This window comes from Erinaceus europaeus, chromosome 16 (assembly GCF_950295315.1).
Source record: "Erinaceus europaeus chromosome 16, mEriEur2.1, whole genome shotgun sequence".
NCBI lineage: Eukaryota > Metazoa > Chordata > Mammalia > Eulipotyphla > Erinaceidae > Erinaceus > Erinaceus europaeus.
This window is the reverse complement of record NC_080177.1, coordinates 42,069,913-42,200,952: the sequence shown is the minus strand read 5'-3', so window position 1 is coordinate 42,200,952 and position 131,040 is coordinate 42,069,913. Positions and strand designations below refer to the sequence as shown.

At 37.7% G+C, this 131,040-nt stretch overlaps 1 protein-coding gene across 8 annotated transcripts; it reads right to left on the bottom strand.

Moving 5' to 3' along the window:
• Positions 1 to 15,430: 15,430 nt before the first annotated feature.
• On the bottom strand, positions 15,431 to 103,765 carry DDHD1 (DDHD domain containing 1). 8 transcript variants are annotated; one of them, XM_060174946.1, is made up of 15 exons: positions 102,795 to 103,765; positions 76,146 to 76,319; positions 75,590 to 75,610; positions 67,930 to 68,031; positions 66,251 to 66,379; positions 64,776 to 64,923; positions 52,820 to 52,926; positions 51,901 to 52,007; positions 40,696 to 40,958; positions 36,758 to 36,833; positions 32,074 to 32,223; positions 28,418 to 28,670; positions 26,334 to 26,525; positions 22,329 to 22,412; positions 15,431 to 18,269 (listed from the first exon to the last, which is right to left on the bottom strand). In XM_060174946.1, the coding sequence occupies exons 1-15, from the start codon at positions 103,612 to 103,614 to the stop codon at positions 18,088 to 18,090; spliced, it is 2,808 nt and encodes a 935-aa protein (XP_060030929.1). In that variant the 5' UTR covers positions 103,615 to 103,765; the 3' UTR covers positions 15,431 to 18,087. The 8 variants fall into 8 exon arrangements, with proteins under 8 accessions (XP_060030929.1, XP_060030931.1, XP_060030933.1 ...); XM_060174948.1 differs by lacking the exon at positions 22,329 to 22,412; XM_060174950.1 differs by lacking the exon at positions 32,074 to 32,223.
• Between the last annotated feature and the right edge of the window lie 27,275 nt (positions 103,766 to 131,040).

Sequence of the window (131,040 nt, the reverse complement as noted above, 5' to 3'; positions counted from 1 at the left end):
CCCCCAGCCAGTCTTACCATGAGGCAGAGCTAAACAGTGCTCTCATCTTCCTCTTTCTCTCTCTAAACACACACACACACCTGTACCATTAAAATAAACAACTTTGAAAAAGCAAAAACCAAACTCCAATGTAAATAAAGTTGGGCAGGGAGATAGGATAATGGTTATGCAAAGAGATTGAAGTCCTAGGTTCAGCTCCTACACCACCATAAGCCAAAGCTTAGCAGTGCTCTGGTAAAATAAATAAATAAATAAATAAATAAATAAATAAATAAATAAAGTCTAGGAAGATTTCTGTTCAGTTTATGTTGAAAGCCTATCTCTGGGCTAATTACTGGTTCACAGTGTAGAAAATATGGTCTGACCCATCATGTACCCATCACATACACATAATAGTAATTATTATGACTGATCTGTATTAATAGGGATTTACACAAAGCAGGTAAGTTTTTTTAAAATTTATTAACTTTATTTATTGGGTAGAGACAGCCAGAAATCAAGAGGGAAGGGAGAGAATGAGAGGGAAAGAGGAAAAGAGGCACCTGTGGTGCTGATTCACCACTTGCAAAACTTTCCCCCGCAGGTGGGAACCGGGGGCTTGAACCTAGGTCCTTGTGCATTGTAATATGTGTGCTCAACCAGGTGTGCCACCACCTAGCCCCTAGCAGGTAAGTTTTAGCCAGGGGTGGAAGAGGCTGCAAGGAGACTTACAGGATTGGCAGCTATGTAAGAACCACATGGACTGTGCAGAGTTAGGGCAGTAGTACTTTGCCAGGCTAGCTTCATGGGCGGGAGACAGGTGCATGGATGAGCTGGGAACGCAGTTCAATCTTTATTGATGAGTGGGGATGCAGTGCAATCAATCTAATCTCTATTTATTAGAAAATCCTGTCCTTTATATCTCCTAAGGCGGAAGTGTCAGGTTGGAAGAGGATGTACGTAGGATAGGGGGTGGGGAGAAGGAAAAAGCACGTGTGGAAGTACCAAGCTTCCATTTAACCAATGGGGATTAAACCAGTGCCCTGCCCTGTAGGCAGGGTGGGTCTCAGGTAAAGCAGTGATTATGTAAATAAACCACAGCGTTAAGCAATGCAAGTGAACCTAACATGATGATCAAAACAGAAGGTCTTAGGAGAATTAGAAGCAGACCAACAGTATTTCAAAAGGAAGTTGGGAGGAGAGGAACTAAGAAGAGAAACAGTATGTATGAAAGACAAAAATAATCAGTAGTCAATACAAGACTTTAAAATGCATGCACTCTTGGGTGAATAGTGTGTAGTTTGCTGTGACAGAAACATTTGACTGCTGCAGTGGGAGAACATACAGGAAGGTAAGTTAGTATTAAGTTGTTGGGTGGCTTCCAATGATAAATGTAGTAATTAAAGGGGTTTAAATTGAAAGGATGCAATCAGACCTATGTTACCCTATTTGCTTTTTCTCAGAAACAGTCTCAGTGCTAAATTTCCTGAAATTTCTAAACACTTAGATTACCATGACCACATACCAAGTCTCCTTCCTCCCCCATACCTGTTTTTTCTTTTTTTCAGTTTAACCACTGAAAAAACCACTTCTTCCCTACATCCTAACCATTTATTTTCCTAAGGATAACTCCACTTCAGGGAATTATTTTTGTCAAGCACTTAAATTACTGCATTATTACAACATACATCTAAAAGTACACCCTACATTTTAGCCACTCTGGCACCAAAAAAAGGTAGAGAAATAGAAATTAATAGTAGTTGGTCCTGATGAACAATCTTTTTAATATACTGCTGTATCTGCTTGGCTAGGATTTTGTTCAGTATTTTAGCATCTATGCTGATCAGAGATACTGGTCTGTAGTTTTCCTTTTTTGTTGTGTCCCTGTTTGCTTTTGGTATAAGGGTGATGTTGGCTTCATAGATGCTGGAAAGCAATATTCTGTTGTGTTCAATCTTTTGGAAGAGCTATTAACTCTTCCTTGAAGGTTCTGTAGAATTCATTTGTTGCCGGGCTAGCGTGGGGGTGCCTCTTCCCTGGCACATACTCTCTGGGTTGGAGAGAATGCAACCGGAGCCAGCCTGAGCTGCTACTCACTCAGTGACTCGAGAGAGATGACACAGAAACAGACTTGATGTGGTGAGGCAACTCAATTGTTTATTGATCAGAGACCCAAGGCTTTTAAAGGTTGGACCCGGAAGTGGCAAGTCGGAAATGAAAATGGCTTGACATGGTTTGGAAAGGGGCAAAGAAAGGCAAAAGGGGATGGGAAGGAAGGAACTCCCTTAGCAACTGTTGCAAGGGTTTTACTGGTAGGATTAATAATACTATCCGGCAGGCAGGGAGGGTCTTTAGGGTAGAAAGAAGATAGATCAAATGAATGGAATGGGTGGGGATCTTTCAGGCAAAACAATGATTATGTAGATAATGTCTGATGAGATGAGAGGATGGATGTCCCCTCAAGTCAAGCCCTGCCAAGCTCAATCACATCCTCACAATTTCCCAACAATTTGTAAAGCCATCTGGTCCTGGACTTTGTTGGGAAGGTTCTTGATAACTATTTTGATTTCTTTGGCTGTGATTGGTCTGTTTATGCTTTATAGTTCCTCCTGGTTCACTTTTGGAAGGTTATATGTTTCTAGGAATTCCTCCATTTCTTCCATGTTCTCTAGCTTGATGACATGTAGTTGTTCAAAGAAGATTTGCTTAACTGCATGTGGTGCAAAGCACAAGGACCGACCTAAGGATCCTGGTTCGAGCCCCTGGCTCCCCACCTGCAGGGGAGTTGCTTCACAGGTGGTGAAGCAGGTCTGCAGGTGTCTGTCTTTCTCTCCCCCTCCTCTCTGTCTTCCTCTCCTCTCTCCATTTCTCTCTCTCTCTCTCTCTCTTTTTAAGATTTTACTTATTTATGAGAAACATGGGAGGAGAGAGAAAGAACCAGACATAACTCTGGCACATGTGCTGTTGGGGATCGAACTCAGGACCTCATGCTTGAGAGTCCAAAGCTTTACCACTGTGCCACCTCCTGGACCACAAATTTTTTTTTTTATATTTATTTATTTTCCCTTTTTGTTGCAGTTGTTGTTGATGTCATCATTGTTGGATAGGACAGAGAGAAATGGAGAGAGGAGGGAAAGAAAGATAGACACCTACAGACCTGCTTCACTGCCTGTGAAGCAACTCCCCTGCAGGTGGGGAGCCAGGGGCCTAAACCGGGATCCTTATGCCGGTCCTTGCGCTTTGCGCCACATGCGCTTAACCTGCTGCACTACCACCTGACTCTCCCCATTTCTCTCTGTCTTATCCAACAACGACGACATCAGTAACAACAATAATAACTACAACAATAAAAAACAACAAAGGCAACAAAAGGGAATAAATAAATAAATATTAAAAAAGAATACAAAGAAGATTTGCATGATATTTTGGATTTCTGTGGTGTCTGTTGTGATATCTCCCCTTTCATTTATAATTCTATTAGAGTCTCCTTCCCCCCCTTATCCCCCTTCTTTAGTAAGTCTGGCTAAGGTTTTGTCAGTTTTGTTTACTCTTTTGAAGAACCAACATTCAGCTTCTTTGATCTTTTGTATTGTTATTTTTGATGTTATTTATGCTCTAATTTTAGTTATTTCCATCCTTCTGGTTGCTTTAGGATTCCTTTGTTCCTCTTCTAGGTCTCTAAAGTATGCATTCAGGTTGTTTACATGATCTTTTTCTTATTTCCTAATGTGTACTTGCATAGCTTTGAATTTCCCTTTTAGCACTGCTTTAGCTGTGTCCCAAATATTTTGATAGCTTGTCTTCATTTTCATTGGATTCTAAGAATATTGTAATTTTTCTTGAATTCCTCTTTATTATTATTAATTTATACAATGGAAATATTGACTAGACCATAGGATAAGAGGGGTACACAATTCCCACGCAATTCCCATCACCAGAACTCCATATCCAATCACCTCCCTTGATAGCTTCCCTATTCTTTATCCCTCTGCGAGTATGGACCCAGGATCATTATGGGGTGCATAAGGTGGGAGATACGGCTTTTGTAACTGCTCCCCCCTTGAACATAGGCATTGGCAGGTCGATCCATACTCCCAACCTGTCTCTCTTTTTCCCTAGTGGGGCAGGGATCTGGGGAGTCAGGGCTCTGGGACACATTGGTGGGGTTGTCTGCTCAGGGAAGTCAGGTTGACACCATGATATTTATTATCTGCAACCTGGTGGCTGAAAAAGAGTTAATATGGAAAGCAGAACAAATTGTTGACTAATCATGAACCTAAAAGCAAGAATATTGCCTATGGAGATTTGGGGTCTCCATTTTGGAAAAAGCTGGTAGGGCTATATTAGGTATATTCCAAGGGGCCCATGACTTTACTATTTTTGCCTGAATCTGAAAGCTAATATGAAGCTGGACCCAAGTTATTGTCTGGGAAGAGGGTGTCATAGTTGGAAAAAAGAGTAGAAAGTTGGATCAGGGAAGAGAGTAGCTCCAAAATATGGAAGTATATGATTATTGATAACTGTATACCTCATAGATTTGATTTGGGGCCCATATTCAGCACAAGAGTCTCTGTAACCTCTGCTTTCCTATAGGTCTGAGCTTGCATTCTGTGGTCATGGCTAGGAACATTCCAGACTGCACTAATTTCATGACCCATCTTCCTTGGGTGATAGGTAGAGTCTGTTATCCAATCTCCCTTTGGAGAATGGAAAATTCCCTACAATTGTTGATCCACATTGAAGGCAAGGTCCTATAGGGGCCCACAAAAGGGCCCATTATGTTGTTCCTGATGGAGATGACCAGTGACAGTGGTGAGAGGGATCTGCTAGAGGTCTAGGCCCATCATGTCTATGTGGGAATCCCAGGACTCCCTGACTAGGGTCCCAGGTTGGTGGGATGGCCTGGTAGTGACTAAAGAATCATCATTAAAGTATGCCAGTCTCTTGCCCTTACTCAGCTTTTGCAGTCCTTACTTTGTCTGACAAGGTTTGCTTTGGAGTGATTGAGGGACGTGTAATAGGAAGTAGGTAAGGAGGCTATCTAGGTCTAAGGAGAAAGTCTTTTGTTAGTTACTTTATGGTGTTGTTTTGAGTCATTCCACTTGCTTGCTGCATATACTGACTCACTGCAAACCATTGTATACCTTAGCTTTAAGGTATATGACTCGTGGATACATACACATATGCCCTATCTCACGGGGCCTGGTTTATATCTAGGTTTTGAGGTTTGTTAAGGGTTGTACCACCCGAACTGGAATTAAAGAGTCCTATGAACTAGGAAAGGTCTCACCAGAGTAATGAAGCTGAAGAGATGACATTCTGCATCTGATGACTCTGGATGTATTTTGAAGTGTAACATGCTGAGGTAGTACTGGTTCCATTGATTGGGTTAGGAACAGGAGATGCTGTAGCAGTTGGTATGAAGCATCCAGGAAAGCAAGCCCCATACTAGAGGCTCCAGGACTGGGAAAAATATGGGCTTTGTAGAGAAAGGGGAAGGTTCCTGTTGTCCTAGGCTTTAAAAAGGCAATAGATAGTTATTGCTATAAACAAATTATTTGGCAACTGCATTAATTTTGAAAATACCATTGTTAGGATTTGCTGTATTATACAAGATTTATGTCCTTTATACTATTTACATACAGCTATATCTTATAAAATAACACCACCAGATGCTTCTGTTCTCTCTGGTCTAAGTTTTTAGGAGATTTAATATTTCAAAGTAACAAGTCATTATTAGAAATGTATTAACAATTGAGCCCATTGTTAGATTCAATCTGATTGTCAATTTGAAGTTTTAAGTGCTTAGATTAAAGGAACATATACTCAGAGCTATGGTATATGTGCATCAAAAAAGTTTGAGATATTTGATCCATTATCCCCCTCATACTAATTAGTGATTTATGAGACTATACGTTATTAGGAGTGTATATTAACACCATTTCCACCACCAAAGGTCTGTGTCCCTCCCCCAAGTGAAGCCGAATGTCTACCCTCACCCTCTATCCAGGGATTTTTACTTTGGTGCCCTACTCCAAACTCAGGCAGATTCTGCCTTGAGTTTCCCTTTCTGTTCTTTCTCAACTTCTGCTTGAGTGGGATCATCCCATACTCATCTTTATCTTTCTGACTTAGCTCCATCCAAGATGGGTCAGAGAAAGTGGGTTCATTGCTCTTAATAGTAGCATAGTATTCCATTGTGTAAATATACCACAGCTTTCTCAGCCACTCATTTGTTGTTGGGCACCAGGTTTGCTTCTAGGTTTTAGCCATTACGAATCGTGCTGGTATGAACATAGGTGTACACGTATCTTTTTGGTTGAGTGTTATGGAGTCCTTGGGATATATCCCTAGGAGAGAAATTACTGGGTCATATGGGAGGTCTATTTCTAGCCAGACTGTTCTCCACAGAATTTGGACCAATTTACATTCCCACCAACAGTGTAGGAGGGTTCATTTGTCCTCACAACCTCTCCAGCATTTGTTGCTGTTTGACATTCTCACAGGGGTGAGGTAGTATTTTTGCCTCTAGGTTTATAGATAGGGCTTGGTGCCTGCACTACCAATCCACTGTTCCGGGAGGCCATTTTTCCCCCTTTTGTTGACCTTATTGTTTATTACTGTTGTTGTTATTATTATTGTTATTGTTGTCATTGTTGCTGGATAGGACAGAGAGAAATTTAGAGAGGAAGGGAAGACAGAGAGGGGGAGAGAAAGATAAGACACCTGCAGACCTGCTTTACCACTTGTGAAGCAACCCCCCTGCAGGTGGGGAACCGGGGGCTCTAATCGGGAACCTTATGCCAGTCCTTGCGCTTCATGCCATATGTACTAACCCACTGTGCTACTGCCCGGCTCCAGTGAGTTGGTATCTCAATGTTGCATTTATTTGCATTTCTCTGACAGTGACCTGGAGCAATTTTTCATATGTTTATTAGTCTTTTGGATCTCTTCTGTAGTGAATATTCTGTTCATATCCTCTGTCCATTTTTGGATGGGATCATTTGCTTTTTTTGTTGTTGTTGTTGCTAAGTTTGGTGAGTTCTTTATATATTTTGGCTATTAGCCTCTTGTCTGATGTGTGGCATGAGAAGTCCCATTCTGTGAAGGGTCTCTTTTTTGTATGATGGTTTCTTTGACTGTGCAGCAACTTTATAATTTGGTGTAGTCCCATTGATTTGTTTTTTAGTCTTCCTTGCAACTAGGTTTGTATCATCAAAGATGTCCTTGAGGTTTAGGTGGGAAAGTGTTCCAACAACGTTTTCCTCTAAGTATTTAATAGTTTCTGGTCTAACATCCAGATCCTTGATCCATTTGGAATTGACTTGTACTTCTGGTAGGTAAAGTGGTTCAATTTCATTTTTCTGCATATTTCAATCCAGTTTTTCCAGCACTGTTTATTGAAGAAAACCTCCATCCTCCATTTAATAATTTGGGCCCCTTTATAAAAAATTAGATGTCCATAGGTGTGGGGGTTGAATTCTTCTTTAACCCTAGTAGTTCTTAAGTAGTATATTACTGAGTTTCCATGTTTTGGGACTTTCACTTAAAAAAAATTTTTTTTTATTTATAAAAAGGAAACATTGACTAAACCATAGGATAAGAGGGGTACAACTCCACACAGTTCCCACCACCAGAACTCTGTATCTCATCTCCTCCCCTGATAGCTTTCCTATTCTTTAACCCTCTGGGAGTATGGACCCAAGGTCATTGTGGGATTGAAGGTTGAAGGTCTGGCTTCTGTAATTGCTTCCCCTCTGAACATGGGCATTGACAGGTCGATCCATACTCCCAGTCTGTCTTTCTCTTTCACTAGTGGGGAAGGGCTCTGGGGAAGTGGAACTCCAGGACACATTGGTGGGGTTGTCTGTCCAGGGAAGTCTGGTCTGCATCATGCTAGCATCTGGAACCCTATCCAGAGAATCCCGGGTCACAAGCTGCTGCTTGTTGGAGCTCAAGCCAGCTGCTGCTTCCAAGTTGCCATCTTGGCTTCGCCCCTGCCCCCACCCCCCACCCCCGGACTTTCACTTTTTTTGTTGTTCTTAAGTGTTAGCTTAATTTTACTGTAGTCTGAGAACATGCTTGGGATGATTCTGATGCACTTGAATTTGCTGACACTGTCTTTGTGGTCTAACATATAGTGTATCCTTGAGAATGTCCCCTGTGGACTTGAAAAGACTGTATTCAGTTTCTTGGGGTGAAGTACTCTGACAATGTCTAAAAGATCTAGTTTCTCCATCTCTTCATTTAATTCTTTATTAGCTCTCTGCCTAGATGATGTCTAAATGTGAGAGTGGGGTGTCGAAGTCTCCTACTGTGTTTCTATTGATGTATTTTAGTAGCTCTTTCAGTAGATGTTTGACTTATTTAGAATGGCCCCTCACTGGTTGTGTAAATGTTAATTTTATGTCCTCTTGGTTGACTGATCCTTTGAGCATTATGTACATGCCTATCTTTTATTACTTTATCCTTGGATTCTCACATACATATGAAGGGCCTGGACCTCTAATGGATCCCTCTCTGGACCATCACTGTTTACTTTCATCAGTAAATTTGCCATAAGCCCTCTTGTTGGCCACTCCTGGACCTTGCCCTCAATTGCAGAGCACCAATAGTAGGGACTGCCCTCTCTGAGAAACTGATGTTTTATCCACTACACCACCTTCTGGACCCCTGCCCCACTCTCTGAAGCGGTTGGCTGGGTCAATCTGCTATGCTACTCGAGGAAGACTTGGTCCTGAAGTAAATGCAGCCTAGAATGTTCCTAGCTGAGAGCACAGACTGACCGGATCTCAGAAATTACACAGGCTTCGTGCTAAATATGAATATAGATGGGCCCTTGATTGATGGGGTTAACAGTTAGCGATATTTATATACTTTCCCCATATTTGGTAGCTACTTTCTGCCCTAATCCAGCTTTATACTTTCTAGTGCTCTTCTCATTTCTGATACCATCTTCCCAGGCAATACTTTTAGTCCATCTGGATGTTAGCTATTGCACTAAAAATTATCAAAGTCATGCACGACCCCCCCCCAATACACCTAAAATAGACTTACTAGCTTCCCACATGAAGATCCCCAATTTAATTTGCTCTGTTCCTACCTTTGGGTTCCTGTCCTGCTTTATATCTTACTAGTAGCCTTTCAGCCACCAAGTTGCAGATGCTACTAAGACACCATCCTGACTTTCCTGGGCTGATGAACTCAACAGTATGTCCTGAAGTCTTACCTCTCAAGAGCCCTACTCCACTAGGTAAAGATAGAAAACAGTTTGGGGGTATGGATCAACCTGCCAACATCCTTGTCCAATGGAGAAGCAATTACAGAAGCCAGACCTTCCACCTTCTGCACCCCATAATTTTTTTAAAGCCTAAATAATTTTTTAAAAAATTTATATTTATTATCTTTATTTATAGGATAAAGATAGAAGTTGAGAGGAAGGAGACAGAAAGGGAGAGACAGAGACACCTGCAGCACCGCTTCACTTGTGAGGCTTTCCCTCTGCAGGTGGGGGCGGGGGGCTTGAACTCAAGTCCTTTCATATAGTTACATGTGTGCTCAACCAGGTGTGCCACCACCTGGCCCCTGTACACATAAAGAATTTTGGTGCATACTCCCAGAGGGATAAAGAATAGGGAAAGTTCCAATGGAAGGGATATGGAACTTTGGTGGTGGGAATTGTATGGAATTATACCCCTGTTATCTTACATTCTTGTTGATCTTTATTAAGTAACTAGTAAGAATTAAAATAGTGGTCCTAATGTACTTGGGCTTGGGGGGGATTTTCTATTACCACATATTAGCCTGAAAAAAATGAGAATTATCATTTTGAAACATGTTTTTGAGGGGATCAACTTCCTTTTCTTTGTGTAACCAAGTTCACCAATTTTTCAAAGCTCACAGATTTCAGTGTTTCATTCTTTAAAAACGTTGTGGAAGGTATACCATAAGATGTATATGATCAAGAAGACTATGTTCCCAAGATTGTTTAGATTGTGAGGCTCTTGATGTAAGGCACAATTACTTGTTTCTGATCAAGATAATGCATCAATCCAGCTAGAAAAACTGTGTAGTCTGGGGTAAATATTTATATATATATATTTATCTTCTTGTAATAATTTTTGATTTTTAGTTATAAGACAGAAATATTGACAGGACTATAGGGTAGAAGGGGTACAATTCCACACACTTCCCACCAGAACTCCATATCCTATCCCCACCTTTGATAGCTTCCCTATTCTTCTAAATTTTTATTTATAAAAAGGAAACAAACATAGGATAAGAGGGGTACAACTCCACACAATTCCCATCACCAGAACTCCATATACCATCCCCTCCCCTGATAGCTTTCCTATTCTGTATCCCTCTGGGAGTATGGACCCAGGGTCATTATGGGATGCAGAAGGTGGAAGGTCTGGCTTCTGTAATTGCTTCCCTGCCGAACATGGGTGTTGGCAAGTCGATCCATACTCCCCGCTTGTCTCTTGTTCCCTAGTGGGGTGGGGTTCTGGGGAAGCGGGGCTCCAGGACACATTGGTGGGGTCATCTGTCCAGGGAAGCCCAGTTGGCATCATGTTAGCATCTGGAACCCTCTGGGAGTATGGACGCAGGATCATTATGGGGTGCATAAGGTGGGAGGCCTGTCTTTTGTAATTGCTTCCCCACTGAACATAGGCATTGGCAGGTCTATCCATACTCCCAGCCTCTCTCTCTCTTTCCCTAATGGGACAGGGATCTGGGGAGGCAGGGCTCCAGGACACATTGGTGGGGTAGTCTGCCCAGGGAAGTCAGGTTGGCTTCATGGTGGCTGAAAGAGTTAAGATATAAAGCAGAACAAATTGTTTATTAATCATGAACCTAAAGGCAATATTGTTGATGAAGATTTGGGGTCTCTGTTTTAGAAAAAGCTGGTAGGGCTATATTAGGTATATTCCAAGGGGCCCATGACTTTACTATTTTTGCCTGAATCTGAAAGCTAATATGAAGCTGGACCAAAGTTATTGCCTGGGAAGATGGTGTCATAGTTTGAATTTATTTTATTATTTTTTAATGGAGCACAATTTAGCACCAGCTTATGGTGGTTTAGGGGATTGACCCTGGGACCTCTGTGAAGTTTTTTTTTTTTTGCATAAATATATGCTATCTGCCTGAAACTTCTTTGAAATCATTGTGCATGCACTAGCTCTGAGAAAAATTAAAACTAGACAATTCTAAAACAGAAACTACTATGTTTTTGTTTATAATACCCACACTGATCATTGCAAAAAACCTGGGAATGATGCTTCAGTAAAAAAAAGATTCTTAAAAAATTTACCCATCTTTACTATTTAAAATGAAGTAAAGATAAAAAAAAGTCAACTACTAATGCACTCATCGAGAACATTTAGTAATGTTAAAGAATGTGAATTTAAGTTAAAGAAGCTGAAAAAAAACAACATTAAGGGTCTCAGAATAGTCACAGATAATAGCTGCTTCTGAGAAACCCAAAAGGAACAAATTTTCCTGACCCTTACTGGTAGTTTGGATTAGTTATAACAGATGATTATGCTTTTCTTTTACAAATATCACAAAGAATCAATGAGTTTTTGGAGGAAAAGAGACAGTAGTAGGTAGTAAAGGGAAATATGAATAATACTTATGCTCTATGTCTTCCAGGAGAATTAGAGATGAAATTAATATATGGTTTTTCACCTTACTCTAACAGAAGACCAGCAGTAGTCTTCTGAAAGAATTAACTTCCCAACATATCCTGACAACTGTAGGGTGGGGAGGAAGCAAGTTGCACCCTGTCTCATATAAATGTAAAAACCATCAGGTAGCAGACAATACTAAGCACATTCCCACTCCTATCCAAACACAAAAGGTGAGGAAAGGTTCATCCTAATCATCTGCCAAGAGACTATTTTTGGGGAACACACAGACACTAGCAACAAAACTCTTGTCCTGGATTCCAAACAGTATAGTATTTTAATGTAAAAATTTCCATTATGTTTTAGGAGCTGCTTATCTTGATAAAAGGCAAACCACAGAAAGGAATTAAATGTATTGAGACATTAACACTGCAAGTCTTTACCAAGTCTGTATCTGTCACCAGAATGGAAAATTAATAAAATATTTTGAATCTGAGATGTGATAGGAAGTTGGTTTACACTTGGTAGGGTACTTTCATGAGGGTTTAGGAATAAGGGAGACCAACTAGGAAATCAAGTCCAGAAACATTTATCAAGAGCTAGCAAGAGGGTGAGGGATGGGATGGGGAGAAGGCCCATGTGGTCTTGCAGACACACAAAAACTGAGGCAGTTTTTGCCCTCCAGGCATTTTCTACTAGGTTAAAGGAAACAGGCAGAGCTGGAAATCAGGGTTCCCAGATTCTAAATCTGACTTTGTCACTGGGCCAAGTGATCTTATAAAATGGGAGCAGACACTTGTGAAATGAAGGAGTCACATGAAGGGCCAGATCTTTGTAAAAATAATAGAGTATGATCAAGATTTCTCTATATTCCATTTAAGAAAAAGTGTGTTTATTTGGAAGGCCCCCCCCCACACACACACCATAGATTCAGACTGCATTTACTCTATCAATGGTCCCCAGAATCTTTTAAGCTTGGAATTCCCCAAATCAGTTTTCTGTAGAATTTGTTCTAGAAAAAGATCATCTCAGTATTTTTTCCTGCTTTGGAATTCTACTATGATTAATGATATCTTCTCTTAAAGACTACTTCTTCTTTTAAAGGTACACCTAGCTGAGCACACATTACCATGTGCAAAGATCTGGGTTCCTTCCTTCCGGCCCCTGCCTGGTCCCCACCCGCAGAGGGGAAACGTCACCAGCAGTGAAGCAGTGCTGCAGGCATTTCTCTTCCCCTTCCCTCTTGATCTCTATGCAGTAAATAATAAAAAATTTACAAAAGACCTTATCACTTCACCCATTTGTCACTTTGTAGTCTTTCATCAAGGCTTTAGGCCAAACCTAACATACAATTATTTCTCATGTGTGACTGTTACTTGCATTCTTATCTGAAACAAGAGAGCATTGCACTAGATTACCTCTGTAATCTGTACAAACCTTGAAATTTAAAGATTCCTTGAAGACTTAATTCACTGCAGACTGAAAAGAATCCCACCCCCCACACTTGAAACATACAGAGGCACAGAGAATGTGTGTAAATGACTGCAGCACTGGTTTTCTTCCATGTGGTGGTGGTGGGGGGTTAGGCTCAAACTTGCCTCAGTGCACTATCCAAGTGAGCTATTTTGCTGGCTGTGTATGTGTGTGTGCACAACACTGCATACTTCTTGCTTATAGTGATGTTGAATTTGGGACTTTGGAGTACTCAGGCAAGAAAGCTTTTCTTTCTTTACATAGCCATTCATTATGCTATCTTCCCCACCTCAGACTTAAATATTCATATAACTCAGACTATTACCATGATGGTACTAATGTTTACTACACGAGATATAATTCTATAAAATACTATTATCTACAGTGCTCTAACCTCAATACTATAAATAGTCTCTTGGCAATTTCCCTCTCCTTGACTAATGTAAAAGGAGACTGTTAAAAAGACAGCTTGGGTTGAACTGGTTCCCACCCTGTTTATTAACAGGTTTCATAAAGAGTTCATTGGGGTACCCTTTGAAGGTATGGCAAAAGCTACTTCCATATAAGTAACTAAATACAACATTTTATGAAATCATGTGTAATAACTATACCTAAACAAGTATATTTAGTACATGTGTTTCAAATTTAGAGTGCCATCTATTTTCTGGCAAAGGATAAGGACCAGTGATGACAGTAGACTTTGGAAAAGAGCCAATTTGAGAGTAACTACAGAAGTCAAACTGTTCAACACATATACAGGTTAGTCAAATTTTAGTTTTTTTTTCCCCAATGCATGATAGCTACATCCTCTTTTTAGTTTCAATCCTTTTTTTTAAAAAAGCTTTACTTTTTTAAAAAAATAGTTAATTCCCTTTTGTTGCCCTTGTTTTATTGTTGTAGTTACTGTTATTTTTGATGTCATTGTTGGATAGGACAGAGAGAAATTGAGAGAGGAGGGGAAACAGAGGGGACAGAAAGACAAGACACCTGCAGACCTGCTTCACCACTTGTGAAGTGACTCCCCTGCAGGTGGGGAGCTGGGATCTTGAACCAGGATCCTTATGATGGCCCTTATGCTTTGCACCACCTGTGCTTAACCTGTTCTGTTACCGCCCGACTCCCTTGATCCTTCTTTATACTATATGCTTCTTCATCACATTTTTATGCCAACAAAAGATTTAAAAAGCTTTAAGACATAACACTTAAATTATTTTTTTCAGTTGGGCAAAGCCTTATTTCATCAACAGTGGAGAAGACAGAAACAATGATAAGTCTAATTAACCAGACAGTAATCATAGTGCAACCTCTAGTTTTAGTCTGACTACACTTCATGAGGCTTAGGTGCCATCACTGGAATGAAATGGTGGACTATGACACTGCACTGACAATTTAGTTCCTGTCTATTCTTTGAGGAATGCAAAATTTGGGCGTAGTGTATTAAAATGCCATGCAAACGACAACACTTCAACCCTTAATGAGAAAACAACAGGGAAAAAGAGGTCAAAGACAAATATTTACATCTGAGGGTTTCTATAGAATGTTCAGTGTCAGAATTATAAAAAGCTGACACTATTGTTTCAACAGATAGTAAAACATAAGATTCCTAAGACTAGCTTCACTCATAAGGGAAACAGTTGATGGAAAGGTCAGTATATCTTATAATTATGTTCTAAAAATATAGTAACACTATATTATAACATAAGCATAATCATTGCTGAAAATAGAGTTATAAGCTAGCAAAAGGCTAATTTGAAAGTAAAAACAAAGCGTGGTCCAGGAGGTGGTGTAATGGATGAAGCATTGGGCTCTCAAGCATGAGATCCTGGGTTCAGTCCTTGGCAGCACATGTACCAGAGAGATGTCTGGTTCTTTCTCTCTCTCCTCCTACCTTTCTAATTAATAAATAATTTTTTAAAATTATTTTTCTTTTCTTTTTTTATTTTTTACCCTAACCATAACCTCTAATTAATAAATAAAATCTTAAAAAAAAAATAAGGTGGGGCCAGGTGGAAGTATACCTGGTTAAGCACACATATTACATCACCAAAGGACCCAGGTTCAAGCCCCTGGTCCCCACCTGCAGGGGGAAAGCTTCAAGAGTGGTGAAGCAGGGCTGCAGGTGTCTCTCTATTTCCCACTCTATTTTCCACTCCCTTCTCAATTTCTCCCTGTCTCTAATATAAATAAATAAATAAAATAAAAAATAAGGAAAAAACAAAGCAAGATTTAAACATTTTAAATAAATGTTCTTATTCTAAGTTACAACTGCTTGTATTAAAATGCATTAGAATGAATTAAAATGAACTCTGACTAGTACTCAGAAGAATCATCATAGCATGTACACAAAATAGAGAATAAAATTTTAATGGTATCAAAAACAGAACTTTTTGGCTAATAAGTATTTGCTGGAATAAAGTTTCAAAATGTTACTCAGTAACTTAGCTTCTAAATCAAGCCAGAATTACACATACTCTGTATATTACTCAAGTATATACAAGTACATTCCATGATAACATGCAGAGACAGGGAAACAAGAAGAGTATTATAAAATCAAAATCACCATCTCTATTAATGAAATTATGAGTTGAAAACTGAACACCTGTTCAGTAATCCATATCTTATTTTGAAAAGAGGATCTGAATGTCGCTTTCAAGAATTCAAAGAAATTCCACATGGCCAAACATTTTTATTTTCTCAATATGAAAAAAGGAAGCGGATATATTCCAATAGCTATAGGAATATACTTTTCATTTAAAATATTTTGACTTATTTTGGATAGAATCAGAGAGAAATTGAGAGGGAAGGGGAAGACACTGAGACACCTGCAGCACAGTTTCACTGCTTGTGAAGCTTCCACCCTGCAGGTTGGGGACCTGGGACTTGACCTCAGGTCCTTGCACACTGTAATATGTGAACTCAACCAGGTGCATCACCACCTGACCCTCTATACTTTTTTATTATCAAATTAAAAGGTGGGTTTGATTTTTCACTCTTCTCAGGTCAAATGGGTTATTGGTATTATTTGAGTGGTTAAGAATGAACTCTTTGTAGTTCATAGGGGATTTGAGTGTTACACTACTAACAGCAATATATGCTGTAGTGCCTTTAATGATACAGTCATATGAGAAATGAGTATGCCTTTCCTGAGAACTAAATTAGATCAATCAAATAAATAGTTATGAAAATGACCTGAGTTCACAAGAATCTCTAAATTTGAGATTGCTTAAGTGTTACTAAGATCTTACTGAAAGGAAGCCTTTTATAGCAAGGGTTTCTTAGTGAGTCACATATTTGGTCATGGAGCTTTGGGATCTTTTTCAAACTTAAAATTCAAGTGTTCCATGTTGTGCAAATTCAGGCCAAACGACAAGTATATATCAAACCTTGTAAGTCATAGATTTGAATATATTGTAGGAAGGAATAGGTGAGATGTTCAACTGACCAACTCTGCTCCAGTTTGACAGTGGTTACTAGGAAGCTAAGAATCCTTGCAAGAGAAGCAAAGACAGCACCTTAAGTAGAACCTAGTGGAAGCCACTCAGAAGTGAGGACTGGCTGTGGCAGAGGTCGCTATTGATCCCCTCTAAGTGACTCGTTTGTATGTGAGAACCCAAGAATGTGTAAGAAGGATGAAACATTGTTTTTTGTGGTAATTTCTTCAAATTATGAATTACAAGTTCTGTCGTTATTATTGTCTGCAAACTACTAAGAGGTTACAAGTGAATGACCAGTTGTGGAAGAGCATATAAAAGAATACAGTGTGACTTCAATGTAAGTTTCTTTTGTTTTTCTCTGTACTCTAATTCAAGGCACTTAAAGTGTTCTGGTGCCTTATTAGTGTGTTAACATATAACATAAAAGTAACACTCATTTTACTTACCTCAAAGAGTGACTTCATAGATTATTGAATTTTTAAAGCACTTTGAGCTCCTCAGATGAAAAGCACTGTGGAAACAATTACAGCTGAGGAAAACTCTACCACTTCTCCCAAATCCTGGATCTATTGTGCCTTATGCATGTTTTCTTAAAATACTTTAAAAGTAAAATTTGTTAGAGGCACACCATCACTTTATATATTGAAATTGTTTGGCACAGAGATGTTTATGTATTTAAAATATATGTTATAGTCCCTACTCTAAAGAGTATTACTAATTTACCAATAAAATTTATTAAATGTACCCATTACCAAGGAGTACCTTATGTCAAGTTTAGAGAATTTTAGTATTCTGAGGTACATATGACTTGATAAAAAGTTCATTCCTCTCCCCACCAAATAACTGAGCTAGTATTATTTGTGTGAATCCATAAGTTTTTAATGAAAAAAGAAATACTGAAAGTATGCCACAGTGTCTATATATTCATCTGGAGAGTACAAAGGTGGAGTTCTGAGGAAAATGAGTATTAACACTATAGAAAGTAAATATAATCCTTAAATTGTTCAAAAATGTTTTTTTAAATGTAATGTTTCATACATTGAAATAAAGCAATTTAGTCAGCAGTAATAAATTATAAATACAGAAGTTCAAATATTATGTCCTTTTAGTATTAGTTTTTCTGAACAAGTTAGATTCAAAACACTTTAAATCTGTTATGTTCTCACTGCAAAGAATTGTGGAGTTGGAAAACATTATATAGAATACACTAGATCTTGACCACTTCAGATTTGCTAAGATATTTCAATAATATATGTTAGATCCAACCCATTAATATGCCTTTCTGTTTGTAATTTATAATCTTGCAGTTTACCCAAACCTTCTCTTTACATATTGTATGATTCTCTGCAAGGGGTTGTAGCAGATTCATAAAGAAAATGATGAAGAGTATAAATAACTTTTGGACTGAAAAAAGTTTTTTGTTTTTTTTTTAAATAAAGTGCTTTTAAACTCCAACTTTTTTTTGCCTTAAATAAAACCAAAACATACTTAGATCTGAAATCTCCATGTCTTGACACACATTTTAACAGAAAAAAAAAATCAGTTTTGGGCCACTAATGTTCTTCAAGAGTTCAGATTGGATCTAAACTGGGCTTTGAATTATTATCGTGCTCATGTTTGTACATGAAGGTTAAAAGAAAGAGTGCAACATCCAAGGATGACCAATAGGCAGTATGTGATGTGACGGCTGACCAATAGCGGCTCTCCACAAGGCCTTCTCTGAGTTCAAAATCAATTCTGTGATCCAGTTCCACTAAAAAGAAGTCAAACAAAAGATTAATGGTTAAAATATGGCATATTTTATATAGGCTTGTTAGAACTGATAATAATTTTTTTTTTCCTAACAGTAATGATTCTTCTAACTAGTGACTAGTGACTTTCCTTTCTAATCTTATGGAAAGAAACACTCAAGAGTCTTGGTAGTATAGGAAGCTATTTGGTGAAGTACTTTCCTTTGTATGCTCAGGACAATATTGATTAATCAGGGAAGAAACAAAATTAATTCTTTTGGTATTAGAGTATACAGTAGTCCGTCCTTACCCATCCATGGGGAAAATATTCCAAGACTCCAAGTGAATGCTTGAAACCATGGCTAGAATTGTATCCTTTAAGTGCTATGCTTTTCATATATATATATGGAGTAAGAGATTAAAAATAGTATACAATTATGTGAATGTGGTCTTTCTCAAAATACCTCACTATGCTTAACAGTTTCAGAGACCAGTTGAAAGTGGGTAATTTAAATGATGGAAAGCAAAACCATGCAATAGAAGGGAATTTGGAATAAAGGCAGTGGGCTCTAATGCTGGTTTTCCCATTTAATCTTTGGGCCTAATCTGTAAAACAATAAATATAGCCATCATGCAGAATTATGGGTCAGACTTACATGCAACAATGCTTATAACTCTGCAACAGACCACTCAAAAGTTTCTTTCTAGGGCCTGGTAGTGGAACACTTGATTAAGTGCATGTTAACATACTCAAGGACCTTGGTTCAAGCTCCGTTCCCCACTTGTAGGAGGAAAGCTTCACAAGTGATGAAGCAGTGCTGCACTTGTCTTTGTTTCTCTCTTTTCTCTATTCCCTTCGCTTTCAATTTCTCTCTGTCCTAACAAATAAAAAAAAAATCTTAGAAAAACTTCCTTAATTGGGGAGGGGCTATATATTAACTGGCTCTGTGCTAACATATTAGCAGATAACCATCAGTTTATAATCCTAGAATGCTTTCTTCCACACTTGAATACATTTCTCAGAGATATAGCTATAACACACTCTGCTATCCATTCAGCATAACCTAATGTGTGTGTAGGACACACAAGTGCTAATATATATATGTTTTTAAATAAAAGAACTCACTAGATGACTGGAAAAGTTAAACAAATTGAAAAGTGGTGATGCTTAGGAGGAAATACTTCACTGCTATCTTCAAATAATTCCGAGAATTTAATAAAGACTTCTCAAATTCAGAGCCTTTGCAGTATGTATCTCTTAGGAAAAAAAAATTCACCTTATGGTGGACACAGTGTGGAACTGTACCCCAGTATTCTTATAATCTTGTAAACTACTATAAAATCACTAATAAAATCACCTTAGCAAAATTAAGACTATAAAAGAACTGTAATGAATTCATTTAATAAATCTTCAGAGATATAATACTTAGAAAAAAATTATCTTTTGATCTTCAGGAACTCTTTTAAAGCAGCCAGTGAGACAAACACTATTTGGGTGGGTCTATTTTAAAAAACAAAGCAAAACATCTAAATTACTACTACTCTTACACACAAAATCAGTTCTTTGTTCAGAGTACCAAAAGATGTTAGAATAAAAATTTGCAAATATTGAGGAGGTTGCAGAGAGAGCTGAGTTTTAGCTGAAAAACTAGAAATTTGTAGTCAAACAATTTGTAGTCAGGAAATCATATTCTAAAGAATATGATATGAATATTTAATATTCACTTTGTGATAATGCTATTTGGCGACTTAACATACTTACACAGTAACTTCTATTCAACCGTACTTTCCTGACAAGTAATATATATAAATAATATCTATAAAATTTATGCTATACTTTGTATAGCATAAATTATCAACTACATTATAATCACTTATCATTAAATTATGATAGATTAATGTCTAATAAGTCAGAAATAGTTGCAACCCATATGTGAAACTGAGGGTAGAGATGTTCTTGTTTTTTATTCCACGGGTCATTTGTGAAAAGGTCTTTAGATGCATTCTGGCATGATAGGAAGATAAAAAAAAAAAGAAGAATCTGGAATTTTCAAGCATGATGAAAGAGAAAGTTAAGATAAAGTCAACTATAAGGGAAAAAAAGAGAAATAAGAGGGAAAACATAAGAGATAAGATTATACATTAACAGTAAAGACTATCAAGTTGTGACTTCTAAGAATTCACTTTTGTATACCACTGTTTATTTTCCTAATGTGAGAGTCTTCAGAAAGGGATATTTTTTTCTAATACTATCTGGGGAGTCGGGTGGTAGTGCAGCGGGTTAAGCGCACATTGCTTGAAGCGCAACGACCAGCATAAGGAGTCCTCGACTTCCCCCCTGCAGGGGGGTCGCTTCACAGGCGGTGAAGCAGGTCTGCAGGTGTCTTTCTCTCCCCCTCTCTGCCGTCCCCTCCTCTCTCCATTTCTCTCTGTCCTATCTAACAATGACGACATCAATAACAACAACGATAACTGCAACAATAAAAAACAAGGGCAACAAAAGGGAACTTAAATACAAAAAAAAAAAACCTAATACTGACTTTGTGCTTTTATTTTATTCTCTGAAATTTATTCTTGATATGCAGTGTTGCTTTTCATTTTAGAAACTAAAAAGTACTTACTGCTCTATTAAATGCCCTTATCAGTCTTGTCACCTAAAGGGGCTTTAATCAGTATCACTAACTGAATTGACTCTTCCTATCCCTTCCTAATTATCTGTATGAAGTCCCTATCAAAATGGGAATGAGGGAGTCCAGTTTATGCCAGATGAAAGTCCCTAGAGAGAAGCTGGGGGAAAAAAGGAATGAGAAATTAGGAGAAAAATAATTTAAAATAATTAAGATAAAATCCATAGTGATAAATTTCGAGTTATTGAACATTTAGAGGCTGAATATCTTCTCTCAGGGCTGGGAAATAGCCCACTCTGTACAGCAGGGGTGGGGATTCTTTTTCAAGGGTCATTTGGATACTTATAAAGTAATTTGCATGCCACACAAAATTATTTACTTAAAAACTAGCACTTAGGGATAGCAAAATAGCTCACCTTGGTAATGTGTGGATTTGCCATGCATGTGACCAAAGTTTGGGCTGGGCCCCTACCACACTGAAGGAAGCTTTGGGGGTGGCATCTCTCTCTCTCTGTCTGTCTCTATTAAAAAAAAATAAAGGCACCAAATGATATTGCTATGCAAAAAGCTCCCAGATTTATTACATTTCAAGTCCCACTTGTGCTTGCCTTGGCAGAGCGAGCCAGACTAAATTTTTTAGGCCACATATGGTGCATAGGGTGTTCTCCACCTCTGCTGTAGAGCATGTACCCTGCCATGTGTGAGGTGAGGCCCTGAATTTGAGCCTCAGCACCATATAGGAACACTGTGGATGGCACAGGGGGAACTTCATGGATAGTGCAGTGATGCTGTGGTGACTCTCCCCATCCCTCTTATTCACTCTCCTCTCTAAGAAGTTAAGGATAAAATAACTGGATTGGGGAGGCTACTTAATAGTAGTATGTTCTACACATGTGTGGGATCCTGGGTTTACTCCCCAGCACTGTATTATAAAAATAAAAGGTTTGCAACCAGTACAATTAATTTTTTAAAAAATATGAACCTACTCCTCTAAGAAAATTAAATACTTGAGTCAAAACCAGGTACCACCCATGACATACCTATAGTTCTAAGTGGTAACGCTTCTGAAAGTTTAAAAATAAGGACTATATTTTTCATACTACAAAAAATCTTTTTATATGTAAGTGCTTTGCATAAAAATAATAATCTCTTTGAAAATTTTGGGACAAGAGAAGAAAATGGTTTAATGGTTTTCTTTTCTTTATAATGTTCTATTTCTGTAGGGACATGAAAGAATATCATATTTTAACATATCAAACAGCTAGTACTTGGACTCCAGGATCACTACTATTTAAAATTAGGAAATATAGGAAGAAAATACAAATAAAGTAGTATGTAATGGTAACATTGAAGTTGATCAAATAGAAGAACTGATCCAATTTTTCAGTGAGGAAGAGAAATTTGAGTAGATAATTTTTATAGTATTCTGAACGCTACTCCTCACATATACCATACCGAGGGTATTAGCTTTATTCTGCATTACATTTTCCGGGAAAAGAAGTTGTGGGAGATTAAATAACGATTCCTGAAGTCTGAAATCTGTGAAAAGAAAACATAAGATGCTGTAAAGTGTTGGCTGATGGATACAAATGGCCTTCAATGATGCAGTGGCCATACTCCCAAATAAGTTGATTAAATCTAGCATACATAAGGAAGTATATACTCTGGTTTTTGTGAAACACCCTTTCATGGAAAATGTAAGCACAATTAACTTTGACATGTAATGTCAAATTTGTTAACACCCAAATATCCCCAAAATTTGTATCTCATTTAGGCTCTGACTTCAAGATAAAATGATACTAAAAGACACAATTTGTATTCATAATAAGCCACAAACACAAGTGAGCACATGAAATAATAGAATAAAATCATGGAAATAAGTCCAGACTTTTCAAAAGAAAGGAAGAACAACTAGAGATGCTTCAATCTGATCACAATAAATTGATTTAAAAGGCAACACTAACTTGCCAGAGCAACCCTGCATTTATTTTGAATTCAAAATCTGTGTCCAACAACCTAACCTCCAACTGCAAGAGAATCAAAGTCAGTTGCTTCAGGATAAAAAGACATTGAAAAGATCTGAGGCAGTCAATGTGAGCAGAAAGAAGAAAGGAAGGAAGCCAGAATCACACCTAACCACAATGACCAAATTCCAGAAGGAGGGTTTAAGGAAGGTTTCCTGATTTATACAATATAGCCAGATAGAAATTATAAGAAACTGTTTAAATTAGGATTACACAGAAGAGAATATCACTGAAGAAAGTCCAAGACCTCGGGACCTTATTTGAAAGGTATAATCCTACTGTAGCAGTCCTCTAGTTTTGATAGTTATAGCTATATCTAGAGATAAATATATGAAACTAAATCTAATGATTATCTCATATTTAGTTAAGTCTATTGTTGACAAATAATTTTCCATTAGGACTAACAATATGTAAGAATTACAGAAAATGCATTTTGTTAAACTATCAATATATGATGAAATACAAGTATCTCCACTACTGTTCCTGAAAGAAGAAATAGAAAATTTGATTTGAAATCATTATGCTGGGAAAAAAAAACCACCTAACATACTTTTCTTGATTCAGGTTCTATGGATATTTTATATGTCTTCACTATCCTTTTTTCCTGTCCCATTTTCCCTTGCTCCTTTATTCACTCTAATGCTTATTACTAACATCACTATTGTCAGTTTTATCTGTCACCTTACAAAATACTTGCACATTTTCCTCAGAAAAATGCATATTTTCAAAATCATATTTCTGATAGTAGTAGCAGTGAAAGTTTAATTCAGCAACACTATAGAAACTCACAAAAAAGCAAGTTTTGCATTAGTCAAAGCCTAAAAAGACCTATAGTTACAACTAATTTATATACAAGTCTGAAACAGATGAGACTAAGTTAAAAAAAAAATGTTCTTGGCCCAATTAGAAATGTCCAGGATATCTGGAACAGGATGGAAGAGGACCTAGTGGAGGTTGTATTTTTATGTGGGATACTGGGAAATGTTATGTATGTACAAACTATTGTATTTACTGCTAACTATAAAATATTAATCCCCCTAATAAAGAAAAGAGAAAAAAAATCAAACTCAAAAAAAAAAAAAAAAAAAGAAAGAAAGAAATGTCCAGAATAGTTTATTCTGAAGTACAACTAGCTATGAAGAAAAATCCAGCTTCCTTCTTTCCCGTATTAGGGAGCTACTCTCTTCCCTGATCTAGCTTTCTGGTCCTTTTTCCAGCCATGACATCATCTCCCCAGACAATAACTTGGATCCACCTGCATATCAAATTTCAGGCTCAGAGGAAAAAAGAAAAAGAAAAAATATATATATAGTACAGCCACAGGCCCTTTGGAACATAACTAAAATATGCCTACTAGCTATCTACAAAATGGAGGACCCCCCCACAACTTTTCATCTGCACTATTCCAGCCTTTAGGTCTATGATTGGTCAACAATTTGTTTGGCTTTGTATGTTAACTATCTTTTCAATCACCAGGTTCCAGATGCTAGCATGATGCTGACCAGACTTCCCTGGACAGACAACCCCACCAATGTGTCCTGGAGTTCTGCTTCCCCAGAGCCCTTCCTCACTAGGGAAAGAGAGAGACAGGCTGCGAGTATGGATCAACCTGTCAATGCCCATATTTAGCAGGGAAGCAATTACAGAAGCCAGGCCTTCCACCTTCTGCATCCCACAATGACCTTGGGTCCATACTTCCAGAAGGTTAAAGAATAGGAAAGCTATCAGGGGAGGGGATGGGATATGGAGTTCTGGTGGTAGGAATGGAGTTGTACCCCTCTTATCCTATGGTTTAGTCAATGTTTCCTTTTTATATAATAAAAAAAAAAAAGAAAAATCCAGTTTCTAGGATTGTTTATACTAAACTTTCCTTTCTTTATAGTAAGTTTTATGGATGATGGTAGATGTTGGTTATTTTAAAACTTAAGTGCAGACATATGACTAAAGCAAAACAAAACAAATCCCCAATACTATGTCTTTGAAATGAAATCTACTTAAGTTTTAGTTAAAAAAAAAATTTCCTCTTTCTATGGTAATAGAAAAGAAATACCTCATTTTAGAATCTCCATTTCATTTTCTAATAAAGTAAATTGGAAGACAGGGCTTAACTGTCTTTTTTTTTTTTTTTTTTTTTGCCTCCAGGGTTATTGCTGGGGCTCAGTTCATTGAGGAAACTGACGATCCTTCCTAGCCGACTGAATCCACATGGATCCCAGTCACTTTCAAAGCCAGCAACAAGCAGCTCCTGACAGCTTTCAACCTGACCTGTTGACTGGCTACAGAAGAAGGGCAAACGCTAGAAGTGCCTTCACCACGAATCTACTGATCCTGGAGGCCATTTTTTCCCCCTTTGTTGTTGCCCTTGTTGTTTTATCATTGTTGTGGTTATTATTGTTGTTGTTGTTGCTGTCGTCGTTGTTGGATAGGACAGACAGAAATCGAGAGAGGAGGGGAGACAAAGGAGGAAAGACCTGCTTCACTGCTTGTGAAGCGATTCCCCTACAGGTGGGGAGCTGAGGGCTTGAACCGGGATCCTTATGCCAGTCCTAGCGCTTTGCGCCATATGCGCTTAACCCACTGCACTACTGCCCAACTCCCTTGACTGTCTTATTTTACTATACACACAAAAATATGGTTCAAGTTTAGACATTTGGAATGTAGTAATGTTTGATAACTAGTCACAATTCAAAATCTTATAAGTCCACTGGAAAAATTAACTGAAGCTCCATTCCAAGCTAAGTCTGCATAATAGCATTACTCATTCATTTCTGAGTAACTGCTTTACACTGAGGTTTAGTAGTACAGCATTGGCTATAGTGGATGTACACAGTTTTAAGTCTATTATTAAGTTGGATGAAGGAAATTTAGAGATTAAGTGTAGAGTGACTTAGCAAAGCAGTTTTTAAAAGCTATCAATACTGGGTTGGGGAAACAGCATAATGGTTATGCAAAAAGACTCATTCCTGAGGCTCCCAGGTTCAATTTCCTATACCACCATAAACCAGATCTGAGCAGTGCTCTGTTAAAAAAAAAAAAAAATCAGTACAATATACAGCATAGGTTTAAAGCTATTACACATATTTTGTTGAGACTGAGATGACTTTATTTTTAAAAAGTCTACTTTATAAAAATAGTCTACTTTATAAAACCCAGGGGATGTTTACTTTAAGGAGATTTAATTTTGCTTTACTAGCAATTTAAGAACTCTGTAGTCTAAGGTCCTGATTATTAATACTGTTAGCCAGTAATTTATCAACACAGAGTAAAGCCAAATCTCCTGGTACTACTTTTAAAGATATAAGCAGACGGAAAAGTATCTTAAAAAGTTAAACCCTGACTTTAAATTGAGAACTGACTTCTTTTAGTATCTTAGCCCTTTTGCCCTCCCCAGAATTAAAAAATGATACAAGATAAGGAACAAACTGTATGAACTAACATGCAGAATCAAGAAAGCCAGAACTGCTATGTGGAAGGGTCTGTGTTGCCACAGTGGTTGTAGAAGGCGAGGAGGCTGGTTTCTTCTCATCTTCTATAGAGTCTTTTGATGTCTCAGACGGCTGAGATGTAGATGAACGCCCAAATCTTGAAAACAGCATTCCTCCAAGTCCCTTTCCAATGCTAGCAGCCCCTGTATTTCACAAAACGGGGTAGTCATTCGGTTGAAGTACATCACATAACCAAGCTAAAGAGTACCACCCATCATTACAAGCAATAGGCATAGGGGGTGAAGCTCTACTCATGTTTTTCCAGTGTGGGAAATTTGTAAGAAAATTACAGTGTTTAAAATCAGAAGGAGAATGATGAATACCAGGTGATCTCTCTCATAGATGGGACTTATATAAAGGGAAAATACAAGGTAGAACTTTAATTAGACATGTTCTATTGTAGCAGACCAGAGAAGTATAAAGGTTGAAGGTGGAAGAAGGTTGAAGGGGGTTTAGAGGTCAGGGAGATAGCATAATGGTTATGTAAACAGACTGTCAGGCCTGGGGCTCTGAGGTTCTAGGTAAAATTCCCCACACCATCATAAACCAGAGCTGAGTAGCTCAGTAAATAAAAACATAAATAAAAACTGAAGGGGGTTTAGGACCCAGTGTCCTGTAGTGGAGGAAGATGATGGGTTGATGGAGGGTGTGGCATGTTGATTCCTATTAGGAGATAGGAAACTGTATACATGTGACAACAACGATCTTGCAAATAATTTCTCCCAATAAAATAAAAAAGTGAAAAAATAAAATAGCACTTTTTATTGTAGGCTTCTAATGATGTTAAAAAGTTGTGTAAACTCTAAGGATAACGTTCACAAAATCTATTTTATTCAAATAGTTATTGTTTATTAAAGAGTTTGTAAGACAAAAAGTTTTAATGAGTGGTCTGGGAAGTTAAAGCATGAAGTCTTGAGTTCAATCTCCGGCAGTACATGTACCAGAGTGGTGTCTGATTCTTTCTCTCTCTTCTATCATTTCTCATGAATAAATAAATAAAACTCTTAAAAAAAAGTTTTAATGAGGTGTTGCACCTGGTTGGGTGGTGGTGCACATGGCTGAGTGCATATGTTATAATGCACAAGGATCCAGGCTCAAGCCCCTGGTCCCCACCTGCAGGGGAAAAGATTCACAAGTGGTGAAGCAGCGCTTCATGTGTCTTTCTGCCTCCCTTTCTCTCCTTTTTCTCCCCTTCCTCTCAATTTCTGATAGTCTCTATTTAATAAATATATAAAAGATAACAAAAAAGTTAAAAAAATGTTTTAATGAGGGGCCTGGTTAAGCACACACATTACAGTATGCAAAGACCTGGTTCATGTCCCCAGTCCCCACCTGCTGGGGGAAAGCTTCATGAGTGGTGAAGCAGTGTTGTGGGTGTTTTCTTTCTCTCTATGTTCTCTTCCCTCTTATAATAAGAGAAATCTTTAAAAATATTTAAGAACCAAACATGACACTAACATGAGTGATATTTATTATTGATACTTAAATCTGAAATGAATACAGTAAACATGCTACTATGATTAAGTTGCATATATAGGAGTTCAGCAGATAAAGTCCATTTATAGTGCCATCTGGTGGTATTTTTGTATTAAAGCAACTTGTAAACAAAAACGACAAATTGATAATGGAGATCAAAAAGAAACTAAATATCCCTGTTGACCTAAGGAAGCATGCAATTTGAGAGTCTCTAGTGACAAAAATCAGAGGAACTGATTGATGGAGACACCTTCAAAACTTAAGTACTCTCTTAATTTTACAGACTTGCCCAAACTCTTACTGCACACGGTAGGGCCAAGATTAAAATGAGGGAATGGATTCGTAGACCTTTTCTTGATTGTAAAGGTCTTATATTCTGAAATTATAGAATCTGACCTTACTATAGGACTTTAAGACTTCTAGTTATCAAAACAAAGTTAGACATAGGTTTTAACTATTGAGGTATTATAATACATAGAATATTTCTAAATACTCCAAGGTTAGTGCCTGTATAAAAAGTATCTTTATTTATTGATAAGGAATATTTAAGAGAAATTACCCAAAATGCTTGCTTTGCCTATATTTGTTATAGATTCCCCATAATGTCGACGGGATAAGACTGGTGAGGTCACAGGACTTGGTATTGTTGAAATGCCTTCAGTCTCTGAAAGTGAGGTAGGTTCTTTAGCTGGATGGAGAAAGTTTGGCTTCATATGCTCATAAGGTAGAGGATTTGAAGTATTATACCAGTGGATCTGAACAGGTGAAATGTTGCTGTAGTGTTTCAGTATTAATGGTTCTAACCGATAAGCCTTGGTAGAAAAAAATATCAAATAAAGATAACATTAAAGCATGATGCTTGAAATTTACTGTCCATTTATTCTTACTCTATTGTATGCTCAGTACACCTTAAAGAGAGGAATTTAACCCCACCCCCCCCGCTATTTCTGGTACGTATCCCTATTAGTTTCATTCCTAAGAATGTATAGTTGGCATAATTATATATTTTTAGAGATAAAATTATGAATAAAAACAATTAGTTTAGATATATAGTTCCTATTAATTAGTTTCCCAGAGAAACATAATCCTTTCTGTTATGTTTTAATGTGATCTAGCAATACGATTTAGGCTAATCTCAAGCAAACAAAGGCACTGAAGTAGGAAAAAAGCAAGTAAATCTTTGTTGGAATATAGCAAATAAAGTAGATTCTTAATATCTTAAGAGCTTTTGCCAAACTACCAGTAGTTCATATAAATTTATCATAACAATACACATTTTAGAAGCTAATAAAATATTACTTTTCTATGAAATAGAAATAATATAGCAAAAAGGCAGTTAAATTGATTTTAGATTTTTTTTTCCCTCCAGGGTTATTGCTGGGGCTTGGTGCCAGCACTACAAATCTACTGCTGCTGGAGGCCATTTTTTTTCCATTTTATTGGATAGGACAGAGAGAAACTGAGAGGAGGGGAAGATAGAGAGGGAGAGCGACACCTGCAGACATGCTTTACCATTTGTGAAGTGACCCCCATGCAGGTGGGGAGCTGGGTGCTCAAACCAAAGGCAATTACGTTAATTTAGAATTTTGAGTTCATATTCTGGCCTCTCAACATATGAACTGTATGACATTTATCAATTTACAAAGGCTGAGAGCCTAAGTTTCCTGAAGTATAAAAAAGGAGTTAACATTTCACAAGGATGTTGGGAAGAAGAGATAACTTTTGTGGAAACTAGGCACAGTTCTGATATAATTATGAAAGAGCACTGCTTTAAAAAAAATTCACAGAAAATTATAAAAAATTTATAATAATAGAATTGGAGCCTTCTTAAGCCTCCCTTATGACAATGTTTAAGATTATACACAGGATAGAATATACCATGAAAACCCAATGTTAACCTGGAAACCCAAATTAACTTCCAAGTTGTAAAAAATGAGTAAAATAAATATATATTGGTTTGTCAGAAAAGTCATGGTATATTTTTTCTATACAACCCTACAACTAAATATATTAATGAAATATTCTTCAAGGATTTAAGTTTAAAAATATTTTTATTTATTTATTGTTGGATAGAGACAGAGAGAAATTGAGAGGGAAGGAGGAGAAAGAGAGGGAGAGAGACAGAGAGACACCTGCAGCCCTGCTTCACCGCTTGTGAAGCTTTTCCACCTGCAGGTGGGGATCAGGGGCTTGAACCTGGGTCCTCGCATGCTGTAATGTGTGCGTTTAGCGTTTAATCAGGTGAGTCACCACCTGGCCCCATATATACTTATTTCCTTGCTTTAATAAAGTTTGCCCACAATTTTTAATAAACCACCTCTCTCTCTTTTTTAATTGAATGGTAATGAAGTTTTTTCTTGGAGGTAAGAGAAGCAGAGAGAAAGACAGAGAGAACACAGCACTGAAGCTTCCTTCCATGTTGTGGGGGCCAGGCTGAAACTGGGATAGTGCACATAGCAAAGCAGCACTTTATCCAAGTGTGCTACATTGCTGGCCACTTTCTCTTAATATCCTGATGGTGTCTGTGCTTGGTAATCCTTTTTGTAGCATTGGGAAGAATTGAAAGACCCAAAAGGGGGTCTTGAGACCCCCAGCAACATTACCATGCTTGAACTAATGAAGGACAATTCTGGAGTATTGGTTTCTTGTGGAGGACCCATTTGGATAGGACCCTATCCTTCCTCTCTCCTTGTGAAAACTCTTCTATTGTGACTGTGACTTGTCTGACTGTGCCTCCTAGTACACCAAGCATTCATCTTCTTCCCTCTTTTTCTTTTTACATTATATATATATATATATATGTATATATATATTTACAGAATTACATATCAACAGGGGTTTGAATCCACACTATTCTCACCACCAGAGTTCTGAATCTTTAGTCTCCCCATTGCAATCCAACACAGTGCCCCTAAGGTTGTAGACATGGGCCAACCATCATCTCTACAACTATCTGTCCACATTTATATATCACTGTCACCCCTTTTTTTCTGATTCAAAGGGATTTATTAATGAGGAGAGTAAGAGAGAGAACCAGGGCACCACTCAGGTTATGCAAAAGATTTCCAGACCTGAAGCACTCAGGTCTCAGGTTCAATTCCTGGCACCATGGTAACCCAGAGCTAGTAGTGCTCTGACCTTTCTCTCCATCTGTATCTTTATCTCTGTATCTCTCTCATTAATAAGAAAATAAATGCCACCAAGTTGCAGATGCTACCATGACACCATCCTGAGTTCCCTAGGCAGAAAACCTCATCAATGTCTTTTGGAACCCCACATTCCCAGAGCCCTATCCTACTACGGAAAGACAGAAACAGGCTGGGGGTATGGATCAACCTGCCAATGACCATGCTCAGCAGAGAAGCAAATACAGAAGCCTGACATCATGAAGAAGTTTGGTCCATAACCCTAGAAGGATAAAGAACAGGGAACCTTCCAATGGAGGGTATGGGATATGGAACTTTGGTGGTAGGAATTATATGGAATTGTACCCCTCTTACAGTATAATCTTGTTAATTATGAAATCATTGATAAAAATTAAAAATAAAATATTTATATTTTAGAGAAAAAGTATTTAAATGTGAAATTTTAATGTAAAAATTTATGGTTATTAGGCTACTGATATTACAATTGGTTAAGGTTTGAAATAAATGTTCTGGTTATTAACTGAGCAGTTAAAATATTCTTGCATTCCTCTATTATGCTCTTATAAGTACAGCATAACAGGACAGGGCAGTGGTTCATCAAGTTGAGTACACTTGCCACCACCATGTGCAAGGATCTGCATTTAACCCTCATTCCCCACCTGAAGGGGGAATCTTCATGAGCTGTTAAGCAGTCCTGCAGGTGTCTCTCTTCCCCTCTCTACCTCCTCCTATCAAAAGAAAAAAAAAAGGTACAATATAAACAGATAATCTCTAAAGTATTTTTTCAGAGAGGCAGGAGAGGAAGAGGAGAGATAGAGATGGAGCAGACAAAGGAGAGTTGAGAAGAGATGAAGAGATGCAGAGAGAGAAGAGTGACCTCTAAGGTACTTTATTTCCTGACCTCTAAATTAGCCTGCAAATAAATATTTAAAAAATAAAAGCCTATGCAGATTGAATCATATAAATCAGAAATAAATCAATTCAATTTTTTGGGATAATCTTGGCAAGATTACATATTCTTTTAGAAATCATCTGATATTATGGACAGGTGTCTGTACTTGTAACTCACCACTGGATCTGTTGGATGAAAAATATTTAGTAACCGGTTACAAATTTCTCTGGGCAAAATATGGTCTTGGCTTCCAGAGTTTCCTGGTCGAATACCACGCAATGCCAAAAAAACTGCTAATGGGGATCCCATGCAAAAGAAATTTTCCACCTAAAGTGATAAAAACCATCCTAAATTAAAAATGGTGAGTTTATTTTTCATTATAGTTTGGTTATAGCTCAACACATTGTAAAATACAAATAATAAAATTATTTCCTCATATATGTCTTTCCTTCTTCCTACCTCCTCTCTCCCTCCCTCCCTTCCTTTCTTTCTTTCATCACTAGGATTCAGACCTGGAACTAAGAATCCACCCCTAAAGAGAGAAATTGAGTAGTGGGGGAAATATAGAGAGAAAGAAAAAGACACTTGGGGAGCTGGGCAGTAGTGCAGCAGGTTAAGCGCACGTGGCGTGAAGTGCAAGGACCGGTGTAAATATCCCAGTTCGAGCCCCCAGCTCCCCACCTGCAGGGGAATCGCTTCACAGGCGGTGAAGCAGGTCTGCAGGTGTCTTTCTCTCCCTCTCTCTGTCTTCCCCTCCTCTCTCCATTTCTCTCTGTCCTATCTAACAATGATGACAACACTAATAACTACAACAACAATAAAAAAAACAAGGGCAACAAAAGGGAAAATGAATAAATAAAATTAAAAAAAAGAAAAAGAAAAAGACACTTGCAGACCTGCTTCATCATTCATGAAGATCCCCTGCAGATAAGGAGTGGGGGGGGGGTTTGAACCTGGGTCCTTGCTTATGGTGATGTGTGTGCTCAACCTGGTGTGCCACTACTCTATCCCCCCTCATATATCTTTTTAAAATGAATTTTGTACAGGTGGTCTCTTATTCATTAAATATATGCTAAACATCAAGCACTCAATCTGCTTTTTTTTCAATCTATTTTCAAGAGCAACTTCATTATCTTTAAATTTAATAGAAAGTAGAGAACAACAAGAGCCTAAGGAAGAACAAAGGAGACCATTCCATTGTATGTTTCTGTACAGTAGTCAAAGATTTATTAAGTTACCGTTTTATAAGGAGGATTTAAAGACCAACAGTACAGCTGGGGAAGTGGCTCAGCGGGTGAAGTACAGGACTGGCATATGTGAAGCCCTAGGCTAGTCTCTGGCACCACATGTGCTAGAATGGTACTCATCTATCTCTCATACAAATGGATTTTTTTTTTTAAAAAAGAAAGATCAATGAAAGCTACAGGGAATGCAGAGAATAATGCTGTAACAGAGAAAGAAATAATTTTAAACCTGAGGGTTTATAAAAAAAACAAGAAAGAAAGATCTTCATGGTTGACTTGAGATGTAGAGTTAGAAAGAAGGATGCTCCAGACTGATAGAACCACAAGAACTAAAGTGGAGGTACAAAAATAATCTAATATAGAGATTAGAAATAGCCTGAGTGGTCCAGGAGGTGGCACAGTAGATAAAGCACTGGACTCTTAAGCATGCGGTCCCAAGTTCAATCCCCGGCAGCACATGTACCAGAGTGGTATCTGGTTCTTTCTCTCCTCCTCTTTCTCATTAATAAATCAATAAATAAAACAATAAGAAATAGTCTGATATAGTAAAAAACTAGGATGTGGGAAAAATGTAAATGTGCTGAACCTGGACTGTTAAAATTAAAAAGGTGAACTTATTTTATAGATGTGACCCATGTTTTATGTCAGTAAACATTAATAGCATGTAGATGAACTGGAAAATTAAGAGAAGCCAATGAAAGAGCTCACTTGGATAGTGCACTGCTTTGCCATGTGCATGATCCAGGCTCAAGTTTGGCCCCAACTACACTGAAGGATGCTTGGGTGCTGAGGTCTCTTTTAATTTTTGTTGTTGTTGTTGTTGTTTTCTTCAGGGTTATCGCTGGGGCCTTGGTGCTGGCACTCTGAATCCACTGCTCCTGGGGCCCCATTTTTATTGGCTAAGACAGAGAAGTTGAGAGGAGGCGGTAAAGAGGGAGAGAAAAAGACTCCTGCAGACCTGCTTCCCCACTTGTGAAGCTTCTTCCCTGCAGGTGGGGAGTGGAATTCGAACTTGGATCCTTGTGTGGGTCCTTGCTTAGTTCTATGTGTGCTTAGCCAGATGTGCCACTCCCTGGCTCTTTCTTTTTCTGTCTCTATCTCAAAAAACAATAAAAAAGGAAAATTGAGGAGCTGGTGTTTCAGTCAAGTTAGACAACTACCAAAAAAAGGTTAAGGGGGCTGGGTGATGACACACCTGGTTGAGTGCAAATGTTACAGTATGCAAGGACCCAGGTTCAAGCCCCCAGTTCCCATCTGCAGGGGAAAAGCTTTGCAAGTGGTGAAGCAGTGTTGCAGGTGTCTTTCTCTTTCTTACCCTCTCAATTTCTGACTGTCTCTATACAATAAAGATTAAAACAAAAAAGTTTAAGGAAGAGATAATTGAAATCTGGGCAGGGTACATTATTCTAGACAGGAATAGAAATGTGAGAGGACAGGGTAAAATACACATGACAGAAAAGAGATGAGAAATGAGTCAGAGACAATTAACAAAGGTCTGTGAATTCATTTAGGTTTGACTAGTTGGGACTACTTGTAACAGAGAGCTCTAGGTAAACCCTGTCTCTGTTCATAATAAATTTGAGGTATCTGTTACATATCTCGTTAAAAATTTAGAAGAGGAACAGAATGTACTGCCATCACTCAAGTCTGTGAGCTGCCATCAGAAAAGCAATGTGAAAATCCAAGAGAATGCGTAAGACTGCAGAGTTAGCAAGAGATGGGTTTTGGATAGAATTATGAGGAATGCCTACATTTGAATAGCAAATGAAGGAAGTTAAACTACAAAAGGGCGAGGGACAAGAGAAAGAGAACCAAGTATCAAGGAAGCCAAGGGACAAAAACTGTTGCCTCTGGATTATTTTTTTAATTTTCTGAATTACAAAAATATGAATATCTTCAATCCTCCTTCTTCCTCTTCTTCTATGCCATGGTTATCAGTATGGTTTCACTGTTCCTGACAGCCAGCCTCCCTACCTTTCTTCCCTCCCTCCCCTTTTTAATAAAGGGTGAGAGGCAGACAGAATGAGAGACATCTGCTACAAGTTCCAATTCTTCTGAAGCTTCCCCCTTGTTGGTGGGACCTGGCAGCTTGAACCTGGGTTTTTGCACATGGTAATGAAGCACTCTGAAATGGTTTCTTCATATTGAAGGTTTGAGAAAATTTTTGTGTTACTTATTTTTTGCTATCAGGGCTATAAGTCATAGAGATATATTCCATACAAAATTTCTTAATATTTAAAAGAAATATGGGGACTGGGCATTGGTGCACCTGGTTGAGTGCATATGTTAGGCTCAAGCACCCCTGTCCACACCTGCAGGGGGGAGCTTCACAAATGGTGAAGCAGAGCAATAGGTGTCTTTCTTCTTCTCTTTCTCCCCTCCCCCTCAATTTCTTTGTCTTTATCAAACAAAGTGTCATTACCAAATCTGTATGTTAAGCTCCTGTGATAACAGATTTCAAGGAAAGATATAATACACCAGACATGGCATATATCCAATAGGAAGTGAATATTAAGAAACTTATGCTCTATTTAACACTGCAAGTATTTATTTGCTACTCAGCTATAAGCCACACTCTTCCAACAGTCAGCTCAAGGCCAACATCTCCTTGTCAAAACAAACAAACTTAAATAAACACAAAAACTTTCCAATGTCCATATCAAATACAAAAATCTTTACTTTTGGCTTTTCTTTTTTTTTTTTAAATTTCTTTATTGGGGGATTAATGTTTTACAGTCGACAGTAAATACAATAGTTTGTACATGTATAACATTTCTCAGTTTACTTTTGGCTTTTCCTGCTCTTCTACAGACTGCTCTGTAAAACTGATTACTTCACATTGCTTCAAACTTCTCTTGAGCTATTACTACATTTCTCATTGGTTAAAATGCTAGGTTTCCATCCTTGAAAGTAGAATACACTTTTTTTTTTTTTGTTTTGCCTCCAGGGCTATCTCTGGGGCTTGGTGCTGGCACTATGAATCTACTGTTCCTGGGAGTACTATTTTTTTTTTTTTTCATTTTATTGGACAGGATACAGAGAAACTAAGAGAGGAGGGGAAAATAGAGAGAGGGAGAAGAAGATAAGACACTTGTAGACTTGCTTCACCGCTTGTGAATCTACCCCCCTGCAGTTGGGGAGACGGGGTCTCAAACCAGGATCCTTGTGCTTCATACTATGTGTGCTTAACCTGGTGCAGTACCGCCAAGTCCCCAATACTGAATATTTCTTAGACCTGTCTCTTTTTCCCACTACTTGAAATTACTTGCTGTTTCTTGGAGATACTATGAAGTTATATCTTTCCATATATCTGTTGACGCTGTTTCTATTACACAGAACAGCACCCCTGTTTTCCTTCAATTGACAAAAGACAATTGGCTGAGATCAAGTACAAATATCATTCTTTTGTCCAACTTTCTAGGCAAAATTATAACCTACCTCTATGTCTGAGTTGTTCTGTATGCTAGAAATAGCACTATCAGCAGGAGTGTATACACTCACAGCATCTTGTCTATTCTTTGTAGAATCACAAACTTTCAGTGTTCAATTGCTAACTTGTATTCAATAAATATTCATTTGTAAGAATAATAATTAAAATATCACTTCTCTTCCCTTACCTTAAATTTTAAGGCAGGTGTTTGTATCACAGATGATGCTTTTAATCCATGTAGCCGTTCTTCTATTTCTCTTAGCCTAGGAAGCAGTACAAAATTATACAGATATTCATGTTCCATAAATTTTAAGATGATCACTAATTCACTAAAATATAAAGAAAATGATGACTCATGGAGCTGGCCAGGGGCATACCTGGTTGAGTGTGCACATTACCATGTACAAGGAACCAGGTTTAAACCCTCAGTCCTCATCTTCAAGGTGTAACTTTCACAAAAGGTGAAGAAGTGCTGCAGGCATCTCTATATCTCCCTCTATCCCTATCTCCTTTAAATTTCTCTGTTCTATTAAGTTTAATAAAGTATTATTTTAAAAAAGCTTAAAAAGAAAATGAGTCATTATCCAAATCCTCTACTAATTCCTATAATATTTAGTCTACACACCTGTAAAAGTTTATAAAATGCTCAGTAAAATTATAATATCAGTTTTAATGGCTTTTTTATGAGGAGCCTTTATTAAAATGTGAGGCTTATAAAGGCATATACACACTTCTAAATAATCACAACAAATGTTCAAAATGGAAAATTACAGCTGTTGGGCAAAGCACACTCTACTACACTGTTGGTGGGAATACAATCTGGGGGAGCCCCATTGGAAAACTGGATGGAGAGCACTTAAATAAATACAGAGTTACATTATGATCCAGTAATGCCATTGGGGCACAGATCTTGGTGGTGGGTGCTGCGTGGAACTATACTCTGAAATCTTACAATCTTGTAAACCACTATTTATCATAAATTCATACCATATATACTGGTCTATGTTTTTCTTTTTACTTTTATCTGATTTGTTTATTTATTTGTTTGTTTGTCTGCTATTGGATAGACAGAGAGAAATTGAGGCGTGGGAGATAGAAAGACTGAGAGAGACACCTTGCAGTCCTGTTTCACCACTCATGAAGCTTTCCCCCTGAAAGTAGGACCAAGGGCTTGAAACTGGGTCTTTGTGCTCTGTAATGTAAGCATTTAACCAGGTGCACCACTGCCTGGCCTTTGTTTTTCTTTTTCTTATACTTAAGTGAATTTTAAACACAATTTAAATATTTTAAACATAATTTCATTTTTTTAAAAAGACTTTATTTATTAATAAGAAAGGTAGGAGACAGAAAGAACCAGACATCACTCTGGAACATGTGCCGCTGGGGATTGAACTTAAGATCTTATGCTTGAGAGTCCAGTGCTTTATCCACTGTGATACCTCCTGGACTACCAGTTACAATTTTTTTATTGGATTTTATGTCTAAATGCTGCTTTGAGGCTTTTCAAGCATTATGCTTTCCTTTAAAATTATCAGTTATTTAACATTATAAAAGTTATGCATCTAGCCTATGATATGTACATAAGATTCTACATAAAATCCTTAGATAACTTTTATAAGGCTCTTTTATATACAACACTATCAAAATGAGATGCTTCACTGTTCTTTAAGAATCAGTCAGAAGAGGACAAAGAAAATAAAACTGATCAAATTGTAAGTAGGGCACCAAAGTAAAAACCCAGTGGTGAGGGGTAGACATGTAGCTTCCTGGGCCAGTGGGGGGTGGGAATGGGCGGGAGGGATGGGTCACGGTCCTTTGGTGATGGGAATGGTGTTTATGTACACTCCTAGCAAAATGTAGACATATAAATCAGTAGTTAATTAATATGAGAGGGGGAAATCAATTGTATGTCTCAAAGGTTCTCAAAAGACAAACTGAATCTTTTTAATAGATAGGCTACGTATTTGATATGCGGACTCTCTCAAAAGCCTAGACCAAGTAGATTAGAAGCTTCCAACAGCACAGCTATATACAAGATACTGGGTACTGTACAGCAAACCATAACAAAGGGACTTTTCAAAGTTAACCCAATTAACAAATAATGTGATGATAATATTAACTATTGATTGTCTTTTTGAACCCTAAGACAGCAGGAACCTCACATCTTCACTATAGAGCCCCTACTTCCCCCAGTCCTGGCACCCTTGGATAGGGCCCACTTTTCCCGTATGCATCTCCCAATCCATACCAAATAATATTGCATCCGCCGATCACAACCTAACCAAAGCAACGATTGCCATCTCAACATGCTTCACCTCAGAGTGTATCCAGAGACTTCACGTGTGGAATGACAACCCTTCAGCTTCATTACTCGGGTGAGACCTTTCCTTTTATAGTACACTCTAATTTCATCTCAGGTAGTTCACTTTCTAACAAAGTCCCATAACCTAGACATACACCAGTTTCTGTGAGAGAGAGCGTATATGCACACGTATCCATAAACTACTGCAAAATATATACCTGAAAGCAGGATTACACTAGAGTTTGCAGTGAGTACCTCCCTAACACTTCCTCTCCACTATTCCAAACTTGGGATCCATGATTGCTCAACAAATTGTTTGGCTTTGTATGTTAACTCTCTTTTCAATCACCAGGTTCCAGATGCCACCAGGATGCTGGCTAGGCTTCCCTGGATTGAAGACCCCACCAATGTGTCCTGGAGCTCAGCTTCCCCAGAGACACACCTTACTAGGGAAAGAGAGAGGCAGACTGGGAGTATGGACCGACCAGTCAACGCCCATGTTCAGCGGGGAAGCAATTACAGAAGCCAGACCCTCTACCTTCTGCAACCCTCAACGACCCTGGGTCCATGCTCCCAGAGGGCTAGAGAATGGGAAGGCTATCATGGGAGAGGGTGGGTTATGGGGATTGGGTGGTGGGAATTGTGTGGAGTTGTACCCCTCCTACCTTATGCTTTTGTTCACTAATCCTTTCTTAAATAAAAAATTAAAAAAAAAAAAAAAAAAAAAGAAAAGAAAACATGTACTGGAATTTTGGTGGTAGGCCTGGTGAGTCTTAAATATACTTATGTGGGTGTGAAACTATACTACTAAAATTTTCATAATATTGTAAACCAATATTTAATCAACACATGTGTAACTATAAATGTAGAAAAAAATTAAAATGATCTGATTCAAAAGCATCAGAAATGCCAAAAGTTATCACATAATTATAAAATTTACCAAAACATTTTTTGTTAAGAAAAGAAGACTTTAAAATTATTTTCAGAATATAAGGTCCACTTCTAAAGATTAGTAAAGCTATAAAAAATTATAAACTGGGGAGTCGGGCTGTAGCGCAGCGGGTTAAGCGCAGGTGGCGCAAAGCACAAGCACCGGCATAAGAATCCCGGTTCGAACCCCGGCTCCCCACCTGCAGGGGAGTCACTTAACAGGCGGTGAAGCAGGTCTGCAGGTGTCTTTCTCTCCTCCTCTCTGTCTTCCCCTCCTCTCTCCATTTCTCTCTGTCCTATCCAACAACGACAACAACAATAATAACTACAACAATAAAACAACAAGGGCAACAAAAGGGAATAAATAAATAAAATAAATAAAAAAATAAAATAAAATAAATTATAAACTGGTAAATATCTTCAGTAAGGATTTACATAGTGACTCAGTTTGGAATAAATTTTAGATACCATTTAACTTAAATTGTAAAGATAGAAGAAAAAAGAAGATGACAAAACTATTTTATAGTTTAGAAAAATGTAAAATTAGTAAAAAATTAACAGATTTTAGCAGACATACCACCTAATGACATTTATAGCTTTAATAGTGTATTTTGTCTTTATCATTAAAATATTCAAAGAGTTCCTGAGAAGCCTCATAAGTCCACTTAAAACTCTTATATTGACTCCAGAGTGTAATAGAACTGAATTAAAAGCCCAGAAATAAGCCCCTACACCTTTGGATAACTAATTTTTGGCAAGGGGGATCAAACCATTAAATGGAGGAAGGACAGACTCTTCAACAGCACTGTAAGGCATTAACACCCTCAATAAAAGAGCAGAGAGACAGAGAAAGAGAGAGAGAAATAGATATGTAATATGCCACGGTATATTACCGGCGTTTTGTTATGTAGAGTTCATCAAGAAGATGTCGCTCTTCAAAACTCATCCATCTTTCATCAGGCAACTCTTCTTCCTTCTGTAGCAAATGTTCATAAAGTCGAACTGGATTCCAGCCAGTCATTATGTCATAAGTGATTACACATCCCAAAGAATGTGACACTATTGAAACTTTCCCCCCTTTTTCTTCAAAGTCTGGATTCCGAGAACAGAAAAGGGAATATAATCGATTCAGCTCTTGTTGCAGGCCTTTAACTAGCTGTTCAAAATAAGAAAGCATTATAACATTAATTACTGACTGCAGTAAACTTCTAGACTCAAATACATTAAGAAAAACATTGGTCAGGCATACTAAGGTTATTACATTGAACTCAAGATCCTTCAAAATTTTGTAGGAGATAAAGATATACATAATATTATAATGTATATTATGATTAAAGAATAAGGTAGATAGATAGTATTACCCACATAGACCTACCATGCTGCTTGAATCAAGGCTTTCTTTCTTTTTACAATTTGCTGATAGGCAATTCTAAATTTCTATTGCTTATGGTTTTTAAGCCATAATGAATATCAGAAAAATAATAATGAGTCTATGATACATTTAGATAAATTTAACACAGTGAATAATGCAGTTTAAAAAATTAATGTTGGTTTAAATTCACATTAAGTTGGCAATATAGATATGATTAAACAGTATTTATTTATTCCCTTTTGTTGCCTTATTTTATTGTACTTATTATTGTTGTTTTTGGATAGGACAGAGAGAAATGGAAAAAGGAGGGGAAGACAGAGAGGGAGAGAGAAAGATAAGACACCTGAAGACCTGCTTCACCCTGCAGGTGGGGAGCTGGGGACTTGAACCAGGATCTATTCCTGTCCTTGCATTTTGTGCCACGTGTGGTTAACCCGCTGCGCTACCGTCCGACTCCCAACATGCTTCCTTTCTAATCCACCTCCAAAGTCTTGAAGAAATTGTTAGTTAATACTTCCCCTGACTCCCTATTTATTTAGCTCTGGTTTATGGTGGTGTGGGGGACTGAACCTGGGACCTTGGAGCCTCAGGCATAAGTCTCTTTGCATAACCATTATACTATCTATCTCCATCCTTTATTATTATTTTAAATTTTTATTAAATGGAAACACTGACAAGACCATAGGAAAAGAGGAGTACAATTCCCACCACCAGAACTCCAGATCCCATCCCCTCTCCTGATAGCTTTTCTATTATTTTTATAAGAGCTCAGCTCTAGTGTTTAGGATTGAATTTGGGACTTGAAGGCTATAGGCACTGAAGTGTTTTTGTATACTATCTTCCCAGCCCCAACAGTTTTATATGTCTAGAAAGGAGGAGGGTTAGAGGGTAATAATATGGAAAATATTTTAGTCATTTTTCTTTGTAGAACTGCTCCCTTTGGAAATAGGTACTACTGAAATAGTCTTCAAAGTCAGAAGAACATGATTCTTTAGGTTAGAGGAAGTAGCTCTGTGGTACAATGCATTTGAATCTAAGTTTAATCTACAACAAACAAAAAAGTCAACTAAACAAAAGAAACACTGACCCCCCAACAAACAAACAAGGCACTGGTCTCTCTTTTCCTCCATCATTCATTTCCCTTATTTGAAAAGAAAGATATTTTGTTACTCAAATCCATCCTGAGCCATAGCCTGAGTTTTAAAACCCAGTTTCTTTTTATTGTTGTTAGTAATAAACTTCTTTCTCCCTCCTTCCCTTACCACCCTACCTCCTTTCCTCCCTCCTTCCCTTCCTTCCTTCCCAGAGCACTGCTCAGTTCTGGCTTTTGGTAGTATGAGGAACTGAACCCGGGGCTAGGGTGTTTTTTTTTTTTTGGTATAATCATTATGTTACCTCCACTCACCCCCATCCTATAATTGTCTACTCTGGCAACTACAAATTTTCTATTTGGTATTCACTTTCTCATTTCTGTACTTAATATGGCAGCTACTATTCCAATATTCAAATACTAGCTATGCACAGCTTCCATTTTAATCTTGCTATCCTTAAGTGGCAATTAGCCATCTCAGATTTGTCTAAGTGTTCTCTACATGCTGATATAAAAACCATTTGAGCATTCATGTTTGGCAGGGTTAGTAACGTACTAATGAGGACACTGTATTTGCTCTGTTGATATCTCAGAGATCTTTACCACAATGTAAGAGAGATGGTTAAAATAACTGAAGCCTATATATTAAAAAGACTCAGTCTGTGTTTTAAAAACTTCGAGACATACAATTAATTTTCCCCCTCATATTAACTAGTAATTTATATGACTACACTTTACTAGGAGTGTACATAAACACCATTCCCACCACCAAAGGACTGTGACCCATCCCACCCACCCACCCCACCCCCCACTGGCCCAGGAAGCTGCATGTCTACCCTCACCACAGGGTTTTTACTTTGGTGCCCTACTTACAATTTAGTCAGATCCTGCTTTAAGTCTCCCTTTCAGATCTTCTTTCTCAAATTCTGTTGATGAGTGGGATCATCCCATACTCATCTTTATCTTTCTGACTTAGCTCACTTAACATAATTCCTTCTAGCTCTGTCCAAGATGGGTCAGAGAAGGTGGGTTCATTGTTCTTGATAGCTGATAGTATTCCATTGTGTATATATACCACAGCTTTCTCAGCCACTCATCTGTTGTTTGGCACCTGGGTTGCTTCCAGGTTTTAGCTATTATGAATTGTGCTGCTATGAACATAGGAGTACACACCTCTTTTTGGTTGGGTGTTATGGAGTCCTTGGGGTATAACCCCAGGAGAGAAATTACTGGATCATATGGAAGGTCCATGTCTAGCCTTGTGAAAGTTTTCCAGACTGTTCTCCACAGAGGCTGGACCAATTTACATTACCACCTGTGTATTTGATATGTGGACTCTCTCAAAAGCCTAGACCAAGTAGATCAGAAGCAACCAATGGCACAGCTACATACAAGATACTGGGTACTATACAGCAAACTCTAATAAAAGGACTTTTCAAAGTTAACCCAATTGCCAAATAATGTGATGATAACATTAACTATCCATTGTCTTTTTGAACCCTAAGACAGCAGGAACCTCACATCACCACTATAGAGCCTATATTTCCCCCAGTCCTGGAACCTTAGGATAGGGCCCACTTTCCCGCACGCCTCTCCCAATCCATATCAAATAATATTGCATCTGCCGATCGCAACCTAATCAACGCAACGAGTGCCACCCCAGCATGCTTCACTTCAGACTGTGTCCAGAGACTTCACGTGTGGAATGACAACCCTTCAGCTTCATTACTTGGGTGAAACCTTTCCTTTCATAGTATTCTCTAATTCCATCCCAGGTGGTTCACTTTCTAACAAAGTCCCAAAACCTAGATATAGACCAGGTTCTGTGAGAGAGAGCCTATGTTCACACTTATCCATAAACTAGTGCAAAATATGTACCTGAAAGTAGAAGTACACTAGTTTGCAGTGAGTACCCCCCTAGCACTTCCCCTCCACTATTCCAACCTTTGGGTACATGATTGCTCAACAATTTGTTTGGCTTTGTATGTTGGTTCTCTTTTCAGCCACCAGGTTCCAGATGCCATCAGGATGCCGGCCAGGCTTCCCTGGACTGAAGACCCCACCAATGTGTCCTGGAGCTCCGCTTCCCCAGAGACACACCCTACTAGGGAAAGAGAGAGGCAGACTGGGAGTATGGACCGACCTGTCAACGTCCATGTTCAGCGGGGAAACAATTACAGAAGCCAGACCCTCCACCTTCTACAACCCACAACAACCCTGGGTCTATGCTCCTAGAGGGATAGAGAATGGGAAAGCTATCAGGGGAGGGGATGGGATATGGAGATTGGGTGGTGGGAATTGTGTGGAGTTGTACCCCTCCTACCCTATGGTTTTGTTAATTTATCCTTAAATAAAAAATAAATTAGAAAAAATAACTGAAGCCATGTACTGGGCCTGATAAAATATGTTCAGGCAGCAAAGGGGGAGAACAAGATGAGCTAGTAGCATGTGGATAAGCTGTCTTTGCACTGAGGAAGAAAGCAAACCTTTAACATTTAAAAATTTCCCCCAGGAAAAGTAGAATTTCAAGGCTTTAGTACAGTGTTTCTTCAGTTTTCAATGTGTACCAGAATCACTTGGAGGGCTCATTAAATACATATATTCATATATTAAGAGCTAGTCTCCATCCTGGTTATTATTACTTACCTTTCAAGATGTAATTTTTTTTATTTATAAAAAGGAAACATTGACAAAACCATAGGATAAGAGGGGTACAACTCCACACAGTTCCCATCACCAGAACTCCGTATCTCATCACCTCCCCTGATAGCTTTCCTATTCTTTAACCATCTGGGAGTATGTACCCAAGGTCATTGTGGGATGCAGAAGGTCAGACTTTTGTAATTCCTTCCCCACTGAACATGGACATTGAGACAGGTCGATCCATACTCCCAGCCTGCCTCTCTCTTTCCCTAGTAGGGTGGGGCTCTGGGGCTCTGGGGAAGCGGAGCTTCAGGACACATTGGTGGGGTTGTCTGTCCAGGGAAGTCTGGTCAGCATCATGCTAGCATCTGGAACCTGGTGGCTGAAAAGAGAGTTAACATACAAAGCCAAACAAATTGTTGATCAAACATGAACCTAAAGGCTGGAATAGTGCAGATGAAGAGTTGGGGGGGGGTCTTCCATTTTGTAGATAGCTAGTAGGCATATTTTAGTTATATTCCAAAGGGCCTGTGGCTATACTAGTTTTTTTTTTCTCCCTGAGCCTGAAAGGATTTACTTATTTTAATTTTAAGCAGAGCACTTTTCTTCTCTAGCTTGTGGTGGTGTACAGACTGAACCTGGGACTGCAAAATCTCAGGGATGAAAGTCTTTTGCATAACATTATTCTACTACCTGGGCCCTTAAGATTTATTTTTATGAGAGATAGAGAATGAGGAAAAGAGATAAAGACTAGTACAATGCTTAGCTCTGGCATTAATAACATGCTGGGGATTAAACCCGGGGCCTCTGGACATGAGGCATGCAAGTCCGTGCTCTAACACTGAGCTATTTTCCCAGTACCATCCCAGTGTTTCTGATCCAGAAGTTCTAGTATGGAGTCTGGGATTTACATTCCAACAAGTTCCCAAAGTATATTGATATTGCTGGTCTAGACCATACCTTAGGAATACATTTTATGGCAAGTCTATGTAAAAACCTTTTAAGGCATGGGCTATAGGAAATTATAATACACATTAAGGAATATGCAGTGTGAAATGAAATTACCTGACTTTGCTCAAAGAGAGCTGTGAGTTTGGCTTTAATAAGAGTATCAACTGATCCTAAGAATTTTATATTTTTTCTGATTCATAATCAACATTTCCTGGATAAAGGAAAAGATAACTTTTAAATAAACTAAATTCCTTTCAAAGTAACACATACTGGGGTCCAGGTGGTAGTGCAGTGGGTTAAGCGCATATGGCGCAAAATGCAAGGACCAGCATAAGGATCCCGGTTCGAGCCCCAGCTCCCCACCTGCAGGGGGGTCGCTTCACAGGTGATGAAGCAGGTCTGCAGGTGTCTACTTTTCTCTTCCCGTTTTCCCCTCCTCTCTCGATTTCTCTCTGTCCTATCCAACAATGAGGACATAAAAAACGATAATAATATCCACAACAATGATAAAACAACAAGGGCAACAAAAAGGAAAAAAAATGGTCTCCAGGAGCAGTGGACTCGTGGTGCAGGCACTAAGCCCCAGCAATAACCCTGGAGGCAAAAAAAAAAAGTAACACATACTAATAGTTTTTATTACTGAGAGGCTTAATGTAAGACTCATACCATGTAAATTTAGAAACATTGAAAGATATAAGTATTATGATAAAAGTATCTGTTTTTGTTTTCTTTTCTGTATCAAATATTCCCTACCCAAATTAAAATTTTAAAATCAAATAAATGGGAAAAATGTTTCTGGGGAAACAGTTCAACTGGCATATATTAGATGTACTTGCCTGAGGTTCCTGGTTTGATCTTTGGCATTGCATATGCCAGAGTGGTGCCCTGCTGGTTTCTCTCTCATGTGAATCTCTCTCATATGTAATAAATACATCTTTACAAAAAATGGAGAAAAGAACTACCATAACTCTACCAATGATAAGCCTACTGCATGTTAAAAAAATTTAAAGCACTGCTCACTATACTCAATACCTCATTAATGCAACAGTCACATGTGGATAAAATAAAAAAAGTCCATTTGGTATTAAAATATTTCACTATAGAATAAAATATGGGATAGAAAGTTTATGAAGAACTGATATTTTGGCTTATTTCAATAGTCATATGCTTGAGTTGAAATGGCTGCTATATATCTCTAGTAGAATGTAAATATGGTATTTAAAAATATTTGTCTATAGTTTACATGTACAGGAATATTGTGGCTATTACTTTATAATTCTGAAAGTTAACTTTTAATATTTTTTATATTGAGGTAATGTTGGTTTAGGGGTACATCTCTAAGGTGCTAATATAATATATCCTTCCACTTAATCCATCCACTGGAAATGAAAGCTAAATTTTTACCACTGCTGGGGCTCCATTGCTCTGGGCTTTTTCAGACAGAGAGAGAGAGACAGAAAGTTCACTTTTTAAATGGCTTTATACTATCTCTAAATGCTCTTATAAACCATTCACCAACAGCAAAAGAGAAATCTTACCACTTGTTATATCCAAAAGGTCTGTTCTTATTAGGGCTTTTACTCTCTTCTGCTCCAGTGAGGAGCCATTAGGATGTCATTGTAATTAAGTATCCTCACTTATAATAACTGAAACCAAAATTAATGCCATACCCTGTGATCTTAGTTTCATCAGTTCTATAATATTAACTAATCAAGTTAGCTAACCACCTGCACAACTGGTACAGTGTGACTTTTGAAATCCTTTTTCAAATTCTAATTGTAAATCCCTAATTCTCATAACTACTTCCCCAACGTTAAAATCTATGACGACAATGAACCCAAAGTGAAAAAAACTCAGCAGTCACATGGAAGAACACAAACATTCAAAGTATGGTTGAAGAATGTAATAAATACTTTGTACTTCTCTATGCTTCAGGACAGTTTAATGAGAAAAAGTAATTTGGGGGGTTTAATTGATATATATATATATACATATATATATATATATATGACTTAAACTCTCACAAAACTAAGTGAATAAACAAAATAAAATATAAAAAAAACCTTCATTAGTAAACACATTCCTTGCCATATTTTCTACTTATTGTGACCTTACTTTCTAGATTTAGTAGAATAAATTAATTTAAAAAAGGTAGACCTTGAAATACATGAAGACAAACACTTTATCACAATTTGAAATTTTTAAAAAAAAATTATTTCTTTATTGGGGAATTAATGTTTTACATTCAACAGTAACAATTTGAAAATTTAAGGACCAGTAATCACCTTGGGAACATACACATATTATATATCTTTGATCCTTTAAGGTCTCCTTCATGTGTCTATCAAACAAAGCAATGAAGGGAAATTTACTAGGTCCTAATCCTAAAGGACCACTGCTGGCTGTTATTAATCACTACTTCTCCAAAAGGTATTCTTATAGTCTGTGGTAAATAGACTTTGATTTACAGAATCAGTTTTCTTTCTTCGTTTTTTAAAAATCAGTATTTGCCTACTTCTTATTTACTAAGTGCCATTTTTGTTCTTTACAATACCTTAATCTGGGGGAAGGAAGATAGTATAGTGATAGAACACAAGACTTGCATATGTGAGATCCCAGATGTGAATATATACCAGAACTGAACAGTACTCTAGTCTGTTTCTTATGTTAAAAACAAAGAAACAAACAAAAGAAAAACAATGTTGTAAGCAATGTTTCCCAAACTTCCCAGACGCAATCACCTAGTGAATTGCTATGATCAGGAATTCAGAGATGCTATCTCTGTCCCAGTAAAGCAGAAACTTCAGGAAATGAGTCTGGTAAACTATTTCTTGGTTTTCTTATCTGGAAATAATTTAAATTCATAAAATGTTATAAAATTTAAAAAGTCCATATTTATATAACTTTTACTCAAGATTACTCAAATACTCTTTAATCTACTGTTCCCATTTTATTTTATTGTTTCTTTTTTTTTAACCACAGCAGTGCTCAGGTTTTTCTTTTTAATTTCTTTACTGGGAGATTAATGGTTTACAGTTGACAGCAAGATACAATAGTTTGTACCTGCATAACATTTCCACATAACAATATAACCCCTACTAGGTCCTCCTCTGTCATCATGTTCCAGGACCTGAACCCTCTCCCTGAGCCCAGAGTCTTTTACTTTGGTGCAATACACCAACTCCAGTGAAAAGTTCTGCTTAGTGTTTTCCCTTCTGATTTTGTTTTTCAACTTCTATGAGTGAGATCATCCCATATTCATTCTTTTTTTTATGACTTATCTCATTAACATCATTTCTTCAGGCTCCACCCAAGATGGGGTGAAGAAGGTGAATTTACCATTTTTAATAGTTGAGTAGTATTCCACTGTGTATGTATACCACAACTTGCTCAAACACTCATCTGTTGTTGGACACTTGGGTTGCTTCTAGGTTTTGGCTATTACAAATTGTGCTGCTATGAACATAGGTATACACAAATCATTTTGGATGGGTGTTTGGTTCCTTAGGATATATACCCAGCAGAGGAATTGCAGGGTCACAGGGTAGGTCCATTTCTTGCCTTGTGAGAGTTCTGCAGACTGCTCTCCACAGGGGTTGTACCAATTTACATTCCCACCAGTTTTGACTCATGGTGATGTGGGAGATTGAACCTGAACCTTAAAGGCTCAGGCATGAGAGTCTGTTTACATAATCATTAAGCTATTGTAGTAGAGATATAACTAAAAATAAATAAGAAAGCAGATTATAAGTAGATTAAAAGATAATAGAAAACAAAGAGAATTGGAATGTATAAAAACAAATTAGGTCAGAACTAGGTTAGACTACTCTGTCATATGTAGAGTGAAATATTCTATCCCCTGAACAATGTACCTAATTGAAAATATCATTATTATTTATGTTGGTGGGTTACAAAATCCCCTGTAACTGTAACTGCAAAGGTTAACTTCTTTGAATTTTGCTCCTGTATTTCCTGGCTTGCTTGCTTGTGCTTATAGACTTGGAATAGACTATAAAAGACAGTTTAACCCAAGGCTGGGGGCTGAGCATTTCTCTGGAGCACTCTAGGCTCCGGCCCACCAGTGAAATAAACTTCTCTTTCTGCCCATCTTGGTTTCCATCTTGTTATTGGCTGTAACTCTCTCCCACCCTCATTTTGTTTCTATGATACACACATATACACACTTTCTGGGAACCATATGAAGCTTTATCACATAAGCAATGGTTCCTTACCTCTAACAATTGCAGTGTGTCTATACCCAAAATGGCATATTTTCTTCCATAATGTAGTTATGGAAATCAGAATGTAGTTAACTTTCATAAATTTATTTTGAAATATTTTATGTCATCTAAATATTTTTTTCTTTTCTTCTCCTTTCTTTCTTTCTTTTTTTTTTTTTAACCAGAACACTGCTTAGCTTTGGCTTATGGTAGTGTAGGGGGATTGAACCTGGGACTTTGAAGGTTAGGCATGAGAGTCTCTTAGCATAACCATTAGGCTATATACTCCCACTCTCTATACTGGTTTCTATAAGGGCTGTATCAGTTTGAATTCCCACCAACAGTGTAATGTGTTCTCTTTTCTCCACATCCTTGACAACTTTTATCATTTTGTTTTGTTGACATAGATCATTCTCACAGGAGTGAGGTGGAACTCAATGTAGTTTTAATTTTCATTACTTTAATAAATGAAGTGGAACTTTTTTTTCAGGTGTCTGTGGCCCATATATATATCTTTAGAAAACTATTTTATTGAGATATTTGCCCTCTTGCTAGCTGGGTTGTTATTTTGTTGTTGAGCTGTATGATTTTTTTTTTATAGATGTTTGATATAAATTTCTTGTTAGAGGTGTGACACTCTTTTATTTAATTTGGAAAAAGACAGAAACTGAGAGGGAAGTTGGGAGAAATACCTGCAGCACTGCTTAAGATATTTCCCTCCTATAGGTGAGGAGTTTGGGCTTGAACACAGGTCCTTGTGCACTATAATGTATGCACACTACCAGGTGCACTAGCCACCACCTAGCTATTCTTTTCTCCTTTCTTCACCCTTTCCTTCCTTTCCTCCCTTCTCTTTCTTCTCCCCCCACCCCTTCTCCTTCTTTAATCAGAGCACATATGTCATTTCTGGTTTATGGTGGTTCTGGGACTGATCCTGTGGAGCTCATAGCCTCAGGCATGGAAATCATTTGCACAGCCATTATGCTATCACCATAGTGCCAAAGGTGATATTTTTCAATGCATTATCTATCTTTCTTTCTTTCTTTCTCTCTCTCTGTCTGTCTCCCTTAATTCCTTTCTTTCTGTCTTCTTCTTTTTTTTTTTTTAATTTTGCCTCCATGGTTACTGCTGGGGTTATTGCCTACACTACAAATCCATTGCTCCTGTGGCCATTTTTTTTTCCCCAAAAGTTTTTGGATAGGACAGAGAGAAACTGAGAAGGAAAGGGAAGACAGAGAAGAAAGAGACAGAGAGACACCTGCAGACCTGCCTCACCGCTTGTGAAATGATGCCCCTGCAGGTGGGGAGCTGGGGACTTGAACCAGGATCCTTGAGCAGGTCCTTGAACTTTGTACTATGTGCACTTAACCTGGTGCACCACCATCCAGCCCCCCCTTTTAATCTTTTTATTTGATAGAGAAAGCCAGATACTGAGAAGGAAGAGGGAGGTAGAGAGGAAGAGAGACAGAGAAACATCTGCAGCCCTGCTTCACCACTCATGAAGTTTTCTCCCTGCAGGTGGGAACTGGGGGCTTGAACCCAGGTCCTTGTGCATTTTAACATGTATGCTAAATCAGGTACGCTACCACCCAGCCCCCAAAACCATTTCCTAAATAATCCCCTATTTCTAAGACTACTCATTTTATTCAAGGTCTCAACATCTAGATGATAAAATTAACTATTAAATACAGGCTATTTATAGATTAGAAGATTATGGAAATTTTCACTTGATTATAAACAGAAAGAGAATATAACATGTTCAGGACACACATGCTATCACTCTAAAAATACCCAATAACAACAAAGTTCTCATGATACTTACTTCATCCCTATAAAGTGGGCTAGTATAATACATTATGTCCATTGCACTGCTGTTCAGCATGTCCCTTAAACCTCGTACTTTGTCAGGAGTAATGGAATCAACAGTATCTACAAATTAAAAAAAAAAAAACTTAGAGAAGAGTCTGTTTTAGGGAAAAAAATAAATTGTGCAGAAAAAAATTACATCCTCTGAAGTAACAGCTCTTTAACATTTAAATATTTAAGACTAGCTTGAGATCTAATGAACTTGCAATTTATCATCAGAAAAAAAAAAGTTACATGAAAACTTTTCAAACTTTTTAAAGTCTCACCATTTGAAAAAAAGTTATCTTTATTTGATATGACAGCCAGAAATTGAGAGGAAGGGGGAGATAGGGAGAAAGACAGAGAGATACCTGTAGCACTGCTTTACCATTTGTGAAGCTTTCTCCCTGAAGGTGGGGACAATTCTCACCATTTTAATGCACTCCATTTTGTATAGCACTTATGGGTACCCAGTACACAACAAGGCCATCTCTTCTTGCAATGAGTGTCAAAGGATACAAACTCGGTCTCTGTACCTCCTTTTCAGGTTCTTTCTGTTCCTCTCTCTCTCTCTCTCTCTCAAAAAAATTATTTGATACAGAGAGAGAGAGAGAACCAGAACATCACATTGCCATACATGATGCCAGGGATTGAACTTGGGAACCCTTGTTGTTTATCGTTGCCCTTATTGTTTATCATTGTTGTTATTGCTTTGTTGTTGTTGGATAGGACAGAGAGAAATCAAGAGAGGGGAAGACAAAATGGAGTGCATTAAAAAAATGGTGAGACTTACTTTCTTGACTAATCTATAACAAAGAACTAAATAGAAGACACTTTGTCCCAGTGTGCAACACTATGTTTTTGGCTAAGACAATCAGTTTTTAAGTAAAATGTACCTCCATCAAGGGTAAGTTTTGACCGCCATTCAACAGGCAGGAATTCAACATGTGTTGCATGGTTGGAAAAATGCCTTTCTTCTATTTTTCTTGCAGCCTCTCTCATCCTAAAAAACAAAACCAACACAAAATGAAGCTTTAATCAAAGTAACTATATATATATATATATATATATATATATATATATCTTTGTGTACAAAATGTCTTTAATTATAACACTTTCACTTGCTTGCAATAGTCTGTAGTATTAGATCACTTTAAAGTTATTTTCCTAAATTTGTCATCTATGACTTCAAAAATCTAAGCATACACATTATATTCTAAATAATTATATCTATACATTTTCTGTGGGGAATACAGTATAATGAATGCTCCCATGACATTTTTATGTGGCTTCTACATTTTTAAAAAAAATATTTATTTTCTCTTTTGTTGCCTTGTTGTTTTATTGTTGTAGTTATTATTGTTGTTATTGATGGCATCGCTGTTGAATAGGACAGAGAGAAATGGAGAGAGGAGGGGAAGACAGGGAGGGGGGGAGAAAGATAGATACCTGTAGCCCTGTTTCACCACCTGTGAAGCGACTCCCCTGCAGGTGGGGAGCTGGGGACTTGAACAGGGATCCTCTTGCCAGTCCTTGTGCTTTGTGCCACCTGCGCTTAACCCGCTGCATTACTGCCTGACTCCTGTAGCTTCTACTTTTTATTTTAATTTTTTAATTAAAATTTTTTTTTATATTTTATTCCATTTTGTTGTCCTTGTTTTATTGTTGTAGTTATTGCTGTTGTTGGATAGGACAGAGAGAAATGGAGAGAGAAGGGGAAAACAGAGAGGGGGAGAGAAAGATAGACACCTGTAGACCTGCTTCACCACTTGTGAAGCTATTCCCCTGCAGATGGGGAACCAGGGGCTCGAACTGGGATCCTTCTGCTGGTCCCTGCACTTTGCACCATGTGTGCTTAACCCATTGTGCTACCGCCTGACTCCCAGCTTCTACTTTTTAAAGATAACTTTTATTATTACTTACTCGAGAGAAAGAAAAAGAGAGACTAGAGTACAGCTCAGTTCTAGCATATATGGTGGTTCAGAGACTTGAATCTGGTTTTCCTAAGAAAAAGTTCTGTACTCAATACTGAGCTTATCTCCCAGGTTCTATGGCTCCTATTTTTGATGTTATATTTCAGAAACCAGTGCTTAATTCAAAGTCATAAAGATTAAGTCCTACATTTTCTTTTCTTTTTGACAATTTTATAACTTTATTTGACAATCAGTGATTATTTCTCTTCCACACTGACTAAAGATTTTAAAAATTGATGACAGTTCTCTAACAACACATGAGTGACTAAGGAAGTTGTGATATATATATATCACATACATACAATGAAATACTACTCAGCTAGTAATGATGGATTCACCCTCACCTCATCCTGGTCAGTGCTGGTAATCATGTTAAGTGAATTAAGCCAGAAAGAAAAGGATGAATATGGGATGATCTCACTTATAGACAGAAGTTGAGAAATAGGAATGGAAAGGGAAACACAAAGCAGAACTTGGACTTGGTTTGGTGTATTGTACCAAAGTAAAGAACTCTGGGGGTAAGGGGGGTTTCAGGTCCCGGTGTAGGACCACCACCTAGGCTGGGTATAAGAGTGTTTTGCAGAAAACTGAGATATTTTACACATGTACCAACAATTGTATTTACTGTAAACAACCCCCCACAATAATTAAAATTGGTGATAGGTAACCAACATATAAAACTTGTTTGGTGAATTTTCATCCTCATTATATTTTCTGGACAACTACACATTGAATATGGCATAGGACATCTGAGGGATTAAGGGGACACCTGCCTAGCCAGTTAGATTACCCAAATGACCCTGGCAATCAACGAGGTAACAGATGTCACAGCCAGAACACTCTCACATCAGTGCATGAGTGTAAGAATGTTGGTGATGTACCTTGAAGATGGCAGAACAGTTCTTTTTGGGAGCCATTCTGCAGGACGCAGATAGGAAAGGAAGCTTACACTTTAAGCTTTAGTTTTAGCTCTTATATTTAGGCCTCAGATTTATTTTGAATTAATTTTTTTATGCAGTGAGAAGAGGGTTTTAGTTATTTTCTGTGGGTATAACCAGATGTCTCAGCAACACTTGCTGAAAACATAAAGCATTGAACTGACATAATTGGATTGCATTGGCACTCTTCTAAAAAAAATCACTTAAACTCTCAAATGTACTCCACTGATGTAGGTTTATCTGTGTGGCAGTCAGCAAAGCAGTTATGATTACTGTAGTTTTGTAGTAAGTTATGAAACTGGGACACTTAAGTACTCCACTTTTGTTGTTCTTCAAGGTTGTTTTGGCTACTCTGTGTCCCTTGCACTTCCACTCAAATATTAGGATCAGTTTGTCAATTTCTGCAAAAAGGTAGGTAAGATTTAAAAAGGCATTGTAGTTTTTGTATCTCAATTTGGGAAGTAATGGCATCTTAACATTAAGTCTTCTAATCTGTAGACATGGGTTGCTTTTTTCCATTTATTTAGGTCTTCAAGTTTTGGTGGCATAGTGTGGTCTTCTGTTACATTTATTCCTAAATATTTCATTCTTTCTTGTTTTAATATTTAGGTTTCTCATTGCAAATATATAAATACAATTTATTTATATTCTGTAATTGTACTGAGTTAAATTATTACTTCTACTAATTTGTTTTTGTATGTATACATTCATCAGGATTTTCTACATTTAAGATGTCATCTACAAACAGTTTTATTTCTTATATTCTGCATGTATTTTCTCTTTCTTCCACTTTTTTTAAAGTATAATTTCCCTGGCTGAAATCTATTGTTGAATATAAGTGGTAAAGAGGACACTTTTGTTTTGTTTTTCAATTTCTTAGGTATTTTTATTTATTATTGGGTAAAGACCGCCAGAAATCAGTAGAGAGGAGACAGAGACATGGAGAGACCAGAGAGATACCTGCAACCCTGCTTCACCACTTGTGAAACCTTCCCCCTGCAGGTGAGGGATCAGGTCTTGAACATGGGTCCTTGCACACTGTAATGTGAGTGTTTAGGGCACCAATGCCTAGCACCAACATCTTTGTTTTGTTCTTCAAAACAAAACTTTTGGGGGAAAGTTTTCAGTCTTTCATCACTGAAACTATAATTTTAGCTGTGGGCTTAAAGATATTCTTTACCAGGCTGAGAAAATTTCCTTCTGTTTCTAGTTTCCTGTAATTTTCGTTATGAAGACTTGTTAAGATTTTGTAATATGCCTTTTTCCAGCACAAAACCCCCACACCGTGTAGTATTTTCATTTAAATTATCTTTTGTTTAAATGATGTGATATATATATATATATATGTATATTTTCCTCCAGGGCTTGGTGCCTGCACCATGAATCCACTCCTCCCAGAGGCTATTTTTTCCCCTTTTGTTGCCCTTGGTATTTTATCATTGTTGTGACTATTATTGTTGTTGCTATTGATGTCATTGTTGTTGGATAGTACAGAGAGAAATGGAGAGTGGTGGGGAAGACAGAGAGGGGGAGAGATAGACAACACCTGTAGACCTGCTTCACCGCTTGTGAAGTGACCCCCCTGCAGGTGGGGAGCCAGGGGCTTGAACCGGGATTCTTATGCCGGTCCTTGAGCTTCGAGCTATGTGTGCTTAACCCACTGTGCTACCACCCGACCCCCAATGTGATATTCTTTTTTCTACTAATGCAGTGTATTACTTTGATATTTTTTTTAAAAAATGTGACTAACCTGATATTTTTGGGATAAAGCTCACTTAGTTGCAGCACACACTTTTTTTTTTTTTTTTTTGCCAGTTGGTAGATTCAGTTTGTTGGTATTCTGCTAAGGACCTGTGTCTTCAAGCAAAAAAGATTTATATTCATAAGGGGGTACTCAGTGGTTTATAGTCTTTTCTCTCACAACACCTTTATCTGGTTTTGGTATCAAGGTGATACCAATCTCAGAATGTATTGAGAAGTTTTCTATTTTGTGGTGAGCTTGTGAAGAACCGATGCTTTTTTTTTTTTTTTTTTTTTTAATGTTCTGTAGAACTCCCCAATAAAATCATTTGGCTTGGGCTTTCTGAGTATTAATTCAAACGCTGTACTTATTAAAGGTCAATTCAGACTTCCTGTTTCTCTTAGCAGTTACTGAGTCAGTTTGGGAGTTTGTGATTTTTCTAGGAATCTGTTCATTTCATTTAGATTATCTAATCTGTTGGCATAGAACTATGAATAGTATTCCTTTAGAATCTTTTTTATTACTGTAAGATCAGTATTAATATCTCCTATCTCCTCTTTCATTCTTGATTTAAACTGGAATCTTCTGTCTTTGTCAGTCTTGCTAACAGTTTCTTATTTTTGCAGATTTTTTTCAAAGTACCACTGTAATACAGAGACATTGTTTATAACTGCACAGCTTAACATTGTATAAGGAGCCACAGTTTACCAACAAGTCTCTTATTGATGAACATTTGGGTAGTTCCCTATTACAAGTAAAGCTGAATAGTCTTGTGCATATATCATCTTATAATTTTATTGATAATATCACTGATTCATAAGAAAGTATCTGGGACAAAGAAAAAATGTATATATAATTGTGATACAAATCACCATTTTCTTTGTCCTTCATTGCATCATCACTAGTAGCATGAGAATGACTATTATCTACAACCTGGTCAAAAGAATTTATTACTAAATATCAAAACTTTGCTAATCTGGTAGTAAAAAAATGGCATTTTAGTGAAACTGTAACTGCCTTTTTAAACTGGAGCACAACTCAGTGCTGGATTATGGTAGTGACGGGGAGACTTTGGAGGCTCAGGCATGAAAGTTTTTTTTTTTGCATAATCTACATTTTTTATAAACAAGGTTATGCATTTCTTTTTTAGGAGATGGCTGTTTAGAACTTTATAGTTCATTTTTACATATGATGGTCAGATATGTTTCCCCCTACTTTTAGAAGCTCTATGTGTTAGATAATCATTAACATTTTATATCAACTATACATATTTTTTTGGGGTTGTCTTATTCATGGTTTTTATTAATGGTAAAATTTTTATTAATATTATTCCTTACTGCTTCTGGATCAATCATAGGAGATTTTTCTCTATTCTTAAAGTTAATAATTAAAATTCTCCTCAATCTTAACTTTTATATCTCTAATATTTATATGGTTTCATAGATTTAAATGTAATTCCACTGAAATTTATCTTTTTTTTTTTTTGCCTCTAGGGTTATCGCTGGGGCTTAGTGCCTGCACTATGAATCCACTATGAATCCACTGTTCCGGTGGCCATTTTTTTCCCCCTATTTTTGGGGAATGAGACAGAGAGAAATTGAGAAGAAGGAAGATAAAAGAGGGAGAATGACAGACACCTGCAGACCTGCTTCACCGCTTGCAAAGTGATCTCTCTGCAGGTGGGGAGCCAGGGGCTTGAATTGGGATCCTTGTGAGGGTCCTTGCACTTCGCACTACGTGTGCTTAACCTGGTGTGCCACCACCTGCCCCCCCCCCCGAGATTTATCTTAGTATGAAAAATGAACTCAAATCTTATTCCACCCCCTATTTAGTTACCCCAATATAGATTGTTTTTTAAAAATCTTTCTTTAAACTAGAGCATTGCTCAGTTCTGTCTCATGGTGCTGCTTGGGATTAAACCAGAGACCTTAGAGCTTCAGGCATTAAAGCCCTTTGTCCCTGAACCCCAAAACCTATTTTTCTTCGTATACTATATATATATATATATATATATATATATATATATATATATAATTTTATTTATTTATTAATGAGAAAGACAGAAGGAGAGAAAGAACCAGACATCACATGTCCTGCTGCGGATTGAACTTGAGACCTCATGCTTGAGCGTCCAATGCTTTATTCATTGTGGACCATCTTTTAGTATATTTTTAAAAGCACTATTTATATTTTCCTGATCTTATGTTTCCAACCTCAGGAATGAAAGTCCTTTGTAATATCATTAAGAAAATTTATAATTGTCTTTTATTTTTTAAAAATTATCTTTATTTATTGGATAGAGACAGCCAGAAATCAAGGGGTTGGGGGCAATTGAGAGGGAGAGACAGCGAGACACCTGCAGCACTGCTTTACCACTTGCAAAGCCTTCCCCTTGCAGGTGGAGACTGGGGGCTTAAACTCAGGTCCTTGAGCATTGTAACATGTGCTCAACCAGGTGTGCCACCACCCGCCCCCTCTATAATTTTCTTATGATATAACAACTGGTTGTATATATTTGTGTTGCTGTCTGAACGTACAAAAAATGTATATTTAGATTTATGGTTGTTAATCATGGGTAAATTTTTTCTTCCAGGAAATATTATCAATGCCTGGAGACATTTTTGGTTGTCACAACTAGAGATTGTATTTGTATCTACTGTTCAGAGTTCAAGGATGTTGCTAAATTCCTTGAAAGCATTTAAATACAATTTTTCCACTTTAGTGAACTACTTCTGATATCCTTAGAAGTTGACTATAAACTTTCTTCTAAACCACAGGAATAATGAACTTTGTTCTGAAACAAAATTGATTAAGTAGGTTTAAGGGCCAGATAAGATAGCTCACTGGGTAGTGTCCCTATCTTGCTATGTACATGATCCGGGTTAGAATCTCAGCAGGCATCAGTCACATGGGGAGGTTCTCTGGTCAGTATGAATAAAACAAACAAACAAGCAAAAAACCCCCCAAAAACAGACAAACAAAAAACCAGCCCAGAGTACTGAAGTCACACTGCACAAGATCTTGGCTCTGTAAAAGAAAAATAAACCAAACCAAATCCCCAAACCAAAACCAGTGTGAACTGATGAAAATGTTCACTAAAACTAGGTGTGTGTACGTATATGGGGGTTGGGGGGATAGGAGTCTCCACTTTGTGCATCCAAGACAAGAAATTCTCAGAGAACAGGTTTCTAGTTACATCTTGTTCAATGTTAGTTTCATAAATCAAATTAAGAAGCACAAATAAAATCCAGAATGGCAGTGACAAGTATGAAATCAAATTTATTTACTTTATAGTCTTGGATAACTAACTTAATAGTAGTATTCCATGTACTGCTTTCTTGAGTTACTTTTAATTTATTCATCCTTACTTATGTATTTTGGATAGAGATAGAGAAAGATTAAGAAAGGGGGGAGATAGGGAAGGAGAGGTACGTTGCAGTACTGATTCATTACTCATGAAGCTTCACCTTTTCAGGTGGGGACTAGGGGCTTGAACCTGGGCCTTTTTTTTTTTTGTATTTATTTATTTTCCCTCTTGTTGCCCTTGTTATTTTTTATTTTTGTTGTAGTTATTTTTGTCAGGATAGAGAGAAATGGAGAGAGGAGGGGAGGACAGAGAGGGGGAGAGAAAGATAGACACCCGCAGATCTGCTTCACCGCCTGTGAAGAGATTCCTACAGGTGGGGGGCTGAGAGCTTAAACCCGGATCCTTGAGCCAGTCCTTGCGCTTTGCGCCACCTGTGCTTAACCCGCTGTACTACCACCTGACTCTCTGAACCTGGGTCTTTGTGAAGTGTAATATGTACACTCAACCAGTTATACTACTGTCCAGCATCCCCCCCTCATCCAACAACAGTTCTTGATTTTTATATGGTCCTATCTCCCTTTATGATTATGATAAACACATTGTTTGATTCTAGGGTGGTATAGCCAATTAATCACAACTTGTTACAGCTTTGTATTCTTTTGCCCAATAAAAATCATCACTAAAAAAGTCAAACTTTTGCCTGCAGTTGTATTTTTAAGGGCATGAAAAACCTTTTCCTGTTAAACTGTTAAATTCCTTTGGCTTCCACTGGACCAAGTCTCTGGTAAGGGTTCAACTGCTCTACTGAGCAGACTGGTCAACAGAGATTGAGAATGAAATCCTATACCTATAACAACACATGTTCCTGATGATGCTTTTCTGTACATGTACTATATTATCAATGTATATACCTCTACTGAGTATACCCATCTTCCTCCTCTTATAAATAAGCATTACTTGCCCTGACAACTCCTAAATATGTGTATGTCATTAACATTATCCTATATTGTTATATAAACAATACCCCATACGAATATAGATCGATATATTTTGACTAGACCTCAACAATTTCTCTTTGAAGTTTGTTTTGTCTTAGACAGTAAACCTCTTTTCTTTTTTTTTAAAATTTCTTATTTAAGAAAGGATTAATGAACAAAACCATAAGGTAGGAGGGGTACAACTCCACACAATTCCCACCACCCAATCTCCATAACCCACCCCCTCCCATGATAGCTTTCCCATTCTCTAGCCCTCTGGGAGCATGGACCCAGGGTCATTGAGGGTTGCAGAAGGTAGAAGGTCTGGCTTCTGTAATTGCTTCCCCGCTGAACATGGGCGTTGACTGGTCGGTCCATTCTCCCAGTCTGCCTCTCTCTTTCCCTAGTAAGGTGTGTCTCTGGGGAAGCTGAGCTCCAGGACACATTGGTGGGGTCTTCAATACAAGATACTGGATACTGTACAGCAAACCATAACAAAAGGACTTTTCAAAGTTAATCCAATTAACCTCTTCTTTTCTATTCAGTTGTTGTGTTTTGATGAGAGTGGGAAGGTGACAATTGTGGGAGAACAGAGCCTATATGACTTTCTGTACAGATTTAGAATTCTGAATGTGACACCATCAATCAATCACTTTAAGCACATAAGCTAGCTCGGACATTGGGGGATGGGTAGGAAGACTTATTCTTTCTTCTGAAACTGGAACATATGATAAAAACTATAACTCAAACTACAAGTGCTATCTGCAAATAGCTTCAATATGGTGATTAGAGCAGCTAGAAAATGGATTCTGATGACTTTTTTTGACATCTACAGTAATTTAAGACTTCTCAGTTTTATGTACTACCAGGTCATCCTTTAGGCTTAAATCTTTCAAGTTAGGTTTTCCTGCATTTGAACTCAAGGAAATCAAGTTTGATACCTTCCTATTTATCAATAGCTCCAGAAAGAATATGTAATTTAACCTACTCCTTAGATACTCATATATGTAAGAAAAAATCTGCAACTTGATTAAGAATATAGATATTATAGTAAGTAATGCTCAACTCATTTGAAAATAAAACCAGAATTAGAGGGAAGAAATTTTTGTAGTACAAAACATGGGGACAATGACTTCTGGGAGGCATGGCACTGGAGGTGTGTTAACAGCAAACACTGTCCCCCTAAATACAACAAATATTGACAACTATCAAGACCACATACCTTATTGGATTGCAGCTGGGACATCAACAGACACTGAGACCTTAAGTGGGTGCTGGTATGTGTGGACAAGGTGAGAGGAGGCACAGTTCTAAAGCTAAGCACCTGGAGGCTGGGAGTTCTGGCAACAAATAGCACCATTTTGTTTCTTAACAACAGCAGTCAAGGCTGAGCAGGATGCTGACCTTGAGAGAGGGTAACCTCTGAGCTTTGACCCATGGCTTCGGGAGTGGTAGTGGTGGTGATGGTGAGAGTCTGCTGAACTGGTGGTGGGGTCACACCACAGTAGCAGGGGGTTTGCCAACCAGTTTGGTCTGCCTCCCCAAACTAACACAGACATTCAGAAGGTAATTTGTGGCAACTGGCAGCTAAAAGGCAATAGGCAGCAGCTGATAGCCAAATGGTAAACTGAACCCTTCTTCAAACAAAACACGGAGACTGTAGATGATCAGGGTGGCCTAGGAATTTATAATAAGGTTGCTTTTTATGTTTAAATAAATGTTATAATAAAAAGTGTGAAAAGCACCAACCTGAAACTACATTATTATAGAGATGCTGCTGAAGACGTAACTTCTTGAGCTCTTAGAACTATATTTTCACCAAAGACAAGATATTTTCCCCCTCTACAGTATAAATATGACCAGTTTTTCTTTACACTGGTTCTTAGTTCACGGTGGACATGAGGAGGACCCTAAGTCCTAATTATTTCCTTAAAACAGTCCTTAACTTCCATGATCTGAAAGGGAGGCTGGACAACATAACTCTATGCTACACCTGAGGAAGATGGGTCCTGATATTGGGGCAGCTTGGAATGTTCCTACTTACGACCACAGGGATGCAGAGGTCACATAGGCTCCTAAACTGAATATGGGCCCCAGATCACATCAAATCGATGGGGTTTACAATCAACAATATTTATACACTTTTCCCATATTTGGGAGCTACTTTCTTCCGAGATCCAGCTTTCTGGTCCTTTTTGCATCCAAGACATCATCTCCCCAGACAGTAACTTGGGTCCACCTACATATCAGATTTCAGGCTCAAGGGAAAGAAAACAAAAACAAAAACAAAACAAAAATAGTATAGCCACAGGCCCTTTGGAATATAATTAAAATATGCCTACTAGCTATCTACAAAACAGAGACCCTCCCCCGCCCCCAACTCTTCATCTGCACTATTCCAGCCTTTAGGTTCATGATTGTTCAACTTTATATGTTAACTCTCTTTTCAGCCACCAGGTTCCAGATGCTACCATGATACCAACCAGACTTCCTTGGACAGACAACCCACCAATGTGTCCTGGAGCTCCGATTCCCCAGAACCGTGCCCCACTAGGGAAAGAGAGAGACAGGCTGGGAGTGTGGACCGACCAGTCAATGCCCATGTTCAGTGGGGAAGCAGTTAAAGAAGCCAGACCTTCCACCTTCTGCATCCCATAATGACTCTGGGTCCATATTCCCAGAGGGTTAAAGAACAGGAAAGCTATCAAGGGAGGGGATGGGATATGGAGTTCTGGTGGTGGGAAATGTGTGGAGTTGTACCCCTCTTATCCTATGGTTTGTCAGTGTTTCCTTTTTATAAATAAAATAAAATAAAAAATAAAATTTATAAAAAAAATAAACAACAAAAAAACAGCCTTTAACATACACACTTACTTCCACATAGTATTTTAAATAGTCTTTAGAGTAAAACACATATAACCAAAGCAAATAATTTGCCAGTATGTTGATAAACTCAGTGTAAAATTAAAACTACCCACACTCAGTGTAAAAATTTGGACCTTAACTAGACTGGGTAAACTATTAACTAGTGATTCAAATGATTCCTATCCTTTTCAGAATTATTTAACTTTGTAGGATTCTCATTTTCTGGAGTTCTGATAAAGTAACATACAGACATTTAAAAAAAAAAAAGACCCCTTTCTTGTTTTCAACTTAACATCAATTAACTTAATGCGCAAGTCGGTAGCACAGTGGGTTAAGCACACGTTGCGTGAAGCGTAAGGACCAGCATAAAGATCCCGGTTCGAGCCCCCGGCTCCCCACCTGCAGGGGCGTCACTTCACAGGCGGTGAATTCAGCAGGTATGCAAGTGTCTATCTTTCTCTTCCCCTCTCTGTCTTCCTCTCCTCTCTCCATTTCTCTCTGTCCTATCTAACAATGATGACATCAAAAACAACAATAACTACAACAATAAAAAACAAGGGCAACAAAAAGGAAATAAATATAAAAAAAATAACTTTGCATTAAAAGCTTTTAAAAATTATACACACACACACACACACACACACACACACACATACAGAGAGATGGAGGGAAAGAGATAAACAGAGGGAAAGGGAAGCGAGAGTGAGGAGAGACACCTGAAGCACTGCTTCATTGCTCAAGCAGCTTTCCCCTGATGGGGACTGGGGACTTGAACCTGGGTCCTTGTGAGTGGTAGTATATGCATGCAACATGTGGGTACACTACAGTCCAACCCCTAAAAGAGTTTGCTTATTCCTATTTTCTGATAAGGGAGAAAACAAATCAAATATCATCATCATTTATGCCTGTCTTTTATCTTTCATTGATAAAAATTAGAGACATTAGAGCAACTGTCTAGAATTATCATAAAATAATTAAACTTTGGACCAAAAGCTCTGGACAAAGTTTGGATTCCAAACTAGATGGAGAATCTATTTGTTAAATAACTTACATGGCTGTATTTTTGATAATTCTTCCTTGGTCCATTTTCTGCCCAATTCCATGAACGACAAATACAATATGGGTAGTCTGTGATGGCTTGTCTTCTAATGTGGCTTCTTCTACATAGCCTCTATGAAGTCTGGTCCCACTACTTGATGCTATAGGAAAATTATGATTCTAAGTTTACTACTTATTGCAGAAATTAGATTCATAATATATTGAAAAAATGTACAGGGATTTTAAGAAAATGTTGAAGGAAGGATACAATTTGTAATAATTACATATATTGGGTTTTCAGCAAGGACATGACACATTTTTGCATAAAAATGCATCATGTCTTTTCTGACATCCCAATATATTGAACTGAAATGGACGTAACACTAAACCCAAAAACTAAAAGGAAAAAGAAAAAAAATGAATTCAACAAATAAAATTTAAAACTTCTCTATAAAAATATTGAGGCAGTAGTGAAAGATGTATACAATCCAGAATTTTTTTTTCAAACTACAATACAATGTATTATTTACCTAAGTAGACAAAGATAATTTTCTATGAAAAAGTAAAAACACAACCAGTCAAGTAGCAAAATTGGCTAGAGATATGAAAGTAAAATGGACAAAATACATGACTAACATACAAAAAGATATTCAAGATCTGATCTTTTATAAAAAGAAACTAAAACAAAAAAATTAGGTAGTAAAAATACATCAGATTTAAAACTTAAGTGTGTGTGTGTTCTCTTTTAACCTACTCAAAAGGGACAACTGGATTCATCACTGATGGCATGTTCATTTTCTATTTCTGCTGTTAGGGTTTTCACTGGAAGTTCATACCTGCACTACTCCAGTGAACTTTTATTTTTTTCTTTCTCTTTAGAGGGTGAAGGACAGCAAGGGCACCACACCACCATTTATAAACCTTTCCATGATGCTCCCATGTGGCGGCCAGATGCTTGAATCTGGATCCTTGCACTTGGAAAATGTGTGTTCTATTGGTGGAGCTACCTCCCAGCCCCTTAAGTTACTTTTATATGTTTTCCCAAGAACCATTTTTTTTTTTTTTGCTATTAAATTTCTTTAAAGAGGTATTTACTCTCACTGCCTCCACTTCCTTACCTACTTTAGCTTTAAACCATGCTAATCTGGCTTTTGCCCCATTAACCTATGTAAGACACCAATGACTTCAATGTCACTATATCTAGTGGAAAAATTTGTCATTTTTCTCAACACTATGCTTTAATTATCATGTTTTATTTTCACACCATTGCCTCAGGTTTGACTGCTTTTATAAGTACAGAAGATCATTCTAAATATATTATTATGTACTGATGAATACAACTCAAATTAATAAAAATTTCACTTAAGGGTAATAATTATTGCTAAATTTAACACATAAACACTAAACACAGAATTTGAATAATTTATTTTGACAAGAGGAAAAAAAGTCATTCCCCAAATTTTGATGACCTTTATTATTTAACATTACCTTTAGAAAATCCCAGTTTTTGGGTAACAGTTCTTGCAATTTTAGATGTTGTTGCATCACTATAAAGATATACTTCATCCATACTGTGCCAGTCCACATGATTTCGACTTAGCTTGAAACTATGAATAGCTGTTGCAAAAAGGTAAAACTAATTTGAAGGTCGCCAAGACAAACTTAATTTGTGTAAAAAATTAAAGTACATATATTTTTGAATCAATATTACTGAGCAAGTCAGATATTTAAGCCAGTTCAATCAAATTATTTCACTGAGATATTACTGATACAAATTAAGTAATAGATAGACTATATGATTAACCAGGCTATAGGAAATGGCAAGCTGTTAGAACATGTAGTAACTAACTCTATTACCATTTTAACCTCTAGCACATAATTAATAGTAGAGAGCTGCCTTCCCACGTGATGTGATTATTCCTGAAGTCTAAGGAGTATATAGCTTAATGAAAGTCCTCAGTAGCTTTGACACAGAAACTTAAGCTTCATTTGGTCTGTTGATTTTATTTTTGGATCTTGGTCATTTATTACGACTAGTACCAGACACAGTGTCTAGTATAGCACCTAATATGTATCATAAAATCCATTAATTTTTGTAGAAACAATGAATTAAGAAAAATGTCAAAGGTAAAAAATAATTCATAATGTGGTTGTTATTATTCTGAAGCTCTTAAAATTTTCCTCTATTTTTGGTATAGAGGTAAGAAAAATCTGTTCACTCATCTTCAGAAAATCAGGTACTTTCAAAATCACTGTGCCTGAGTTGTTACTATTTTTTAATCCTTTTTAAGTAGAATATTATCTCCCATTACATATACATGTACAGGTAGAGAGATACAGGTAACAAAGATAGACTTGCCAGAAAGCTAGTTATTGACGGAATCTAACTCTTCAGATTTGAAGATGAGTCAAAAATACTCTCAAACTAAAGATGAAATATAGACCTGATTAAGCTTTAAGATCATAATATATTGTTATAAAATCTATCCCCTACTGGAATACATAGAAAAACAAGTTCTTTCTGAATAATTATGCTTTGCAGTTATCTCATAAATATAATTACATAAATACATGGAAAATCAATTTACAGTTTACTTACCTGCTAGGATATGTTACTAAGACTGAACATAAGATTATGATACAATTAACATATCAAACATTAATATTTCTAAATTCAAAGAAAGTAATACTAAAGCTCAGATTTGAAGTTTTATAAACTCAATTTTAAAGAACTTTTCATAAAGTCTTGTAACATTTATTATTTTTTTATAAGTCTTTTTTATTAAAATAACTATTTTAAAACTTTTATCTAATGTCTCTAAACCATATTTTTGTTAAAATAATTTTGAACAGCATATATTTAAACTGAAACTAAAAGTAGGCCAAGATACTATAGGACAGTGTTAAACCAACAAAGTTGTGTTCCTCCTTTATCATATATATATACTACCTGAAAGGAAAATATCTTAATGGTAAACATTCCATTATTGTTTACAAATACTGATACCACTTAAAACTACATAACACTAGGCAAAACAGCATAATGGATGCATTTCTATATATAAAAAAAGATTTCTATGCTTAAATACAACTGAATTCTATAAACACTATTCGTGCTATAAGCCAGGGCTATAACTACATGGTGAATAAAGCTACAATTACTGTACCTTGGGAACGCTTTCGTTTAAGACCTGCCGCATCTGTACTCTCCTTATATCCTCTCCATTTGAACAGATAAGGGAGGGAGAAGGGAGGGAGGTGGTGGACAACTAAGAAAGCAAAAACACTGAGCTTCAAAGTAAATTTTAACTGAGGCTTGCCTTTTTGTTGTACCAACTTAAAAAATGAGTTGTATTTGACAAACATTATTCTAGATGTTTTGTTTATATAGTATCTAATTAAAATTAGTAAAGCACATTAGTTTAATAATGTTTATCAAACATATGTTCTACTTTTATTGAAAGAGAAAAAGGCAAATAATATAAATTTTATCAACTAAAAACAACGGTGATCATTACTTTTAATGCTTTTGCATAAATAGAATAAAAAATAGAACATGGAATTTTATATGTGTAAGAGATTTATATATCCCATTTATATAACTATGGTTATTCTCACTAAATTTGTGACTATGACATAGACAACAACTGATGTGTAAAATGAGTTTGCAATATATCAACCTTTTAAATACCTAGGTGCAGTTTTCCTAGGAAAACATCTGATCTAGATGCTTCCTATTACTCAGTATAATGAAGTCTTCTCACAGAAACAAAATCTTTCACAAATTTAGTTAAATAGTAAGAAAAACTTTCAAAAGTGAAATTTTTACTAAAGTAATCGAATTGGAAACTATACTTATTAACTGATTTGTCTGTGCTGAAGAAAAAGTTATTAGAAAGTATAAAGTATAAATCTTGTAAGCATAACATATACAAAACAGAGTGAAGTCAGATTTACACTTGATATATGGCAAATCAGAAGATGACCTTATAAACAATATTTTTCCCCATCAAATTAAGCTAGCTATATAAGTTATGCTATATTTTATTCTAAAAACTAATTTTATAATAGTTCAGTTAACAAGTCACACAATCTTGATAAATTTAGTTCAAATTTATACTTGGGTACATTTGATTTTCTCTTTTAATACATTTATTTTTATTTTATTTTTGATAGTGACAAAGAGAAATTGGGAGGGAATGGACTAGAGATGGAGAGAGAAAGATAGACATCTGCAGCACTTGGGATGCATTGGATCGACCTTCTTGTGGTGCATCCCGTGAGTACCCATTCATTGGGGAAACTGACGATCCTTCCTAGCCGACTGAATCCACATGGATCCCAGTCACTTTCAAAGCCAGCAACAAGCAGCTCCTGACAGCTTTCAACCTGACCTGTTGACTGGCTACGGAAGAAGGGCAAATGCTAGAAGAAGAAGATCTGCAGCACTGCTTTACCACTAAAAAAGTGAAGTTTCCATCCTGCAGGTAGGGCCTGGGGGCTTGAACCGGAGTCCTGTGCATGGTAACATGTGTACTCTACTGGCTGTACCATTATCTAGCCCCAACTACATTTGATTATAGGGGTGGGGTAGATAGCATAATGGTTATGCAAAGAGAAACTCTCATGCCTGAGGCTCCGAAGTCCCAGATTCAGTCCCACGCACCACAATAAGCCAGAGCTGAGCAGTGCTTTGATGACAAACAAAATGTAGTAAATTTGATTTTTCATCTTCATCTTCTTATATATTAGTATGATATTCAAAGGTTAACTACTGCTGAAATATGAATAACGTTGAATTCCTGTTGTTTAGTATCAGAAATATAAAAAAAATGTTGTTAAATGAAATATATTAAAAGATCTGTACAATAAAGATCACTGAGAAATGCTCAAAAGAAACAATAATGATAACTATATTTAATCAGCAAAATAACTACAGACTAGGATTAAAAGATGAATAATAACATTAGGATTATTAAAATATTGTTAAAATATTTCAGCATCACAGAGAGAGGTGGAAAATGACAATTAAAACAATTTTCTTCACTAAAATGTTCTTTCATGTGCCTCATGGTCAATTATTTAAAAGTAGATGTACTACTTGCAAGAAATATTTTTACTTAAAAAAATCACTGCAAAGAAGTTTATTTATTTATTTGCCTCCAGAGTTATCTCTGGGGCAGTATGAATCCACTGCTCCTGGTGGCCATTTTTTGCATTTTTTTTGGATAGGACAGAGAAAAATTGAGAGGGGAGGGGAAGACAGAGAGGGAGGGAGAGAGAAAGACACCTGCAGACCTACTCCATCACTTCTGAAGTGACCTCCTGCAGGTGGGGAGCTGGGGGTAGGGGCTCGAACTGGGATTCTTGCGTGGGTCCTTGTGCTTCCTATTATGAATGTTTAACCCAGTGTGTCACTGCCTGGCCCCCTACGAAGAAGTTTATATACAAAACTGGTATGAATTTGAGATTTTACTGCTTAAAGAAACAAATTCTATTTTGCAAAATGAGTTGTCAAACTAACAAAAACCAATTTCATATTTACTAAGAGAACTAATGAAAACATATGGAAAACATATGAATATATGGAAACATATAATGAAAACATATGAATATATGGAAACATATAATGAAAAACATATGAAAAACATATGTGACTTCATTTTAAAAGCATGCAAACATGTCAGAAATGAAAGGCTTTTCTTTCTAACATAATAGTGCAGTTTAGGATTAATAAACAAGGATCTAAATCCAAACAGGTATCACTATAAAAAGAAATTCAAGTACCAAAAAGTATTACTTGAGTTTTCATTTTTCTAGAATAAAGTTACTTAGTGATTCTAGCAGTGTTAGCAAAAGTATGCATCAACTAAAAATGCTAACTTATATATCAACAGCACTTAAACATGTTCTTATATTTTAAGCTCTTTCATAGCAATTAAGAGGCAAAAAGTACATTAGCCATATTTCCAATAAATTTCCTTGCCTACATTTTTTTCAGTCCTGAAAATAACAAGAATACAAAAAAAAAAATTTTTAAATACAAAGATTCAGTAACATTTCCCACTATAAAAAGATGATGCTCTTAGTAACCTTAACCTCAGGGAAAACCTGCCAACTAATAAGAAAACTTCTGGAAAACTTATTGAACCTCAGAGAAATTAATGTATAAATTTCCCAAAGTTAAGTAACTAAAAGCCAGGAGGCAGGACTTTTCTTAGTCACTAAATACTTAGATTACAGCATACTCCTCAATTTAAGTTTGTCTGATAGTTTCATACTGGACTGAGGCTATATATTTTTTGGCAAGAGTAAGGTACAGCACTAATCAATTTGCTTTTTTTTTTTTTTAACTGATTACTGCTATGATATAATAAAAGTGAGTGAAACTAATCTAGTACTGGGTATAAGTATTTACAAAATTATTTTTCTGAAGGTCTGGCTTCATTTGTATTCATCCCCAGTGAAACCCCAAGATTTCATTTGTTCAGGCTGTTAACAGAACTTTCTGAGCCTAGGAAGAATTCATCAATTCATAATTCAGGTATTAAATATATTCTACTTATTGGTAGCAGCAGCTATCTTAATTAAAATACAGACAGGGTCAGAAAGAAAAATTATTTTATCTTAATGCCCTTCAATGTAAAACTTCTGTTTAGTTTCTTAGATATCCCTCAAAGCATTTAAAAAGAGTTCCTGAAGAGTATATTTTAAATTACTAAATGGAATTTTGCCAGAGAGCTTCATCTGAATAACACTAGTACATTGTGATCAACATCATTATTCCAAGTATCTTTTCAGAATGAATAGCATTCTTTGTCTACTATATTACCTTGCAGTTATACTTTGTAATGGTTCTCAGCTTTTGCTTTCCCTAGTAAGTTAAGTATGCATTAAGGGAAGAAACACTATTTATTCTTTCACGAAAGTACTTAGTACACAATTCATAATAGCTAAAACCTGGAAGCAACCCAGGTGCCCAACAACAGATGAGTGGCTGAGAAAGCTGTGGTATATATACACAATGGAATACTATGCCGCTATCAAGAAAAATGAACCCACCTTCGCTGACCCATCTTGGACAGAGCTAGAAGGAATTATTTTAAGTGAGCTAAGTCAGAAGATAAAGATGAGTATGGGATGATCCCACTCATCAACAGAAGTTGAGGAAGACAATCTGAAAGAGAAACTAAAAGCAGGACCTCACCAAATTGTAAGTAGAGCACCAAAGTAAAAACTCTGTGGTGAGGGGTAAACATGCCGCTTCCTGGGACAGTGGGGGGTGGGAGTGGGTGGGAGGGATGGGTCACAGTCTTTTGGTGGTGGGAATGGTGTTTATGTATACTCCTAGTAAAATGTAGTCATATAAATCACTAGTTAATTAATATGAGAGGGGGAAAATTAATTGTATGTCTCGAAGTTTTTTAAAACCCAAACTGAATCTTTTTAATATATAGGCTGTGTAATTGATATGCAGACTCTCTCAAAAGCCTAGACCAAGTAGATCAGAAGCAACCAATAGCACAGCTATATACAAGATACTGGGTACTGTACAGTAAACCCTAACAAAAGGACTTTTTAAAGTTAACCCAATTACCAAATAATGTGATGATAACATTAACTATCCATTGTCTTTTTGAACCCTAAGACAGCAGGAGCCTCACATCTCCACTATAGAGCCTCTACTTCCCCCAGTCCTGGAGCCCTTGGATAGGGCCCACTTTCCCGTATGCCTCTCCCAATCCATATCAAATAATATTGCATCTGCCGATCACAACCTAATCAACACAACGATTGCCACCTCAACATGCTTCACTTCAGACTTGTGTCCAGAGACTTCACGTGTGGAATGACAACCCTTCAGCTTAATTACTCTGGTAAGACCTTTCTTTTCATAGTATACTCTAATTCCATCCCAGGTGGTTCACTAACAAAGTCCCAAAACCTAGATATAGACCAGGTTCTGTGAGAGAGAGCATATGTTCACACATATGTATCCATAAACTACTGCAAAATATGTACCTGAAAGCAGAAGTACACTAGAGTATGCAGTGAGTATCTCCCTAACACTTCCTCTCCACTATTCCAAGTTTTGGGTCCATGATTGCTCAACAATTTGTTTGGCTTTGTATGTTAACTCTCTTTTCAGCCACCAGGTTCCAGATGCCATCAGGATGCCGGCCAGGCTTCTCTGGACTGAAGACCCCATCAATGTGTCCTGGAGCTCAGCTTCCCCAGAGACCCACCACTAGGGAAAGAGAGAGGCAGACTGGGAGTATGGACCGACCAGTCAACGACCTTCTACAACCCACAATGACCCTGGGTCCATGCTCCCAGAGGGATAGAGTGGGAAAGCTATCAGGGGAGGGGGTGGGATATGGAGATTGGGTGGTGGGAATTGTGTGGAGTTGTACCCCTCCTACCCTATGGTTTTGTTAATTAATCCTTTCTTAAATAAAAGAAAAAAAAAAAAGGAAAAAAAATTTACAAAATTTCCCATAATCTTCAAAGTCAAGCATCACATCCTAATGTTTTACCTGTCACAATATATTTTAAAAAATGATTTTACTAATAAGCTTCAAATAATAATTTTGAAATAATGTGAAAGTAATTAACAATGTTATTACTAATTGGCTGCTTAATGTATATTCTTACAGCAGAAAAAAATTAGTATACTATCCTAGATTGACACTCTAAAGTTGACAAACATACACATTGAAAGGCATAGTAAAATATACTCATAGATAAAATCATGTTATTACATCAGACTTAACTAAGTAAAATATACTCATAGATACATACTCATAGATATACTCATAGATTACATCAGACTTAACTAAGTGATGGACTCATAATACAGAACACTGTTCTCCCTGCCTACAGGGAGGGGTAACACTAGGTAGGGGTTAGAAGTAAATGAACACACTGGGGAAAAACAGACAAACTAACAAAAACCAACCAAATTTGGAGGAGAAAAATGATGCGTATGAAAAGCACAAGTAGATTATTCTCTCTTTTCATATTTCAGGAAAAGTTAGAATACTAAAATTCAAAATTTTATTGTAATAGAAAAATATCTCCAACAGATGGAATGTAGAAGTGTAATAGCACTGATGATTAACTTTCACAGGATGAATTAACAAGTGGAAAAAATATGTTGAACACAGTATAAAAAGGAATAATCTTCTTGTGCTTTTTATACTCATCGTTTTTCTCTTCCAAACTTGTGTTTTTGTTCTTTTTAAATGCATTAAAAGGAATTTGGGAGGCTAATCTTTGTTTGCTAAGGAGAACTGCTATATTTTTGAGGCCAAGATTTAGTGACAACTGACAGAAAATAAGGGAAACCTCCCACCACCCCACACCCTGAAAAAAAAATTCAGTCTTCTCTAATGGAAATGAAATTATTGTATGATGTGGTATGCGAGGTGCTGTGGTAGCTAAAGAATTAGACTTTCAAGCATGAGGATCCCAGTTCCATCCCACCAGCTCATGTACAAGAGTGATGCTCTGGTTCTCTTGCCTCACTTACAAATAAATAAATAAATAAGCAAGTAAATAAAAAATAAAGAATAAAAAAAGAAATTATGACACAAAGTTCACAACCTCACATGGCTGTGAAGTTACACCCCTGAGATATAGTAGTTTTAAAAAGCTAGTTAAATTACTAAGAAAAAGGAGAGAAAAATAAAAAATAATGCTTTACTTAAAAAAATTTAGTAGTTCAAATACTATGAAGTAATCTTTTTTGAGTATTTATTTTGGTAGTGGTTGATAACAGACTAAATTACTAATAAAAGATCACAGATAAAATTTTTGCTATTTGGGGGGCTGGAAGGTGGTGTACCGGGTTAAGTGCACATAGTACTAAATGCAAGGGTCTGTGCAAAGACACAGGTTCGAGCCCCTGGCTTTCCACTTGCAGGAGGGATGTTTCACAAGTGGTGAATTAAGTTTGCAGGTGTCAGTCTTTCTCTCTCCCTCTCTATCTGATGCTCCCCTTTCAATTTCTCTCTGTCCTAACCAATAAAATGGAAAAAATGGCCACCAGAAGCAGTGAACTCATAATGCCAGCACTGAGCCCCAGTAATAAATCTGGAGGCCAGAAAAAAAAAAGCTATTTGTGCTATATATGGTAGAGTATTGCTTCTACAGCATTCTGCAGGGATGGAAATAGCCCTTTTCTCTAGAATATGGAACTGTTCTTTGCACATTATATATAAGAACATGGAATGAAATAAGGATATGGCTGATTATATAGATTAGAGGAATGAGCTATTCTGGTAATATGTTATCTACGACATAGTAGAGGATTATAATTTTTTAAGATTAATTTGCCAATTTGTTCAGAAATATCAACTTTTTTCAGTCAACATACGTTTTAAGTTAACTAGATGTAAAAGATAATCAATTTGGTATAAGCTAAACTACTTTCCTTGCTTGTGACAAACATGTGAGTGTATGTGTGTGTATATGTGTGTATATATATATATACACACACACATATATATACACATATATATGTGCTTATTTAAAGAGGTAATAATAAGCCAATTGAAAGTGTTTTGCTTTGCTATTAATTACGTTATATAAACAATTACAATTTTTTTCAAGTTGCATTCTGAATTATTTGAGTTTTTCTGCTTGAGATATGTTTTATGAGGGGACAGGAAAATTGCACTTAATTCATATTTCTAAAATCACTAAAGACAGTAGGCCTTGCCAAGAAACCTCCCAAATAAAGGCATGTATGGACAAAGAAATGCTTTTAGGAAAAAATAAAAAAGAAGTCTACAAATTTGAATCTAACTGAACTGTTATACTCACCAGAATAGTTGATTCCACTGCCTGCAGTAAATGGAACAATAGAAGTATTTTTAACTTTACCACAAATTTTGTATTTCACTCAAGATCAGACACATAATGAAACATAGCTACCTTGATATGTAAATATTTTAACTGTAGCAAATACATACAAATGATGATAAATAAGGAACAGACTGCTTCAAATTAAAGGTTGATATAGTTATTAATACCTAATGCCAAAGAATTATTTACATGAAGGTAATTCAAGATTTTTTTTTTTTTAACTTTGAGAGCCAACATTAAAATACGAGCAAAACTGCTCTGCTGATAAATGCAAGGGAAAGTAAGTTCAATTTCCTTTGATAACTCAACAACGAGCATGCCATTATATTAAAAATTGAGCAAGCTTAGAAATTCGTAGTAGATTTTAATTCTAAAATAATTATTAGATGTTTGAAACAATCAGAAGTCTCCTAACATTCTTAGATTACTATATTAAACTTAGGGACTCCTTTAAACTTGATATTCACAACTTAGTTGGTCTATAGAACATATAAGTGGTATTAATGGGTCTTACCATCTTTTCCATCTATAGGTTTTGACACTTCAATATCAAAGTTTTCTTGCATCTGCTGACCTCTAAAACAGTTGAGATGTTCTTGCTCAATTAAATTACTTTCTTCTTCTTCAAGAGGCTGCCAAGTGCCATCAATAAACCACTGCCCACGCATTACTGGTATTTTATCAGCCTCTGAAAAGAAATTACAAATTTATACATTTAAGATCCAACTTTGCCAGAAGATATATATAGTAACTACAATTTTATGTGGTAAAAACAAACTTTCCTGACTTAAAAGTACCAAAAGCTGAAGTTTCAAATTTCAAGCCAGTGTATAATCGAAATTATCATTAATTTCCTTTGTATTAAATATTACACATAATTATTTGGGTTTTGGAGAACTAGATGTATAGTTATTTAACTGAAGATACCAGTAATCAAAATTAGTAGGCTAGGGGTTTAAGACAAATTTCATGCAAAATGTTGGTGGGTATCTTAGAAAATACTGACTTACCCTTCCAGAAGTAATTTAGAAATAGTGTGTGAAGTGAGTGTATGGCACTTTTAGGGCTGCCTTGAAAGTTATGGGTTCCTATTTACTATACAAGAGTAGCTGAAACCTTTTGACTATAGAAAATTCCTCACCCAGTTTAGGAAAACATAAACTAACTAACCAAACAAAACACACACACACACACTCTCTCTCTCTCTCTCTCTCTTTCCCTCTCTTTTGAATAGTTAAACATTTCTTTGGCAAATACTGTTCCTATATGCCCAAAACATTTAGTTCCTATGCAGTCAAGATAAACCACAATGATTAGTTCCTTTAGAGAAATTATTTCAACTGGATTTAAAACACAGTATTTTGTGCATACATATTAGGACATGTCCTATGCACAAAAAGTACAAACTTTTTTAAAAAAAATCTTATGCAATTAAGTATAAAGTTAGAACTTCTGAAGACTGCAGTAATCCTAGTAATGTTAACTTGAGCCCAGGCACAGTACATTTACGATTTCACTATTCCTGGACTGATTGTTTTTCATTCAGATATATAAACAGAGATTAAGAGAGAAGAGACATCAAAGTACTAGAGCTTTTCCCTATGTCCTGATACTCCTATGTGGTGCCAGGACTCAAGCCTGGGCAGCATGCATGGCAAGGCATGCACTCTACCTGGTGGGCTATTTCTCTGGCCCCAAGATATCAACTTGAAACAACAGGTTTCAAGTGAGACTTAAGAGGTATATTTAGTAGGTATAAATAGCATGTTCAAATAAATAATATACTGATTTTATTAAATAGGAAACAAAAATTTTATCATGTAACAAGTACAAATATAAAAGAAACAAAAAAAAGTGTAATTTTGTAATTTCATTTAGGAATGTCAGATAAACTAGTGTACTTTTCCCTTAATGGATCTCCTAAGCTTTGTCCACTGAAAAGTCTAAGAAAGACTAGTGCATTTTAAATGAACATTCTCAGAGGTCCTGGGCTCAGTCCCCAGCATAAACCAGGGCTGAGCAGTCCTCTGGTCACTCTCTCCAATAAATAACTCTTACAGTGTTTCTATTTCTTCTTATGTTATATTCTGCTACAACTATTCTGCCATTATTAAATGCTTGCTGCATTTTTTGTTTCTTAGATTCTAGAACGAGAACTTTATTGTGAATGATAGTTTCTAACACTATAATGTTTATAATTATTTTTACTCTTGTCTATCAACCTCTGCTTTCTTTCCTAACAAAGTATCTATTTATTTATTCATACCTGAACATTGCTCAACTGTGGTATAAAGTAATGCCAGGATGTGAATCTGCTTTCTTATTGTTTTCATTTATTTGTGATTTCCTTTGTTCACTGTTTCATTTTAGTCTATTAAATCATTTATTTATCATTTTATATGAAAAATAAACAGTACTGGTTCATCATATTCAGTGCCAGGGATTGAACCCAGAGTCTTCTGCAAAGCAAGCACCTGTCTCTGCTCATTGCACTACCTCCCTAGCTGCAGAATTACTTCTCTTTATATGTGTCCTATACATAGCATATGGTTGCTTTTTGTTTAATGAAGTAATTTGAAAATATACTCCTTTTTTGCTTTGTCTTGATACTAGATTTATCACTGGGGCTCAGTGCCTGAACAACAAATCACACCCTTGTAGCAGCCTTTTAATTTAATTCAGTTTATTTTTATTTGATAGGAGAAAGAGACACTGCCTCACTGCTCATGAAACTTCTTCCCTGCAGGTGGGGGCAGGGGGCTTAAAACCAGATCCTTGCACATGGTAATGTGTGTGTTCAACTGGGTATGCCACTGCCCTACCCTTAAAATCTATTTCTTAAAATAGATCTATTAACCCTATTTATGCCATTGATATATCTAAGCTTGAGCTGAACTATATGAACTGATATATCTGTACATTTATATAACTGATGTATTTGAGCACTATACTCTTTAATAATTATCTTTTATTATTATTACTTTTGCTGGTGATTTAATAAAGATTAACAAGATTATAGGGCAAAAGGGGTACAATATTTCATAACTCCCACCATCGAGTTCCATATCCCATCCCCATCCATTGCAAGCTTCCTTATTGTTTACCCCTCTGGGAGGCTGGACCAAAATTCCTCATGGGATATAGAAGATGGAAGGTCTGGCTTCTGTAACTGCTTCTCTGCTGAGCATGGACATTAGCAGGTCAATCCATACCCCCAGCCTGTTTCTGTCTTCCCTAGTGGGATAGGGCTCTAGGGAAATGAAGTTCTAGGACACATTGGTTGTCTTCCCGGGGAAGTCAGGCTAGCGTCATGGTAGTGCCTGAAATTTGGTGGCTGTAAAGCAGTAAGATATAAAGCAGGGAAAACTGTTTAATAATCAGGAACCTAAAGGTAAGAGTAGAGCAGATGGAACTAAGGGTCTTTGTGTGGGAAGAAGATAGGAAGTCTATTTTAGGTATGATCCAAGGGACCCATGACTTTAGTAGTTTTTGGGTGAGCCAGACAGACAACATGCAGGTGGGCTAAAAGTTTTGGGAAGATAGTGTCAGAGTTGGGAATAGGACTACAGAGCTAGATCAGGGCAGACAGAAGCTCCCAAATATGAGGAAAGTATATAAATACCGTTAACTGTAAACCCTATTGATCTGACCTAGAGCCCATGTCTATTCATATTTAGCATAGAAACCTGTGTAACCTCTGCATCCCTGTCAGTCTGAGCTCACAGTCTATGGTCACAGCTAGGAACATTCTAGGCTGCACTCATTTCAGGACCAGTTTTCTTCTGAGAGTAAGGCAGTCCCTAACATTGCTGTTTTACAATGAGGACAAGGTCCTGTAGAGGCCCACAAGATAGCTTATGATGATGTTCCTGATCCAAGTGGCCAATGATGGTACAGAGAGGGGTCTATTAGAGGTCTAGATCCATCATATCCAAAGATTCCCTGACTAGAGCACCAAATGATCAGGTCGCCTGGTAGTGACCAAAAGAGCCATCAATAAAGTGTGCCAGTCTCTTGCCCCTATCCAGATTTTGTAGTCCTTACTTTATCTGACAAGGTCAGCCTTAGAGTGATTGAGGGAAGTGAAATAGGAAGTAGGTGAGGAGGGTATACAGGTTGAGGTAGAAAATATCTGACTAAGTGCTTTATGGTGTCTTTTTTTTTAGGTCTTTCCACTTGCTTGCTTAATTTACTGAGCTTGAGTCTACTCACTGCATTATGTATCTGCTATTCAACCTTGGCTACTGAAAATAATGTTGCAATGAACACAAGGGGTGTATACATCTTTCTGAAGTGTTTCTGTAGCCAATGGATACATAACCAGAACTAGAACAGATGTACTACATGGTATTTCAATTCAAGATCTTTTAGAAATCACCATACTATTACCAATAGTGGCTGCACCAATTTACATTCTCAAAGAAAGTGTATGAGGGCTCATTTCTTCCCCCACATTCTTGCAAATAGTTGCTGTTTCTTGCCTTTTGATTATTTATTTATTTATTTATTTGACACAGGAGTTCATCACTGGGGCTTCACATCTACTTGACTCTTCCACTCTGGAAGACATTTTGTTGTTGTTATTGTGTTGCTAGTTAGAGGGTAAGAGATACGGGGGGTGGGGCAGCAGGTAGGAGGGGGAGGAGGAGAGAGATAAAGGAGAGACACCATACCAATATTTTACTCCTTATGAAACGTCACACACCCAGGAACTCCCATGTGGTGGCTGGGGTCTCAAACTTGAGTTTTCCAGCATGGTAGAGTATGTACTCTATCATTTCCTGGCACCTTGTTTCTTGTCTTTTAACTGTAGCTATTTACAAAGGTATGAAGTGATATCTTATTGTAATTTTGCTTGGCATTTCTTAACACTAATGAAAAAATATATACATATAGCCACCCAGGTTGAGAATCTTCCTGCATAACTTCATTGCTTTTGGCCGATAATTTTTTTCCTTTCCTCTAGATGGGGGTGGGAGGAGAGGAGAAGAAACACAGCACCATTCTACTGCTTGTGGAGATTTCCCCCTGCAGGTGCTCCTATGCGATGACCTAGGCTTCCTGTGTAGTAATGCGTGAACTCCACTAGCTGAGCCACCTGTCAGCCCCTACATAATGAACACATTTTCATGTAACCATATATGGGTGTATTTGTTTCTGGGTTCTCAATTTGGTACACTGATTTTTTTTTTTTTTATTGCTACAAGGGTTATTGCTGGGTCTCAGTGCTTGCATGATGAATCCACTGCTCCTGCCTGGCAGCCATTTTTCCTCCCCCTCTCCCCACCCTCCTTCTTTCTTCCTTCTATTTGATAGGACAGAGAGAAATTGAGAGGGGAGGAGGAGATAGAGAGACACTTACAGCACTGCTTCACTGCTCCTGAAGCTTGCCCTTGCAGGTGGGAAGGTGCTTCAACCCTGATCCTCGCAAATGGTAACGACACTCAACTGGTTGTGCCACTGCCTAGGCCCCATTTTTTTTTTTAATTTTCAGTATCATTTTTTGTGATATAGTTTGAAGTTGGAAAGAATGATAACTCCATCTTCATTCTTTTTTTCTTAGGCTAGCTTTAGCTATTTGAGATTTTTTTGTTCCATATAATGAGGATTTTTTTCTTTATTTCTATGAATGGTAGTGTTTGCACTGGATCTATTCTTTTAGGTTTCATAACCATTGTAAAGATGTTAATTCTTTTTTTGTTCCCCTCAATCTTTTATTTAGTGTAGGTTTAGAATACTATAATATTTTTAGGTGTATTTAAACCTATGAGTTTAAATATGTGTTTAAATGTGTGTGCATTTCTGTGTGTATACATACAATCCATTGTTCCCATCACCAAAGTTCCTGTGCCATTACACCAAAGAAAGCTCTCACCTCTCCTCTCTATTCCTCGCTCCCCTCTGATAACCACCAGTTTTTTCAAAGACTAAGTTAGTTTGCCATCATTATTTTTCAAAGTTTGTTTTAGTTATCCATATTCCACACATGAATGAACCATTCCATAGTTTTATTTCACTTCTTTTTTCACATATCATAATTACTGGCAATTCCTGGATGCCCTTTTAATGGCAGAGTAGTATTCCACTAACCATATGATCCATAACCTTTTCTATAATTACTCACTAAATGGTTTTTAAGTTGTTCCCTATTTTGACTATTAAAACAGTGCTGCAGCTCCTAACATATGGGTATATGTTCTTTCATGTCATTTGAATTGATGCCTGCACATTGAATACGGCATTTTTGGGTCAAGTATTGGTTGCTTTAATTCTTTAATTCGAATTTAAGTCCATACTCCCAGAGGGTTAAAGAATAGGAAAGCTAACAAGGGAGGGGATGGGATACGGAGTTCTGGTAGTGGGAAGTGTGTGGAGTTGTACCCCTTTTATCCTATGGTTTTGTCAATGTTTCCTTTTATAAATAAAAGAAAAAAAATAGTAACACCCTGCCCCCCCCCAAAAAAAAAGAAACAGGCTGGGATATCGGCTGACGTGCCCATACCCCCAGTGAAGATGCCCATGTCCTGTGAAGAAACAATTACAGAAGCCAGAACTCCCACCTTCTGCACCCCCAAAATAATTTTGATCCATACTCCCAGTGAGGGAGAAGATGAACAATGGGCTCTGAAGTCCAACTCCATCAGGACCTGGAGAATGAAGAGGAAAAAGGGAAGGAGAGTTGGATGTAGTAATAGGTGTATATGTGACTTGGAAAGGAAGAGAAGATGGGACCATAGGGGAAAAAAGGGCAAATATATACAAATATAGACAGACAGTTGTAGAAATAATAGTTAACCCATATCTACAACCTTACAAGAACTGCTGTAGCTTACAATGGATGGAATGGGGATTAAGAATTCTGCTGGTGACTTCCCTGGACAGACAACCCCACCAATGTGTCCTGGTGCTCTGCTTCCCCAGAGCCCTTCCCCACTAGGGAAAGAGAGAGACAGGCTGGGAGTATGGATTGACCTGTCAACACCCATGTTCAGCGGGGAAGCAATTACAGAAGCCAGACCTTCCACCTTCTGTATCCCACAATGACCTTGGGTCCATACTCCCAGAGGGTTAAAGAATAGGAAAGCTATCAGGGGAGGGGATAGGATATATAGTTCTGGTGGTGGGAACTGTGTGGAGTTGTACCCCTCTTATCCTATGGTTTAGTCAATGTTCCCTTTTTATAAATAAAAAATTTAAAAAAAATTCTGCTGGTGGGGATGGTATGGTACCCCTGTTATCTTGTAATTCTGTAAACCAATATTAAATCACTAATAAAAATTAAAAATAAAAATAAATTTAGTTAGGTAAAGTGCTCACATTAACAATCAAAGTTTGTCTTCTTTTTCTTCCACATAATGCAACCTATATCCATTCTCAAATAGAAAAAGTCCCTATATATCTCCCCTAAGATGTACAGATTATTTAGTTATGTTGGTAATTTTAAAATAAAAAGTTTGGTAAATATTGCCTGTATGAGTAAAAAGAGGAATTATAAATATTATGAAGTACTACTATGTTGAAGTATGGTTAGCTTCAATACTTCAGCACTCTATCAGCAACATTCTATCACTACCATGTTTACTGATAAACATATGCATATGTAACTACTGCACACAGAAACACAGATCTCTTAATTTACTCTTTTTAGAAAGAATTTTTCTTTTAAGAACCTTTCCAAGATACTATAAATCATGTTAGTTGAATACTATAACCCTTTTATTTTTATATAATTTTAAAAAAATTATCTTTATTTATTGGATAGAAACAGCCAGAAACGGAGAGGGAAGGGGGTGACAGAGAGACAGAAAGATAGCGAGACACCTGCAGCCCTGCTTCACCATTTGAAAAGCTTTCCCTCTGCAAGTGAGGACTGGGGGCTTGGACATGGGTCCTTGTGCACTGAACTAGATGTGGTACCACTCAGCCCCTAAATTCCTTTTTAATTCCTACTTTACAGTTTAAGATGATTTATAAGTTATTTTTTAAAAAATATTTATTTATTCCGCTTTGTTGCCCTTGTAGTTATTATTGTCATTATTGATATTGTCATTGTTGGATAGGACAGAGAGAAATGGAGAGAGGAGGGGAAGACAGAAAGGGGGAGAGAAAGACAAGATACCTGCAGACCTGCTTCACCACTTGTGAAGTGACTCCCCTACAGGTGGGGAGCCGGGGGCTTGAACTGGGATACTTACGCCAATCCCTGCACTTTGCGTCACCTGCGCTTAACCTGCTGCGCTACCGTCCGACTCCCCTATAAGTTCTTATAATCATTCAGTACTCTATACTTTCATATACATGAAGCTACTTTAGGTATTTGTAAATCTAACTCAGGGGTGGGGAAATTTTTTTTCTACCAAAGGCTATTTGTATATGTTGTCTTTTGTGGGTCACACACAATTATCAATTTCTGTGGTCTAGGAGGTGGCGCAATGGATGAAGTGCTGGACTCTCAAGCATGAGGTCCTAAATTCAATCTCTGGCAGCTCATGTACCAGAGTGATGTCTGGTTCTTTCTCTTTCCTACCCCTCTCATTAATAAAATATTTTAAAGAATCAAAATAATCAATTTAAAAAAATTAATGCAAGGTGTCAGGCTACAACATCAATGTACAAAAGTCAGTGACATTTCTTTATGCAAACACTAAGTCCAAAGAAGAGGAAATCCAGAAATCACTCCCATTCACTTTTGTAGCAAAATCAATAAAATATCTAGGAATAAACCTGACCAAAACAGTGAAAGACTTGTACAATGAAAACTATGAGTCGCTATTCAAATAGACAGAAAATGATACAAAGAAATAGAAAGATATACTATGTTCATGGATTGGAAGAATTAATATCGTCTAAATGAATATTCTCCCCAGAGCCATATACAAATTCAATGCAATACCTATCAAAGTCCTACCAAGTTTCTTTTAAGAGATTAGAACAGAAATTACAATAATTTATTTAGAACCAGAGAACACCTAGAATCGCCAAAACTATCTTGAGGAAAAGAAACATAAATGGAGGCATCACACTCTCAGATCTCAAACTATATTATAAGGCCATCATAATCAAAACAGCCTAGTACTGGAACAAAAATAGGTTCACAGACCAGTGGAATAGAATTGAAAGCTCAGTACTAACTCTCCACGCCTATGGACATCTAATCTTTGATAAAGGGGTCCAAATTATTAAATGGAAGAAGGAGGTTCTCTTCAATAAATGGTGCTGGGAAAGCTGGGTTGAGACATGCAGAAGAATGAGACTGAACCACTTTATCTCACCAGAAACTAAAATCAACTCCAAATGGATCAAGGACCTGGATACTAGACAAGAAACTATCATATACTTACAGGAAAACATTGGTGGAACACTATTTTACCTAAACCTCAAGGACATCTTTGATGAAACAAACCCAATTTCAAGGAAGTCTAAAACAAAAACAAATCAGTGGGACTACATAAAATTGAAAAGCTTCTGCAAAGCCAACGAAACCATCACCCTAAAAAAGAGACAGAGGACAGAATGGGAGAAGATCTTCACATGCCATACATCAGACAAGAGACTAATAACCAAAATATACAAAGAAATCACCAAACTTAGCAACAAAAAAGCAAATGACCCCATTCAAAAATGGGCAGAGGATATGAACAGAACATTCACTACAGAAAGGATCCAAAAGGCTAACAAAAATATGACCTACAGGGATGCAGAGGTTACATAGGTATTTGTGCTGAATATGGGCCCCAGATCAAATTGATGAGATATACAGTTAACAATATCCATATACTTTCCCCATATTTGGGAGCTACTCTTTTTCCCTGAGCCAGCTTTCTAGTCCTTTTTCCAACTATGACACCATTTCCCCAGACAATAACTTGGGTCCACCTCCATACTAGAAGTCAGGCTCAGGCAAAAACTAGCAAAGTCATGGGCCTCTTAGAATATACCTAACAGTAGACCTATCAGCTTTTTCCAAAACAGAGACACCAAATGTTCATCTGCAATATTCTTGCCTTTAGGTTCATGATTAGTCAACAATTTGTTCTGCTTTATATCAACTCTTTTTTCAACCACCAGGTTCAAGATGTTAGCATTACGCCAACCTGACCTCCCTTGGCAAAGGACTCCATTGTGTGTCCTGGAGGCCTGCCTCCCCAGATCCCTGTCCCACTAGGGAAAGAGAGAGACAGGCTGAGAGTATGGATCAACCTGCCAACACTCTTCTTCAGCAGGGAAACAATTACAGAAGCCAGCACCACCATCTGCACCCCATAATTATCCTGGTTCCATACTCCCAGAGGGATAAAGAATAGGGAAGTTATCAAGGGAGGGGACTGGATACAGAGTTCTGGGGGTGGGAATTCTGTACAATTGTACCCCTCTTATCCCATAGTCTTGTCAATATTTCCATTTTATAAATAAAAATTAAAGAAATTAGCATAGGATGGGCAAATAGCAAAATGGCTATAACAAAAGACTTTCACTCCTCAGGCTCTGAGGTCCTGGTTCAATTCCCAGTACCACCATAACCTCATATGCTAGAGCTGAGCAGTGCTTTGGAAAACAAACAAACAAAAAACATCATATTGCTAAGAAAAGAGCTTCTACATTTATTGAATTTAGAGTCCTACCTATGGTTGCCTCAGCATGGCCAATGAAATGAACATCCTTTGGGCTGGTTGTTCCCTACCACCAGTTTAGCTAGTATTTGAATATGTACCATAAACTAGGCAGTAAGGCACATAAGATGATACTGTCAGGCTCTGTGCTGTCCATGTCAACAAAGAGAATTCCTTTATGTGCTGACTCTTCTATATTCTGTATGCATTCATTTCCATTTTCTACATTATCTAACTTTTATATCTGTATTAATTTATGATGACATTTTTGTCACCTTTCATTCTGATTCTATTAAATTAATTCTGCAAATACCTGCTAGTCAATGTTTACTGCACTATATTGAGTTTAGTCTTCCTTAAATATAGAATGGAATCCTTGAATATAGAGACTACATCCTAATTTATCTATAGAATCTATAAGACAAGAATGCTGATGAATAAAACATGTCTCATTCAGCATTGCCCCACTGGCTGACAAGTTGGCAGAATGAATACTGCTCTAAGTGCCGCTGTCTTCTCCAGTTTGAGCAATGCCTGCCAATCTGTTTAACTGGTTTATGCTATACTAGTCTGTTAGCCAGTAGCTTTCTCCATTTATTTATGTATTTTTATTTATTAATTATTGGATAGAGACAGAGAAATTGAGAGAGGAGGGGGAGATAGAGGCAAAGACACCTGTGGACCTGCTTCATCAATTGTGAAGCTGCCAATAACATCCTCTCTCTCTTTCTTGTAATTATCTTATTCAGAGGAAAAAGACTGACTACTTTCCAGGCATAAAAACAAACAAACAAGAAAACCCAGGGGATTGACTTTTTTGGGGTGATAAACATTTTGTTCAAGGATGACACACATAAAAAAGTGAATACATCACAAGCATACAGCTCAAAGGCTTTTTACCAGTTAATTACACGGAAATGCTAAAAAGAGAATACTACCAGCATTCCAGAAGCTTCTCTCTGAATCTTCCTTTTAGGTACTATCCTTCACCCTTCATCTCTACTACCACAGATTAGCTTTTCAGTGACTTATATAATGGAACTGTGCAGCATATACTTTTAATTTTACTTGACTTCTTTGGCAAAGTATTACATTTGTGTAAGTCAACTATAAAAATTATTATGATTAAAATACAACTCATATTTTAGCAGCTCAACATCAGACAGCTATGAGATATGTTCCTGGCTTAGCTATTTCTACTATTAGAACAATTCTAAATAATGTAGTGACATAGTAATCTCTTATTATATGTCACAATATTAAATCAAGTCAGTAAAAAATCTTCCCATTGGAACCAAACTGTAATGCTAGGAACACACACACACACACACACACACACACACACACACACACACACACACACGCAGGGGTGGAAGAGTGGGGTCCTCTTATCACAGACATATACTGTATGATGTTCTGGCCAATGATGGGTGGGAAATATAATGGTGATCTTTACATATAGCCTAGGTGTGTAATGGGCTATACATACATCTATGTACTCTCTATGATATTTAACAAAAGTTTCCTAAAGAAGCATTTCTCAAAATGTATCTAAGGCATTAAGTAATGCATGGATATATAAATGGAGAACCTTTTGTGGATTAGAGAGGATTGCCCATTTTTCCAGTTGGGATAGCATTATCACCCTGGTTCAGACCCAGCATACACTACCACCAGGCTGCTCTCATATCTGGATACCTTTCCTAACTAATCTCTGACATCCCATAATAAGCCATTATTCTTGTTACTTCCGTCTTCACCACCTGAGCGTCTATTATTGCACACTAAGATGTTTTCCACTCAACTCAGGCTCTGATACCCCCTAAAATCTATTCCTATTGTTCAGGAGAGAGAAGGCTGGTGTGGTCCTAAATCCAAAAACATTTTGCCTTTCAGGTGACATAGGCAATGCTTGAAGACACAGATTGTCATCACTAGGGAGTGGCGAAGGTCTGTTGCTTGGCACTTAGTATGTTAAAACATTAACTAAATGAAAAAAATATTAACTAAATAAATGAATATGTAATGCATTCAGAAATTTAGGAGTTACAGTTAACTGACACTTAACTAAGTCTAAGTTACATTTAGACCTTAGAATGCCTAGAGTCTAAAAATCAAATGCATTTTAAATCTGTATGTGCATGTATAAGCAGTATTTAATTTTGTTTTTATAAAGTATATACATTGGTATATGCATCTGAAAATAAGAGAAAAACACTAAGTTATGAACAGAGACCTATGGGAGGTGGAAACTTTCCATTCTACATTATAAGTGCTTGTAATGTTTTTATAATATACATTTTAATATTGTATGTGTGGTGACTAATCTTATTTATTATTTTTTGGGGCTGGGGTCACATATATGCATTTCACTGCTCCAGGCCACTTTTCCATTCAGATAGAGACACTGACCACAACATCAGTTTCCTCTGGCGTCATAGGTGCTGGGGCTTGCAGTGGGGCCACATGTTTGGAAAGGTATATGCCCTACCAGTTTCTAGGTTTTAATTTTCATTAATTTGACTAGGTTACAGGCTACCCAGTTATTTGGTCAAACATACTGGGAATGTCTGAGAGATGTTTTTTTGTTTGTTTAGTTGAACTAATGTAGGTTTACAAATTTTTGTTTTAGGACAACTTCACACCTCTTGAAAATATGTTATCACATCATGCTCACTTTCTAAGTGTCAATATGCAGAGCGTGTCTCAGGACAAGATTAATATTAAAATAAGTAGGCTGAATAAAGCATACTGCACTACCCTTCCCATAATGTGAGTGGGTCTCATTAATTAACTGAAGGCTTGAATGAAGCTAACAGGTGATGCTGGAATAAGGGATTCTCCTGTCTAGCAGCGTTAATGCTGAAACAATCTTATATTGCGTGGAGTTCACTGAACAGGGACACGGGCTCAGAATGGTTCTAACAGCAGCTTACTGGCTTTCTGACTCAAAACTGGATATTGCTGCTGCAGATTTTGGACTTACAGGCCTTCAGAAGTGTGTGAGTCAATTCTGTGTAACCTCTTTTATTCTCTGGAGAACCCTGATACACTCAAGAACAGTAAAAAACATTTTGCATAAAGGTAAATGTCCATCCCATACCCTCATCTTATTTTTTCAGACAGAATACCAATTTATTCAGGGCAGTAATATGGTTAGTTCAAAGTCTATTTCCAGTCTCCTTCTGCAGCTAGATTTAATTATATGATGGAATTAGGTGGGTAATAGTACAGAGCAGAAACTACTAGTACAGCTCTTTAACTTTTTCCTCTTTCTTTTCTGCCACTTAATGTTTTGAGTTTGGGGCCAGGTGGTAGCATACTGAGTTAAGCACACATAGAAACAAACTATAGGGGAGTTGGGCGGTGGTGCAGCGGGTTAAGTGCACGTGGCGCAAATCGCCAGGACTTGCTAAATAAATAAAACTTAATTTAAAAAAAAAAGAAACAAACTATATCCCTGAAAGAAGCACACATAGTACAAAGCGCAAGGACCCCCACAAAGAGCTCCCTACTTGCAGGAGGATGGGGAGTCGTTTCACAAGCAGATCTGCAGGTGCCTGTCTATTTCCCCCACCTCTGTCTTGCCCTCCTCTCTCAATTTCTCTCTGTCCTATCCGATAAAATGGAAAAAATGGCCTCCAGGAGTACTGGATTCATAGTGCTGGCACTAGGCCCCCTGGAGGGGGAAAATGTTTTGAGATCCTGAAGTACTCTCAGATCAAGTCAGTTAATTACAAAGGGTGGAAAAAGCTGAGCAACATAAGGAATCTCTGTCCCTAATTACACATAATAGACATGCCACAAAGGTATGAATTCCAAATATCCACACTTCTTTTAGGTATAGCAATATATACCCTTTTGTGTTTTAGCCACTATTATTTTTGTTTTTAATTATATGCTGTAGAAACTCACATGCATTTGTTTAGATATGTATTTAAACACATAAAACCAGGTGGTGGCACACACAGTTCGGTGTACACACATGACAATGTGCAAGGACGAGGGTTCAAGCCCCCTTGTCTCCACCTGCTGGGGGGGGAATTCATGAGTGGTGAAATAAGTGTTGCAGCTGTCTCTCCTATCTTGCTCCCTATCTCACCTACCTTGCTCAATTTCTCTATTCAAAAATAAATAAATAAATAAATAAATAAATAAGGCCACCAGGAAAAGTGGATTTACCATGCAGGCGTGAAGCTCTACAATAACCCTGGTGGCAATATAAAAAAATTAAAAATTAAATGTCATCTCACCACGTAGCTATAAAATGGTGAGATATGGTGACTGCTATGCATACAAGGATCAGAAGAAAAAACCTTCATAGGGCTAAAGGATGTAAAAAAATGTCTACATAACAAAGGATGACTTTTCATTTCAAACAATCAAGTTACTTCGTATTTGTCGTTACACTCTGCATAGCAGAAAACTAAATGTTAAGTATAACTCACAGGCAAATAAAGATAAAAGAAAGGCTTTCCAGGAATCCAAAGGAAAAGAACTGTTCTTTGTGACTAGAAAATAATTGCAAGATCCATTTTTACTACGAACCTTTCATTCAGTTAAGCAAAACTTTGAGTAAATCTTTTTTTAGGGCACAACACAAATTTCTATCGGTCAATAAGGACTTGACATATAAAAAGGTACATTCATACCAGGAGGCAGAGGGAACAACTATAGTATTTCTACAGGATTATATTCAAGAACTATTTTAATCAGCATTATACTCTGCAATATATGTGTGTATAGAGAGGTCTCTCTATAATTAGGAACTAAATAAATAAAATGTTATTTTTTCATTTGAATACCTTAATATATACACAAGATAGAAAAAATAATGTTTAGGTAAGAGTCAATTCCAGGGGAGTCAGGTGGTAGCGCAGTAGGTTAAGCACACGTGGTGCACTTTGGTTAAGCACACATGGTACAAAGTGCAAGGACTGGAGTAAGGATTCCAGTTCAAGGCCCCGGCTCCCCACCTGCAGGGGAATAGCTTCAGTGAAGCAGGTCTGCAGGTGTCTTTCTGTCCCCCTCTGTCTTCCCCTCCTCTCTCCATTTCTCTCTGTCCTATCCAACAACAATGACATCAATAATACTACAACAATAAAACAACAAGGGCAAAAAAAAAAAAAAAGAAAGAGTCAATTCCAATAATATCTACCACTTACCAATACAAGTTTAAACCAGCTTCATAGAGATAAAGAACTCTGGACCATATAATCACAATTCAAATACTGTTTACATTATTATTATTATTTTGTTAATGAGAGAGATTTGGAAAGAATTATATAGAGAGACAGAGACAGATGCCAAAGCAGCCCTCAGCTCTGGTTTATGGTGGTGTAGGGGATTAAATATGGGATCCCAGACTCAGGCATGAAAGTTTTTTTGCATAACAATTATGCTGTCTCCTAAGCCCTTTACCTTTTGTAACTCAAGAAACAAGGCTTTACACATACTATGATTTCACTCATATGAAATACAGATAAAAAAATGGATAAATGAACAGTAACAAACTTTTATTTTTAATTTTATTACTACCACGATTATTGTTGGGGCTTGGTGATGGCACTATGAATCCACTGCTCCTGGTGGCCTCTTTTCCTTCCTTCCTTCCTTCCTTCCTTCCTTCCTTCCTTCCTTCCTTCCTTCCTTCCTTCCTTCCTTCCTTCCTTTCTTTTAAGACAGAAACTGAGAGAGGAGACAAAGAGAGGGAAAGACAGAAGACACCTGCAGATGTGCTTCACCACTTGTGAAGCAGACCCACTGCAGGTGGGGAACAGGGTGGAGGGTGGGGGAACTCAAACTGGGTCACTGAGGTTGGTAATATGTGTTCTTAACCGGGTGTGCCACCGCCCGGCCCCACAGTAACAAACTTTTGAGTGTAGGGGGGGAAATAATTTTTGGTATATTTATATATATATTATTTTTTAAATATATTTTCATCAGAGTAATTATAAAAATGACTAGCTGAATGTACTTGTATTAGTTTTCTAGGGCTGCCATGACAAAGTACTGTGTTCTAGGTGGCTTAATTAAAAAAAAAACCTCATTTTTCATATTTCTAGAGATTAGAAGTCCAGTATCAAGGTGCTGTTGACTTTTTTCTGAGGCCTCTCTCCTTGGCTTGGCGATGTGACCTCATGAATTCTTTTCTCTGTGCTCTTGCACCCCTAATGTGTATATATACACATTTCCTCTGACAAGAGCAACAGCCGGGCTGGAATAGGGTCCTCCCTAATGGCTTTATTTGAACGTACCTGCATCCTTAAACACCTTACGGTCTGAGGTAATTAATAGTAACAGAACTTTCTTTAGTTAGTGAGGGGACACAAATCAGCCTATAACAATTTTCAAGATTTTGCTCCATGATTTTGGCAAAGCATTCACATTATATCTTCATGCTTTTATCAGAATTGAATTCATAGAAAACAGATTTTATATGCTAGCAATCTATTTCAAAACTAATAGTACATTTAAAACCATGGGCCTTTAACTTTCCAAGTTTAAAATTTTGCTGAGTCTAAGCAATATCAAACTTTACATGCTTAGGGAAAAAGTTCTTTCTAGGTGTGATACAATAGACATTAGATATGTGATAGACGGCTATCATCTCCACTATTCATTTCCACTATTCCAACCTTTGGGTCCATGACTCTTCAACAATTTGTTTGGCTTTGTATGTTAACTCTCTTTTCAGCCACCAGGTTCCAGATGCCAGCATGATACCGGCCAGGCTTCCCTGGACTGAAGACCCCACCAATGCGTCCTGGAGCTCTACTTTCCCAGAGACTCACCCTACTAGGGAAAGAGAGAGGCAGACTGGTAGTATGGGTCGACCAGTCAATGCCCATGTTCAGTAGGGAAGCAATTACAGAAGCCAGACCTCCCACCTTCTACAACCCACAATGACCCTGGGTCCATGCTCCCAGAGGGATAGAGAATGGGAAAGCTATTGGGGAGGGGATGGGATATGGAGACTGGGTGGCAGGAATTGTGTGGAGTTGTACCCCGCCCCATACTATGATTTTGTTAATGTCTCCTTTCTTAAAAAAAAAATGGAGTACGCAATAATAAACATCTTGTTAATGTTAATTTTATGTTGATAGAAAAGTCAACTCAATACTGACTATGACCAGTTATCAGATTGTTAAAGTAAGTGAATATTAATATTGATGGAATTTTCAGAATCTGCAGAGTATCATGCAAGCCAATCTTTTCCTTTATCATCTCTTTCCATATTCTACATGGCTTCAAGCTGAGATTCTCCAACCTGGCTAATTATGAGTCACCTGAGAAATGATTTCACATTTTTTCACAAAAGTTTTCACATTTCATGCTGTAAATTTAATAAATCAGAATGTCTGGAGGGCTGGGGAGGTAGCATCATGGTTATGCAAAAGATTTTCATACTTGAGGCTTAGAAGTCAATCCCAGCACTACCATAAACCAGAGCTGAGCAGTGCTCTTGGTTCCTCCTCTCTCTAGTTCTTAAACAGTTGAAATTAGTAATTTCCAAAGTTCTCAGGGTTGCAAATACAGCTCAGTGGTAAAACACTTACTTTGCATGTTTGTAAGACTGGGTTCAATTCCGCTAACCAAAAACAAAAGAGCCCACCCAAACCAAATAAAAAATTTGAGCACATTCTGATATATACATGCACTTATTTATAAATTGTGCAAGTACACTGCTGTTCTAAGATGCTTTGTACATAATTTCTCATTTTCATTTTTTAAAATAGATTGAGTCAGGCAGGGGGAGATAGGAGGGTTGAAACCATAGCACTGAAGTTTCCTTCAATTTGTTAGAGGCCAGACATGAACCTGGGATGCATATATGACAAAGCAGTACACTATTCAAGTGAGCCCATTTTGTACATTATTAAAAAACAATTGAGGGCAGGAGAGAGCTCATTGGGTAGCATGCGCCTTTTCATATGTGTAGCCTAAGTATAAACTTTGGCATCACATAAGAATGCCACAACACAGAGGGAGGCTCTTGTACTATAGTGTCTCTCCTCTCCCCAACTAAAAAAAAAGTCACACTGGCAATGGTGAAACTGTGTGTGTGCATGGCTCTGAGTCTGAAAAAATAAAATACAAAAACATAAAATTAGTCAGAATAAAGAGAAAATATAAGCTCAAATATTTACATTTATTAAGACCACCCCCCATCTTCACATACCATTTTTAGAGACCATTACCTTGAATAGTAAAAAATAAGAATAAGGAAGGTGGAGATTAGAAAGCATAACAAATTAAACATAGCAATTGGTTTGGTAGGCTTCAGGATACTAAAAAAGAGGTAGCAGCAAAAAGTTCTGCTGTATAAATAATCTAACAACCATTGCTACCCTACAGCCCATAACAACAGTGTAGAAGACATCTCAGTCCTACTCTGTGAGCCACTCATTTGATTCATTTAGCTCACTAAAGGCATTATCATTCTTGATGTTCATTCCAACATTCTTGGACTCGAAGAAACATTAAAAAAAATCATAGGATGGGGGGGTACAATTCCACACATATGAAAAAAATACCATCACTATCAGAGAAATGCAAATCAAAATTCCATTGGGATACTACTACCTCATACTTGTGAGAACAGACTACAGACCATAAATAACAAATAATGGTGAGGATATGGAGAAAAAGGAACCTTCCTACTTTGTTGGTGAAAATGTAAGTGGTCTGGTCTCTTTTGAAACCAGTATAGGGTATTCTCAAGATGTTAAACGTAGGGCTGGGGATGTAGCTTGGTGGTAAAAGAAATGTTTCACATATATGAAGCCTTGGGTTTGATCACCAACACCTCCCAAATTTAAAAACTAAACAAATCAACAAGCAACAAAAATAATTAACTTAAATGATGCTAAGAATAGATTTGACATTCGATTTGTTAAGTTCACTCCTACATACAAGGATAAAAAAAAAATCCAAAGAAATATATGCACTCCTATGTTCACTACAGCATCATTTATAATACCCGATAGGTACCAATACAAGTGATGTAAATTAATGTCACCTCCATAAAAATACTAATACAATTTAAAAGATCAGTAAACTTCAAATTAAAAATAAAGTAAGTGTTTGAGTGAGTTGGAAGAGGAAAACAGATGATTTGCCTACATGTATGTGTTATGCATAAATATGGCCATCTAATGTGAATTACTTTTATTAGAAGTATAGTTCACCATTCATCTTTTTCACATATAAAACAGGGTCACCCATATATTTACTAACTTCTTAAAAGAGAGGCTTGCAGTTCAAGAGCCAATATATGATTTTGGCTTAAGTACAAGAATTAATACTTACTGAACCTAAGAGCTCTACATATACTTATTCCAATGGAATACTCATAACAACCCTCTGAAGCAGGAATTACTCTTATTTACAAAGGAAAAAATAGGTCATAGTTATAATGTGCCCCAAAATCAGATAGCTATGGTAAATCAAAGAATCAAATTAAGAGAATTTATAAACTAAGATCTTTTCTGAGTTATAATTGTATTGCCAGTGCTGAGTAAGCGATGGATGCCTCAAATCCCTGCTCTATGGCAGATTTGTATTTGTCCACTGTGTCATTTCCCAGATCACAAAATAGATCCATATTTGAATATAGATCTTACCTTCTCCTTCTGGTTCAACTTTAGGTCAAAAGAGGAAAATAACTCAAAGCTTTCATGCTGAGGTCTTCACTGTAAGAGGAACTATGGGTTATTTCCTTCTTGCCAATATGGCAGAAAACCAACTACTGGCTCTGCCTCAGTAGAATACTGAGCAGTCTTTTAGAAAGCTGTAAAGTTCTCTATTGTATCAAAAATACTGGTAGCTGGTAGAGATGTTCTAAATGGGTTTTTGGGGTAGAGTCAGTACCTCCCACATCTAGTGATGGGACCTATATACCAAAAATAAAAAAATTTAAAAAAGAATTTCTCCTTTCTCATAGGCAGTAGATTTGTGAAAGACTGATGTACTCCTCCTGGGCCCAAGCCAAGAAAGGTCAAGACAGCATAGCTCTTTCTAGGGCCTGAAAGATTAGGCAAAAACAAATAACAGTTTCTCATAATACGACACAATGGTTTAAGGCACTCTATTCATTCTAGGGCTCTACCTGGTTGAATCTATTACCAAGACAGCAGATAAAGAAAACACTAAGTCAGGAAAGAGACTAAAAATTAAAATAAGATCAGTAGCTGGGGGGGGGGGGAGGGGGAATCAAGTGGGCTGTGAATTTTTTTATAATTTATTTTCCCTTTTGTTGTCTTAGCATTGTTGTGGCTATTATTGTTGTTGTTACTAATGTCATTGTTGTTGGATAGGACAGAAAGAAATGGAGAGAGGAGGGGAAGACAGAGAGGGGGAGAAAGACACCTACAGACCTGCTTCACCGCCTGTAAGGCGACCTCCTGCAGGTAGGGAGCCAGGGGCTTGAACCAGGATTCTTAAGCTGGTCCTTACACTTCACACATGTGCACTTAACCTGTACTACCTACCGCCCGACCCCCTGGGCTGTGAATTTTAAAGGATACATGAAAATGGAGAAATAACAGCTAATATTATAGAGAATTTACTAGTCATGACTTATATAAAGAGCTTTAAATATTTTAATTAGTCATAACAATCCTAAGGGGTGGGTACCATAATTCACATTTGACAAATTAAAGAGAAAAACTAAGGTAGAGACTTTAAGTATCCCAAACTTACACAGTATATGGAAGAGCTGTGATGTGGATTCAGGCAGCCTGACTCTAGTAGTCATTTAAATTCATAATCACTATACAATACTGCCTCTAAAAAACCACTATGGCAGCAGAGCTGAGATCAGTTAAACTTTCATTTGAAAACAAATGTTGAAAATCAGGTCCACCTCTGTATGTGTGATATGACCTAATATACTTTAATGGATTCTAGGTCTGTTCATTAAAGACAAAATCTTGACAGGTAATCAGAATTCCAAACAATCACTGATATGGGCTGATTCTATACCTATACATATATATTTTTTCGTCATTTTTTTTTTTCAATGGTCCTGCCTTCACTTCCTTTCTAGTTCAACCCTACACCTTTTATAACTTCCAAGTGTCTTTCCTTTTTTCCCTCTTCTCTCTCAGATAAAGAAAACCTTGCTTGGCCTTCTCTGGTGTTTTCCAGATTCCCTTCTCTTTTATTCATGGTATAAAAACAAGATTCCTGGTGACAGATGCTCTGGGTCCTAGTAGAATGGGGATACAATTTCCAGTGGAGGGGATGGGACACAGAACTCTGGCTGTGGGAACTGTATGAAGTAACACCTTTATCACTAATAAAACATTTTTGAAAAGAATCATGTTCAGAAAGTAACCAAAGCATTTAGTAGTAGTAGTAGAAAAAGCATACGAAACATTGTAGAGCTATTTGATGACTTTAGAATATCCTCATAGCAATACTAATGATTTGTGTGGTATACACTAAGGAGTAAATTTCCACTTCTTGACCAATAAAAGTTATTTAAGTAAATGTGTAAGTGCACAATTTCCAAAAATAATCATTGTCACAACTACACCCATTTTTCTTAAATATTTATTATAATTATTATAAGAATTCTAAATTCTTTTCAATTTCACTCTCTTTGGAAGTTAACATTGTAATGCCTAACAAAAAAAAATTGGTGCTTGACAATTCTGCAGTCAGTCTTACAAACTTTTTTACATGAGCTTTTAGTAAGGAATGCATTACTTTCTGTAATTTATAGAGATATTGTTAAAACTTGGGACTTTGTGCCAAACACTGTTCTTTTTAAAATAATTTTTATTTGATTATTTACTACTAGAACACTGCTTAGCCCTGGCTTATGGAAATGAACCTGGGATCTTTGGTGCCTCAGGCATGAAAGTCTTTTTGAGTAACTTATTATGCTATCTCCCGAGCCCGTACAGTTCTAACTTAGAGATAAAGTACTCTAAGCCTAGGAAGCAGCTATAAGCAGTTTAAGAAGACTACTTGGGAAGAAGGGAGTTCACTTAGTCATTACTCAGCAATGATCAGCTTTTATCTAAAATGTCCACCTGCAGTTGGAAAAATATCTCAACAGACTTAAATAAAACAGAAGTGAATTTCCTATATTTTGACATGTAATATTGACTTCTCACCTATAGAAGACAAATTTTGCCCTTACAATGAATTTTTAACTAATATAATTAGATATGACATCACTTAGCATATTGCCTAATATAGGTAAGTTACTAAATAATAACTAAAAGACAATGTGCTATTTCTATCAATACAATAGAATATATGCTACACTGAATGAAAAGCAGTTTATGAATAGGAATTTCCAAATGGTACTGATGACTACTTTCATGTATTAAATTACTAGCCTGTAAAAAAAAAAAAAAAAAGAAGACAAATTTTGTTCCCTGATTCATATACCTTCTATTGGCTCAAATTTTATCTGCTAGAATTCAAATTTAAAGTAGATCTAGCAAACTTGCTGGACTGGCATACAGATGAGTGGGTTCAATTAAGTCATAGAAATCTAAATGAATATTGGAATCCTATCACCATTCTAGCTAATTTTTTTTTTGCCTCCAGGGTTATTGCTGGGGCTCAGTGCCTGCACCATGAATCCATTGCTCTTGGAGGCTAATTTTTCCCCCTTTGGTTGCCCTTGTTGTTTTATCATTGTTGTGGTTATTATTATTGTTGTCACGGTTGTTGGATAGAAAAGAGAGAAATCGAGAGAGGAGGGGAAGACAGAGAGGGAGGGAGAAATATAGATACCTGCAGACCTGCTTCACCACTTGTAAAGCAACCCCCCTGCAAGTGGGGAGCTGGGGGCTCTAATGGGATCCTTACGCTGGTCCTATTCACTTTGCACCAAGTGCACCTAATCCACTATGCTATTGCCTGACCCCAATTTTTATTTTTATTTTTGTCAGAGCACTGCACTGCTCATTTCTGGCAGTGGTGGTGCTGGGTGGTGCCCCAGGCATGAAAGATTTTTTTGCATAGCCATTATGCTATCTTCCCAGCCCTTTGGTCACCATTCTACACGGGACTATAGCAGACTTTTTACTCTTTAACTTTTTATTACCACTATTCTGAAAGATTCCAGGAGTATTAAAAGAAAAATGGGAGAAAGGTCAAAAACTGCAAAATAATTATAAAAGTTCTTCCGTTTGAAGAAATGCTGAAGAGATCTAGGACTTTCTTAGAAAGTATGAAAACTTACATAATACACACAGAACTGAAAAAGCAGTAAGAGCAAAGTTAGATGGAATTTTACAAGTCGTAAATTATGAACATTAAGTACTATTGTGATTTGTTCCTTAATGAAGGTCTAGGACACCCACAGGACAGTATCTTGCAGAAGCTACTTAGAAAATGCTAATATGGGAGTTGGGCGGTGGCGCAGTGGGTTAAGCACATGGGCGAAACGCAAGGACCAGGGTAAGGATCCCGGTTCGAGCCCCTGGCTCCCCACCTGCAGGGGAGTCGCTTCACAAGTGGTGAAGCAGGTCTGAGGTACTATCTTTCTCTCCCCCTCTGTCTTCCCCTCCTCTCTCCATTTATCTCTGTCCTATTCAACAACAAGGACATCAATAACCACAACAATGTTAAAAACAACGGCAAAAAAAGGGAAAATAAATAAATAAAATGCTAAGAGTCAAAATAATGCTGTTATGCTAGTCACAAATTAGCTTACTAGTCTACTGAAGAAGATATGAGATAATGCTTTATTTTTTCCTCCACATTAACTTCTACAGGTCTTCATTGTTTCTTCCTTGATTTATGACACTATATTTGAATGACATTCTCTATTTTTCCATTTCAACTTTTGCATCGTCACTAATCACTTAAATAATAGAGAGCCTTAAATTGTTCAGTTCATTGTTTCTCTAACAGGGTAAAATTCAAATTCCTTAGCAATGCACATTTACTCTAATTCCTTTTCTAGCTACTCTACCAAATGTACCATGTGATGGCAGGTGTTCCTTTCTTAATTTCTTCTGTCCCTCAGCAAGCAACTCTTGCCTCTACAGTGGTAAAATCCCCAACTTACACTGTGTCTGGCCCCAGGAGGTGCAGCCATTATTTCCTCAGAATGTCATGTACTGATACTTTCATGAGTCTGTGTCTTTGCATATGTTAGTGCAAGCTAGATTGCTTTTTCTTCAATCTCCCTGTTTCTTCTGCCTGACTAAATTCATCCTTACCTGGGAAACATTCCTGACACTTTACTCTTGGATTGGTCAGATGTTCTTTGGGCAATGCACTGTTAAGACTATAAACTACTTCACCACTTTCAAGCTGAGTGACCTTGGACAACTTCACTAATTTCACTGAGTCTGTTTAGTTTTACTTTTTATTTATTTATTTTGTTGGGTAGAGACAACCAAGAACTGAGAGGGATGGGGGCGAAAGAGTGGAAGAGAGAAATAACCTGCACTGGGGGATTGGGGGCTGGGATGCGGTCCTTGAGCATTGTAATATGTGCCCTCAGCCTGGTGTGCCACCATCTGGCCCCTGAGCCTGTTTCTTTATTTCTTTATTTTTAAATCTTTTATAGCCCATTTACTTTATAGAATTTGAGCACTAATTTACTAGCACTAAGAAATGTGGAAAAGCATGTAAATAGTAAGGCAAATAACAATTTTATCAAAAACCAAGAGTAAAACAATATATTTCAGCTGTTGGGAAAGTCATGATAGTTTTCTATGCAAAAATGTGTTATGACTTTTCTGTCAACCCAATAAATACTTAAGTTGATCTAAGAACAAGATTCATCTTTTTGTTCTCATCTCTTCTCTAAGAATGCTGTGTATCTCACTCAACTTTTTGAAGCCTCTAAGTCCACTTTCAATGGAAAACACACACACATATATATATATGTCAATGTCTTGGTCAACTGAAGCACAGATGAAATAGGACAATCCTGAAGGGTAAAGTTGCATCCTTCCTTCCACCTTTCCTAATGCCTTTATGAAAGTACTATGTGAGGCCCATACAAATACTTAGGGGGAAAAAAAAAAAAAAGACTGAGTAAATGAGTAAATAAAGCATACCTTGACCTGTCCTTAGAAAGCTTATAATCTAAAAGAGGCAAACCCAAATTAATATGGCCTGAGAAATAGGTAGAAAATACTTTCAGTATTTTAAAATGTGTTAAGAAATTAGACATCCTACTATGCTTACAACATTTAGTGATTTGACATAAGCTATACTGCTATCTTAATGACTCATGCTTAGTAACACATGGTTTAACAGCAGAATCAATGGTGCAATTCAATACCTATTTATTGAATTTATTCTGATTTGATTAATTTTATCTACTGCACCAGGCACTATGACAGTACAAAGATAAAGGTGATGGACTCTGCCCATAAATGCTAACACAGAGAAAGACAGCTAAGTCATCAATACATAAAACTAATAAAAAAAAATATTGTCCTATGTATGATGGGCCTAATAAGGCTAGTGACAATCAGCAAAAATATCTGACATATGACAAACCCGGCCCCTCAAAAACTAACTTAGTATACTATTACCAATTATTGGTGACAACAGCTTCTGTTACTATTTTATTTTATTTTATGGGATAGAAACAGCCAGAAACTGAGAGGGATGGGGGAGATAGAGAAGAAGAGAGAGATAACCTGACTATCTGCTCTACATTATATATGCAACCTTTGCTACAAGCAATGGCAAGTGTTCCTGACCACCTTCCTCCTTAATTCAGTTACAAACCAAACTGTGGTGTTCTCTAACGAATACCGACTTACATCACGGATGTCCCAAACACAGTCCTGAATCCTTTTAGGTATATAACCTCATTAAATCTCTGCAACAGCCCTACAAACTAGATGCGACTATACCAATTGTACTCAGGAGAGGAGGAAAACAAGGCACAGGCCTTGCAGTTTTTCAAGGTTACAAGGCAAAAGGGAAAATATGTAAACAAGGGCCTAAGAGACAAAAACGAGTATTCCGTAGAGAGTGGATGGCCCTGCTTGCCAGAATGAGTGCGCGCGGCGCTTTCCACTCCCGGAGCGCACATGCCAGGCCGCAGGGCGGCAGGTTGGACGCAGCCTTCCTCCTTGCCCTTCCCCTTTTTCTTGAAAAACTGCAAGATCCCCTCCAACGCCCCCAAGTCCGGAGGACAGGCCGCTATTTAAATCATGGGCAGCTCAGCTTAAAAGAGACAGAGAGACAGAATCAGATCCCGGGGCAGACAAAGCGGGGGTGGGGGGGTGGGGAGTGTCAGGAAATTAAACCTTTCTGGGGAGTGTCAGTTCCTGGATCGCCTCCAGGGGCCGCAGGCTCGCCCGGGGGCAGCGCCCAGGCTGCAGTCTCCGGACCCCAGGCAGCCAGCTCGGGCTCTGCCATCTGCTAGTTCATCCATCACTTGTCGGAGCTCGCCGGCTCCAGCCCTCTCCCACCCGACCCAGGCCCCAGGAGCCTCGGTCTCCGCCACCACGGCGGCGGCGGCGACGTCCCGCAGCGAATTCGCTGCGGTCGACCCCGCAGAGGCAGCTGTCCCGCGCTATCCCCCGGCCGGCCGGCGGGCTACTCACGGTTCCAGTACACCGGGTAGCACTCTCCTTGGGTCACATCCACCTCGTAGAGGCCGCCACGCACACACACCGGCTCCACGTTCACCAGCTCCACCAGCTCCGGCTCGTGCCCCGCAGCGCGCTGGCAGAAGCCGCAGCTGCCGTCGCGGTCCTCCGCGGGGGAGGCCGAGCCGCACACATGGTCGCCGTGCGGGTCTGCGGCCTGGGGCCGGCCCCCCGTGGCCTGCAGCAGGGCCCGGAAAGCGAGCTCGATGCGGAGGGAGTCGTAGCCGATGAAGGGCTTCCAGGTCTTCTTGTCCTCCTTGAAGAACCAGCGCACCTCCTCAGGGCCCAGCTCCGTCACGACCTCGTAGCGGTGCCGGGCGGCTGTACCACCCGGCCGGGGCCGTTTCCTCTCGCCCGGTCCTCCTCCCGCCGCCCCGCCGCCCCCCGAGTTCGATGGCACCAGCGGCGGCTGCTGAGGCGGGTGTAACGACAGGGAGCTGCCGCCGCCGCCGCTCTCGCCTTCGCTGTAGTAGCGCAGCGAGGAGCCCGACTCGGCTGAGCTGAAGTCATAGTTTTCGTCACTGAGGCAGGGGTCCAGTGCCAGGTGGTGGTTGTGGTCCTCGGCGCCCGGCGCCAGGTGCAGCCCCGGCTCCCCGCGCAGCAGAGCCAGGGGCACCTCGCCGTCGTCCGGGTCCCCGCCGGGCAGGTGGTCGAAGCAGCAGACGCTGCCGCCGAAGCCCGGCTCGGCATCCGAGCGCAGCTCCCAGGCGGCGCTGCCGCCTCCCCGGCCGTTATGTTCTGGGCTCCGCGGGGAGCCGCGGCCCGGGTAATTCATAGCGCTGAGACGCCGCCCGTTGCCCGGCCCCGAGCCGAGCCGTGACCCCCCACCTTTCCGCTACACATTCAACGCCGCCGCCCTTTCCAAACCCGGAGTTTTTAATCTTTCAAATCCTAAACCGGGCTGCGGTAGCAGCAGTGGCAGCAGTGGCAGCAGCGGCAGCAGCGGCAGCAGCGGCGGCTCCGCCTCCCCAGAGGCTCCCGGCCGCCGCAGCCGCGTTCCACGGTCCGCCCATTGTCACGCAGCCCGACGTGGGCGGTGCTTGTTCCCCGGCCCCGCCCCACCGAGCGCGCGCGCCGCCCCGGAAGCGCTGCCGCCGGCGCGGTGCGCGAGCCGCGGCCCTGCTGTGTTGGGTCTGCTAGGCTACTGCGGTTCTTGAGACGTTTTCTCAATTCCTTTCCAGTTCCTCCCTTACCGTAGTACAGCTACCTTTGCCCTTTACGCTTCTGCGAGTTTCCTCTCAGATGTGGGCAGGCAATACCCTAGTCATCCTTGCAACCTAGGTTTTGACCCCAGAGTTTGTGTTTTCTTAACATTTGTATTTGTATATTCTACAACGTCCTTGGATCTTCTCAAGCACCTGGTTCTGGTCTCAGTGAGTCCAGAGGAGGGTACGCCCTCCTATGCCCTGATCCTTAGCCTTGGTGCTCCCACTCCAGAGTCTTAACCCTTCCTTCATTTGCTACTTAACTGTTAATATTTATTTATTTTTATATTACAGAATTAAATGTCCATAGGGGTTTGAATCCACACCATTCCCACCACCAGAGTGCTGAATCTTCACTCTCCCTACTGCAGACCACCACAGTTCCCCTAAGGTTGTAGACTAGGGCCAACCAATATCTGTTTTATGTTTTCTCAACCTCATTCTAAGGTCCTAGATCAGGGATGGAGAACATCCAGATGGCTTCTAAATTATTTGGTCTGGCACTGCCAAGGAAACCACAGGCAAGACTCTGAATTCAGTAAACTGAGCTGGTTTTGTTGTTGTTGTTGTTGTTGTTGTTGTTGTTAATAGTAATATTAAGTACTAGTTTTTAAGTTGATACCTTTATGTGGCCGGCGAATGATGTTATAAATATACAAATGACCCTAGGCAGAAAAAAAGTTCCTCACCTCTGTCCTAGATGCACCTATATGTCTCAACCTCTTCCACAATAGGATGCACATTCAGTGTTGATTATGAGAGCAAGTCCATCCAGTTGTGATAGATTACTAGATTGAAAGCCAAGATACAACTAGATTCTTTCTTCCTTTTTCCAAGGAAGAAAATGTTCTTTCTTCCTTTTTCAAAGAGATTTATGTATTTATTAATGAAAGAGGAGAGAGCACAAGAGCATCATTCTGGCACTTGTGGTACTGAGTCTTGGACTGAGGATTTTATGCATGAGAGCCCAAGACTTTATCTACTATGCTGTTCCTAGGCCGCTAGACTGTTAACCAACCTCAGGCAAATCTCTTTTACTTTTTTATTTTTTGGTTTCCTAATTTAATTTGTGAAGTGATTATACCAGATATCTTCCAAAATCTCTTTCAGCAATAGAATTGCATGAACTTTAAGACCTGTTTCTGTTTCTATTTCTATATATCTGATTCTAAGACACTTTTTAACATTAGGTTGAATGCTGGGGCTTCCCTGTGTGCTTCTTTTATATTACAACTTAAAAAAAATTAAATAAACTATTACAAAGTTTTATCAGTCCAGAGGAAGACAATCTCCAGCCTCATTGTTCACATGTCAAAATTCAGATAATTTGTCACCAGTTCTCTTTTTTTTTCCTTTTTAAAAAATTTTTATTTATAAAAAGGAAACATTGACAAAACCATAGGATAAGAGGGGTACAGCTTCACACAATTCCCACCACCAGACCTCCATACCCCATCCCCTCCCCTGATAGCTTTCCTATTCTTTAACCCTCTGGGAGTATGGACCCAAGATCATTGCGGGATGCAGAAGGTTGAAGGCCTGGCTTCTGAAATTGCTTCCCCGCTGAACATGGGCGTTGACAGGTCGATCCATACTCCCAGCCTGTCTTTCTCTTTCCCTGGTGGGGAAGGGCTCTGGGGAAGCAGAGCTCCAAGGCGCATTGGTGGCGTTGTCTGTCCAGGGAATTCTGGTCGGCCTCCTGCTAGCATCTGGAACCTGGTGGCTGAAAAGAGAGTTAATACACAAAGCCAAACAAATTGTTGAACAATCATGGACCTAAGGGCTGGAATAGTGCAGATGAAGTGTTGGGGGCTCCTCCATTTTGTAGATAGCTAGTAAGTATATTTTAGTTATATTTCAAAGGGCCTGTAGCTATACTAGCTTTTTTTGTTTGTTTGTTTGTTTGTTTGTTTGTTTTGCCTGAGCCTGAAACCTGATGGGACTGGAAAAACAGACTGAATGGTGTATAAACAATAAATATGTATTTCTCATAGTTCTAGCAGCTGGAATGTTCGAGATCATTGTGCTAACATAATCTGTATCTGGTAAGAACTTCTGGACATAGCAGTCATTGTTTCACTGGGTCTTTACATGTCAGATGGATCTCAGAAGGGCTGTGAGACCTCTTCTATGAAGGCTCTCATGATCAAATCACCTCCCAAAAGTCTAACTTCCTAACAGCATTCACTCTGAGGATTAGAATGACAACACATAGTATATAGTATATTCAGACTATAGCTGAGTGTCTCCATTGGTGTACAGACTAGACAACTTAGACCAAAGAAAAGAACATTCATTGAACATTTATCCTGTGTCTGCTAAATTTCATACACTATGCTAGACCTTACAGTGATGCATTTATAGTCTGGATGTACCTTGCTCTAAATCCAAAACACATACTTTTTATTTACTATAAGGAATAATAACTGTAATATAAGAACAGTTGCAAAAGTCACTGTTTCCCTGAAGGTAGACCAACAGAGTAAGTCAAATCAAAATTTGAACAGAAATAATACAAAAATAGATAATGAGTAAAGTCGTTCATCCCTCCATTAAAAAATATTTGTGGTCTAGTGATACCTTCATAATGGCTTGTTTTGTTTAATTGAGAGCATGATTAAAACAAGAACTAACAGATACATGTACTTAAAGATGTCTGCATAGGAAACTACTTGTCAAAACCCCATTAATATTTTTAATATTCCTTCTGGAAATGGAGGTCAATGGTAGTAAAAGTATAAGTTCCATTGAAAAGAAATGCAAATCAATACAATATTGATGTATACTCTATGGCAGCATCCAGAAAATCCACATCAACTTGTTTATATCAGAAATAATATTTAGCTAAATATCTGCCCTTTTATTATGAAAAAGTAGCCATAAGATGCTGCAAAATCCAAATTATGTATCTAGTATACAAATATTTGATGACTTGTATTCCAAGATGTTTTCCTATCTTACCCCAGAGATAAATTCAAAGTACATATTTATTTATTCATAAGGTACATAAATCATATATGCCTTTAATAAAAAACAATTGGTAATCACAATATTTTGCTGAGAAAGACTAGAAATAGCATTCCTGATATGTGTAGTTTATTCATATTTTTACACAAATGAAAAAGTAGAAAAAGAAGCTGTGTTTCAGTTGGGATCTCTACGAGTAGAACTTTAGATAATTTTGCTGAGTTTTAAGGAGGCTGAATGGCAGGAGCAATTGACTAGTTTTAATAACTGGACCTTTAAGTGTGTTTATATCATTAGCTGACAATTCTTATGTAAGGTTTCAGTTAGGATAATGTATGATTCTAAACCCATGAACCCACAAGTGCCTTCTATAGTCTTCCAATAGTATTATGAACTTCACTATAGAGTCATTAGGAGAATGCCACTAATAATTTGGGATGATAGAAATATAATGCTTGGGCTATGTGATGGTGCACCTGGTTAAGCACACATGCTACAGTGTGCAAGGTTTTGGGTTTGAGCCCCTGTTCCCCACCTGTAGGAGGAAAGCTTCATGAGCAACAAAGCAGGGCTGCAGGTGTCTCTCTGTCTCTCTCCCTCTTTATTCCCCCTCCTCTCAATTTCTGGCTGTCTCTCTCCAATAAATAAATAAATAAAGATAATAAAAAATTAAGAAAAAGAAAAATAATGCTCTGCAGAAATGTAATCTTTAAACAATCTGTTTATTAGTAATGAGCAATGACAGTTTTGCATTTACAACTCAGTCATTTTTTTAAGTTTCAAATTTCAGGTTGAAACTAATTGTTTTTTAAATTATCTTTATTTGTTTGATAGAGAAAGTCAGAAATTGAGAGGGGAGGGGGTGATAGAGAGGGAGACAGACAGAAGGACACCTGCAGCACACTTTACCACTCACAAAGCTTTCCCCCTGCAGGTAGGGACGGGGGGGGGTTTAAACCTGGGTCCTTTTGCAATGTAATATGTGCTCAACTAGGTGCACCACCACTTAGCTCCTCAAACTAATTCTTATTAGTGAAATATATAGGACATAGGTTGCAGGGCTTCAATAGTCTAGATACAGACAATGAGAGAATTTGAGAGATTTTGTAATGTGTTTACTATACCAAAGGCAGAGAATCATTATAAGATAAAAATAATAGTTAGCAAGAGTAGTAAAGAAAAGGATATATTTTTGACTCATCTATTTCCATGCATTCAATTATCTATTCATTCCCTCATATATTCAGAAAGAAATTCAAGGTGATTTCTGGAGACACATTTAAAACATTAAATGTATGTGAAAAAATAGAGATATAGGAGTTAGGAAAATAAGGTAAAGAATAAAACATGTTGGGTGAAGTATTATATATTTTCTAAATAGAGTTGAGTCACAACTTAAGTTTTCTAGCAGCTTAATTATTTGATTTATAATCTTGATAACGGAAAATAGTTATTGATACTTGTTATTTAAATTTAAACAAAGAAAGCAGAAGGAATTACATATATCATTCTTAGAAACTTAGATGATATAATACTTTACTATGTGCATTCTTTTCTGAAATTTTGCATATTCTTTTTACAAAAAAAATTTTAGATGTCTATAGGTGAAGGACTATTTTTCATAAGCCCTTACTGATATAAACATAGTGCTAAACAATGTGATTTAAAGTGTAATATTTTCATTTGAAATAAAACAACAAACACATTGGGATAAAAGTAGAAGTTTAGTTAAATAACTTGTTATATGTTTATAACTATGGAACACTATGCATAGACGAATAGAAAAGAATGGCACAGGAAGATTGTGACATACTATTAAATGAAAATAGTAAGTTACAGAAAACTGATCTCTGGGTTGTTCTTACATTAATATTAAAACACAAACCTACTATATATACACATAACATACATATTTAATATATATATATGTATTCTATATACATACATGTAGTAGGTTTGTGTGTGCAAATATATATTTGTAAACATTGATAATAGCTTGAAAGGATAAGTCATAAATCACCTACATAGTTATTTTAGGATTCTTCTTCTTCTAGCGTTTGCCCTTCTTCCATAGCCAGTCAACAGCATCAGGTTGAGCCTGATGTAAAGTTTCGAGACCTCCTTTGAATCTGGAGAGGTGGCAGTCGTTGACTATGTGGGTCATTGTCTGTAGCCACAGGGGCAGTTCGGGTTGTCTCTGGCTCCCCAGCGATGGAACATAGCGGCGCACTGGCCATGGCCTGTTCGATAGCGATTGAGGAGAGCCCAGTCATAACGTGCTAGGTCAAAGCCGGGTTGACGCTTGCAGGGGTCTGTGATTTTAGGATGATGGAGAGGAAATGAATCTTAAGTTCTATAATATTTGAACTTCATATGACAAGCATATATTTGTATGTTATATGATGAAAATATCTCTTAAATCAAGTAAAATTAAGTCAAAAATAATGTTGTTTAGTATTGATCACTGCACCTATTAGAAGTCTCTATATAGCCTTTGCCTATAATATCACAATTTAGTTAATATATTTGAATAAAATCACTGTCAGTAATGTCAGACACACACAAATTGCAGGCAGACTCATGTTCTTAGTCATATCAAAGACTAGTAGTGGTAGCTTTGAGTTTGAAATTCACTGCTAGTTACATTGGATTAAGGATAATGACTTCTTCAATTTGTATGCTGAGGATTAATTCAGACAAGAGACACTTTTTTGAATGTAAAATCACTTGTGACACCTCCTACAATTGCTCCTTGCCACAGTTGGTATGTTCAACAGAAGACCAAAAAGTTTGCTTTCTTTTCTTTCCTTTTTGTTTATCTGTATGTCTTAGGAAATAAAATCAGTGATATTTAGAACTAAAGTGTTGTATTGCTTTGTATGTCAACTAGCCCTGTGATTTTTCAGTTGCTTTATCTTGTTTTCAGTACTCTTGGCCATTCCACACAGAGATTAGTTAAACAGCTGTATATACCCATATACTCTTATTTGGAGCTGTTCATAAACAGCTTCTTTTATCTAATACAACAATGTCGAAAGGCTATAGACCTGAATTTTAGGTCACATGGAGACCTCAGTGCAACTCTGCCCTTTCCCCTACATAGTACTGTTGGCTTTTTTTAATGCCAAAGGTACAACCCAGGATTAAGAACTAAATTTAACACATACTTCATTATTCTTAGGAATCTTCTGAGGAGTCTAGGAACTCCTGAAAAAAATTTTTTTGGTACTGATTCTTAACTTTAATAAAAATAATTAAAACCATAAGTACTGAATTAAACTAAATAAAATTTTTAAGCTTAGTGGTATTTTCTTGGACTTTTCTAATTTTAAGATTTGTACTCTTGAGTGGAAAATGAAAACAATTATTTGAATTCATAGAGAGGAAAAGGTTTCAAACAATTTTATTTTCTGTGATATCTTTCAGCTTCTGTAAATACTGGTCTGGCAATATTTTCTTGCTAGTGAAATGAAGGGCTATTGAACTGGTTTCTTAATAGATAGCATTTTTTTTTAGAGGAAATTGACACAGATTCATTCAAATGAGCATATATGTCATTGATCCAATTTTGACTGTAAAAGTATGACAAGCTCAACCTATTTTAATATATTTACTCAGTAGCTCTTTCATAATGGTTACTTCCTACCTGGTTTGATATACACCCATAATTTGAGGCACTTTTTTGAGTTACATAATAAAAGTATGAACATTACCTTTGTATGTATGTTCCTAAAGTATATGCAACTGGAGTGATGTTTTTCACTAGTAATAAATGAGGAATATATATACATTTGCCATTGCTAGGATTCATTGCTCCTGACAAACTTTTTCAGGTAAAAATATGTATATGACAGAGCCAGGTATACAACCCAGGTTTGAATTTGACCCCCACTGCACTGAAGGAAGGTTTGGTGATGTGGTCACTTTCACACTCTCTCTGCCTCTCTGTCTGTACTTTAAAAAAAAAAGGAGAGACAGAGGGAAAGAGAGAGAGAAAGCTACTATAGCATTAAAATTTTCCCCAATATTGAGGAGGGGAGGCTGAAATCATATTGTTTAGTATTTTAATTTTTGCCATCAGGGTAACTGCTGGGGTACAGTGCCTACATGATGGCTCTATTGTTTCCAGTGGCATTTTACTTTATTTTCTCTCCCTTTTTATTTTTTTCTTTCTTCCCTTTTTTTTTTTTCTTCTAACAGGGCCAGAGAGAAACAGCTTCACTGTTTGTGAAGTTTCCCTCCTGTGGGTGGGGACCTAGGCCTTGAACCTAGGTCACTGAGCATGGTAACAGTTTCTCATATTAAGTTTTTAATGACTAGATTATAACTTCAGTCCCCACTGTTTTGATTGCTAGTGAAATATATCACAATTATTTTTTGTTGTCTCCCCAAAGATGGTATACATCTGCTTATAACCTGCTGAATTTATTTTATTTTTGCCACCAGGGTTATGGGGCTTAGTGCCAACATTACAAATCCACCACTTCCAGTGGCCAATTTTATCTTCCTTCCCCCCCCCCTTTCTATTATATTTGATAGGACAGAAAGAAATTGAGAAGAGAGAGGGAGATAGAAAGGGAAAGAGAAAGACACTTGCAGACCTACTTCACCACTCATGAAGCACTTTCCCTGAAGGTGCAGGTGGGGAGCGAGGGCTTGAGCCTGGTTCCTTGTCCATGGTAATATGTGTGTTTAGCCTGCTGTGTCACTGCCTGGCTCCCAACCTGCTGAATTTCTTAATAGCAAGCATACCACCTAGGGTTAAGAATTAAATATGATGGGGTTGGGGGCAGTAGCACATCTGGTTAAGCCCCAGTAATAACCTTGGAGGCAAAAAATTTTAAATATGACTGTCTATGTTAATTTAACTGTTCTGTCCTTGATAATAATGATTAGCTCTCATCATACTTCTTGACTGCTGCTCTGACATTACTGTGTCTAGTTGCATACTCTTTCTGGCTCCCAAGTAGCTTGCAGGAGCCTTGCTATTGCTGTGCTAATGGCATTCTTCTCCTCGACATTGGTGGGGGCCTTGCCAAAATGCTGTATTCTGACTACTCCTAAACCTCCACTATTTAGGGCCAGATCAATGTGTAGGCACAACGGAAGCTCCTGTTCATAAGGGAAAAGATAGCTCTGTTTCACTAATCCATTAAATTTTAAATGGTTTGTCAGATTGGTGAAGACACAAGGATCATAACTCTTCTTCAGACCAGTTAATGTGTAAAATAGCTTAGAGGCAGTAAGTTCTAGGTCTTTTCATATGAATTTAGTAGAAAGCAAGATGTTTATTTGGGGAGAAGGAAAGTTTCCAGAAAGATTCTAGAAATGTAGAAATGTACTTTAAGGGCAAACCAAGACATAAGCAATTATATAGGTCAAACTCAGGTTCTAACAAACTGTAAACATTGTGAATTGCTATGCTTATCCTTGTATCAACTAACTCTGAAAAGTTTCCATAAATATAATTTTTATGGTGAACTGAAAACCACTGAAAAAAGTCCCAATTGTAAATTGGGAAAATTAATAAGTTCCCTACAATAGAAATCTAGACAGTTCAGGAGGTGGCATTAAGTGTTGGAGATGAAGCATAAAGTCCCAAGTTGAATCCCTGGTATTGCATTGCCTGTGCCAGAGTAATGCTCTAGCTCTCTCTCCTCATTTTCTCTCATAAATAAATACATCCTTTCTTTCTTTCTTTCTTTTTTTTTTTCCACCAGAGCACTGCTCAGCTCTGGCTTATGGTGGTGTGGGGGACTGAACCTGGGACCTTGGAGCCTCAGGCAAATAAATACATATTTAAAAGAAATTAATGAAGAAATTATGAACAGAAAAAGAAAAGAGTTTACCTATATCACTAGTAAAAATAAAACATTATGCCAAATGCTAAGCAAAGTTATTAGTTCTAGGTCAGTGAGGACTCTGAAATCCGTGCTAATGAGACTAGAAAGTATTCTGTTCTTCTTCTAGCATTTGCCCTTCTTCTGTAGCCAGTCAACAGCATCAGGTTGAAGCTGTCAGGAGCTGCAGGTTGCTGGCTTTGAAAGTGACTGGGATCCATGTGGATTCAGTTGGCTAGGAAGGATCGTCAGTTTCCCCAATGAATGGGTACTCATGGGATGCACCACAAGAAGGTCGATCCAATGCATCCCAGTATTCTGTGCATAATAGGAAAACTGACAGATTTTTTTTAAAGCAGGAAATAATCATTTCAGCTCTCTTAAAAAAAAGTCAGTGTGGCTATAAGATGGATTTAAAAGATAAGAATGTACACAAAAATTGTAAAGACAATCTGTTTTTGGAAAACCCCCTAAGAAAGAACTGAGTTATGTACTCACTTTTCCCAACCACTATGCTTTCTTTCAGTAGAGGCTCACTACCTGATAGATGCTTACTAATGTTCCATGAGACTCTATACAAAGTGGTATCATACATTTACAGCCCAGACACAGTTTTCAAATTGAACAGAGCTACTTTTTAAAAGAAATTTTGTCTTCTCCAAAAATTAAGAAGCATCAACATTAAGGCTCAGGAGATTTTCATTTTCAGAAAGTGCTTTCTTTCTCAATGTCTAATGGCACAACAAAGCACACTTTTTTCCCCCAGCTTCCTTAAAATGGCTGTGCCATCCATTTTTAATGGTCTTGCTTCATTGCAAAGTAAGTCTACTGTAATGAGGCTTCCATGAACTTGGCATTACTCCAAGGACAAAGAGTTTTCTTTTATATATTATAAAAAACAATGCTCTTCTTAGAAAGATGATTTTCTTCTAATGAACATAAATAATTTTATCTTCTTTCAAAGAAATAGCTGAATAGCAATTCTGTTTAACTGGAGATACTTTTGAGCAAAAACCCATTTTCCTGTCCAGATTTCTCCTGTTTCCTTCCTTTTTTGCTTTAAAGGAGCTCACAAAGAACAAGATGATGCAATGATAATTTACCCTTTCCCCACATGAAGCCTGCTACCACCCAGACAACTGTACACAAATAACTACAGGACTAATTAAAATTTTTCTTACTTTTGCATGGGAGTATTTTTTAAAAGAAATTTTCCATGTATGAAAAAAAACTCAGAATATTTAGGTCATAATAACTTTTCTTTTTTTAGGTGGGTGTGGCAATTCTTACTTCCCAGCTCTCCTTAAGAATGTCTTTCACAGAAATAGAGAAATAAGTTGCTACTACTGACAGAGATCAAGGAAATCATATCTGTTTCAAGCATGTGTGCAGCACAACATGTAGAATGAAGGAGTGGAGTTAAGTATGGGGCAGGAAATTAGGAAGACTGGGCTATAGCTGCTAGCTAGTCATGTGACCTCTGGCAACTCTTAACCTCAGAGACTGATTTTTTTCATTTGTGGTATGAGGAAGTTAAGTTCATTCCTAATATGTCCTTTCATGACTGCTTTTTTTTTTTTTTTTTTTTTTTTTTTTTTAATTTTTTATTTAAGAAAGGATTAGTGAACAAAAGCATAAGGTAGGAGGGGTACAACTCCACACAATTCCCAACACCCAATCCCCATAACCCACCCCCTCCCCTGATAGCTTTCCCATTCTCTATCCCTCTGGGAGCATGGACTCAGGGTCGTTGAGGGATGCAGAAGGTAGAAGGTCTGGCTTCTGTAATTGCTTCCCCGCTGAACATGGGCGTTGACTGGTCGGTCCATACCCCCAGTCTGCCTCTCTCTTTCCCTAGTAGGGTGTGACTCTGGGGAAGCTGAGCTCCAGGACACATTGGTGGGGTCTTCAATCCAGGGAAGCCTAGCCAGCATCCTGGTGGCATCTGGAACCTGGTGATTGAAAAGAGAGTTAACATATGAAGCCAAACAATTTGTTGAGCAATCATGGATCCCAAGCTTGGAATAGTGGAGAGGAAGTGTTAGGGAGGTACTCACTGCAAACTCTAGTGTAGTCCTGCTTTCAGGTATATATTTTGCAGTAGTTTATGGATACGTGTGCACATAAGCTCTCTCTCACAGAAACTGGTGTATATCTAGGTTATGGGACTTTGTTGGAAAGTGAACTACCTGAGATGGAATTAGAGTGTACTATTAAAGGAAAGGTCTCACCCGAGTAATGAAGCTGAAGGGTTGTCATTCCACACGTGAAGTCTCTGGATACATTCTGGGGTGAAGCATGTTGAGGTAGCAATCGTTGCTTTGGTTAGTTTGTGATCGGCAGATGCAATGTTATTTGGTTTGGATTGGGAGATGCATACGGGAAAGTGGGCCCTATCCAAGGGTTCCAGGACTGGGGGAAGTAGGGGCTCTATAGTGAAGATGTGAGGTTCCTGCTGTCTTAGGGTTCAAAAAGACAATCGATAGTTAATATTATCATCACATTATTTGTTAATTGGGTTAACTTTGAAAAGTCCCTTTGTTATGGTTTCCTGGACAGTACCCAGTATCTTGTATATAGCTGTGCTCATGACTGCTTTTATCTTCTCCCAAAGTCACTGATTATGTCCACATAATCTTTTCCAAATGAGGCATGCCATGTGAACACCAACCTCGTTGTAAGCAATTGAACTTATATGTCACATCAGCCCAGAGGAAATTATTCAAAGAGTAAAGAGTGTCCTGGGGGCAGGAGATAATAGGTGTGGTTTAGAGACAATTTACATGATTTGATGTATTGTCTCTCTTTTCTATACTTCTGTCATCCTTGCATTCTTATTTGTGCTGTAAGTTATGTTTCTTTTCTAATCTTCACTTTTTTGTTTCGGCAGTATTCTTGCAAAGGAATTTTCAGAATTCAGAGTCTGAAAGAACTCTTGCAAACTGAAATATAATCCTAGTCAATTTTATGCATTGGTTCACACTGGGCAAGGCCTCTGGATTATGAGTATGGGTGGCATTGCTCCTGCTCCTAGCACAAAAAGATCTTTATATTTGTTATTCAAGTATATGAGCCATGTGACTCACATGGTGGGAGACAAAGGCTCTTGATTTATTTCTGTCCATATCTATTTTGTGCCCAAATCTTGTTTCTTTCTTTTTTTTTTTTTAAGAAAGGATTAATTAACAAAACCATAGGGTAGGAGGGGTACAACTCCACACAGTTCCCACCATCCAATCTCCATTTCCCACCCCCTCCCCTGATAGCTTTCCCATTCTCTATCCCTCTGGGAGCATGGACCCAGGGTCATTGTGGGTTGCAGAAGGTAGAAGGTCTGGCTTCTGTAATTGCTTCCCCGCTGAACATGGGCGTTGACTGGTCGGTCTTCTTCTTCTAGCGTTTGCCGACTGGTCGGTCCATACTCCCAGTCTGCCTCTCTCTTTCCCTAGTAGGGTAGGTCTCTGGGGAAGCTGAGCTCCAGGACACATTGGTGGGGTCTTCAAGCCAGGGAAGCCTGGCCGGCATCCTGATGACACCTGGAACCTGGTGACTGAAAAGAGAGTTAACATACGAAGCCAAACAAATTGTTGAGCAATCATGGACCCAAAGCTTGTATAGTGGAGAGGAAATGTTAGGGGGGTACTCACTGTAAACTCTAGTGCACTTCTGCTTTCAGGCATATATTTTGCAGTAGTTTACGGATACGTGTGAACATATGCTCTCTCTCACAGAAACTGGTCTATATCTAGGTTTTGGGACTTTGTTAGAAAGTGAACCAGCTGGGATGGAATTAGAGTATACTATGAAAGGAAAGGTCTCACCCGAGTAATGAAGCTGAAGGGTTGTCATTCCACACGTGAAGTCTCTGGACACAAGTCTGAGGTGAAGCATGTTGAGGTGGCAATCGTTGTGTTGGTTAGGTTGTGATCGGCAGATGCAATATTATTTGATATGGATTGGGAGAGGCATACGGGAAAGTGGGCCCTATCCAAGGGTTCCAGGACTGGGGGAAGTAGAGGCTCTATAGTGGAGATGTGAGGTTCCTGCTGTCTTAGGGTTCAAAAAGACAATCGATAGTTAATGTTATCATCACATTGTTTGGTAATTGGGTTAACTTTGAAAAGTCCTTTTGTTATGGTTTGCTGTACAGTATCCAGTATCTTGTATATAGCTGTGCTATTGGATGCTTCTAATCTACTTGGTCTAGGCTTTTGAGAGAGTCTGCATATCAAATACACAGCCTATATATTAAAAAGATTCAGTTTGTGTTTTGAAAAACTTCGAGACTTACAATTAATTTTCCCCCTCTCGTATTAATTAACTAGTGATTTATATCACTACATTTTACTAGGAGTGTACATAAACACCATTCCCACCACCAAAAGACTGTGACCCATCCCTCCCATCCACTCCCACCCCCCACTGTCCCAGGAATCTGCATGTCTACTCCTCACCACAGGGTTTTTACTTTGGTGCCCTACTTACAATTTGGTCAGGTCCTGCTTTTAGTTTCCCTTTCAGATCTTCTTACTCAACGTCTTTTGATGAGTGGGATCATCCCATACTCATCTTTATCTTTCTGACTTAGCTCACTTAACATAATTCCTTCTAGCTCTGTCCAAGATGGGTCAGCGAAGGTGGGTTCATTGTTCTTGATAGCTGCATAGTATTCCATTGTATATATATACCACATCTTTCTCAGCCACTCATCTGCTGTTTGGCACCTGGGTTGCTTCCAGGTTTTAGCTATTATGAATCGTGCTGCTATGAACATAGGAGTACACACCTCTTTTTGGTTGGGTGTTATGGAGTCCTTGGGGTATAACCCCAGGAGAGAAATTACTGGATCATATGAAAGGTCCATGTCCAGGCTTGTGAGAGTTTTCCAGACTGCTCTCCACAGAGGCTGGACCAATTTACATTCCCACCAGCAATGTAAAAGGGTTCCTCTGTCCCCACAACCTCTCCAGCATTTGTTGCTGCTGTCCTTTTTGATGTATGCCATTCTTACAGGAGTGAGGTGGTATCTTAGTGTTGTCTTAATTTGCATTTCTCTGACAATCAGTGACCTAGAGCAGTTTTTCATATGTTTGTTAGCCTTTTGGATCTCCTCTGTGGTGAATGTTTTGTTCATATCCTCTGCCCATTTTTGGATTTGGTCATTTGCTGTTTTGGTGCTAAGTTTGCTGAGCTCTTTATATATTTTGGTGATTAGTTTCTTGTCTGATGTTTGGCATGTGAAGATCTTCTCCCATTCTGTGAGGGGTCTCTCTGTTTGTTTAATAGTTTCTTTGGATGTGCAGAAGCTTTTCAATTTGATGTAGTCCTATTGGTTTGTTTCTGCTTTAGTCTTCCTTGCAATTGGGTTTGATTCATCAAAGATGTCTTTGAGGTGTAGTTGGGAAAGTGTTTTACCAATGTTTTCCTCTAAGTATTTGATTGTTTCTGGTCTTACATCTAGGTCTTTGATCGATTTGGAGTCGATTTTTGTTTCTGGTGAGATAAAGTGGTTCAATTTCATTCTTCTGCATGTTACAACCCAGGTTTCCCAGCACCATTTATTGAAGAGAGCCTCCTTTTTCCATTTAATCCTTTGGGCCCCCTTATCAAAGATTAGATGCCCATAAGTGTTGGGATTTATTTCTGGGCTTTCAATTCTGTTCCACTGGTCTGTGTGCCTATTTTTGTTCCAGTACCATGCTGTTTTGATGATGATGGCTTTATAATATAGTTTAAGGTCTGGGAGTATGCCTCCATTTCTGTTTCTTTTCCTTAAGATGGTCTTGGCAATTCTAGGTGTTTTCATGTTCCGGATAAATGATTGTAGTGTTTATTCTATTCTCTTAGAGAAGCTTGGTGGAACTTTGATGGGTATTGCATTAAATTTGTATATGGCTCTGGGGAGAATATTCATTTTGATGATATTTATTCTTCCAATCCATGAGCATGGGCTATTTTTCCATTTCTTGGTATCAGTTTCTATTTCCTTGAGTAGCGACTCATAGTTTTCAGAATACAAGTCTTTCACTTCTTTGGTCAACTTTATTCCTAGGTATTTGATTGATTTTGCTGAAACATTAAACAGGAGTGATTTCTGGATGTCTTCTTCTTCAGATTTAGTGTTTGCATAAAGAAATGCCACTGATTTTTGTACATTGATTTTGCAGCCTGATACCTTGCTATATTGCCTAATAACTTCCAGTAATTTTCTACTGGATTCTTTAGGTTTTTCTATGTATACTATCATATCATCTGCAAATAGTGAGAGCTTGACTTCTTCCCTTCCAATCTGTATTCCTTTGATTTCTTTCTCTTGCCTGATTGCTATGGCAAGAACTTCCAATACTATGTTGAAGAGTAATGGTGATAGTGGACAGCCCTGTCTAGTCCCCGATCTGAGGGCGAATGCTTTCAGCTCTGTCCATTGAGTATGATGTTGCCTGTAGGTTTGCTATATATAGACTCCACTATCTTGAGGAATTTTCCATCTATTCCCATTTTTTGTAGAGTTTTGAACATGAATGGGTGTTGGATTTTGTCAAAGGCTTTCTCTGCATCTATTGAAATAATCATGTGGTTTTTGGCTTTGCTTTTATTGATGTGGTGAATGACATTGATTGACTTATGGATCTTGAACCAGCCTTGCATTCCTGGGATGAATCCCACTTGGTCATGATAAACAGTCTTTTTGATATGTTGCTGTATCCTGTTGGCCAAGATCTTGTTTACTATTTTGGCATCTATGTTCATCAGAGATATTGGTCTGTAGTTTTCCTTTTTTGTTCTGTCCCTATCAGCTTTTGGTATCAGGGTGATGTTGGCTTCATAGAAGGTGGAAGGGAGTATTCCTGTTTCTTCAATCTTATGGAAAAGCTTAAGAAGTATGGGTACTAACTGTTTCCTGAAAGTTTTGTAGAATTCATTTGTGAAGCCATCTGGTCCAGGACTTTTGTTGTTGGGGAGGTTTTTAATAACGGTTTCAATTTCTTTGTCTGTGATTGGTGCATTTAGATTTTGTAGTTCTTCTTGGTTCATTTTTGGAAGGGCATATGCTTCTAGGAATTGTTCCATTTCTTCCAGATTCTCTAGCTTGGTGGCATATAGTTCTTTATAGAAGTTTCATATGATTTTCTGGATTTCTGTGGTGTCAGTTGTGATATCTCCTCCATCATTTACAATTCTATTAACTTGAGTCTTCTCTCTTTTTTGTTTGGTGAGTCTGGCTAGGGGTTTGTCAATTTTGTTTAATCTTTCAAAGAACCAACATTTGGCTTCACTGATCTTTTGTATGGTTCTTTTATTTTCGATGTTGTTTATTTCTGCTCTAACTTTAGTGATTTCTGTCCTTCTGGATGCTTTAGGGTTCCTTTGTTCCTCTTCCTCTAAGTCCTTGAGATGTGCAGTAAGGTCATTCATTTGAGCTTCTTCTTGGTGTTTAATATGTGATTCTATGGCTATAAGTTTCCCTCTCAGTACTGCTTTAGCTGTGTCCCAAATATTTTGATAGGTTGTGTCTTCATTTTCATTTGTTTCCAGGAACATTTGAATTTCCTGCTTGAGTGAATCTCTGACACAGTGGTTCTTAAGGAGTATGTTGTTTAGTTTCCAAATTCTGTGACTTTTAATGATTGTCTGTTTGTTGTTAAATGTTAGTTTTACTCCACTGTGGTCTGAGAAGATACTTGGGATGATTTCAATGTTCTTGAATTTATTGATGTTGTCTTTGTGGCCTAACATGTGGTGTATCCTTGAGTATGTGTTATGTGGATTTGAAAAGAAGGTGTATTCCATTTTTTTGGCGTGAAGGACTCTGAAAATGTCCAAGAGGTCTAGTCTGTCAATCTCTTCATTCAATTCTCTTGTATCTTTGTTGGTTCTCTGCTTTGTTGATCTGTCTAAGTGTGAGAGTGGGGTATTGAAGTCTTTATTGTATTACTATTATTGTATTACTATTGATGTATTTTTGAAATTCTTTCAGTAAGTGCTTGATGTATTTAGATGATCCCTCATTGGGTGCATAGATGTTAATAATTGTTAAGTCTTCTTGGCTGATTGATCCTCTAATCATTATGTAGGGTCCTTGTCTATCTTTTATTACTTTATTTAATTTAAAATCTATTGTGTATGAGATGAGAATGGCTGTTCCTGCCCTTTTTTGTGGTCCGTTAGCCTGTATGATAGTTTTCCATCCTTTCACTTTAAGTCTGTGTTTATCTTGTTGTGACAGATGGGATTCTTGCAAGCAGCATATTGTTGGATCATGTTTTCTGATCCATCCCCCCACTCTGTGCCTTTTGATGGGTGAGTTTAAGCCCTTGACATTTATTAATATTATGGATTTAATGTATTGTAGTGCCATTGTCCAAAAAAATTTTTTTTGTTTGCTCTGATATATTGCCAGTATTATAGTGATGTTCTTGTTTACAAGAGGTCTTTTAGAACCTCTTTCAGGGCCGGTTTGGTGATGGTTGCCTCCTTTAACTGTTGTTTGTCTAAGAAGGTTTTGATCCCTCCATCTAGTTTGAATGAAAGTCTAGCAGGATATATTATCCTTGGTTGAAACCCTTTTTCATTCAGGGCTCAATAGATATCTTGCCATTCTCTTCTAGCTTTTAGAGTTTGAGTAGAGAAATCTGCAGATAATCTTATGGGTTTTTCCTTGTATGTGACTTTTTGTTTCTCTCTTGAAGCTTTTAGGATCCTTTCTTTATCCTTACTACTTCTCATTGTGACTATGATGTGTCTTGGTGTCTTCAGGTCTGGGTTGATTCTGTTTGGTACTCTCTGGGCCTCTTGAATCTTGATGTCCTTTCTGTTATTCAGGTCTGGGAAGTTTTCTTCTATTATTTCCTCTAGAATGTTTGCTTCCCCTTCCTCTCTTTCTTCCTCTGGCAGGCCAATTATGCAATGTTACTTCTTTTGAGATCATCCCATATGTCTCTGTTGTTGTTTTCAGTGTATCTCAATCTCTTTTTAAGCTCTTTCACCTCTTTCTTAGTTTTCTGTAACTCATTCTCTGTCTGACTAATTCTGTTTTCTGCTTCTGTTATTCTGCTTTCCCTTCTCTCAGCTTCTTTGTTCAGTTTACCTATTTCCGCTTTCAGTTCTCTAATTGCTCAAGATAATCAGTATTTTCCTTTGGGGTCTCAATTGTTATTTCCCTAATACTGCCATTCCTTTCCTCTAATGTTGTTTTAATTTCTGTGATTAATAAGTTTATTATTGTTTGCATACTTTTCTTATCTATGGTTACTTCTGGCTGATTTGTAGTTTCTTCTGGGCTATTGTCTTCATTCATTGTAGTAGCAGTTTTATTTGTTTTTGATCTACCCATTTTTTTGATTTATGTGTTTCTTTTTTTATGCTCTGTTGTTCCTCAGTTGTTGTGTTTTGAGCACAAGCAACACTGTACTAAATACCTTTATGACAATTGCACTCACCAACCTCAGGAATTACAGTAGCAACTGAAGCAAGTATTGAAGCAGTTTAATCACTATCAGTTAGCCAAACAATTTCTCCAGTCCGTGAAAAAATAGTAACCAAATCCCAGTGAAGAAGAAAGAGAAAAGAAAGAAGGGATAGCAAGAATAGACAGTTATGAAAATCTACTATCCACTGTATATTCTAGGGGTAACAAGAGGGGAAAGGGAACTAGAGCAGAGATACACACATAGTCCACACTGAGTCAGATTTCTTCCCCAAAATAATTCACAAATTCAGAAAGGCAAAGAAGTAGGAAGGAAGAAGTGTATGACAAGATAAAAAAAAAAAAGAAAAGAAAAAGAAAAAAGAGACAAGTGAGAGAAAGGGGAAAAGAGAAGAAAAAGAGCTGTAATTAAAGAGCAGTGAAAAGAAAAAAAACCCTCAGGACTAGACAAGGATGGCTGAAATAGACAGTTATGCAAATCTACTATCCACTGTATATTCTAGGGGTGGCTAAAGGAGGAAGGGAAGTTGAGCAGAGACACTCGCAGTGAAAGTCCATACTGAGTCAGAATTCTTCCCCCAAATAATTCCCAAATGTGTATCAGTGAATTAAAAAAAGCACACTGTTTGGTGGTGTGGGGGCTGGGGCCTGTGGCTTTGGAGGCTGTAGGATTAAGGAAGAAAGGATGACAAGAATGAGAAAAAGAAGAAAAAAAAAAGAGAGAAAAAAGAAAAAGATAAGAAAATGGACAGTCATAAAAGAGCGGTGAAAGGAAAGATTATTTATTTATTTATTTATTTTTAATTATTTAATTAGCTATGTGGGGTGAAGTGGGGGGTTGGCTACTTAGAAGGAAAAAAAAGGCCAGAGGTTTCAGAAGGGTGTAGACTTAGAATGAAGGATGCTCCCTGGTGGGACAGGAATTTGGTAAAGACAGAAGCTCAGCAAGGGAGCCTGCTAGGACCTGGTCCCCAGGGACTGGTTATGGGGGGGGGGGTGGGGAGGGGGGGGAGGTGTGCTTTATAATTAAACGGAAAAAAAATTTCCCCCCTTTTTTTCTACTCTATTTCTTAACCCAAATTAAGTTATAGTCACCTCCTTGGTGTTACCGCTAGGACTCCTTATTGACTGGCCTACTAAAGGCAGAAAATCCTACCGTTTCTGGAAGGATGTGTTCAGAGCTCAAGCCACTAGCAGCTTCTCAGTCCACCATCTTCCGGGAACTCCCCCCAAATCTTGTTTCTTAAAAACATCTTCTCTCAGAGGACTCAAGTTGGTGATGGGAGTGGTAGGCAGGCAACCATTATGGAAGTATGAGGCATTGTACCCATGTGGTAACAACAGTCTTGTAAAGCATTGCTTATGTACTAAAACAGTAAAAATGTTTTTTCTCCCATTGGATAAATCATAACTTGTTCTATTAACCAGTGTATGTGGTACACATTTATGGTTACACATACACTGACGAAAGAAATGTACCCTTCTTTTTTCTATTCTTCTAGGTGATGGAAATTTCAGATTTTGAGTTTTGAGATGCTCACCTATGCCAAGAAGTCATAGTGGGGAAAGAGAGGTGTGCTGGAAACATTTGTTTCAAGTTGTCATCACTTATTCATTCTGGAATCTGCCAAAATTGTCAGCATTCTTGTCTAGTCTTCAATTATTGATCATTAGGTGACTACTGTGTTATTTTTGTTTTTTTTGTTTGAGTTGTTTACAAAAGTGTTTACAACACTGTTTGGCTAGTGACGCACAAAAGAGAGATGACCCAGGAACTAAGCTCATGGCGGCAAGGCAATTCAAGTCTTTATTTATTCAAACACCCCAGAGTCCCATGGTAGCACACCTGGTTAAGCCATGTGGCGCAAACTGCAATGGCCAGCGTCAGCCTCCTGGTCTGCCTGCCCTCCTCCCCAGGCCAGAAAAGGGAAGAGACAAATCAGAAACGGAAGTGAATTGACACTACCATACATGTTTAGGAAAGGGGCAGAGAAAGGTGAAAGGGACTGGGAATGGTAGGGGCTTCCTTAGCAACTGTTGCGAGAGGTTTAACTGGTAGGATTAATAATATCCTGTGTCTTGAGGGCAGAAAAGGAATATGTTAAATGAGCAGAATGGGTGTGGGAATAGGGTGGGGGCCTTAAGTCATTTGTTAGACAAAGCTGAAGATTGATATGTAGATAATAAAAGGAGGAGCCATAGTATCAAAGAATGCAGGGTGGATCAGGGAAGCTGGCTTAATATTTTAAGGAATGCTGGGCTCCTGGAGGCAGAAAAATGTGGAATGTTTTGTGAGGTAGGGAGTCTGATATGACATGGTAATCCTTTGGGGTTTCTGTGTCCCTCCTTGCTCAACCTCTGGTAGAGAGAGACTGACAGGACAGATGCACCCCTCAGGTCAAGCTCTGCCAGGCTCTACCACATCCTCACAATTTCCCTGCACAACATTTTTCTTTTTTGTTTCTTCTTTATTTTTTAATTTCTTTATTAGTGATTTAATTATTGTGTTATCTTTGCCTAATCTCAAAGTCTCTAAGTCTGCTAGTCCTCTGTCAACTGTTTTTTGTGATAACTACTATGTTCTTTGGACTTAAAGGTACTGAACCAGAGTGGTTAGAAGTTCTTCATCATGGGAGTTGGGCGGTAGCGCAGCAGGTTAAGCACAGGTGGTGCAAAGCGCAAGAACCAGTGTAAGGATCCCAGTTCGAGCCCTCGGCTCTCCACCTGCAGGGGAGTCACTTCACAGGCAGTGAAGCAGGTCTGCAGGTGTCTATCTTTCCCTTTCTGTCTTCCCCTCCTCTCTCCATTACTCTCTGTCCTATCCAACAATGACGACATCAGTAATAGCTACAATAATAAAAAAATAAATAAATAAAAGAAAAAAAAAGTTCTTCATCATATAATGAGGGAAGTAGACTCTTTTTTAATATTCTTGGAAAGTCCCTGTGTTGCAAATGTGTTGTTTCTTCTTTTCGAAATACAATATATATACACATATGACAGAGAAGGCAGACAGTCAAAGAGAGTGAAAGAGATCACAGCACTGAAGCTTCCTTCGGTGTGGTGGGAGCTGGGACTGATTGGCTTTGAAGCCAGACTGACCTCCATTCGAATCAGGTCTCCTAGCCCTCACTCTGATATGTTTGTTCTTTTGTGTGAAATGACCAAATCTTTCTCAACTTCAATTTTCTTCAATAATAAAGCAGTGATAGTAATATTCACTGTAGGGATTATGGTAATGATTAAAGGTATAATAATGATTGCTCTTAATTCAGTGAAGGAAGGTCAAATTCTAGTCACTCTCACAGTTGGCAGGGTTATTATCTGGTTATGGTAGCTAGTACACAGCTCAGTATGCTCTGTGAGTGCCAACATGGTCCACGAAGGCTGTTTCCAGGCTTCTCTTATTTTTGCCAAGTAGAGAAAGATGGTAATGGAAACCATCACTTGTCACATTCCCAGAAGCCAGACATCTCTTAATCTTTCTGTTACTTTCCAAGCAGAGCTGTCAGGGAAGGCAAATCAAGAATTCAGACATGGAAATGTTGCTTTGGTATCACTTTTTTTGTACACTCAGAGACTTGTCTGAACTCTAAGTGTACTTAGAGTCAGTTTTGAGTCCATATATTTTAATAATAAAAGATACTTTTACAAATTCATTAGAAGCAAAGGTTTGTATGTTTATATGATAAATATTTCCACTTAAGTGTGGTAATGATCAGAATTAACCAGTTTTAACCTGCAGTGCTACAGTATAAAGCAAGCAGTGGGGGAGGTGGTGAGCTGAGAAGCTGTTCTGTACTGCTTTGGAGAACTATGGTGGTTATGGCTGGGGTTGGGGGGGAAGGCACAGAACTTCAGTGTTGGGTACAATGTAGAACTGTACCCCTGAAATCTTATAATCTTGTGTATCATTACTAAGTCACTAATGAACTATACCACTAATTAAGTAACAGTAAATACATATGTATACAAATATGAGCAACTAGTATGTAGGATCTGTACAAAATCAATAGACAGGGCTGTCTGGGAGATGGAGCAGTAGCAGATCTGTGAACTTAACAAGCATGAGACCAATTCCTGGCATTGTGTATGCCAGGGTGGTACTCAGAAATAAATCAATCGGTAGCCTTTCCAGCTAAAAATTGTGCTTTCTTGCATGTGTCAAAGAGAAAAAAGGACAGGGAGGGGTTGGAAAGATAGTATAATAGTTGTGTAAAAAGCCTCTCAGGCCTGAGGCACCATAGGTCCCAGGTTCATTTGCCAGCACCACCATAAGCTAGAGCTAAGGAGTACCCTGAAAAATAAACAAATAAATAAATAAGTAAATAAAGAGCTATACAAAAGAAAGAGAAGAAAAACCAAACAGTTCCTTACTAATAATATTTTTTTACAATTAAGGGAATTTGAATTATCCAATTGATTGATTCATCTGATATTCAAAATCTGTGTCTACAATTTTAGTTGATTTGGGAAAATGATTGTTAACTAAAGAAATTCTGAGGGCTGGAGAGATAGTGTAATGGTTATGTAAGAGACTCTCATGTCTGAGGTTCTGCAGTCTCAGGTTCAATCCCAAGTACCACCATAAGCCAAAGGTGAGCAGTGCTCTGGTCAGTCTCTCTCTCTCTCCCTCTTCTTCTTCCTCTGTATCTTGCTTATTAAAATAAAATAAAGTAAATAAACAATAGATTTATTTATAAAATAATAAAAAAGAAATCCTGAAACAATTGTACTCCAAAAGTAGTTATGCATGAGCTTAGGTCAAAATGCACTGCTGGGGCCAGGTGGTGGCGTACCTGTTTTAATCGTATATATAACGGTGCACAAGGACCCAGGTTCAAGTCCCTCGTCTCTGGAGGGGGAAAGCTTCATGAGTGGTGTAGTAGAACTGCAGGAGTCTTTCTCTCTGCTTCCCTCTCTCCCTCTCTCCTCTCAATTTATCTGTCTTTATCCAATAATAAATAAATAAATAAATAATAAGAAAATGCACAGCTAATTAAGAAACTTTTACAAACCTAAAAAATGTTCTGTACTTTTCAAATTTATTTTAATAGAATCTGTAAAACTTCTGGATATTGGTTGCAGTATGAATTCTCAATTCCTTATTTTGTAAGCTCTCATGTCCTTATTTCCTAAGTTATTTCAAAATATGAGTTTACCTCCCAATGGTGACCCAATGAATAGAAGTTTCACAAAGTCCAGCCTGGAGATAGAAGTGATATTTGTTTTCTCTCTGTATCTTCCTTCCTTCCTTCCTTCCTTCCTTCCTTCCTTCCTTCCTTCCTTCCTTTCTTTCTTTCTTTCTTTCTTTCATTCAAAAGATTTTATTTATTTATTAATGAGAAAGATAGAGAGAGAAAGAGCCAAACATCACTTGGGTACATGTGCTGCCAGGGATTGAACTCAGGACCTTATGCTTGAGAGTCTAGTGCCTTAGCCACTGTGTCACTCACAGTGGACCACTCACTCCGTATCTTTCATTCAGGCAATCACACATGAATATGTATTCACTGCCTCAGGTCAAGCGACAGAGACTATTAGAATCACTAACACTATAGATCATCTTCAAGTAATATTTAATATAAATTTACCACTGTACAATGCTCAGCCAAGGTAATTAGGCAGGATAATTACTCATGAATAAAGATGGATCATCTTATAGGATTCTCTAGCATCCTGTGTAAATACTCTAATGTGAATAGGTGGAAAGTCAATTTGCAACAAAGGCAGATTAATATGAATAAAAGGACAGGACAGTTAGTAATATTCTAAATTATTTGGTTACAAAATACATATTGCTATCTCCTTGCCTTTAGTCTTTTCAAAACAGGAAAATGGGATCTGGTATGTCATGGTTCAGTGGTTTCTAGTTACATATTCTCTATGAATCAGTTACATGTGAAAGCAAATATCAAAGGGACTGGTACAAGGTGTGCCACTTAATAAATCTGCAAATTTTGTCACATAATGAAATGAAGAACTGGAAACTCTTGATATTATCTCATGAGCTATTTTAATCCAAAGTAAAAGGGTAGGCATAATTTCAGACTAAAATATAGTTTTTCAAACTGAATAATAGTGACTGATATTTCTTGAACACTTATGTATGGTGCTTTTCTGAGCCACTTGAATGCAACATATTTACCTGGACCAGCTTGTGAGGTGACTACTGTTATTATTCTCATTGTACAGATGAGAGCACTGAGGCAAAGAAATATATCTAAAGCAAAAGAGTTAGTAATGGTAGTTTCCATTTCACCAGAATCCATGGTTTTTAAAAACTATGTGATAAGCTGTAATCAGGTTTTACATGCATTTAGATTCATCAAAGAATAATTGTATGACTTATTTTTTTAAAAAAAATTGACATCAGTGGGTGAAAACATGGTCACAGAGTGGCTGTAGTCTGAAAATTGAGGTCTTTTTGAAGGATCAAAGTGGTAAGAGTGAGTGGCTGGAATAGATGTGAGTTTCAACTTCACAAAATACCTCAGATTAGACTTTTGAAGTTATATTTAAATATTATTATGCATATAGACAAGAAGAGACACCAACTGATTCAAAAGATGCCCATAAGAAGTCACGTACCAAACTTATCATTTATACATATTTTAATGATCAAACCTACCAACTGTAATGTATCATGAATTAATATTTTTCAAAGATGAAATTTTTTAATATCTGGGCCAGTGAAATAGATTAATATTCTTTGCTGTATATGTGTGACCTGGTTTGAGCCCAGCCCTTACCACACTGAAAGAAGCTTTAGTACTGTGCTCTTTCACTCTCTTTCTATGCTTCTGTACCTCTATGTCTCTAAAAGAAAAGTTGTGAGATTATCTTTGAGTATCTTCTGAAAACAACATTTTGTTGGCATTAAAACTATATTGTGAGGCATGGATACTTATTTCATACAGTGTGTGTTTTGTTTTCTTTCCTACCAGAGCATTCCTCAGCTCTGTTGGGGGATTGAACTTGGAATCTTGGAGTCTCAGACTTGGAAGCCCTTTGCATATCATTATGTTATCTCCCCAACCCACTTCTCATGTTTCTATAGAGGAGGTGGGTGATTCATTTCCTTTCCAGAAAGGGATAAGTTAGCCAGGACCATGATTATCTTCTATCCCCACTTTCCCTCCTCATCCAGACAGATAGAGTAACATACCTAATTGGTGAATTGGCTTTGCTCTGCACCTTTTCGGTTGAGCCAGCCTATCTTCAAGAATTCCCATGTTCTTTGATCTTCCCTGTGCAGCTCTGGTCCTGAAAATCCTGTTGTTTGGAACTTGGAATGAATTCAGTTCCAGAACGGTACCATAAGCCTTACTGGCTTCATAACAAAAGTGACATTATTCAAAGCATTTGCATATATGAGGTCCTGGGTTGATCCCAACTACTACATAACCTAAGGCTAAGGAATGCTCTGATTTCTTTATCTCCTCTCCTTTCCCCTTATAAAATACATAGTTTAAAAAGATACAGGACCAGCAAAATAGTTCATTTGGATAGTGTACTGCTTTGCCATTTCCATGACCCTAGTTTGGGCTCAGCCACCACAGTATTAAGCTTTAGTGCTATGGTCTCTTTCACTCTGTCTCTGTCTTTAAAAATGAAAGATACACTATCTAATAATTTTGTTATTAAGTTAACAGATACTTTCCTGTTTTTGGTGTTTTGTTTTGTATTTGCTTGCAGATTTAGAAAGGAAGAAAGGAACTATTATTTATTTAGTCCCTGAACTATAAAACTATCTCATACCATACAATTATAAGATGGAGTTTGCACAGGAATTTAAAGTCACCTGGAACAATATTTAAAGTAAAGACCTCTAGAGACTAACAATTTTTAACTTTCTGTCTTTGTACTTACTACGTGATAGGCATATGGACCTAACACCTTCTGTAAGAATGATGCCATTTATTTATTATTAGTTTTTGAAATAGAGAGGTAGAATGGCAGAGAGAAGGGGGGGAGAGAGAAAGAGCCTACAGTACCAAAGCTTCCTTCAATGTAGTAGTGAGTGAACTCAAACCTAGGTCATGTACATTGCAAAGCAGCACACTATCCCAGTGAGCTATTTTTGCTGGCATAATCTCATTTAATTCTGATAACTCTATGAGTGGAGCACAATTGATATCTACATTTGACTAATGAGAAACTTTAAGCTTGGAAAGGTCAAATAATATACCTAAAGTTTCAGAATGATTCAGCAGCAGAGTCCCATGGAAGGATGAAAAAGATAGATTCCATCCAGAAGACAATTAAACAATGAACCAAGTAAATAATTGAAGACAACTGCAATGAATACCAGGCCAGGTGCTGAGAACACAGTCTGTAGTTTGAAGGGCCAAGGAAAGTTTGGTCCTCTGATAAAGTGATCAGGCTGAAAGATTAGGCCAAATGGAGTATGGTGAGTGGGCAGAGTTCCGGGGAGGTGGGCACAAGAACTGAGGAAGTCTAATCTGAGGAGGGGCATTATAGTCTCTGGAGCCGAAAGAAGGTTGATGCAAAGATGAGGGAAAAGGTCATATCAGGAAAGACTGGGAGGCCAGATTGGGATCTTGGTAGACACTTTTCAGTCTATTCTAAAAATGTTAGATCTTATCTCAGGACCCCATAAGGTTACACTGAAAGGTGTAAATAAAGGGGATGACAATTGCATCCATTTCTTTCTGCAACATCCCTATTTCACATTGTGAATGTCCAAGTTGGAAAGCAGATTCCTTCATAGACTTTTAGTTTACTACTCACATCTCCTA

What these genes read in the sequence shown, in the direction of transcription:
- DDHD1 (XM_060174946.1), bottom strand. Translation starts at nt 103,614, where the DNA reads ATGAATTACCCGGGCCGCGGCTCCCCGCGGAGCCCAGAACATAACGGC. An exon ending in CAGTGGAATCAACTATTCTG is followed by an intron (nt 68,032 to 75,589) that starts GTGAGTATAACA and finishes TTGCTTTCTTAG; the next exon opens with TTGTCCACCACCTCCCTCCC. An exon ending in CTCTACATAACAAAACGCCG is followed by an intron (nt 36,834 to 40,695) that starts GTAATATACCGT and finishes ACTGCTTCCTAG; the next exon opens with GCTAAGAGAAATAGAAGAAC.